General features: G+C 36.9%; 11 protein-coding genes and 1 long non-coding RNA gene across 22 annotated transcripts in view; 7 read left to right on the top strand and 5 right to left on the bottom strand.

The window, feature by feature from the left end:
* Window positions 1-336: 336 nt before the first annotated feature.
* LOC114879729 (coatomer subunit beta') lies at window positions 337-9,142 on the bottom strand. 2 transcript variants are annotated; one of them, XM_029194946.2, is made up of 9 exons: window positions 9,060-9,142; window positions 8,769-8,923; window positions 8,023-8,374; window positions 7,014-7,952; window positions 5,714-5,949; window positions 5,311-5,649; window positions 4,638-5,237; window positions 3,387-3,674; window positions 337-624 (listed from the first exon to the last, which is right to left on the bottom strand). In XM_029194946.2, exons 2-9 carry the CDS (start codon window positions 8,769-8,771, stop codon window positions 586-588), a joined length of 2,796 nt encoding a protein of 931 aa, XP_029050779.1. In that variant the 5' UTR covers window positions 8,772-8,923; window positions 9,060-9,142; the 3' UTR covers window positions 337-585. The 2 variants fall into 2 exon arrangements, with proteins under 2 accessions (XP_029050779.1, XP_046145059.1); XM_046289103.1 differs by having other exon boundaries at window positions 8,991-9,065.
* Window positions 9,143-10,200: 1,058 nt separating this feature from the next.
* Window positions 10,201-10,895, top strand: LOC114879715 (dolichyl-diphosphooligosaccharide--protein glycosyltransferase subunit DAD1). Its single transcript, XM_029194924.2, has 2 exons — window positions 10,201-10,489; window positions 10,706-10,895. The coding sequence occupies exons 1-2, from the start codon at window positions 10,285-10,287 to the stop codon at window positions 10,834-10,836; spliced, it is 336 nt and encodes a 111-aa protein (XP_029050757.1). The 5' UTR covers window positions 10,201-10,284; the 3' UTR covers window positions 10,837-10,895.
* Window positions 10,896-11,494: 599 nt separating this feature from the next.
* LOC114879730 (E3 ubiquitin-protein ligase AMFR-like) lies at window positions 11,495-21,430 on the bottom strand. Of its 2 annotated transcripts, XR_003789967.2 has the most exons (9): window positions 21,004-21,430; window positions 18,385-18,664; window positions 16,175-16,432; window positions 14,063-14,218; window positions 13,653-13,975; window positions 13,195-13,582; window positions 12,714-12,964; window positions 12,185-12,612; window positions 11,495-12,015 (listed from the first exon to the last, which is right to left on the bottom strand). XR_003789967.2 is itself a non-coding variant. In XM_029194947.2 (8 exons), exons 2-8 carry the CDS (start codon window positions 18,637-18,639, stop codon window positions 12,441-12,443), a joined length of 1,803 nt encoding a protein of 600 aa, XP_029050780.1. In that variant the 5' UTR covers window positions 18,640-18,664; window positions 21,004-21,430; the 3' UTR covers window positions 11,495-12,440. The 2 variants fall into 2 exon arrangements, 1 of the variants encoding a protein (XP_029050780.1); XM_029194947.2 differs by having other exon boundaries at window positions 11,495-12,612.
* A 1,387-nt stretch (window positions 21,431-22,817) lies between these two features.
* Window positions 22,818-58,280, top strand: LOC114879741 (hepatocyte nuclear factor 4-gamma). Of its 4 annotated transcripts, XM_029194977.2 has the most exons (8): window positions 22,818-23,539; window positions 25,111-25,381; window positions 49,945-50,146; window positions 50,332-50,426; window positions 50,665-50,801; window positions 51,876-52,146; window positions 53,926-54,078; window positions 54,939-58,280. In XM_029194977.2, exons 2-8 carry the CDS (start codon window positions 25,318-25,320, stop codon window positions 55,445-55,447), a joined length of 1,431 nt encoding a protein of 476 aa, XP_029050810.1. In that variant the 5' UTR covers window positions 22,818-23,539; window positions 25,111-25,317; the 3' UTR covers window positions 55,448-58,280. The 4 variants fall into 4 exon arrangements, with proteins under 4 accessions (XP_029050810.1, XP_029050809.1, XP_029050808.1 ...); XM_029194976.2 differs by lacking the exons at window positions 22,818-23,539; window positions 25,111-25,381 and adding an exon at window positions 31,665-31,889 and having other exon boundaries at window positions 53,944-54,078; XM_029194975.2 differs by lacking the exons at window positions 22,818-23,539; window positions 25,111-25,381 and adding an exon at window positions 31,665-31,889.
* On the bottom strand, window positions 58,005-59,507 carry LOC114879745 (DNA replication complex GINS protein PSF3). The gene is made up of 4 exons (XM_029194986.2): window positions 59,319-59,507; window positions 59,029-59,173; window positions 58,790-58,919; window positions 58,005-58,641 (listed from the first exon to the last, which is right to left on the bottom strand). The coding sequence occupies exons 1-4, from the start codon at window positions 59,422-59,424 to the stop codon at window positions 58,414-58,416; spliced, it is 609 nt and encodes a 202-aa protein (XP_029050819.1). The 5' UTR covers window positions 59,425-59,507; the 3' UTR covers window positions 58,005-58,413.
* Window positions 59,508-59,515: 8 nt separating this feature from the next.
* Window positions 59,516-63,080, top strand: LOC114879742 (protein CROWDED NUCLEI 2-like). The gene is made up of 8 exons (XM_029194980.2): window positions 59,516-59,777; window positions 60,143-60,414; window positions 60,482-60,635; window positions 60,715-61,003; window positions 61,096-61,359; window positions 61,458-61,583; window positions 61,691-62,959; window positions 63,049-63,080. Exons 1-7 carry the CDS (start codon window positions 59,644-59,646, stop codon window positions 61,895-61,897), a joined length of 1,446 nt encoding a protein of 481 aa, XP_029050813.2. The 5' UTR covers window positions 59,516-59,643; the 3' UTR covers window positions 61,898-62,959; window positions 63,049-63,080.
* On the top strand, window positions 62,930-63,802 carry LOC114879738. Its single transcript, XM_046289304.1, has 4 exons — window positions 62,930-62,955; window positions 63,049-63,337; window positions 63,434-63,650; window positions 63,720-63,802. Exons 1-4 carry the CDS (start codon window positions 62,930-62,932, stop codon window positions 63,800-63,802), a joined length of 615 nt encoding a protein of 204 aa, XP_046145260.1.
* A 105-nt stretch (window positions 63,803-63,907) lies between these two features.
* On the bottom strand, window positions 63,908-67,145 carry LOC114879744 (mitochondrial 2-oxodicarboxylate carrier). 2 transcript variants are annotated; one of them, XM_046289328.1, is made up of 7 exons: window positions 67,064-67,145; window positions 65,395-65,686; window positions 65,203-65,309; window positions 65,022-65,078; window positions 64,571-64,870; window positions 64,330-64,475; window positions 63,908-64,258 (listed from the first exon to the last, which is right to left on the bottom strand). In XM_046289328.1, exons 2-7 carry the CDS (start codon window positions 65,573-65,575, stop codon window positions 64,138-64,140), a joined length of 912 nt encoding a protein of 303 aa, XP_046145284.1. In that variant the 5' UTR covers window positions 65,576-65,686; window positions 67,064-67,145; the 3' UTR covers window positions 63,908-64,137. The 2 variants fall into 2 exon arrangements, with proteins under 2 accessions (XP_046145284.1, XP_029050818.1); XM_029194985.2 differs by lacking the exon at window positions 67,064-67,145 and having other exon boundaries at window positions 65,395-65,763.
* On the top strand, window positions 64,217-70,443 carry LOC114879743 (ectonucleoside triphosphate diphosphohydrolase 5). Of its 5 annotated transcripts, XM_046289327.1 has the most exons (11): window positions 64,217-64,288; window positions 64,365-64,523; window positions 65,770-65,967; window positions 66,054-66,499; window positions 66,913-66,960; window positions 68,176-68,303; window positions 68,385-68,793; window positions 68,858-69,031; window positions 69,106-69,528; window positions 69,596-69,772; window positions 69,875-70,443. In XM_046289327.1, the coding sequence occupies exons 5-11, from the start codon at window positions 66,940-66,942 to the stop codon at window positions 69,950-69,952; spliced, it is 1,410 nt and encodes a 469-aa protein (XP_046145283.1). In that variant the 5' UTR covers window positions 64,217-64,288; window positions 64,365-64,523; window positions 65,770-65,967; window positions 66,054-66,499; window positions 66,913-66,939; the 3' UTR covers window positions 69,953-70,443. The 5 variants fall into 5 exon arrangements, with proteins under 5 accessions (XP_046145283.1, XP_029050815.1, XP_029050816.1 ...); XM_029194982.2 differs by having other exon boundaries at window positions 65,770-66,499; XM_029194983.2 differs by lacking the exons at window positions 64,217-64,288; window positions 64,365-64,523; window positions 65,770-65,967; window positions 66,054-66,499 and adding an exon at window positions 66,506-66,849.
* A 33,442-nt stretch (window positions 70,444-103,885) lies between these two features.
* On the bottom strand, window positions 103,886-105,256 carry LOC123988581. Its single transcript, XR_006830186.1, has 3 exons — window positions 104,581-105,256; window positions 104,156-104,239; window positions 103,886-104,065 (listed from the first exon to the last, which is right to left on the bottom strand). It is a non-coding gene; the product is annotated as an uncharacterized LOC123988581 (long non-coding RNA).
* Window positions 105,257-105,385: 129 nt separating this feature from the next.
* On the top strand, window positions 105,386-107,573 carry LOC123988578 (piggyBac transposable element-derived protein 4-like). The gene is made up of 2 exons (XM_046289171.1): window positions 105,386-105,751; window positions 105,832-107,573. Exon 2 carries the CDS (start codon window positions 105,857-105,859, stop codon window positions 107,030-107,032), a length of 1,176 nt encoding a protein of 391 aa, XP_046145127.1. The 5' UTR covers window positions 105,386-105,751; window positions 105,832-105,856; the 3' UTR covers window positions 107,033-107,573.
* A 14,265-nt stretch (window positions 107,574-121,838) lies between these two features.
* LOC114882027 overlaps window positions 121,839-121,896 on the top strand; it is a 903-nt gene continuing 845 nt past the window's right edge. The window contains 1 exon segment of the mRNA XM_046289173.1: window positions 121,839-121,896. This exon segment is cut by the window's right edge and continues 845 nt beyond it. Within this exon segment, the coding sequence (XP_046145129.1) occupies window positions 121,839-121,896 (58 nt within the window).

The following is a 121,896-nucleotide window of genomic DNA, read 5'->3' as shown; positions in this document are numbered from 1 at the left end:
ATATGAATTATGGCAAGTCTTACTGTGATGGTGATTGGGTGGTTGATGACTGGTCTTAACATTTACCCTACATATTTTCTTGATCATTTATTTTCTATTCCAATGCTTAAGGTCTATGCGTCTCAATATAAATCTGAAAACCAGGCTGCAAAATGAAAAGCTACAAATTGTCTCATGTTATTCCACCATATTAACAACATGTTTTATTTCAGATACATAAACAAATGTCATTCATTTGTTGTAACTGAAAATAGCGACAGAAAAAAGTAACATAAAAAAAAGATACCTCAAAAGTAGGATGGTGATCGTGGAAGGTGTAATACAGACTAAAGCCTATTTGATTATTCCTTTATATTAACAATATATTTAATCTTCGGTACACGGGTAAAATCCACGTGCACAGGATGAACTGTATTTTTATAATCGGATGCACTGATAAAAACACTCGCGCACAAAAATGTCCTTCAACGTTTTCTTTAATACTTGATCCTAGACGATTCTGCTCGACACGCGGGGAATGACTGACGGAAGGTGAATGGAAATTTCACGTACAACGTACACGTTGCTTGCCTTCCAATCGAACGGCTAATCCTCTTCAAGAAGATCGTCATCGAGACTTATACCCTGAAACAGAAAATATATTCTTAAGAATGGTTACATCTATTCCTACTAATTTTGCCTCCGATTTAACATATGGGCCGCTCCCCCCAGAGGGGGGAGGGCGATTCGAGTCAATCGCAACTTCGAACACTTATACCTCCACCCCTGGAAAAACCGTATTTGTGATCCTCATCCTCCAAGCTATCTAAGTGTATAACCCCCCCGACCCCATAAGACTTCGACACCTAGAAAAACCATATTTGTGATCCTCATCCTCCAAGCTATCCAACTATATAACCCCCCCCGAGGGAGCGGCCCATATACTAAACTAATGCCCTAACTTTATCAACGGGATAACATACCGTACCAAATATTTTAGAACAGCGTTGGGAATTAAGTGCTCTTTTCGCCCAGTTTTCACAGATTACCCCCTTTCCCCCCTGCGCTCGCCGTGCCCCACACGAGGGTCCGAGTCCTGGAGACACCTCAGGCGTGTGCCGTATAAACTTTTCAGGGCGCATTGGGGCTACACTCGTATCAATAGATTTCCAAGGAAGGGGGTAAGATATTTTGCCAGTGAGAAGAATAATGTGGGGACTAGGAGGCCTTGGTTCCACTAGGCAGACTAGGCGGTCGCCTAGGGCCCCCCAAGGTCCAGGGCCCCCATAAGACAATTTTGCGTCTAAGAATGCAAGAAGAGTAACGTTTACTTGAATATTAATCTAAATTAGTTATACAAGCTTTAATGTTAATTTTATAAATTTTATTTGAGGTACTTTTTTTTATGTCATATATATGAAGGGGCCCTTTTTCGGAGCTCGCCTTTTCAGGGCCGGCCCTGGGGAGGATAGGGGCCCGATAGTAAGAATGAACAGGGTTAGATCAAATCATTTTAATCTGGGTGCTTCCTTGTTTAGGAAAGGCCTGGTGGAGACACAGGACTGTGAATGAGGAAATGGGGTGGAAGACTTAAATCACGTGGTGTGGGGGTGTAATAGATTCTATCAGGAAAGAGAAAATCTCGCGGAGATTTTAACAAGGAAAGGAGCGGAAAGAGGGGAGGCCATTTATGGGAATATTAAGAAGGATAGTCTAGCAGTAACAAAGAAACTTATGAAGTATCTGGACAAATTGAATAAAATTGTATAGGGAAATGGACGTGGATTGGAGCAAAAGATACGCCCCTGACAATAGGGTAGCTGGGGTAGGGGAGAGAGAAGGAGATGACCCCTGGACAATGGGCAAAAGTGTATGGGGAAGGATAGGACGTGTGGTGGGATGGATGGAAAAAAGGAATCTGGATGATAATGGAAGGATGTAATAGTTTGCAATGCTGAGAATTATACCATCATAAACAATTGTAAAAAGTTATAGAGGAGGGGATGCCCTCCTAGAATGCCATCTTGAACGAGTCCACCCAAGTAAAAAATTTATGTATGTAATAGATTACCACATCACTCATGGGGTACGATTCATACGGCACGCGCCTGAGGACTAGGGCCCTCGCGCGGGGCACGACAAGCAATAAGAGGACAGGGGGGTAACTTCTGAAAATTGGCCGAAAAGAGCACTTAATTCGCTGTTTTAGAATAAATGTATTATCTGAAAGGGGAATATGTGATAAATGATGGAAAAGGTACACCAAGTAGAATCCAGAGGGTTATGTGCATGAATGTTATGGCAATAAAGCTGTAAAGAAAATGAACCGTGACTGGCGTGAAGTCAACAAACCTTAAGCTTCTGAATCCCCTCCACAAGGATTGGTTTCACAGTCTAAAGATCTCAGATGAGGTGTACTATCAATACTATTGAATTGTAACGAAATAAATTGTTATTATTGAAAATACTAACGACGGTCCCTCAGTTTTATTCAACGGACATTTCATTCTGAGCGCTAATTCGAACGTGTTCACATATATTCGCCAGGATCGATATAAAATGGTACACAGACGGTCGCGAGTGTGTTACGCTCGGCTTCAGACTGTTTTCGTAATGCAATACCCGGCTAGAATTACACGTCTGTATTTAAGGGTATTAAGGCATCGTCTAGTTGCACCCTGCTTATTCGCCATCCTCCCTTCTTCTCTTTCTCTTCCGCTTGACCTCGATTCACCTATCATCTTTCCACTCACAATTTTGATAAACGCATTTTTCTTTTTTCCAAAAATGATTAAGAGAAGGAATTCTTTTAAGGTCACAGACTTACTTTCAGTTTTAGAAGTACTTATGTCAGGCAGCATGCATAAGGTTGCATGGAAAAAAAGGCAAAAATGAGGCACGATATTCATACAAAATGAAGATTAGGGATGTGCGGGTTCGGACTATTTCGGCTCAGGTCGGATGAAGTCGGGCAGATTCGGACGAGCTCCCAACTCTCACGTACTCGTTAATGCTTGCAATAGGCATGTTCAAAATCTATTTTGTATAAAATGAACATACAGGATACATGGAATGAAATTCGTTCCAAATAAATTAGTTACAAGTATTATTTTTCCACATGAAAATTATCCTATTCCAAAATACCATATAAAACAGATTTTGCGCATGCTTATTGCAAGTATTAACAAGTACATAAGAATTAGGCCGCGGCCCGCGGGAGCTCGTCCGAGTCTGCCCGACTTTATCCGACCTGACCCGAAACAGTCGGGCTACCCGACTGCAGGTGTGTATCGGACACCCACCCGAGCCCGCCCGAGGTTTTCCGAACCGACCCGAACACTCGGGCCGCACATCACTAATGAAGATACAAGAGAAAAATCGTTTAAAGAAACGAATAACAGACTTACTGTTGTATCTAACGTTTCGTCGAGTTCGAAATCAAGGTCCAAATCGTCGTCGTCCACGGTGAGTGGCCTAGAGTTACTGTTGGTCTTGGTAACTTTTTCAGGAACGCTTGCTTTCTCCGTAGAGGATGGAATCACCTTACTAATATCCAGATCTTGTAACCTGTTCGTCAGAACTTCGGTCGGTGCTACTTCAGCTTCGTTGTTAGTCGTCGTGCCAGCTTTGTACGTGAACTGATTCGCTTCTTCGGCAGCTAACATCTCTTCGAATGGTTTTCGTTCAATGTTGGACTGCAACAAAGGGAACGATAGAAACAGAGAAATAAAATATATCAAAATAAATGGCTTGTATTTTACTGGTTAGCATTTTAATCTCTTTTGGTCAGTATCCTCCATACTGGCCATTTGCTATTTATGTACTAACCTAACCTAACCTAACCTAACTTAATCATTTAGTATTTTTATACTGACCATTTTGGTAATAAAATACTGCCCAACCATGAATTTAAAAACTGACCATTTAATTAATTGCCAAAAAAAATATGTCCTTACTTGCCATTCCATACTGGCCATTTGCTATTTATGTACTAACCTAACCTAACCTAACCTAACCTAACCTAACCTAACCTAACTTAATCATTTAGTATTTTTACACTGACCATTTTGGTAATAAAATACTGCCCAACCATGAATTTAAAAACAGACCATTTAATTAATTGCCAAAAAAAATATGTCCTTACTTGCCATTCCATACTGGCCATTCGCTATTTATGTACTAACCTAACCTAACCTAACCTAACCTAACTTAATCATTTAGTATTTGTATACTGACCATTTTGGTAATAAAATACTGCCCAACCATGAATTTAAGCTCTGACCATTTAATTAATTGCCAAAAAAAATATGTCCTTACTTGCCATTCCATACTGGCCATTCGCTATTTATGTACTAACTTAACCTAACCTAACCTAACTTAATCATTTAGTATTTGTATACTGACCATTTTGGTAATAAAATACTGCCCAACCATGAATTTAAGCTCTGACCATTTAATTAATTGCCAAAAAAAATATGTCCTTACTTGCCATTCCATACTGGCCATTCGCTATTTATGTACTAACCTAACCTAACCTAACCTAACCTAACTTAATCATTTAGTATTTTTATACTGACCATTTTGGTAATAAAATACTGCCCGAAAATGAATTTAAAAACAGACCATTTAATTAATTGCCAAAATAAATATGTCCTTACTTGCACATCCGGGAAGGCAGAGGCTGGAATCTTCTTCTTGCTGTCCTCCCTAAGGAACTGTTCCACTTTCAGTGCTTCTCTGTACCCAGGAAACAGATTTTCATACTGCTCAGGATCAGCCAAGCTCTGCCCGGCCTTCTCGCTCACCGCGGACAACTTCTCCTTCCATAGCTTAACGATAGACGAAATTCTACTGGGTGCGTACGTTCTTGCGAAGAACGCAGCCTCCGGGATTCTATCCGTTTTGATGAGAATGTCTAAACACTTGTCGACGTCTCCAAGAATGAAGTAAGACAAGAAGGAGATGTTGTTCTTCCCCGTTTCGTTGGCGTCCGTGCCGAGTTTCTGTATCATGTTCGCGTTGCCGGTGCTGGTGGCGAGTAACAAGAGTCCACCGAAATCTTGCGCTTGATGCAAGCATTCCTGTGCCAGGCATAATTTTCCTTTCTGCGTAGCGAGCGACGCCAATTGCCGCCATTTCTGTTGGCTGTTCGCTTCTTTAGCGAGCGCATGCGCAGTAGCGAGATCTCCCAATGCCAGAGCCAATTCGAACCTGTGTTCTGGGTCGGTGGACACAGCCAATGCTTGCTCTTTGAAACCCTACAATATTTCAGAGTTAAAATATTCATCTCTAACAGCTTGTACTAAAAATATTATTTAACGAATACAAAACCTGTTTCTCCAAGAAGTGTGCAACTCTTGTTCTATGTTCCTTTGGAACTGTAGGCAGTACTCTGTCGGCCGTTTCGAAATCCTTTCGCATAACAGCCGTTTGATATTCTAATACGGAAAGTAACAGGGAATACGAGACAACGGACAATTCTTTGTCGCACAAATACAATCTATTGTCTCTGGGAACATATCCAAGAAGATACATCGGTCTGTCCAAATGCGAGACGGTTACAATTTCTCCGCCGACAAAATAATTCACCCGATTGACGCTGTTTGTGTAAATGAAACAATCGCCCACCCATAGACCAGTTTTCACCACCTCGTTCATCTCTGCGACCATCTGAAATGCATTAAAACCCATGTTTCACGGTTTCTTTTGTTTTTCATTCTTGCAAATAATCTACCTCGAAGGCGTCTTCGATGTCCTCGGAATTTTCAGGAGCATTCACAACAGCATCACCGTGATATTTTAAGATGAAGTATTGATCGGTCGTGGCTAGTGTAACGAGAGAAGCGTTTTCAGCCCAGTAAACGTGAGTAGGTTGAATGTCTATACGACGGACTAGCTTTAACGTGTCCCAATCGAAGAAGGATAGGCCAGATCCGGATGATACGCCCAATAAGAATCCGCCAAAGATACCTGTGCGATAAGAAAAATATAAATAAGAGTTATATATACAGTGTCTCATAACTCCTGTAACACCTGAAAATGGGGGGTTGCTGGGGTGATTCTGAACTTCTTCTTTTACCAAAATGCTGGTTGAAGCTTCGTTTCTGAATTATTAACGAAAAACACTGGCCGTGAACAAACGCATTGACAAACGCATTCGTTATTCCTGAATAACGAATAATTCCACATTGTTCTTAATTTAAGACCACATTAACGAAATGCATTTGTTCACGACCGAGCGCGGTTCAGAGCCAACGCTCAATCTTGGGAGTGTTGGCTCTGAACCGCGCTCGGTCGTGAACAAATGCATTAGCACAGCGCAGGTATCGGGGGAAGCGTGCGACAAAGTTACATCATCTTAAATTAACCCATTATCCGCCAATGTCCCATTTTTGGGACGCATTTTGAAATTTTTTTCTTTTAATAACTTTAATAATTTTTGGGTTTAATAATAATGGACAACTGAACAACTTTTTCCTTTACCAAAATGTTGAGTGAAGCCTCGTTTTTGAATTATTAAAGAAAAACACTAGCCAATGAGAGCGCGCACTCATTCTTGGAAGCGTTGGCTCTGAACCGCGCTCGGTCGTGAACAAACGCATTGGCACAGCGTGCAACTAATTCCACACTGTTCTTAATTTAAGACAATGTAACATTTGTCGCACGCTTCCCCCGATACCTGCGCTGTGCTAATGCATTTGTTCACGACCGAGCGCGGTTCAGAGCCAACACTCCCAAGATTGAGCGTTGGCTCTGAACCGCGCTCGGTCGTGAACAAATGCATTTCGTTAATGTGGTCTTAAAGTAAGAACAATGTGGAATTATTCGTTATTTATGAATAACGAATGCGTTTGTCAATGCGTTTCTTCACGGCTAGTGTTTTTCGTTAATAATTCAAAAACGAAGCTTCAACCAAGATTTTGGTAAAGGAAAAAATTGTTCAGAATCACCCCAACAACCCCCCATTTCCGAGTGTTACAGATGTTATGAGACACCCTGTATATAAAAGAACATACTGAATAATAATCATTTACCATCAGCGCCAAAGTCGGGTTTAAAGCTCTTCTTTTCCTTGAAATTCTTGAAAACTTTGACAGTAGTGTTACTTTCTCTAACAGCATACTGGCTGGAATCAGCAGCCCAAACAAACTCTGATGCCTGACCAAATGCTTTGTTTCTTAGCGCCATGGACGTGTAAATAATATATTCTCCATCGCCGCAAACCACAAGAAATCTTCCATTTGGATTATGCTGGATGGTCTGTGGATAAATTTCACAGGCGCCCATGTCTTTGACCGCCAATGGGAGCCTCTCTCCATCCTGCGCTTCCTCCCCCAAGGCTTTCAAATTTACTTGCTGAATCTCACTGTGTTTTGCCCATACAATTTTGCCGCCTAAAGAATCCATGGAAACGGCCGGCTCTTCTCTGCCAACTTTTACCATAACACTGCCCTCGTCGTAACCTACTGCAACATTGTTCGAGCCTCGCATACAGGCAATCGTCCATACTCTCTCGAAACCATAGTTAAGTGACGATTCCAGTCTGTACGTCCCTGCGTGCCATATTCTTACAGTGCCATCCTCGGAACCAGTAAGTATAATTGGTAGTTCTGGATGGAAACAGACTGCTGAAATATTCTGTGTGTGTCCCTCCAGTGTCTGTACACAGGTCTTGTTCTGATAGTCCCATATTTTAACGTATTTGTCGTCCGCCCCTGATATTAAATACGGTTTATCACCACCATGATAGTAATCGACGCAATTAACACCCTTTTCGTGACCCTCCAATGTGAAATTAGCAGTGGAAGATCCAAGCTGCCATACTTTCACAGTTCTATCCAATGAAGCGCTTGCAAACGTATTGTTATCCTTTGGATTAAATACAATTTGCATGACGTAATGAGTGTGCCCTTCGAATACTTGTTGCCCTATCCAGGCCTTCTCCCAGTTCCATAATTTAATTAACATGTCATCTAAACAGAACGTTTGAGAAATGAAGATACTAAAATATTGTAATAAATAGGTAAGCGAATAAACACCTACCGCTACTTGTCAATATAAATGGCTGTGTTGGATGCACCGCGATACATCTGACATAATCACTGTGTGCTTCGAAAGAGTGCACCCTCTCCAAAGTATTATAATTAAACACTCTTATTTGCATATCATCGGAGCCAGTGACAACCCAATTCTTACGTGGGACAAATTTGGCTGTACGAACTGGCAAGTCGCACACCTCGAATGTTTTAACCAACATTTGAGTTTCATGATTCCAAATATTAACGTTTCCTTGATACAACGAACAGAGCATCCACGGTTCAGTTGGGTGAAGATCTACGCTCTTCACTCTGTCTGACCTTGCGGTCAGCTTCCGCTTGATATCTAACCTTAGTGGCTATAACAGAAAAGGAATATAAACCTGTATCTTAAATAAAATGCATGTTTTATAATTTTGGAAGCAGGCAAAAGGAAACTAATCAATTTATTATCATTTGATACATGTAATTTTATTGTAGTTTAAGATGAGAATGAGAATAGAATGAAATATGTGACACATTTATTAAATGCTTGTCATACACGCTAAAAATGATATAAAGAAATTCTGGTAAAATATTAACGAAAGAGGATATCATATTGTAGAAAAAATGTTGTTCTTTAATAAATGAGGGTGGATATTTTGACGTGTCAAAAAGGTAAGCACGGGAGTAGTGTCAATAAGCAAGTGTCTACAGGTGTTTACCAGTGACATACAATTTATCTTTTGCTCCCTTCATTTTAAAAATACGTACCATTTTATGCTATACAACGTGTATGTATTCGCAATGTTCAACAATTTTAAGATAACTGATGCAGACAGTAACAGAACCGAATCTCCTGCCATCAAGTTAGGACGTGGCCGATGCTCGTAGCGAAAATGGCGTCCGCCTGTACCAGATGCTCATCACTGAAATACCGATTGATTAAATAATATTCCAACAATCTTTTCTTTACACTATTTGAAGCAAGATTACTGTAAGAGATATATGATAAAATTCAGAAAAGTACACATGTATGTATACTCTGTCAAGCGAGAGAATAACCTTCTTAGATGACGAGTTTTCGTTCTTTCTGCGCATGTTAACTCGGTTCAATTCTACGCACTCTGTAATATGTGGCGAGACGCATGCGTCTTTACGACGATCGTGATGCCGAAAATATATACCTAGCGTGCAAGAAGTTTAGTTGTGACCGATTTTCCATATGGTTCTCATTATTCATTCGTGTTTCTCCACCGTGTATATGACCACAAGGGCAGAAGCTGGCTATAGATGGGCATCACACCCGTGATTAAGAACTTTCCTAGGCTGTCGATATGCGCGAAGCGAGGTTATTTTCTCGCTGGACAGAGTATTCTTCTGTATTCAATCTGTATACATATGTAAGTAAATTCAAGAGACTTGAATTTGTGCCTCAAGTACAAAAATGTGAAACATTTCGCATTGCAACAATCTAACGCAACTTGATAGTAACAGCAGATTGCTTCGATATATCACCGATATTAGGTGAAGGTTTCATTATGAAGCCTTTGGTGGCGTCACACGTTAATTGTAAATTAATTGCGAAATTAAGCTGCCGATGAAACAGTAATCTCAAATTCGATCAGTCAAAATCAGCGCAAGACTTGCATTTTAAAAAGACCGCCATGATCTAAATATTTTTAAAATTCGATCCTAGCGCCACCTATACGAAAACAGTGGAAATTACTCAACAACTTACAGACTAGGTTTCCAGAAGCGAACACTAGCGTATCAAGTCTTTACAATTTGATGAATGAGGAAAGAATGAATGTTAAAGAAAATTATTTGAATTTTGTTTATAAAAATGATGAACGAAACTGACTAATAAAGGCGGCGTAGACAATTTCTTCTTTATGGACATTTTCTTCCTTATCGACCTCGACGTCGGCCGTTACATGTTCTCAAAACTCAGTCGGTAAGTTATTCGATTTTAAAAAACATTTAATTTATGGCGGTCTTTTTAAAATACAAGTTTGTTAAACAATTATTTTAATAATATTTCCGTCTTGTGCTGATTTTGATTGATTGCTAAGAAACAAAATAGTCATACTAACCTGTATACATGTAAACCCAAGTTCTCTTGTGGGTGTCTATGATCCCCATAATCATGGGTCCCCAAGAATAAAGACGTCCAATCTTTCTGTATTTGTAATCATTGACCTAGATAACAAACATTACGTACCGGTGCCACGCATGCCACGCCATCGAACTCCGATCTAACCTCAAACGTCAAATATAAGTGGAAAAAATGACTGCGTTAACAGTTATTGGAAAATTTTTGCAAGAGTACACGAAAAGTACGCCGAAGAAGCTTAAAATAATAGACGCTTATCTGCTTTATGTATTTCTCACGGGCGTTATACAATTCATATATTGTTGCCTCGTCGGCACATTTCCCTTTAACAGTTTTCTTAGTGGATTTATTTCCTGTGTCTCGTGCTTTGTTCTAGGAGGTATTGTAATTTTTATTATTTACTTTCTATCATGAAAAGTCAAATATTTAATATACTAATATTTTAAGTAGTATGGTTATCAATATGGAAGATAAATCCATCATATTTTTTGCTACATTCACTTGAAGCTTTTGTTGGCTACAATTATTATTAGAAAAGTTCCTTACCTGGATTTAAAGAAATGGAACCATTAACACTTAAATGTATTTGTTTCAGTTTGTTTGCGATTACAAGTGAATCCTCAAAACAAAAATCAGTTTTATGGAATAAGCCCGGAGAGAGGATTCGCAGATTTTATTTTTGCGCATGTGATTCTGCATCTTGTGGTAATGAATTTCATTGGTTGAATTGAAAATAACGTTTCGTTTGTACAACTGTTTAATAAAATATTACAACAATAACATTACATTCAACCCCATTATTAATAACAAATACCATAGAACAGCGAAGAATAAACTGAAATTTATCTTTATTTATGTAAGGTATAGTACTATGTGGTGTTAGGACATTTGCCAGAATGCGTATTCTTTTATATATATTTAAGCAAAAGATAGTAAAGGGCATTTAAGAAAAGACTACTCCATTAAAGGAATTTTTGTTTATTTTACATTTTCTATTTTGAGTATTTTTTATATGTGAAACATCACTTAATTTTGTATTCTGTAAACATTTAGACATAATAAAAAATAGTGCTTTTTATGGCAAATGAAACATTCCTAAGAAATATTTTAGTGGAATTTATAATGAATATCAAAATTCTAATTTAAAAAAAAAGAACGAAATTTATTTGATATTACATTCTATTAAATAATATTTAGTTTGCAAATATTCATATTTTAAATATTACTTTCTCCAACAATTTAAATATATTTTACTCACAATTAATTATCCCTAAAATTAAACATTAAATAAAATTGATAACAAAAAATTATAGTAATCATTCGCTATTAAAATGCTAAATGTTTTTATTCTTTATTTAAATGGAAAAGAAATGAAAAAGAAATATTATGTTCAACAATAAATTCTTATTATTATAGCAGTCCTCTAATCCACCAATGAGTATATGATTCACAACCAGTCGATATTAACTGTGACAATCTTTTTTTCTATTCTTAAGAAAATCAATTTTCTTACGAGTAGAAAATTAAGATCGCCGAGAAAATTATCATTTAAAAAAAAAATGAAATAAAAAATTGCTAAGTAACTCTTCTTTGAAATTATAAAAATGATCTATCATTTTTTTAAAATATTGCTTTTTAACAGATTCCCAAGCATTAATTTCTTGAGCAACCTAAGATTGAATATCAAGACAACGTGTTCTGCATAAAAATTAAGATTTCTAAAGTTGGTGTTTCTTAATAATTATTTTGATAAATAAAGAATAAAAAAAAATAATTAGGCAAGTAATACTTTTAAGTTAATTCTTCTTAACATCGTTAATAAGAATGAAACGGTTAATACTTTAAGTTATTTGTCCTTATTTTTCTTAAGAATAAAAGGTATACATGTATTCTTAAGAAAAGTACCTAAAAAAGAGAAAAAAAATTGTACAGTATTGAAGAAAACTGCTTCTGAAAAATTGAACAAATGAGTTAAGTTTAAAACTAAAAATATGCATGAGAATATAAATTGAAACAGCTTCTACGAAAATCAGAAAAGGAACTAATAAAAGAAATAATTGTCTCTAAAAATTACCTTTTTAAGTGTAATGGAGATTAAGATTGTTGAAAAAATTCTTAGGAACAACTCACAGAATAAATGAAGCAAAATGAAGTAAAACACCAAAACGTAAAGTAAAAGGAAAAAAAATATATAAGTGGTTGTTGGTGGACGTGTACTCCAAAAAAAAAAAATAAAATCAGTCGTATATTCTTCTTTGAAGAAGATGGCCGCTACGAAGCATGAAAAATCAAAACTTTTTATCGACATATATTTTTCTGTTTTTCCTATTTTAAGAGGTGGTATCAGAAATACGTTGTTCGGCTTCATGCTTTTTTCGGCGTTTCTCAAAATATCTCCTCCTTGCAGCCAGTCTCATGTGTGCCTTGCGACGCTGCAAGATCTGTTCTCTTTCTGACGAGGATTTTGAAAAACGTCCTCCTATGTTCGAAGGCTCCTCACCGCTACAATCATTTACACATATTACACGACTACTATTATCACGTTGATTGTCGCGCAAGGAATAGAAAAATATTTCATATAAAATATTGAAAAATAAAATTACCTGTCAGCAAGAGGAATGTCGAATCTTGGATCCGAGGGTAGCGGTGTTGAGGCTGTGTTCAACGATGCACTGATCTCAGTGATATTGGTATGGATTTGAGGGACGGATTCCGACTGTGGTTCCTCGATTAAATGATGAGGCGATATCAACACTCCATCAAGAATGTTCTCAACAGTCCATTCCACTGATCTTGTCATCCTGAGGTCTTCTACAATTAGATTGCGTGGGAAATGTGGAAAGAGCTGTTGCACCTGTTTCAAATAATAAATCATAATAATTAATGTCTTATATAATAAAATTATGAGTGAACATTTTTTCCAATTCACATGCTACTATTTTCTGTGAATTAATTCATTTGAACTAAACAGATTTTATTTATAGGACACAGTTTTGGATCAAGTCCATCCTTCCTTGAATATATATATGTTCAAATTCACAAAATTATTATTCTAAACAATTCAGTAATAAGAATAAAATATACCTGTCTAATCATGGTATCCATTTGCGAGTTGTTGTGCGCAATGGTAGAAATATTTCCACGCAGTCTATTGTGAGAGACCTCGACAGAAAAGCTCGGCAGCCAGGAAACGTATCGCGAACCGTCGAAATGAAAGAAATGATTTTCATTTCTTCTAGCTGGTGTCTGTGGTTCGTTTGGTAATTCCTGTGTATTCTCACGATGATTGGGCTGCATGTTTAGAGCTAGCCTGCATGTTGGGCAAGACGTGTCTTGTTCCAACCAGGATTGTAAACAAGAATTATGGAATAAATGACCGCAGGGTAATTTTCGAGCAGTTTCCATTTTTTCCCAACAAATCGCACAGTTGTCTGAGTTGTCTGCTAATTCCTCTTGCGTTGCCATTGGATAACTACAAGAAACAAGTTTAACGTAACAATTGTCTGGCTTTATTTTTATTCGATTAAAGAAGATATACTTACTTTTGTTCCATATGGTTTAACACGGCAAGATAATTCCTGTGTTTGGTAATCTTCCTTTGTATTTCGTAGAAAAGGTATCTAAGTTGCATACAAATAACAAGAGAGGCCATACTCAGGAAGATATTACTCCAAAGCAGCATATGGATATGATGAAGGAAATCTATAGCAAGTACTATTAGCTCCGCTGCTAGATCTGTATAGTACGTCAAAGGACCTCTCTTGTCCCAAGAACGTTGCGAGGAAGTTCCAGCTCCTCTGGTGTCATACAAATGAATAATGTATCTCACCATTACATGTACTGTTCTGACGCCTAGCAGAATGCACTGTAAAGAATACAATAGGATTAGAAGAGGGAAAGGATCCCAATTGAAGTAGAACTTAAACCGATTAACAAAGAAGATACTAATTACCTCGGCTGCTGTGAAGACAAAAGTATTGAAAGAGACGAAGAAGAAGGCTGCAGCTGTACATAATAGCAACATAAAGGAGGATAACGCAAGAATTGTAGCAAGAAGTCCTAGAAGTCTTGCATGACTCCAGCCAGGGGTTGTTGGTGAAAAGGATAACTGAAAAGTGATTAAAAAGTCAGTATTAATATAAAGATATAACAATAAATATTTAGGAAAAAGAACACAGAGGTTTAGAAGAGACGCATTTTAAAGTCTAAAATAAAAACAAAGAATCTCGTGACGTCGTTATGCAACGAATTCGCATGAATCCCGTTAGTATAATTGAATAGAGGTAACCAGGTTATGTCTCTCCGAGTTACACGACGCTCGACTTTCTTCAGTTTATCTCCTGTATACTATTTCTTTTTAATTTACATAATTAAATTTATTATTGTACAACAAATGGATCGATTAAAATAAATCTGAAAATGACATCCTTCGGACGTTCATAGCCTACTTTTTCCTACGATGCAATAATTTTGTTTCATTAAACTGCCAAAATATCATTGTTCGTTACTCATCGGTGACTCTTATGGCAACGAACGTGCTAGGAAGTTAATGTCAATCGAACATGACTTATGTTCAACTTTGGTTCAACTTTGCCGCATAAATAAACAATATTGATTCACGGGCATAAGCCGAGCGTGAATAAATAATGCTGTGTATTTAATGGGACAATGCAAAAACCAACATCAATTTCATAACATCTATTCGCTTCTGTTCCGCACGAGACTCGTGCCAACTGCGACAACTCATCTGTCCCAAATTCATGCTTATAAGATATGTTAAAATATTCGATAACATTCAGCGGTGAGAATGTGCGCTGAGATTGTATCAGTAGCAAGGCCTATCGTACGAGGAACGCTCGATAAACGAGAATACACATATACATATAGGCGGATACATGTGGAATTATTTATTTTAAGAAAGTATGTTTCTTGGTCAAGTTCAAGTCACATGTGAGACAAAATTTCAATATCCTTTCCTGTTTTTCATTAATATTTTGCAAATTAGTGAGATACCTTCCATAAAAAAAAAAAAAATAAAAAATAAAAAAGGATGTTTAAAAAAAAATCATTTCTTCGCGAAGATTTAAATTCGCGCGCAAAAATGAAGCGTTCAGCCCTGTTCTACGCTCTCCTAAATGATGTTGGTTTTATAATACATACATGTAAGTCATTAAATATCTTTTAAGCTATTAATCACGTATAGGGTGAGTAACCTAACTTGACTTTATCATTTGCAAAGATATCAAAATAAAAGTCTTCACCTCTGGAATCGAGGCATTAATGAAATTTTATGAATTTCTAATGAAACCGTTTCATCTTTCTATAAATAACCAAGATAATTAACGCGATAACGTTAGATGACTCACGCCATAATGACAAGATCTATTAATATGCAAAAGGTGATTCAAATTAGAGGATTAACGGTTGAAGGATTCTTTTAAGTGTTCTGTTGCTTTCTCCTGAAAGATCCTTCGCGGTTTCATCACATCCGGTGCACCAAATTATTTTGATTGATTGATTAATAATTTTTCCCTCGATTTTGAGGGCAGCATTTTATCTAGAGGTTAACCGGCCCCCCTTTCTGCCCAACGAAAGTTAGCATCCACGCGCACATGTGCGATCTTTTTTCAAATCTCGTCTACTATTTTAGCTTTTCACATTACTTCTTTAATATTTTGTGTGTCATAACCCTTTTTTATTTTCCATTCATATACACATTTCCGCCTATTTATTTAATCACACAAATTTTCGCTATCCGCTATTCGTTGCCAACAGGACGCGGTAACCCATCTTTTGGCGAATCCGTATCCACTTAGCTTGACTTCGGTGATCTTACGGGTACCGGTATGGCCCAAGTGGCTAAGACCGTTAACTCAAATCATTTGATATTTTTCTTGATCCTACCTCGTAGGTAAATGAACAAACCACATGGTAGAAAAGTTTACGATGCGAGTGATTTGTATGGTAGAAAAATCATTTGAAATTGAATCGCTAAGAATTTTGTGGACGTCCACCAATTCGACGCCCAATCGTGGATTAGCGATTACACAATGAAGTTACTTACGTATTCAAATCGATCCTTGCAAAGCTGACTGAGCAGACTTAGGAAGCCAAGTACGGTGAACCAAGCCCACCATAGAACCACCTCGTCCAGGTACTGTACGTTCAACACACCGAACACGAAGATGAATTTGTAAAAGACAAAGTTCCAGAATTTGTCTTTTAGATGTTGCCTCTCGGAGGCACGGAGTTCTCCAAACACCAATTTCTGGATCGTTTTACCCAGCAGGATCAACACGCAATACGCCATGTTGATAAGTGTCTGTTAACAGAAAAATTGATTTTTCAATAAATTATTTCATATTGATTCGGATGTAGGGAGAGTAGCCTATTTTGGGAAAAGGCCGGGCGATTTCTTAATACTTTACCGACCGGTAACGGTTGAACATCGTCCACACTTCTTACCGACCGGACGGCCGCAAGTGCTTCCCTGACACCGGCTCTATTTCGGCGAAGGGTAAGATTAAAAAAATTATATAGGAATATAGGAGCTTACAGTACAATCTAACAATTGTAACTCCATAACAGATAACGAATTGGTTGCAGTGGCAACCGATTAATAGGCTACCGGTCGATAAGCGTTGAGGACGAAAAAGTGATTAATAGGCTACCGGTCGATAAGCGTCGGGCACGAAAAACCGACTAATAGGATACCGGTCGGTAAATTATTAAGTTCAAGTCCAGGGTAACAGAAAGATATAGTATCTCCCTTCTGAAAGCTCAAATTAAAAAATGATATATCCTTGATAATTATTATTGGAAGAATTCTGCCTATTTACAAAAGAAACACGCCTGCAACAGATGTTTCCATTGCTTTATCTAATATCCTTGCATATATAAAAACAATTTCACTTATCTGAAAATTCGAACGTATGTACATTTCATGCATCTCTTTATCAGTCACCTTGAACACGCTACGAAAGAGACAGTGTTCCTATTTGGCAGATGAAGCAGGAAGTGATAGACGGCGCGCAATGTTAAATCACGTACCAACAATGCTAACGACTGCCAAATATTTCGAAGGCTAATTTAAGTTCGAGCCAACGTTTGGACAGTTATGTCCCTTAAACGGAATTAAAAGTGCGCAAAAATGTTTTCTCATATTTTGTTGTTCTAAGCAGGAGGAGTCAGGGACATTAACAATTTCCCTAGGGAAACCTACCGTGTTCGGTGCTGTAGTGTGCGTCATAGTGTCCTTTCGTCTAATGAAAAAGCACTGACTTTGAAGTCCAAGTTTAACCGTAGCAAATAAATATTCTAAAGCTTCTATCACATGATTATGTTAATTATTTTAACGCTTTTATTAAATAATTGGATTTATGATATTTGCTGCAGTTAAACTTGGATTCCAAAGTCAGTGCTTTTTCACTAGACGAACGGACACTATGATGCATACTGTACATCATAGTGTGCGTTCGTCTAGTGTATTTTGTAATTTCAAATAAATGATTGAATGTTCTAAAGCTTTTATCAGATGTTTATGTTAATTATTTTAACGCTTTTATTAAATAATTAGATTTATGATATTTGCTGCGGTTAAATTTGAACTCCAAAGTCAGTGCTTTTTCACTAGACGAAAGGACACTATGACGCACACTGTACATCATAGTGTGCGTTCATCTAGTGTATTTTGTAATTTCAAATAAATGATTGAATGTTCGAAAGCTTTTATCAGATGATTACGTTAATTATTTTAACGCTTTTATTAAATAATTAGATTTATGATATTTGCTGCGGTTAAACTTGTACTCCAAAGTCAGTGCTTTTTCACTAGACGAACGGACACTGACTGATATTGTACAGTTAAAGTCGATAACTTCAATTTTCTAACGAACCTGTTAAAACTCAAATGGCTACCGTCTACATCAGGCATAGTCAACCTTTTTATACCTACCTTCCACTTTTGTATCTCAGTTAGTAATAAAATTTTCTGACTACCCACTGGCTCCACCTTAGTCAAAGGGCTCCACAGTAATGGTGATTTATAAAGTAGGGAAGTAACTTTATTTGTAGTAAAGGAAATAGTAATAGAAGTAAAATTTCCATTTCAATGTTTTTAAAAAGTCAATTAAATGAAAAAATTGAAAGTGCCTCAGTATCGGACAAAATCCCCACTGCCCATGAAAGCTGAAAAGCCCACTAGTGGGCGGTAGGGACCAGGTTGACTACCACTGGTCTGCATAAAGAACGATCCTTGAAATTTCTATCACTTACCCAAATACAAATGGGTTCGTCGAGCATACACTCGAGCAGCTCCTTGAAATGTATCGCGAAATTCCTTGGATCGGATTCCACGTCGCCCGTAGGCGATTCAGTTTCGGTATCCACATAAGTGTGATTACTTTTCCACGCTGGATCCTTGATGATTTCAGCGGCATAGTAAACCGAACAGGATAACACGGCGAAACTGATCGCCGTGTATACCCGAAGATTCGGGATTGGAAGTCGATCCAAAAATTCCATCGGCATCTTTGCCTTGGCCTTGTTCCTGCTCCTGGAAGCATAAACACGCGCCAACCGCTCATTATACGCGATACAAAGAACATACTAATTACACGTTTTGTGTACACAGATTGCACGTCATTTTGTAATCAGTAATTTATAAAATAACGCGAATTTTCATGAAGCTAATAATTATTAATAATTTTAATAAATACTATTCTTTCCATAAAAATATCTGATAAGTGTTTTAAGAAACTTTTCAATCTATTATTAGAATGTAATGGTTGCCGGAGACGGCTATAATTGGAGAAAAGTAACTAAGTTATAAATAACGTAGAAACGAGTGAGGTTGGTCAAGAATTTTCAAGCTTTTCTTAGGTTAATAACCCTTCCGAGACCGAGACCCTTTATTATCCTTAACAAAGGTAACTAAAACTTGTACTTCGCGGTAGCACACGCAAGCATTGAATTTTTATCGTGCCCTCAGGGGCAAGGGCAAAGAAGTCGAACGGGACCAACGGGTTATGTCCCGTTGGTCACGAAAGGGTTAATGCGTTCATTGGTATGCCGGCTATCGGTAATCGACATTTTCCGTTATACCGCCGTGATATCAGCCGATTTCATTTATCTCTTTGCTCGATACTGTACCGCATGTTTCTATTGTTTCAAAACATACAAAATCTGACATTTGAATGTGAAGGTTTATGTTTCATGAAAATAACTATTTAAAGACTTAAAACGGGACCCCATGGAAAGTGGGTTGTAGCCCCCCCCTCCAGGGAGCCACTTGATCCAGCACGACAGTTTTCGCATTGTATTTGTTTGGAACACATTACATATATCAAGGAAAAATACAAGCTATTATAATCTCGTATTTATATCTACCCTCGAATAATATGTTTGCGTGTCTGCATCCACAAGTCACTGCAAGGAAATCAGCATTTCTGACGCAACGTGCATTGTAATAAAATCAGAAATTATTTCAACATCAATTTGTTCAAATGATATAGAATTTTCTTTTAAACAATGTCAAGGCCGATAGCGTTCTGTTATCAAATGTTCGCCTAGTCGATGACGTAATGCGCGAAACATGAGTTCTACGTGTCTAACCGTTACTCTGACCACGTGTTACCGCGGTCCAATGGAAACTTGAAAGTTTCCACGCGTACCAACCTGAAGCTTTCAGCGTAAAAAACTTTCACGACCGCACTATTTTCATGGGATTTATGATTCTTGGAAATATATATGTTTATTCTTCCATCTGAAACGAGGGATGGATTTATATTTGATAAATCGTGAAACACTGATTTTTATTAAAATATCGTTCATACGTGACGCGATAAACGATTTCCAAATTCATGTAAACGAAGCGACCGGCTTTTCGTGCAATAAAACAATAATAACGGTTTTAAATAACAACACACAAGAGTTTTTGCAGACACGTTCGTCGTTTATTTTGGAATATATCTAAGGATGAATATTTTGTCGATACAAGGGGGGAAGTAAACGAAAACCGCATTGACGTTTTACGTGTTTACTCTGGTCACGTGACACCAGCTGCCATTATTCTCATATTTAAAATAACGAAATTTGAAGTATATAATAATAAATTTATAAATTCGTATTCTTAAGCGTCATGTAACTATTGTTGATGATAAATTTGTTTGTTTTTAACGCAGAAGCAGTGAAAATAAATATGTATATTAATTTCAGTTTGCAATAGATTAGATAACTTGGACTAATTTTCCTGTTGTGCGGCATTGAATTTTTAGTGCTCTTCGATTTTTCTTTTTATTTTCAGTTTTTATACAGCATCTTTAAGTAATAAATACGAGATATAAGGTACCGTTACGAATTTCACGTTACTATATCACACTTTCTCTCTATCATTGAACCACGTATCTTCGATCATTCATTTACAACGTGTTTATTCACTGACTGATTAGAGCCTTAACAATTTGATCAATGTTTACTTGATATCCACTGAAAACTTAAATTATTGAAAAATATAGTATTCTGTTGGTTAATTCGAATAAATTTGGTGCTATCAGTCCTATAGATACGAATTTATCAATATCCGCATTGGTTTACATAATTCCATTCGTATTACTTTCTCGATGAATATTTAGGTGATTCTTCATTCTTTTTTTCGTTTACCGTACCTTCCTTTCTCTCCAATTTCTCCTTCTTTATTTTTAGAACGTTTACCGGTTCTATTTGCTCGTATCGGTTTCCAGTTACACGAAACTAAGCCCGATTACCGACAGTCAATTTATATATGACACGCGAATATAAGATATACATAATTAATTACATATCGCATATCATCGGTCACACTCGATATGCTTCTATAAAAAGACGCTTTATCGATACGTGAACAAGTGGACTCACCTAAGATTGACGACTTAAACACGTTGCCTTTAATCCATCATCCAAAAAAAAAGAATGAAAAAAATGTACTTCGTTAAAGAAAAAGCCCCGACAGCTTTTTTAGACGGCACTCAACGCATATCTGCACTGGATTCAAGAAAAAGGCACGAATACCGCTACGGGAAGAGAAACCGGAAGGCTGCTGAAAGTAAGACTTTCTCGGTCGAAATCGTCCATCAGTTAACAGCACACGCGTTTCTTTGCGGTTTTACATGGCACACGCGTGCGAACAGACCCGCGAAACGATTTTATTTCAAAACGGTTTCCAGGTAAATAAACCGCTACTTTTTTCTACACTTGTTCGTCCAGGAGGAGTTTCGGGATGTTATTGCGACACAACGCGTCACAATGTAACACGACAACTGCAGTGCTCGAGACCGCTTAGGAAACTGAGCGTACAGTCGATAAAGAAGCATCGATTTCAATTGTAGTCGTAGAGTGGGGAGGGAACAGGTTAGGTTAGCTTCAGTCCTCGATTTTATCGATCTTACGCGCGTTATTTAAATGTCTACTTTCTCTTTATCATGTTCTTATAACATATGTTTATAGTCGTACTATTAGAAGGGTTCAAACCATTATAAGGATGATCAATGTGTTACGTTAATATATCTCATTGAAACGTCAGTAAACGTACAGTAGAGGATAAAATGGATTTCCTTAAGGAAAATGGCGTTATGTTTCTTAATTTTATATTAGTGTATATTTTGGAAACAGTACTATCAATGCAATCTGACGATAAACAGTGAAACAAGGAAATGCTTAGTTTAAAAATGACCGCCGCAAAGGCGGCGGTGCTGCCATCTAGCGGCAAACCGCTGAACTGTAACAAACTTTGAATTGAGTTCTTCGTTACCACTTGATGGTACCAGTGGTACCACTTTTGTTAATACCACCAGCTTGCAGCTAGATAGCGCTGATAGTACCGTTTTCAGAGGGTGCAATGATAAAAAATTAAAAAATAGATTAAAAGTGATGCCTGTATAGTATTTTGAACTTATTTCGTCTTTTGTTAACTTTTTAGTGATAAAAAGAGTGGATTTATGTTGCTTCGGTGAAAAGAAAAATAATAACCTAACTATTAATGTTTCCAATCAGATACGCCATATTTTAATGGCCCATCTCGCGGAAGTCCGCAATTTGAAAATGTGTAGTTAATTAAATATAGAAAAAACGAAGCAAAGGACAAATTCGCGAGCAAAGTTATGCACATTATTCTGCATCTATTTTTACTCTTACATATTTCAGGGTACGTATCTCCGATTATATAAAATATGTGTATAAAAAGTGATATAAAAAGGAATGAAAAGTAATTCCACTATTCTATTTTAAGGGACGTTATGTGTTCGAACATGTTTCGTCGTTCCGAGTGCGAGAAACGATAAAAAGCGAATAATCATCAATTTAATTCAAGGTAGACGACTCGATAGTTTTTGCTCGATTTTTTTCAACAATTACGTGTTGTCATCGAAAGCAGGATGACGAAAATACATGTAGTAGTAAAATTACATGCAAATAGATGACGAATAATAAGACAGACGATTAAAACGTACGACATATCACCTTTTTTGTTGTTCTCTTAAATAGGAATTAGTATAACATTAGAATAACAGAGCGCAAAATGATAATTGATGTGTAACCTGACTACCATTATCATTCAATTAAATAATACATAGGTTTCATGAATAAATTTCAAACAGAAATATTATATAAAAATAATTCATTTTTTAGGAAAGTGTGTTTATTTCATTAAAAATTAACAACTGTACATTTCTAGCACGTATTACTGACATTTAATATATTTATTACATAATTTAATTATCTATACTAATGACTTTATAAATATTGAAATTAAAATGGCACAACATCGGTTCCTTACACAATTTCCTAAACAATCTATGCGAGCATTCATGCATTCACACATTCACGCATTAATAGTGTTGCGTTAACCCATTATGTTCGTGTAATTCTGAAAGCAGGCTGACATAACCTTAAATGCAAACAAGTAGAAACGTAAACATTGCTCTCCATGCAAACATATAAATCCGTACACTAATACATGAGTTCAATATTAGAACCTGCTCAATTGACATTTACACATGACGTACGTGACGTCCTCTGTCTGTGCACACGTAGCGACACACTTGTGGACGTTTTTAACACACTCGGGCGCCGATCTATCATGCATATGGATACGTATAGACAGAAAGCAGAGTGGCATCGTTCCCACACATATGTGCAACGTTTAAAGGAACGTCGAGACTCGGCAACGGTCGGCGCAACAGTACCGCGATCGCTTCCTCGCCGTTCGGACTTAGCGTCGCGCCACGACGCTGCGCATGCGCGTGCGCAGTTTTGTTTTGCCCGCCTGCGCGTGCCACACGCAAATGGCGTTCGACCAGTGGATTTGTTAAATAATCGACGTAGTGAGTTTAAAAATACGTGAACCAGTGGGTACGAATTGATTCGTCTTTCGCAGAACGACTGCCTCACGCCAATGGTACTTATTATCAATACGCGTTGCTTTAGATTTGTTGGTTAACTCTCTAGTAATCTTCCCAACTTGGTCACGTGCGCGGATTCGATAGTCGATATAATTCGATGTTAATACTATCGACTTGTATCTCCATCGAAATTTGAATCGAAGAAATAGGTTATTATTAGAAAATTTCAGATCAGGTTTGTGGATAGATAATATTTTTAGAAAAACAGCAGACATTCATTACTTTTTAGTACTTATAAAATACTTATAAGATATCAATGTAGTTTCCGTCTAACTTTAAATAATGCCAATTTTTTTTTTCAATTAACCTATAAATCGACCGTGACTGCATATAGTAGAATGCATTAGTAAGATGATTATCTTACAAGGAAAATGCACCATGATTAAAAACAAAATGGATGCAACCAGTATTTGTTCCTTGGTTTTTATTAGGAGGATCGAAAAAAAAAAGTAATATTTTTCCTACAGTTTTAAACTAAAATAATTATTTCTATCTATTGTTTTCTGAGATTTTTACCAAAATTTTATTACCTATTAGTAGAAACCACTCTTAAATGTAAATTTCTGTCCTTTCGAAAGTCATATTTGTCTTAGGGCAGTGTGCGCATTAGGTTCGACCGTGAAACGGCATTAGTAAATTACATAAATTTCGGTTTCATGAGGGATAATAATAATTTAATATGACATACGTTATTACGAACGGTTTCTGTGTTACGTAACAGAAACCTTTTTATAAACTAACGAGTACTTAACTTATTGGAGAATATAATGAATTTAATCTTGATTAGTAATAAATAGACTTATTACATTTTATTTAGAACACGTTATAAATAAATCCATATTACCCTCGAACAATATTCAGAGATCAATAATTCTTAAAACTTAATTATTGTTTGTCTAATCCCTTTCCTGTACACGGAAAATTTTTATGCGTGCAATTACGACTCAGTTATCAAAAGAAACATGCATGTATTCAGATAACAATTACATATTTTATTCATACGAAATATTCCGTTCAATTTATACATCGACAAAAAAAAAAAAAAAACGAAGAAATTGTTTGGTCTAGAATAATACTGGTAGATATAACAGGGGGATTGCGGAGGAGGATCCGGATCAAGGAACGTGTATCGAAAACTCTTTTTAATCGATTGGTTTCTTTTTTTTTTTTACTGTCGATGTCCGGCATTGATTCGTCCAAAACATTGACCCGACCAGTGATCCAAGATTCTCTTTGTATCTTCTTACAGACATTCTGTCTACGGTGCTATAATTTCATATAATTTGATAGCGTTTCTTGTTTAAAATTTTGCATTGTAATTATTTATACGATTTTTTAGTTGGAAAAATTCTTATTAATTATTATTGTTATTTTGAAAAGGATGCATTTTCAACCCTACGATCACATGATCCTTTTCGATCTTTATAAATAGAATATTACATATTTTCACAATAGTTACCCTGTATACGTATACTATTATATTTCTAATCGGTTCAATTGATATTAATCGATGAAATAAAGAAAAGTTTGTATTATTTTGACCACCCGTTTGATGTTTCTGTACCAGATAACAAACTCTTCCCACTCTTGTTGGTCAAGATGGCGGTTGCCTAATCTCCGGCGAAAAAAAAGGGGAAGATAGAAAGAGAGAAAATATCAACGCGTCGCTTAACGATAACAAAGGCAAAAAAGTATCTATCGTGACGGCCATATTTCGGAAATATTCGTCGCTCGATTTCGTGGCTCGAAGGTAAAATCGTCTGGTGACCTTGAAATGGAAGAACGGCCGGAAAACATCGAAGGACCATCGGTTAATTCTTCTTCTTCTTCCACGGATGGTGAGTAGGTTTTAATATTGTTTCCTTTTATTTTTGTTTCAATGACTGCTATTTTGGATGAAATATTTTGACAATGGGAGGATTTAAGGCATAGTCAGCGAAATTTGTAAGGTTAGAATAAAAAAGCTATCAATTAGTTATAATTATCATAATGAAACTCGGTGTGCCAATATTTCATTGGCCCACTGTACTCAGCTGCAATGTAGACTCCTATTGATTGAGAAGGAAGGTGGGGGGAGTAGTCTCTCACCATTCGCCTTTAGTCTTGGGAGAGCCTAACCTAACCTAGAACCTTCTGTCCTCCAAAGTAAAGAACATAACTAAATAAGGCACGAGATGGGACATTTGATCCCTTACAATATCGAGGACGATAGGCTTCCCAAGGAAAAATGGCGTTATAGGGGAAACGAGAATTCTGAAGATATTAATAGTACAATTTTCTGCCATGAATGTATACACGAGTGCCTTCTTTTCTAGGGAACCCTAGGATGCCTTCTTCCCTAGGGGGAGTCTAGGGCGCCCTCTTCCCTAAGGAAGCATCCATGCTCGATGCTGTATATCAAAAACCCATCCCTTATAATATCGAGCACGATAGGCTTCTCAAGAGAAAATGGCGTTATAGAACATTTTCATTCTGAAGATACTAATAGTACAATTTTTTCCCTATGAATGTTTATACACGAGTGCCTTCTTTTCTAGGAAAGCCTAGGGTGCCCTCTTCCCTAGGGAAGTCTAGGGCGCCCTCTTCCCTAAGGAAACCTCTATGCTCGATGCTGTACATCAAAAACCCATCCCTTATAATATCGAGCACGATAGGCTTCCCAAGGGAAAATGGCGTTATAGGGGAAACGAGAATTCTGAAGATATTAATAGTACAATTTTTTCCCTATGAACGTTTATACTCGAGTGCCTTCTTTTCTAGGGAAGCCTAGGGTGCCCCCTTCCCTAGTGGAGTCTAGGGCGCCATCTTCCCTAAGGAAGCCTCCATGTTCGATGTTACACATCAAAAACCCATCCCTTACAATATCGAGTACGATAGTCTTTCCAAAATGGCGTTATAGGGGAAACGAGAATTCTGAAGATATTAATAGTACAATTTTTTCCCTATGAACGTTTATACTCAAGTTATGGCCCATTTTTCCCTAGCGAAGCCTCCATGCTCGATGCTGTACATCGAAAACGCAAAAGTTCTTCCAATTGTCATTTGTTTATCAAGCAAATTTATTCTTTGGTAAAGGAAGCTTATTGTCTCTGCCCTCGAGCTGACATTAAGCTGTTGTTTATGGAACATCCTGTACGATGTCTCCATAGAACAGCACTTGTCTTTCAATCCAGTGCGAACCGCATTCGCAGTGATGTATTAATAGCTATTAACAAGATCCATTAATTATGAAAATGATCGCCGTGCGAATCGATATGGTTATGCAATTAACACATAGAAACATGTCCCGATGTGTGTGTCTTCGAGGCGTGTGTCTCGCAAAAATCCAGGGTGAAACGGAGCGAGACTCGGGACGATAATGTTTCTTCGCGTCGGTTCGTGAAGATAACCCGGGGACCCTCGGCTGCGCAGCAACAAAATGGAATTCACTTGTGCTCGTCTACACCCTCTTCATATTTTCACGGATCTGTCGTTGAAGATCGATGCACGATTTTGTATCGCATTATCAGACATATCACTACGTATCATTTATCGCAAATCATTTTCAAATATTGATTATTAAAAGTAATTAGTTATGTTAACACGTTCGCCATTATTACACGTTACAAAATAATTACTAAAGTTTTGATTACAGGAAGTCTATTAATAGGCTTCTTGGCGGGGGGTGGGGGAGGTCACCAATGACTCACATCTAAAATTTTATATTTCAAAAAAGAGAAAAACATTTATTTTTACAGTAAATGGAAAGTTTAAATTTGATAATTAATTATTTATACCTTTAATAATTTCGATATTAATTTGTTCATTTCACCTAGTTTTTCGTTTATAGCCATCGCTACCTTGTTTGAAAACACTAAACAGAGGAGCGTTTCGAATCACTTGAAAAGCTCTTCGTGTATTCATCATCTCAGACGTTTTTTTTCTCTTGCTGATTGACGGAAGATGAATATATTAGAGATTGAATGGCCAGTCGATGGGTCCGAATAATAGATACGAATATTACATAAGGAGAAATGAACCTGTTCGTGTAAATACGGCTTTTATCGAACCTAAAATCCTGCTATTACATAAATATTATCACCGATGACTTGTCAGAAGGTACGAAATCGAGTCTTATCTGACAGACCTCCTTGGAAACTTCAAGATCGTCAACGCCGATTGACATTGTTTCAACTAAATGAAAGAAGTTTGGTAAAATTTTCCAAATCCGCAGTCACGGTTAAAAATGATCAAAACCTTGCTTCTTTTATTTAGCTGAAAATATTTTCAATTCTGCCATCTTGACTCAATTCTATTTAAAACTTCTCTTTTTTTGGAAAATAAGTAGTTCAAAAGATGAAGAAATTTAACCCATTTTCAAATAATTCAACCGAAGGACACATTCATTTTTCTTTTTTCATTGAACATAACGAATAGAAAACAGTTAAGTTACGGACAATTTCGTAACGGAACCCGTTGCCATAATGTATGCAGAAATTTCGTGTTCTCATAAATTCTTCTATTGAACGTATGCCTCTTCTTTCCACGTTACAGAGAAACATTAACATTCTTCTCTCCAGCAATTTGTCATCCTCTTCCATAACTAGACATCCGCTTCTGTACTTTAGTTTCTGCTGTTACGAATTTCGAAATTCTTTTCATTTTCTCAGACCGTCAAATCGCGTTCACGCTTTCGTCGTTTCTCTGCACCGAGTTTTCTATATTTATGTAAGAATTCGTGACATAAACGTATCGCGAAATAATGGCAGATCAAATTGAAGCTTAAGGTGCGAAGAAAATGACCGCATAAACGTTTCACCGGTGGCTAATTCCTTGGCGAAAGAAGCAATGGATACGCGACTGGCTCTATTCGCCAGAGGCGCGAAAAGTTTTCTTGTAAGGAAAAAGAAAAAGAGCAAAGAATTGACAAATCGCGACACGTTTCAAGCGCATGGCGAACTGAAGGTTGCTTATAATGAAGTTTATAAACGAAGAGGTCACTAGATAACCTCGAAGAATGCCCATCTCGTTCGCTGTGCGAACGTTCTCCAACATGGCCGCCTAATTAGACCGGCTTGCACCTTTTATCTTTTATGCGAATAATAAGTAAATTCGATTGCAATTTCATAGCTGATTCCACATGATTGCGCTAATAATTGAATAACAAATTGGAGCGCGAGGAAAGAAATATTCTGAATGTTTTAGAACGTAATTAGTAGTAAATAAATGGTCGATAGGATAGAGAAAAAAAAAGTTATCATTTCATTTAAAAGGGTTCGAGTGATCTCTGATTTGTTAGAAAAAAAGAAATATTTATTATCGATAAAAATTGATGAATAATTGGGTCCGTTACTTTAGGATTGTTACAAGTAGCTGAAACAAATTGTATAATAAATTTTTAATAACGCAAAAATTATCTCTTTAGATATTGATACGATGGCGATATAAATGACTATGACGGTTAGCTTTATCTTAGGAAAAAGGAATTAAGAATAATTGCAACATTTATCAAAGACTAATCTGTCTTCACATGGAGGGTTTAACTGACACACCTGCTTCCTTGCATCGTTACGTATTTTTCACTTCCCAGCTTCTTCAGGTGGATAATAAAACATGGTGATAAGCGTTATCGATAATTGACCGATACTCATCTACCTGGATTACAAATATTAATCGATCACGTTCTAAACTCGTTATCAGTGTTAATTGGTGAACAACAAAAATTAACAACCCTTGTGATGTTCGAGATCTTCGAAGTTGATACAACAAGTGAATGTATTGGAAAAGTTTTAGAATTACTTTTGTAAGAAAAATATGGACCCTCTATTGTTCTGTTATTTTAAGATTTTCGGATTTCGGAAAATTGAAATCCTATTTACCTTTATCATCATTGCTAATGTTTCCGAATGGCCCCACTAAAATTGAGAATTCAGGTTCGGTATATAACCTAAATTGACTACAAGAAACCAATTAAAGTTGGTTGTACTTAGAGCTGGATGTCTTACAGTTTTCGAGAATAGCGCATGCGCAGAATTGAAGGGCGCATGCGCAGTATTGAATAGCGCATGCGCAGTATCGAATAGCGCATACGTAGTCCCAAAATTGTAGAAAAATTTCTTACCACGATATCTCAAAAACGGTAAGACATCCAGCTCTGAAACGAATTTTAATCGGTTTCTGGTAGTCAATTTAGGTTATGTACCGAACCTGAGTTCTCAATTTTGATGGGGCCATTCGGAAACTTATCCACGATTAATTTTCGTTCCAAGATAAGTTGGAATAGGATGAAGCTTCGTTGCTCAATGTAATAGTGATCCGAGAAAGAGCGTGCGTGCTCGATCCATGCTGTTTTTCTTGCAAGATTATCATTTACATAATCTTCTTATCTTGGCCGATATGTGTCATCAATTTTTCAGATTACATGGCTCGGAAATAGAGTCAACCTTGACTCATTCTTTATTGAAAAAAAAATCGCTTTTCCGGTTCAAATCGACTGGTATACAAACAGTAAACGATTGTTTACCGGGGATGATTCTCTGAATGACAAGGAAAAGTTTGTTCCGAATGTTTTCTGACTCATTGAAATCTCTTTTGCTCGAGATAAGTTATTGTTAATATTAGAAATTCTTGTTTAACCATGTGTACTGATCGATTAGAAAATCTCGAAGCATCGATATTTCATCCTAAGCTCATTATCAGTGACGGATCAAGGGGGCTTTAAGGGGGGCTACAGCTCTGAGCCCCACTTTCCAAGAGCTCTGTATATTCGTTGATATTATTTTTGCATGATTAATATTTATTTTTGTATTTAAATTTATTCAGATGATTGCGATACAAAAACTGCTGTGATAGAGTTTTTCACTCAAAATGATACGAAATTTTATAAAAATAGGATTTTTAAGTTATTAATCCTTGTTGTTTCATAATTTTTTATCATGCTTTTGTCGATTTTATCTTCAGGAATTGATAAAAAATTGCGTTATCTTGAATTTATATATTTCGATAATTTTATTTGATTTTCGAGTATTAGTACTGAAATTGCTTTCGTTTCTCTCTTTCTTTTTTTTAGAAAGCAGGAAGTTTGTAGACAACAATTTTCACGTAGAAATTTCCATAATGTGAACAATTCATGGAAATTATAATGAAAGTATCTAATCTAACGTAACATTTAGCAACTTTGACACATTGACCCATTATTCTATCTTCATAAATATTGTAAATGTAACACGAAGATTATTGCACGTTTTTTTCCTTTTTTCTCTCCTTTCTGCCAGTAAAAGTTTCATAATTATGCTTGATTTGATAGCTGTAACAATAATATTTCAATAATGATAATTACTGAGGGTTTTTACAGTTTCCATATTAAAAATATCGATCTTCGTTTTCAGTTTTATTTCCATCAATTATGTTGATTAAAAGTTAAAATTAGGTGTACCCGGTTGTTGATGCCAAGTACCTCTTACAATCTTCATTTATTCTTTTTTATAACAGTCACATTATGTTCGTCGTACGAAATCAAAATTAGAAATTTATGTTCAGTTCATTTATTTATTTACTTTTTTCATTCATCCGTCAGTAAGATCATTAATCATACAAATAATTGATACTGAACACATTAGTGGAGCTGACATTCTAGATAAAAAGTTGTCTAAACAATTGTTCAATTAACTGATAAATCATTGTATTCTTTTTACAACTAATTACTTTACTAATTACGTACTACATTCCTTCGTTGCTGGTTAATAATATTAAACAGTTAATTGCAAGAAGAAATTATATTTTATTACCATTCATTGAAATGCGAAGAAATATTAAATTTCCTTTGAAACGAAATTCCCCAAAATCGAGGTCAATGGAGAAAAACTGTTTACCGATTCGTAATCGTAATTCTGTTGAAAAACGCTGTGTATGTATGAAAAGATATAAAAAGGAAGGAGAAAAAAGTTAAAATTTGTTGGACATTATTATCTCGGCGACCGGTAGTGTACGCTTCAGCGTGTGGCACTAACCCCCGCCACTACCACGCGCGTCCCCCCACCACCGCCGCCTTACGCGTCCCTCCCACCACCGGCGCGCGTTACCCCCACCACGCGTACAGTAGCTAGCGGCCAAAGCAATGTTTTGACATTTAGTCGCACAGCGACCTCCGCGCGGGATGGTCGAATAGTTTCGGAAGGTTATCGTCCGAAACCATCGCCTGTACAGTGATAGAAGCATGACAGCCACGTGAAGAAAGACTTCGTATGTGTCTGTGTTATTTCTGTGCACTCACACGCGACGGCTCCACGCTGAACGATTATCACGAGCTGTTTGAAACGAAGGTGAACAGAAAAATGAGGTTCGACGATCAGCTCTTCGAGGTTTTCGGTAAGTCGTTTCCTCTGTAGATAATTATATCAATTATATACTGACTGATTGATACACTGATAACTCTTAATACAAGATTTAAGGAATTTTCTTCACCAATTTTATTAGTACTGTTGAATCTTTACATTTGTATATATGATATATTGTAGGATGCAAAGCAGGGCTGGATTAAGATTCCTAAGGCCCGGGGTTATATCCAAGACGTACAAAATATAAGCAAAATTAATTTAATTATTAATTAAGATTATAGAAGCGTGTAGATTTTCGGTGAAACGTTACTCGAAGTAATTAGGATTGCCTTATAGTTCGTAGTTAATTAACGCTAATTTACGGTCATTATCTGTACGAGAATTTTGTAAGAATCGTGATTAAGCACGTTCCCTCTGTTGTAAATAAAATTTTTTGTTTCTAAAAAGGGGGACGCGAGTTTATTGAGAAATTTAATCGCGTTAGAAAGAAGAAGATTTCTCGTGAAAAAATTCAGATAATTTTTCAGCGTTAATCGGTTGAATTTTTTCAAATAACTTTTCTCAGAAAAATAATCAGTGATTGTTGCCTCGACTTGTTTATAACAATAGAGATATGAAATTAAAAAATAATCTTATTCTTTTAATTAAAAACGAAAAATCACAATTTTTCAATGCATAGAAAATTATTTGTACGATTCTCTTTTTCATTTTCTACATTAATATGTTTACACTTCGCGCGTTGAATAAGCAAAGATTTATAAAATGATCTAATGTTTAACTCTTGTTTTCTTAAGTACACAATGTAGCTGATGGACTGTACGTACGACCCGAAAATAACTACGTAATATACTGATAATAATTATACAAAATATTTACATCACATCACGTTAAACTCTATACAAAAACTGTAGAGATATTAAGTTTTTAGCGTATTAAGTGGTCCATTTTGAAATGAAAAATAAAAACACTTTTACTGTGATTGATGCTTTATTTTAATATCATTCGTCATTGTTTTTCATCCTCTTTCGGATTTATTCGGCGTGACGCACCGGGTGCGTCAGCATTGCATAGAAAAATTTTTAATTAGAATTTGCTCTATTTAGGAAAGAAAGGAAAAAAAATGAAACGAATAGCGTGACAAATATTCATACCATTAAGTTGTATCATTAAGGCTGGTTCACAGTTAGATTTTTATATGAGCGTAATTATCGTCCTGTCGATAGCCAGCGCATAAAATGATTCATTTACCGCTGTTTCATTGTTTCTCTCTCGGTAGAAATAGTTTCGCTCCTTTCAGTTTTATCGCTTTATAAAATGACTCATTTTGCAAGCTACCGTCTTTGTTACGATTTTCTCCCCCTCGTACTCGTCCCCTACATGGAAATTTAGCTTAGCGCGAAATTAATTGATATCCTTTGTAGAGGACTGACGAGCCTCGAAGGAATGTTTTCTTGAAAATTTCATTACTTTTCGCACGTGCACCGATTGATCTTATATCATCGTCACTAGTAGAAAATTTCTATGAATATTATGCTATGAAACTAGTGAAACCTAACCTAACATCCTCTAGCTTAACCTATATGTAGAATAGAGCGACAAAATTTCTATAATTTTTAATTAAATTTGAGTTATAATAAAACTTGAGAGAATATTTTTCTTATCAAGTTTTACTGTAATTCGGAGAACAAGATGAATATGCTGGATGACCACGTGAAATGAAAATCACAGGACATTGCGTCACCGACTACTTGAATGACATTTGAAATTGTTCAATCACATCTCTGTCCTGAAGGATTTGCGTCAAAAGCAAAGAAATTTAAGACAATCGTGAGACGACGCAGTGATTCGTAACGTAACACATATCTGCATATTTTTTCGATGAAAAATTTTTACATCTTTTAAAAATTATTTATAGTAAGTGTTGTTGATAAAATAGATATTTCCAGAATTTATGAATTATAGCTATAGAAATAGATATCTAGTAATATAGTGTCAATAGAAAAATATATTTAACAAGTTGGAGATCAACCCTTAGCCGCATTTACGCGCGAAATTCAAATTACCTTAGCTAGTAATTATGCCCGTATCTCCCGGGTATCCCTACTTCTAGACCAATAGAGCGCGGAGTACCCCCACCCCTAATTATCCGACAGACTTGAAGTTATATTCATTCTTATACACGGGTAGACTCGCGTCACCCCCCACTCCTAGCTCACGAGCCGAGCGCAAAACTCGTCAGCTGCTCGCCAGTCGTCTCCGCGGCGTTCGTAAGAAACAATCTGAATTGTATACAATAATAGTTTTCGTGGTATCCGTATCACAGTTCCATGCGTGTCAAACTGCTCTTCCATTACTTTTCAACGCGCAAACGAATCGGTGTGTGTTTCGTGATCGACGAACGATCGATCGTGTGCCGGCAATGATCGATCAATTACGCCATTAACCGCGGCCGCGTTGTAACGTAATTCGTCAAACAACTGGTCTTGGTGATAAGAACGATAATGGAGGCTACCTGCAAGGAACTTTTTCCAAAAAAATTGATCGGAAGGATCGGTACACGATCGATCGAGGATCCTGAAGTTTGATTCGAACCTGTCATTCGCAATTGTTACGAAAATGGGACTGGCAGGTAAATGTTTTCCCTTCAATATAAAAGCGATATATCGATGGTTTTTGCCAGTTCGAGATTTTTCGATATTTCAATCATGGTGGCTCTGCAGCTTATCGATTAATCGTTTCTTTTTTTTTCTTCGATACACACGTGACACGGTGGTTTGATATTAATAAAACGAACTCGTTTAAAAGTTTCATGCAAAGAAAGGGGTCGTTCTGAATTTATAAATGTTTATTCAGGTTGTTGGCATCTATGACGTAATATGTAGGTAGACATATCAAGTGTACAGATTAAAAGAATGTCCATATTGATATTGTTCGACTATTGTTAAAGTAATAAAATGTAAAATCATTTATCACAAAATTGGTCAGTGTTTTTAAATTTTTTTTATCTTAATTGTTTATTATAAATTGTTAAATAAATGAGATTTCGAATTGATGAATTTTCATGGAATAATTTTGAATAATTATTAATGAATACAAATGATGTTTATCTACAGAATTAAACGATAATGAGTTGTTTATAGAATTATACGAAATTGCTGAATCATTGTTTACACACAGTTCAACACAATATGTACAATTTTTAATTGAACAGTTTACAAACACGTAACAACCTTTGAATGTTCGTTCTTTCAAAATAATAGATTGTTTGTTATGCAACTGTGTGTATCAAACGATTGCCACGAGAAAAGTGGAAAATTTTCAGGACACCCGGCTAGTGGGTTAGTTTACGACGCGCAATTAAGCCAAAACGCCCACTGTAATATTTGGCGATTTATTTGGAGCATTTTTTTAATAACTTTATTGAAGGATGCGTCATGGAAAAATGTTGTTGACATACCCGCGGCCCGTAGGTTGCTTACTAATTCACGGAATTCGTCCAATGATTTCTGGTTTTTAAAATGGTAATTAAGAAAAATATTTCGAATTGCTCTCGTTCATCGTAAAAAATTCATTTAATAAGTGGAATAAATAACTTTCACGAGCTTCATATGGTTTCACCGCGTCGGTATGGTTATTTTAAATTCAAATGGATTCCCGCCTTTTTGCATATTCGAGAGGTTAGGTATCCCGAGTCGTAGGGAATACGGGGAAAAAAATTGCGACGATTAAATTGCAAGCAAAAACTTGCGAAATGAGGTTAAAATCTTTGGATAATTTTACGAATTAAGTGTAATAATTGTTCTAAGACACTCGAACGTGGAAGGATCCCTTGGAATGCGAAACGAAGCGGCTCCCGGGGAGAAAGAGATAAAAAAATACTCGTTCGAGGAGCAATTACCGAAAAAATATTTTCCGTTTGAAAGAAAGAAATACGATTTACATAAATTCGTGTGGTAACAGTTAACAGTCGAGGCAGGATCACCGAGATGTTTTCGGATTACGTAAGAGTAACAGTTTATTTTTCATAGAACGTTCGAAAGAAACGATGAAAAATTTGTCGATTTGCTTGTCAATCTTACGAAAAAACCTAATGAATTTTTTTAAATATGTAGGATTAAACGTGTGTTAAATCTTAACATACAATTTTTCATGTCAACCGTGGGGGGGAGTCGATTTATAATTTTCAAGTGAAAACGTTGCTAACGATTCGACAAGCTTGCAAAATAATCTCTCGACATGGCGGACCATTTATAACAGTCTTTTAGGATGATTTATTTAAATATGGTAATGCAAAATATTTGCATAATGTTTAATATCTCTCGTGGTTATGATTATTAAATTGGCATTAGTCACTGAAGTTGAATTATTATTTATTGATTAAAATTGTATTTAGGGATACAATAATAATATTATTTATTTAAATAACAAACATCGTTTCGATTTAGAAGATAATAAGTTTGGAAGTGTTATTATAATGTTGAAATAGACAAACGAGTTATCCTGCAAGTTTACATCGAGCTACATAAAATACACCGTATCCGGTGAAATGAGAGATTTCTCGGCTAAAAATAAAGCGATATTCCCTTTTTACTTCTACTCGTTACTTGCAGCTCTCTATAGTGTCATTTTTCAAATAACATTATTTTCCATCCACCCTCAGAAAATTTTTATAAAGAAAGTGAAATAAAAAAGATTCTTTTTGTACTTTATTAGTAAGTCTAATTTTTTGCATTTTTTTTGTATTCTTGTATTTTTAATTTTTTTCCCGCCCTAGTTGCGCTAGTGTTATCTTACGATAATATATGTTTCTAATTAAAAGAAAGAAAAAAATTATTATTAACGATTACCTAAATCAAGATAACGTTTCAAGAGACTATTTTCGAAGGTTCGTCTATTTGCTTATGGTAATGTCGTTTCTAGACGACAAAACAGAAGGGGATCCAGGAATTAACAAGTAAAAGAAGCTTTTAGCTAGAAGAGCTCGCATTAATTATGAATACTGTTAGCTTATCGCGTAAACTCGTCTCCGTAAAGTCCAAGAAACTGCTCATTTTCTTTAATTAGTGGTTGCATAGAATTTCCGAAAGAAAAAATTAATTTTTTTGTTTAAACATGTTGCTTTATTAGAAAACAAGGCATGGTTTAAAAAAGAGAAAAGAAACTCGACGAAACATAGGTTTAGACATTTTCGAGGACATTAGTGTGGCTTGTACCGTTGAATTAGGTAAATTTCGTGGAATTCGATCGGAAAATAGTGTCTCTCTAGCATGCTGGAATCCAGTGGTTCATTCGGTTACGTAATATATAATGGGACACGCACGCGACTTCTCTCTTTCTTTCATCCTCGTACAGGTTGTCGTTATCTTTTTCCTCATCGCGGCGGCTTTCGTAATTCGTATTAACTTCATAGATGAATCAATTGGTCACCTGAACGGCCGAGATGTCGGATAGCAAAGAGTCAAAATATCGGGGACTTGACTGGAAAGCCGGTTGCCAAATAGGAAACAGTTGGGAAATTAAACGAAGTGGTCGGAGCTGATCGTTGTTTCGCAACCAGGCCCCTTCCTGTTCAAACTTATACTCGAAAGCGACGGCTTAGATGGAAAGGAATTTTTCTTTTTTTTTTTTTTTTGAAGGGAAAAATTCTTTTACGAGTTCGATCCGACCCGAACTACCCCATCTTTACCCGACCGTCGCGTCCCGACCCGATCCGATCCGATCCGAACTACCCCATCTTTACCCGACCGTCGCGTCCCGATCCGATCCGATCCGATTTGACCCGACCCGACCCGACCCGATCCGATCCGATCCGATCCGATCCGAACTACCCCATCTTTACCCGACCGTCGCGTCCCGATCCGACCCGACCCGAACCGATCTGACCCGACCCGAACCGATCCGACCCGATCCGACCCGATCTGAGGCTCGGGTATTTCAAGTTCCGAAGGAAAAAAGTGGAAGTCGTAACCCTAAAAAGAAAATTAATCAAGATAGCAACACTGCAGACGAGAAGAAATGAAGTCATTGAAAATTAATTACAGTTGCCGTCATTCATGAAAAAGTTTCTCAATGTGGGGGTTATTAACGTCGTCGTGTATAAAAAGCAAATTAACCAACGTTTAATAGTTGCTTCTTTTTTTCCTGTTTTGTTATAATTTAGCTTCAAGTCGGAAGTAAAATGTCCTCAATGATAATTAGGCGTGATGAAAATTATGAAGCGTTTAATATCAGCTTGTAATAGTTGCCAGTTAGAAGAAATGTAAATAGCGTAGAATTTATAGGAAGAATAATTATCGTGAAATGTAATGATGAGAAATAGTTGATTTAGAAATGTAGAAAAATAGTAGTAATAGCGATGAAAGTATATGTGATCAGAGCCTACCTGTTGGCAGCTATACTCAAAGGTTAATTAACGACGCGTTAATTAGACGAATACCTACCGCGATAATGCGTATGAAAATATTGTTTTTTCGAACCCAGTAATTGCATAATAGAATGGCAAATACTTTTTTCATGGGAATAGAAGCATATCACACTATTCGTTGGTTTAGAAAGTATAAATAACTGCAACTCTGGTAAGAGTAAAAAGGAAACATAAAATAGTAGTCTATTGAATACTGGTTAATTTATTATATAACCATCTATTCCGACATCGTTGAACACTTAATATTTCCAAGTTAAATGAGGTTTCCCTACTTTCATTTTCGGCCGACGAAATATTCTCTATTCTTTCGATCAACATTCCACGTTTTTGCCACAACATAGACGAACAAAAAGCATTCGGCGAGAACTTTCGGTGAATCTAGAGGGATTGGTCCAGCGTAAAAAAAAAAATCCCTAGTTACGCTAATGGGAAGATACGCAGAGCATGGGTAAAAAGCGCCAACAAAGAAGCGTTTAACGGACAATTAAAATTAATCTTGAATCGACGGGAAAACACAGATGGAACGGCGCGCGTGGAAAACTTTCCACGTTTCTTGCTCGTGAACCAAGAAGTCGACGACGCCTTTTATCTCCGCTTGTAAAGATTTCTTTCGCGACGAACAAAAAACGTAGTGACTTTTTTTTTTTATTTTTCCTTTTCTCACTGTCGTCGCTTCGCCAAAGTTGATTTTCATAATTAGTTTCTCAAGGAAGATTGCGTTTCGCAATTGCTTCTGTTTTTTTTTTTTTTCAACACGTTCAGATGCCACTAAATGATTGATTATAGACAATCGTTGTTACATGGTGATTCTTTTTGACGTAATTCGTATTCAGCGACAAGGATTTCGATGACGATCGTATTTGAGAAGGTTACGAACGCTGGTCTAGCAATTTTTCCGCGAAGAATCGTGACCGTGGACCAAAGCAATTATTTGCACGGTAGAAACGTGTGTTTGCTCTGGGACATCATCGTCGAGAATGACGTTCCTAGTGGACGTTCAATGACAGCTGCTTCGTGATAGGTCAGTGGATCGAAATAACGTCCTTTGATGATCTAGTATAAGGTAAAAGTAACTAGCGACTAGGTTAGGTCACTATTTGGACGCCATTTTGATTGATCTCTGTGGACCAATCAGATCACAAACAGAAATCAAGGTGGTGCCAACCTAACCTCAAAAGCGCGCCAAAATCGTTCAGTTTCACGCACGCATAACTTTTAATGGAATTCCGGAGTTAAAATTTTTTAGACAGTTACTGTCAGAAATTCAGCCCAACTTACTATTTCCAGTTGAGGTCACCTAAAGTACGTTCCTACTGGACGTTCAATGACAGCTGCTTCGTGATAGGTCAGTGGATCGAAATAACGTCCTTTGATGATCTAGTATACGGTAAAAGTAACTATGGACTAGGTTAAGTCACTATTTGGACGCCATTTTGATTGATCTCTGTGGACCAATCAGATCACAAACAGAAATCAAGGTGGCGCCAACCTAACCTCAAAAGCGCGCCAAAATCGTTCAGTTTCACGTACGCATAACTTTTAATGGAATTCCGGAGTTAAAATTTTTTAGATAATTACTGTCAGAAATTCAGCCCAACTTACTATTTCCAGTTGAGGTCACCTAAAGTACGTTCCTACTGGACGTTCAATGACAGCTGCTTCGTGATAGGTCAGTGGATCGAAATAACGTCCTTTGATGATCTAGTATAGGGTGAAAGTAACTAGCGACTAGGTTAGGTCACTATTTGGACGCCATTTTGATTGATCTCTGTGGACCAATCAGATCACAAACAGAAATCAAGGTGGCGCCAACCTAACCTCAAAAGCGCGTCAAAATCGATCAGTTTCACGTACGCATAACTTTTAACGGATTTCTAGTTTTAACATTTTTTTAGTTAGTTACTATCAGAAATTCAGCCCAACTTACTATTTCCAGTTGAGGTCACCTAAAGTACTTGTACATCGCACAATCAGCCTCTCTTTCACTTAATTGTTCGTAACGCAACGCATCGCAATTGACTGGAAGCGAGCGCGATATCTTTTAGTCCACGTTGTTCGTTGTTCATTGTGCTCGATCAACTTCGACCGGCTACGCGACTAATTTTAGCCTTTATATCGTCTTGGCTTGGTGTTACGTAAAATTTGTCTAGTGTCAAACGCGTGTAAATATTTCTGAAGCCGGGTTTACGTTGGATTCGTGTCAACGCTTCGGTAAAGAGTACCGATGCTTAAGAACACGCTGTTCCGCACACGATTATCCTTCCGTCGAGTCAAGGTTCTTTAACTACGCTCACGCGATATCGCGTGCTCGCTTGTTTATCGAATCGGTCGGCGCGTTGTAGAGAAAAAAAGTGATCAATTTACTACATGTATCTCGTTCCATGCATATTATCATCGATGAATATAAATGCTGTTAAATAAAAGAAATTAGAACGAGAATGGCGCGCGGATAAATAAAGGTGTTGCTTGTGCAAAAACACGTATCGACTGGTAGTCTCCTTTTTTCCATAACTCTTGATGGGAATTATTGAGCAATAACTTGACACCGAGCAAGCGGTTTTGTAACGTCGTATTCAAAGGTAACAGAAAAAAAAAGAACGATGGAGAGAGAAAAAAAAACAGGCAGCAAGAATGACTGACTGCTGACCCAGAGCCTTGATCTCTTCGACGAGAGGTTCTTTAGCAGTCGCACTTACTTTTTCGTGTATTCCAACTCGAATCTAAAGCTCGTAAAGAGACAAATTGATGGGTAGAAAAAGACAATGTATTGACGCAAAAAAAAGGGAATGATCGAGAGTGAACCTATGACACGAAACCTCTTTATGCAGGATATTTCAATGCAAATGATGGTTGAAGGCTCGAAGAATTATTCATTATATTAACGAAGCTTAGTTTAATATATGGGGTGTCCGTATCAGCAGAAATTTATAAAAAAACTTAAGTCTACAGCGGGAGGCATAGTAGACTTCCCTAGGGAAAATGGCGATGCCTCCTCCCCTAGGCTCCCTCGAGTTGCCGACCCTCCTCGTGGGCGGTCCCGAGAAGACTGACGATACAAGGGTGGAGGCGTCGTATATATAGGCCTGTGGCGGACCACTCGCGTATAAGCGTTTGCGCGGGAAAATTTGAATTGACATCTACGCTATTATTAGTATTTCTCTATTATATACTAAATTTTATAATATCTAATAATCAGAAATAATGTTATTTCTTTTTCTAAAATACTTTTAATAATTATTTGTCATTTTGATGTACTTTAGTTCCTCCCTGTATGCGCATTGGGAGACGAGGAGTAGAACAAACTGCTAGTGAATCGCAGTGATTACGTCATGAGGGTCAGTTCTGCTTGTCATCGCGCGTCAGCAAAATAGCCTGACGAATTCTCCCATAAACACAGCCTTAATCTGGTGTACGCGAAACGAGAGTCACTATTTGCACGGCAATCATCTAAAAATAATTTTCTTTTTTTTTCTATTTCTATGTCGTTCAAATGGAGAACTCGTTTGGTATACCTGTTTCCCTCCCTTATGTGTGTGATAATTATATGGTAATATTCATGGTATGTTGAAAGCTGTTCCTCTACTATATAGGCTGTTTCAGTAACTATGGTACAATTGAATAGGGGATGCCTCTTCTTAAGGAAATAAAATTGAAAAATGAAATAAAATTATATTCTGTACGAAACAATTTCTACATGTATTGATTATACTAGTCACAAGAAATTCCTACTGATTCGTTGCGTATCGAGACACATCACTGAAGACATAATCATTGAAAGATACCAGTAAATAGGGTCAGGAACTAGACTTTGGCTTCGGTTAAGGCAGGTCATGTTCACTTTGGTATACGTCGCGAAACAAAATCAATATTACATTTTACATAATCATCAACGCTGTCTACTTGTTTCTTATTGAATTGAACATGTTTTTTGTTTATCGCGGTTGAACAAATTTCAGCAGCTTTTAGTTAAATAACTTAGACGAAATAAGTGGCCACTCGTGATTTGAACTGTTTAATTAATTAACAATGAAATGAGAACGAATGACTAACGAATAGTCGTTAAAATTCATAAGATTAATTTATTATTGATATGCTTAGTGACACGTGGAATAGTAAACGCAAAATCGAATCGTTAACCTTTTAGCTACCGAACACCACTATAATGCCTTTTGGGTAAGTTACCTTTTCTATAGTGGATTTCTGGAGCCAGTAAAGTAGATGTGTTTAAAATATTGCCTACATACTTTCGTCATTTTTTTTTAATTTCACATTTGCTTCTCCTAAACGACATTTTGTAACAATATCGAAGCTATAGTTGAAGAGATTGTACTATAATTCGATGGTTTTTTTTTAAACATTCCGCTTCATATATTTATAATTTTGTAGAATTATTATAAATTATAATTTATTGCCGTACTGAAATACAGTGTTGCGAAAAGTCCACAAAGAAGTTAAGTAAAAATCATATAATGGAATAATTTTTCCAAAAGTTATAATTAATTCTTAATCAACGTGTTCGCAGTAAAAATAGCTTTTTACCTCTAATCAGACTTAATCTTCGTGCGGACCTAATTAGAGTGAACGATACAGTGGCGCGATTATAAATGTAAGATAGGGGCTTAATCCCCTTTATTTTTGTTTATTTCGGGCAGTGTTTTCTACAATTTTTAGTACGAATTCAAATTTTCCCGCGTGAACGTTTACACGCGCGCGATTGGGCCAGGCTCCTATATACGCGCGCTCGGATTGGTCAGTGTTTTTCCTTAATAATTCGAAACCGAAGCTTCGAGCAACATTTTCGCAAAGGAAAATGTTGTTCAGGATCACCCCAGTTACCACTCCCTTAAGAGGGTTACACTCATTCCGGGACACCCTGTATAGGGTCCCTAGCGTTGCGTCGTCAGTCTCCCTCGGGAAGTCTTAGGGAAAGGATGGGAACCCTTGCGAGATTCTTCTTTCTATCAATTTGTTGGTCGTTTTATTATTCAAATTATTTCGTTATCTAACTTGATGAGAAAGATAAACGTATTTCATAAATATCGGTAGATCACAGATAAAAAAAAAGTAAAGAAAATGTTTCTTTTATTGATTAACAATATTCGATCGAACGATATCGATAAGCCGGCGTACCAATGGTAGAAATACTTAAGCGTGCAATAAAAAAAAAATAAGAAAAAAATAAGAGGTTGACAGGCCTTGAAATAATTTATAACTTGCCATTCATTAAACTTTATTGCTATACTATTTTCCCTGACGTTCAATATTCATCCTTTTTTCTGTCTTGTGCGTGTTACGAAACGCTTTTACAACGATCTCGTTTCCCCTTCTCGATGAACAAGTGACAATTGGAAGAACGTATGGGTTTTTGATGTACAGCATCGAACATGGATGCTTTCCTAGGGAAGAAGGCGCCCTGGGCTTCCCTAGGGAAGAGGACGCCCTAGGCTTCCCTATGGAAGAGGACGCCCTAGAATCCCCTAGGGAAGAGGGCACCCTAGGCTTCCCTAGAAAAGAATACACTCGAGTATAAACGTTCATAGGGAAAAAATTGTACTATTAATATCTTCAGAATTCTCGTTTCCCCTATAACGCCATCTTCCTTTGGGAAGCCAATCGTGCTCGATACTGTAAGGGATGGGCTTAGAGAAGAGGGCGCCCTAGACTCCCCTAGGCTTCCCTAGAGAAGAATGCACTCGAGTATAAACGTTCATAGGGAAAAAATTGTACTATTAATATCTTCAGAATTCTCGTTTCCCCTATAACGCCATCTTCTCTTGGGAAGCCAATCGTCACAACCGACTCTAGTACTAGCCGTGCTGAAGTAAAAATGGCAACACCGCGGGAGTCCGGTCCGAATATATCAACACCTATCCTACTCTATCTGCCTCCCGGACTCCCAGACTACCAGCCAATCAACGTCGTCAAACTCTCGGCTACTCTCTGGACTTCACATAACCTCTTTGGTTTTGTTCCAATAATTTCGCTTGTTTCTAGGTTTTTATTCACTTATATACACGTTTATCAATTCTTAAATGTTTCAATTTGATCCAGAGATGGTTTCATTTTGCTTCATACCTAAATTTTCTTGAAACCACTGTAAATATTTCAAATATCATGCTTCACAACACCAAACTACTTCGAGAGTACACAAAATTGATATCACATTTATAACAATTTTATACTACCACATCACTTCTACTTGCCATAGTTGCAACGTTTATATATTGTTTATACATAATTAACACAAAATAGTGTATATTACTACAGTTTTTAATTAAAAAAGACGGTAATTACAATTCCGAGCACAGAACTCTGCTTTTGAAAATAGGACTCCCGATTGTCACGTGAGCGGTGTTGCCACGTTGTTCAGCATGGCTAGTACTAGAGTCGACTGTGCTGTAAGGGATGGGCTTAGGGAAGAGGGCGCCCTTGACTCCCCTAGGGAAGAGGGCACCCTAGCACAGCCGACTCTAGTACTAGCCATGCTGAAGTAAAAATGGCAACACCGCGGGAGTCCGGTCTGAATATATCAACATCTAACCCTACTCTATCTGCCTCCCGGACTCCCAGACTCCCAGCCAATCAACGTCGTCGGACTCTCGGCTACTCTCTGGACTTCACATAACCTCTTTGGTTTCGTTCCAATAATTTCGCTTGTTTCAAGGTTTTTATTCACTTATATACACGTTTATCAATTCTTAAATGTTTCAATTTGATCCAAAGATGGTCTCATTTTGCTTCATACCTAAATTTTCTTGAAACCACTGTAAATATTTCAAATATCATGCTTCACAACACCAAACTACTTCGAGAGTACACAAAATTTATATTACATTTATAACAATTTTATACTACCACATCACTTCTACTTGCCATAGTTGCAACGTTTATGTATTGTTTATACATAATTAATACAAAATAGCGTATATTACTACAGCTTTTAATTAAAAAAGACAGTAATTACAATTCCGAGCACAGGACTCTGTTTTTGAAAATAGGACTCCCGATTGTCACGTGAGCGGTGTTGCCACGTTGTTCAGCACGGCTAGTACTAGAGTCGGCTGTGACCCTAGGCTTCCCTAGAGAAGAATGCACTCGAGTATAAACGTTCATAGGGAAAAAATTGTACTATTAATATCTTCAGAATTCTCGTTTCCCCTATAACGCCATTTTCCCTTGGGAAGCCTATTGTCACAGCCGACTCTAGTACTAGCCATGCTGAACAACGTGGCAACACCGCTCACGTGACAATCGGGAGTCCTATTTTCAAAAACAGAGTCCTGTGCTCGGAATTGTAATTACCGTCTTTTTTAATTAAAAGCTGTAGTAATATACGCTATTTTGTATTAATTATGTATAAACAATACTTAAACGTTGCAACTATGGCAAGTAGAAGTGATGTAGTAGTATAAAATTGTTATAAATGTGATATAAATTTTGTGTACTCTCGAAGTAGTTTGGTGTTGTGAAGCATGATATTTGAAATATTTTCAGTGGTTTCAAGAAAATTTAGGTATAAAGCAAAATGAGACCATCTTTGGATCAAATTGAAACATTTAAGAATTGATAAACGTGTATATACGTGAATAAAAACCTTGAAACAAGCGAAATTATTGGAACGAAACCAAAGAGGTTATGTGAAGTCCAGAGAATAGCCGAGAGTCCGACGACGTTGATTCTGGGAGTCTGGGAGTCCGGGAGGCAGATAGAGTAGGGTTAGATGTTGATATATTCAGACCGGACTCCCGCGGTGTTGCCATTTTTACTTCAGCACGGCTAGTACTAGAGTCGGCTGTGCTATTGTGCTCGATACTGTAAGGAATCAAGTGTCCCATCACGTGCCTTATTTACTAGTCATGTTCTTTACGTTGGAAGACAGAAAGTTCTAGGTTAGGTTAGGCTCTCCCAAGACTAAAGACCAATGGTGGGGGGCTACTCCCCCTACCTTCTTTCTCAACCAATAGGAGTCTACGTTGCATCTGAATGTACAGTAGACCAACGAAGTATTGGTACACCGAGTTTTATTCTAATGTCTGAATACCAATAACGAGTAAAGTAATTTAAAACGATTAATCTTGAAACAATAACGAAACGCACAGTGTTTTGTACGAAATGTTGCATAGACTTATTAATTATGATAAATAGCGCGATAGCAAATCGAATTGGTTGGATGAGCACATAAATTTGCAGTTTAATCAAATAATGATATTAATAAATATTGGAGGTTCAACGTTATCGGTTATTTCGTAGTAGGCAATAGACATTTTGCAAGTAGTTTATCAGGAATATTCAAATATTATCTCAATGCCCTCGAGTATTTTACATACTTGACCTCCGTTTGGTGACCTGACTCGATGTTTTCACCTCGTGTATATAAAAAAAGAAACTATACTTCTATGCGGCACTATCGTGCCTTCGATAAACAATAATATTTAAATTGAATACAATTTAATAGCTAATAAACTTTGTAATTCTACCATCGTATTTTGCGTAACACCAAATCAAATAAATTAGCACTGGCTTTAACTTTCTATATTTCGAAATTATGAAAAATCAAGATTCTTACAAATTATTTTTTCCCTGTTTTTTTAATAGTTTTACGTAATTAAATGGGGTCAGACTTTCTGTGTCGCAAAATCGTCTGTTCGATATGCAGCAACTTCTAGTGTTCGTTGCGATCCACGACCAGCCATTTTGTATTGAAATTATTAAGGAAACCTTTATGTAGTCGTTTTCTTCGTGCCTTAAGCTACAAATTGATACGTCGCAAGTGGCATTTTGAAATACTTTTCTGTCACGATATTGTAGAATACTTTTAGTCTTTCAAAATCACAACTCTGCGATCTGAAGCTTAATCAGAAATAAAATTACAAATTTGTTCTGGATAAGAAAAGATAAAAAAATTCTTTAAAATCTGAAACATTCAAACTTCAGATCAAATTGAAAGATGCTCGAAGGGGAAAAGATTGGATGTTTCCATTTTGTTGTTTCAAGTGGTAACATATCGTATCGATGATCGTTCGAGAACGGGAACCAGACGTTTAAATATTTATCCATTTTATTTTTGTGTTATTTCGAAGAGTATTCGCGATAGTCGTTAAGAAATCCTACTAACATCTTCGTAAAAATAGGTGAAGCATCAGTGTTGAAATAACACGTGGTTTCTGTGTAATAGCGAACATAACATTATACCAGAGCTGTTAACACATCGTCTTCACCTTTTACCCATTCCAAAAATTTTCTCCTGCTTGTTACCGTGTTACTATTATTAGAAATACAAATTATTAATATAAATACTAATATTACCGTTATTGTTCCTATATTAATAATTTTTAATTAAATTTAATTGAATTAGGTTTTGGCTGTGGTGGTAGAATAACAGATTTGAAAACCCAAAGGTCACGAGTTCAAATCCCTGTAACTAAAATAATATTATTATTTTCAATAATTAATATTGTTATTAATAAATGATATACGATTAAAATATTTGTAATATAATATTAATAATGTTATTAAAAAATACCATTTAAAAATGAAGATATATCTAACAATTAAATGCACCCTAATGACCCTTTGAATATAAAAATATAACTTTCAGGAGTTTCGTCTATTCCTAAATATAGTGAAAATATATTTACTTTAAAAATCCTTGATGTTCATTTTATACTGATATATGTATTACTTGTTTTAAAAAAATGAGCTGCATGCAATTAGATGTGGCAGTTTAAGTCGAAGAAACAGCAAGTAATCGTGTTTAAATTCTTTTGCATCTGGAATTAATTTAAATTCAACTTACATTTATTACTTACGACCTTTTTTTAATATATGCACGGCGAACGTGTGCATAATTCTTAAGATACATATTGTAGTTACAGGTATTTGAATAAAATATTATGAGTTTGCTGCTAAACTGCATAAATTTCTGGAATTTCTGGAATATGAAGGTTGAAAATCTCTACATTGTTATTTCCACTTTTTTAAAAATTTGAAATCCATTGGGATTTATTGAAAACAAATATTGCTTTGTAAATTTTCAAAAGACTTAAATTTTCTCAAAAAGCTTTTCAATTCCTTTATAAACAATGAAAATACATATTTCCATAGGTGCATTCATTGAAACTTAAATGAAATACTTTGCGGAATAATTTTGGATGCATTAGTAGCAATAGACATAAAACTTTTTTTACACTGAAAATAGAAGAAACGTTATTCATATTTATGTCATATTTACAAGAAGAAACTTGAAAAAATCAAGCTATAAAATCAATCGAAATGGTCAAAATGTCGTAAATAATGAAGATAAAAGAAAACAAATGAAGAATTTTATGACGCTATCTGTATTTCAAGTGTTTACGTCTCTTTTAAACATTGCTTTATAGATCCTCAGGATTTTTCTGAAACGCATAATTTATTTCAGGATTTCGTTTTCTGAATTCCAGTTACGAAATTCAGTTATAATTAACTTACAAAATTAACTATAAAAGAAAGATTAAAAAGAAATACTGTCCTTTCCTCACAAAAAGTATCCCCAGACGACACAGTGGTAAGAGGAATGCTGCGCACACATCGATCAACTCCCTAGTTTTATACGCGCCCAATTAGTAGATGTGACAGTTTCGACCAATCACACGTCACGATTGAAAGTACGAGTGAGGTTAGGTAAGGCGCGACCAATCAGATTGCGTTATTCTAACGAGATTTCTTGTCAGCCGAAGACAGTACTTTTTTGTTATTAAATAAATACTTGGAAAATAAATAGAATTCGATTATTCTAAATTATATGTTTACTCGGGAATCTAACGAAGGAGACAACAAAGACTATGATACGCGTTAGTATGCGTGATTGATAAAGAGCTCTCTTATCGGTAGGCTTATTACCCGCAGAAGTTTCGTAAAGAAAACATGCTAGAAAAGAGATCGACGTATCACTGTTCTTTATCACTGAAATATCATTATTTATACGTCTCTGGACGATAAGGAAATGATTCTTGTTCTCGAAACGAGATTTCGGATATCGTCTTCGTTTGCCCTGTTAATGTAATAGTATGTTCATCGCCTTTACTTTTCTAACTAAATTACTATTGAACGATTTCTAACCTATATCTCAACAATTCGAGACTAAGTGGAGGAAATTTCTTGTTCAAATTTCGATTATATTATCGTTAGATTGAATCAGAATTTTCAATAGAATCGATAAATGTGATTTTTCAATCGAATTTTAACTGTTTTGAAAATTAACGTGACACGATAGAGACGATTGATATTGCTCTGTCTCTGAATACTTTTACCTTTCAATATTTCTTTTTAATTTGTAACGTTCTCATAAATCCGTACTCCAAAAATGAATGAAAAAATTATCTAAATTAGATGAAATTCACGTAAAATCCTGATGACGTCTTATGATGTCAAGTCCAGCGAACGCATCCAAGTGATGTCTTAAGATATCAAGTCCAACGACCGCATCCGAATGATGTCTTAAGATGTAAAGTCGAACGAACGCTTCCGAGTGATGTCTTAAGATGTCAAGTCGAACGAACGCATCCGAGTGATGTCTTAAGATCTCAAGTCGAGCGAACGTAACCGAGTAATGTTTTAAGACATCAAGCTGTTCAAACAGACTTTGTTTTATCAAACTAATCAAGAAAATTTATTTTTGTTGCAGATGCCGATCTGAGCATGGGCGCGGGCGCAGCTGGGGGCTCGGTCCTCGGTCTGCCCGGATCGGGCGTGGGTGGTGTGCTCTCCCAACATTGCGCCATTTGCGGAGATCGCGCCACTGGAAAACACTATGGCGCCGCTTCCTGTGACGGGTGCAAAGGTTTCTTTCGACGATCGGTCAGAAAGAACCACCTCTACACCTGCAGGTTCGTATCAAAATACAATTCATACGTGTACATTAATTTTTATATCATTATGTTCAATTTATCAAAGGCGCGCAATTTGAATTCAGTAAAACGTAGATTGACTCCCTGCTATAAAATTTACCCCGTTATACCAGTTAAAAATTTCTCAATATTCTTCTAATAAAAATGATCCGTTTGTTTGGCAGATTTAGTAGAAATTGTGTAGTAGACAAGGATAAAAGGAATCAGTGCAGGTACTGCAGACTAAGAAAATGTTTCAAAGCTGGCATGAAGAAGGAAGGTGAGTAAAGAGAAGAATAACTCTGTCGCATTTATTTTTCTTTCGTTTATATTGTTTCTCAAGCGATTAATCAGTGATTCAATGCAAACATAACAGCAACAAAGCAATGAACTGCATGGAAGAGAGAAAAAAAAAAAAGAAAGAAAAATGAATCAACTGCAAATAAGTCATCGTCGCAGCGAAAACACTGCGTGTATAATAATCTTTTCTTTTCCTCTGCTTCCGATTTCTCGCGTAGCCGTACAAAACGAAAGGGACCGGATAAGCTGTAGAAGGCCGAGTTACGAAGAACAGACCAGCAACGGAAGTGGACTTTCGGTAGTTTCCCTGCTTCAAGCTGAAATGCTCAGCAGACAAGTAGGCGCGGCTCTTGAGGTCAGTTTACATGAACATTATTATCAATTTTTATTAATATACGACCGATCTGAATACAATGAAACCGATAATAGTAGTATCGCTAGAACATTGTCAATAATGATTCATTTAATAACGAATCATTTCTCCCTTGAATAAAATAAAGGCGCACCGTATTTAACCAGCGCGGGCATGTAAATTCAAGGTTTTGTTGCTTTGTTTATTCGGTTAATGAAACGAATTTAATGACAGCCTTAATAATTATGAGAAGAAAGAGAATTAATGAGAACCCTGAGAATAATACCGAGGCTCTTAATGTAAATGCCATGCCGGACAGACATCCGGTCATTTTCTTGGGGGAACGAATTGTAATCTTCTACCTTAAATCAAGTGAAAAATATTTAAATTTCATCGAAATACCATAGAATCATTTATACGATGATTCTATGAAAATTGAAAATCAATGAAAAGATATTCGAGTCTGATTTGTAATTAATTGTTTAATTATTTTTTATTGAATTCTGCAAGCAGAGAATCGCGTAGCTGGCGATATAGCAAGAGCCTTTAAGCAAAGAGTAAGTATATCAAGAGGCGACACTCCCGGCGCCACCTTTGAAGTTATTGATTCGTTGTCCTTTTAAATGGGCTGTATCCACGAGCGGGAAATTTGAATGAATTGGATGTAATACTTTCATTTTCTGTATATTATTAATCGAAGTATTTACATTAATTTTACATAATTGAAAAGTGGGAAAATAAGAAATATAATAAAATTATTTTATTAATATTAAAATATTAGATTAGAATATTAGGTATTAGAATATACATTTAAAGGATATTATAATATTTAAAAATTTAATACAATGTTAAGTTTCCTATCTTTTTCTACACACATTTGAAAATTTCTATTACTAGTATAATAAATTCTTAATCGATTAAATAATTTTAATAAATATTGCAAAGGGAAATTTTTACAAGGATGAGTGAAACTTTTATCGAATGGGTTGGATCACTTTGTCAGAGTGTCGTCTCTTGTTATACCTACTCCTTGCTTTAAGGTTATATGGAAGCTAATTCCAGTTTATGTTTCAACAGCTAGGCAGTCCGGGTAACGATATCGACCTAAGCACCAAGCAGATAGCCAACATAAATGATGTCTGTGACAGCATGAAACAACAGCTTCTGATCTTGGTCGAATGGGCTAAATACATCCCTGCTTTCAGCGAGTTAACGCTTGACGATCAGGTTGCCCTTCTAAGGGCACACGCTGGCGAACACCTTCTCCTTGGTGTAGCCAGGCGCAGCATGCAACTGAAGGATGTCCTTCTTCTGGGCAACAACTGTATCATCACTAAAAATTGTCCTGGTACGTCATTCCGTACTTCTTTTTATATTTAGGTGCTGGTTTATTGTCTGTTTGTTCTAATTAATCCTTTGACAAGATATCTATCTATCATATGAATAATCACTATACGAATTACTTAAAAATTTGTGGTAAATACTGTTCACCAATCGCATGAAGTCCCGTGAGAATAACGCAATCTGATTGGTCACGCCCCACCTCACCTGTGATTGGTCGAAGCGGTCGCGTATACTATTTAGACTCGTCTTGCCCCTTGTCAGTCGGTGGACAATATAAGAAAATTGTTGTCAAGGAATTAAGAGGAATAGGTTGTACGATAATTTTAATTAAATAATCAGGTTTGCTGAAAATTTGTAGGAACTAACTCAACATTATTAGCAATGAGACTAACACAAACGTTCATCTAACACTTGTTTTAATAATCGAATATGAATTAAGAGATAATTAATTAAGATTTTAGTAACAACAGCCACATGGTAATATTAATTAAAAGAATAATATTAATAGCAATGAATTCGTTATTTTTTCATTTTTGAAATATCTGCAATCTTTTCGAAAATATTCCATATAATAATTGTCTATAAAATCTTACATCACAGTGAATAGAATTCAAGAATACAGTGGTTCATTTATCACGATTACCTTGAACGTTCTGTCGTATTCAATGACACGATAAATTGTTTTCAAACCTAAGAAGAGATTAATTAGATGAGCTAATTGTAAAGAAGAATCGAAGGACAATTTATTGTTTAGTCTGCATATTTATTATTCGCGAATAACATAATTTTTATCTAAAGTCTATTTAGATAAAACTTTTATCTAAAGTTTTTTTATTTAAATCAACTTCAGAAAATATTTTCCTTAATTTTCAGAAAGTTTTCAATCGACTTACTGTCGTTTGGAAATTATAAATTATTTTTAAAACCCGTTTGAGAAACGCAAAAAAAAAACCATTTTTTTTATTCGCCAGCAACCTTATCGACAAATGATTATCACGTCAAAATATTTTTGATAGATAACTGATAGGGTTTTACGTAGACTGAGCAGCTGAAAGTATTATTATCCCGTCGTAATAAAGATTACATCGTATTACTTCATCTCTCGATGTCATCGACAGATAAGATTGCAACGAAAATCAAAAACCGTATTTAGAACGTATTCGTTCTTTTTAAGTGCAAATTCCTTTTTTTTTTAAATTATGAATTTGCACAAACAGGCCTGGCATAATTATTAGGGAAACTTGGGTGAGTAAATAACATCGTGCATGCAGAAAGTGTTAACTAATTTGAAAAATTGACTAACATGTTTCTTTCCTTATTAGTCCACATAAGTGGCTGTTCCGTATCAAATCCATTAGTAGTTCACGAATATTCGATTTGATTAACGTAACGAGACTTCGGTTTGCAGCGGGTGTTATAAAATTACGTTTGGAGGTTAAGTACCGTGCGTCGCTATAACCAGAGTTTACTATATATTAATTATCTAAGGATTCGCTAAGTGGCCCTTAAATTATGAATACTCGACAGGAAACGAGTAAATTATTTGAAAAGAGCACGCGAACAAACCTTTGGTCTCGTTAAATGTTGATTGCACGAACGCATATTGGGGAGTAGCTAGTAGACTGAGTCCGGCCTTCACGTCGCAAATCGCAGCAGCATGACTGCAGATGGGTTCTATTCGACTTGGTTGGTGGTCCTCCATGCTTTTAATACCTCACACTTTATCCGGGCTCAGTCGATTGGTAATAGAACCCGATAGGAACAGTTTAACCGTGGTTATCAGTCATATCTTTGTCCACAGAGGGTCGCAACCAGGATCTGGACATTAGCAAGGTCGGCATCAGGGTAATGGACGAGCTGGTGAAGCCTTTGAACGAAGTGCAGATCGACGACACGGAGTTCGCTTGTTTGAAGGCCATTGTCTTTTTTGACCCCAGTAAGTTACTTAGAAATGGATTCAACGGGCACCGCTACGAATCACCCAGCACTGTTTCGAGTTGATCCAAAAATCTCTACCCCCCTTAAGGGGTTGGGCCACTCTAGAATTTTGAAAAAATCGAAATTTCTTTTTTTGCTTAAAAGGTGCCTTAATGTCTTAAAAATGATATGGCAAAAGATTATGGGTGGGAAAAATCTCCAAGTACTAGAATTTCGAATTCTGCCCCCCCCCCCGTCTGCTGCGCCTATTACTGAAAACTTTTGCAAAAATTAATATATAAAAAAAAATATTCTAAAATATTTTGGTTTTTTATCCTAAGTTAAAAATTGCAAAAGCTGCTGGTTTAGCCCTACAAAAAAGAGGCGTCATCGAAGAAATGCTGCAGAGCCCATATTTTGACTTGAATCATTATAAAAAAATTAATTTTGAAAGTTTATTAGTTGTCAATAAAGACATGCTTACAGAATTTATTCCATCATTAAAAAAAAAAATTCCCAAAATATGCCTATTTTTTCTTGCTCTAAAGTGGCCTAACCCCTTAAGATATCTCTTTTCATGATCTCCGAGTTGAAGACGAGGTGGAATTTGCGTGTCATTCAGCCAAGATTTGCCGGCACGCGAGAACGATTGTCTCAATGAGATTTAATTGATCATCGGCGCGGTCATCGCCGTCATGTTGAAACAAATTGCAAACAATCGCAGGCATGCTCTGCTTTTTCATCTTATCTCTTCGCTTACATACTTCTCTTAATATGTATATTTTCTGCATTAGGCTACATCTTTAACCATTCGCCTACATCGTCAGTCTCTAAAGCTAGTTGCAATGTATAATTGTTTGTATTATATTTTGTTAACAGATGCAAAGGGCCTGAGCGAACCGCAGCGAATCAAACAACTACGTTATCAAATTCAAATTAATTTGGAAGATTATATTAGCGATCGACAGTATGATAGCCGTGGTCGATTCGGCGAGATACTTTTGACTTTACCAGCTCTCCAATCAATCTCCTGGCAAATGATAGAGCAGATTCAATTTGTAAGGCTGTTTGGAGTTGCACATATAGACAACTTGCTGCAAGAGATGTTGCTAGGTGGCGCCACCGCAGAGATAAATGGTGCTGCAACACCTATACCGATCTCAAATGCACCTGGTAGTTACGTGAGCAGCAATGAAAGCCCTAGCAGTCCCTTAACACCGGCTAACGCGCCCCCGTTGAGTCCTCAAGATCACATGCTGGCTGGCGGGAGTCCTGTTATGATCCTGAGGGACCTTACGCCTATACAGAGTCAAGAGGACGTGACTAGTGCAACTGGATTTAGAATGTTCAAGCAAGAACCCAGTCTCGAAAGTGAATCAACCTTTTAAAGGTCTTTGGATGTATCTTAAAAATAATTGAAAGATCCTGCGGAATGAATTATAAATCTGGAGATACTGGATCGTGTTGAAGACGGATAAGGAGCTACAAAGATGTAAGATAAGTTAGCTATGAGAAACTAGTAGAAGACTTTCACTTATGTGCCACAAAAGAATCAGGATCTTTCTTAGATAAGATAATTTTTAAATGTTGAAATAAGAAGTTTTAACGATACGTTGGAGAGAAGTTTTCAAGTTTCAGAAAAGTGGGTAGACTTTGAATGATTATCAGAAATGGTGAGAAAGATTGGATCATTTTGAAAGGTGAAAATGCAGAATCTTATACAGTTTTAAAAATACTTGATGATGCAGTGGCAGAACAATGTCATGAACTGCGTGTAATCATATAAGATCTTATAAGATCCCAGAGTAAGAACGAGTTCTTTTAATATTTTACATATTTTTGACAAGAAACTGACTTTAGCGATCTCTGATGATATTCTGAGCAGTTTTTAAACATTAGCGACATCTTTCATTAAAATATTTATAAATACAATCTTTTTTTTTTTACTTGTACTCTAAATTTACAAGCATATTCAAAGCATATCTTTCAATTAGTTTGGTGTATTAACTAAATTCATGAAAAATAATGTGAAATTTCGTTCATTTTTGGATAAAAATCATGCTCAATCGATTGCTCAATTAATTCTTAATTACCTTAACTATAAGGTCAAATCAAAATCGGTCGATTAAGTGACAGAGAATTACTTTGTCACTAAAAAGGTCAACTTAACTAATATTAATGCACTACTTTACTGCATAATACGTATTCAGTAACCAATACTTTGACAATATGTTTGATTAAAATCAGAGGAACTCATCATTTTCATATAAACTATATGTTATATTATAGTATATTTAATAAGCATACAACGTTTCCTATTTTAATTTCTATTTTCATCAAGAACACATTTTTAATTCGATCTAGTTTCATACGATCGCAATAAAATCTAAACGACCGACCTCTGAACGTAATAATAATAATTAATTTTAATTGTTACATTTCTAGAATGTAAGTACATTGTTATTTATACAAAGGGTTTATTAATTATATTATTTATAATATATTTCTACAGAGAATATTTTTGTTAATGCAATAAATATTTTGTTATCCCTATTATACTGAATATGCATTGTATCATACGTACACAACAATTGTAATAATTGAATAGTCTTTTTATCTACTCGTATAAATGAAAGATACTTCAGATATTCCGAATAACATCAGGCAATGTGCAATATTAAATGCTTTTCAATCATTTCAGCAAATATTCATTCGGATAAGCAACATTTTAATTGAACACTGTACATAGTATTTTTAAACATAAGTTATATTTAATATATGTTGATTTTTTACAACCAGTTTATTTAATATCCTCCGCAGTACAAAAAGAACACATTAACATTTAGTTTGCAACAATAGTTAATATACTTGACTTTTAAAGTACTATACTTACTGGTTTAAAAGAACTAGTCTACAGATTTTCTGCAATAAGTCTTGATTCTCTTTTTCATCCACACGTATAATAGCAACTACATACATAGGAATATTTATTGAAATGAAAAGAATATAAATTTCAACATGCCCTATCAAAAAACATCATTTTTCAGAATGTTTTTTTACTAATCTAATTTAGCCAGTGAAAGGAATCTTAGAAAATTTCATGTTATTTGCTAGGAACATTTTACACCCTGTATAAAATAGACAACATTCCATGTAAAAAATCAAAAATGTTTAGAGAATAATTAACGCCTCTCTCTATAAAGAGAGGAGCACACGCCATTGCAATGCAATTTTTTTTTTAAGGAAAGGAGTATGCATATTTTTGTTAATTTTTTTTACACATTTGGAGTACGATTTGTTTCTTATTTTCACTATATGAAATAATTTTCATTCATACATTACTTTAAAAGCAAATCGCTAGTTCCAAATGTTTATCGCGGCTTCTACTAGATATTACATTTATGAACAGATTAGAAAATGATAGGATAATATTTTAAGATATACATAAATTTATATACTATTAATAATATGAAATGTAGTATATAAATATATAAATAACATTTTATCTGGCACATGTGTATACATGTACACAAAATGTAAATTAGTGGAAGTGATAATATTATTTTTAACAAACAAAGAAACTAGTTAAATAAAAGGGGAACCTGTAACAAGTTTCTGCATAATTTTCTTTTTTTATATTTATTTTGTATTATAATATACTTTTGTTAAATACACTATAATACATTTTCATCTTGACTTATACTTGAAGTAATTTAAAATACAACCAATATATAAAACATTTTAATGACAGAAGAAAATAAATAAATTGTCAGGAACTATCTTTTTTTCACATAAAATTCAACTATAGAAATTTTCATCGAGAGTCTCGTGATTTTTATAAAACTTACGGTTAGATTATTTCAAATTTTTAATGAAATATTTTAATATAGATGTAAGAATCATGATAAAACATTTATGGATTGTAATGAAATTGGAGAACATTAATTAAAACTTATGTAACTAATTCCTTTATTTCTTCTATGTTTATTCTGTACAGTAAGTTTAATATTTGAGAAATGATTATTTTTATATGGGTTGTGAGCTAAAAGTTACCAAGATAAACAGTTCATAAATAAGTCAATTCGTAGGTAAGCTTTTACAAAAAATCATTCAGAGCATATAAACATTATTTGAATTGTAAATAACTTTTTTCTTAATCAATTGTTATTTAGTTGTAAGAAAATTTGTATTATACATATAATAAAGGGAGTAAACATCTAATTAATATTTTTAATCAAAGAATAAAAAACATTTCACTTCCTGTATAGGATTGGTCTATCAAATTATACTGTGATCATATTAAATAATTTATGCGATGGTCAAGTCTTGTAATATATATTGTAAAATGAAAATGTTAGTCTAGTTCATAATTTGTACGTTTTCTTTTCTTTAAATTTGCCGTGACTTCAGAAGGAAGTATGCTATTAGTACCCTTTTGTAGCCACTCTGAAAGTCTAACTTTAGCTTTTCTTCCACTAAGAAATAGTTCTCTTTCAAGCCTAGGAAGCTGCTTCCCTAATGTAGGATCAGATATCGGATTTTGTGCCCAATCCATAACTAAACGTAAACGAGATTTAAACGTCTGAAAAACACAACAAAATTTCTAAAATCCTTAGATAAATGTATCCAATTTTGAAGAAGTCAGGATGTTGTATTAAAATTGTTGCAAACTGTCCAATTTAAAATATAGGAACAAGAATAGGATCTAGAATTTCATGAGCTACTTTTACCTGCAATAAACTATCCGTTATTTGTTCAGAAGACCTGGCATTAAGTTTCCGTACATGCATTCCTAATTCATAAAAGAATGGGTTCCATTTGCTTAAGACAATAGCATCAGCATCTGCTTTTAAAATTTCTCTAACAAAATATAAATAAATATTCAAAAATAAGAACGTTTACATTCGAAACAAAGAGAAATGAACAACAATTTGATAAATATGATAAAAATAAAAAAAAATAATCAAACCTATATCCTTCCTTGTATATTTTTGGTATATCAACGCTAACTATAGGATTTCGTAGGTTTTTCAACGACAATGCTAACCATAATGGAAGTTCTACTTTTGATCCTACTTTTAAATTTGCAGTTTGGGACGAGCAATCCAAAAAACCTTGAAAATGTAGATCGTATGTATACACATATTAACTGTACAAATACTGGTACAATTTGTAGTCATTAATAATAGGTACATATATGTATAGTTAATGAAGAGATACTGAAAGTGTTTAAAATTATTGAAATAAATTAAATATTACCTAATCTAGGTAACTCGACTTCAATCGTACACGTTAATCGTTCTTCGGTACACAAAATATCATTTATAGCAAAGTAATTTGGCAAATAACTTTGACTCAATGCCATTTTATAAAAATAAGAAAATTTCAATCAACCGATAAAATTTCGACTTTTAATTCCTTAAAATGCCGCTAGATAGCGCTAAACAATTCGCCAAACTTTTATGAAACCAGCTATTTATCGATCTAACAAAGAAAATCTTCCTGCCATTTTCTTTGATATGGAATGTGGAAGAATTCAAATTTTTCGTGCAACGATTCCTAACGTTTAATTGAAAAGAAAACGATGCAACGAGCTAAAAGGAAAAAGGTAAAAGGCAAAGGTAAAAAAGCAAAGAAAGTGAGGAAGAGATGTTTGAACGAAAGGGAAACTTTATCGTACGAGCAAGAAATATTAGAAAACAACAGACAATTGGCACGGTGAATATACTATGTGTTACTCTCCTACGAACAGGGTCGGCCCTGGGCCTAGGCAAACTAGGCGGCCGCCTAGGGCCCCCCAAAGTCCAGTGCCCCCATAAGACGATTTTGTGTCTAAGAATACAAGAATAGTAATGTTTACTTGAATATTAATCGATGTAAATGCAAATCTACAAGCTTTAATGTTAATTTTATAAATTTTATTTGAGCTACTTTTTTTATGTCATATATGTGATGGGTCCCCGAAATCTCAGGGCCGGTCCTGCGTACGAAGAAGAAATGAAATATTAATCAATCTCAATTGAATTGAAGTAAATTTGATGAATTTTGAAGTACACGCTGTGTTAATTAACATTTTTCCTTAGATTAAGAAGTCGAAACGAAGAACTGGAAGAGGAAGCGGAAGTTGCTGAAGGGAAACTCCGCCAACTTGAGGAGGACCGTTCGGATGTGATCGCACATCTGAAGAGAAACTTGGAAGAGAAAATCCAAGAAGCGAAAGAACTTAACGAACGACTCACAGCGTTGGAGGAATTACGGAAGGATGAATTGGCTGCGTACAAGAAAAAAGAAGAAGCAATGGAACTTGAATATCGCAACATGGAGAACATCCTTAGCGCAGAAGTTAAATTGTCTGGTGAAGTATATGCTACTAATACATATTCACCGAAATACATGCTAAAGTATATTTACTACCCCATTAGCTGGTAAATTAAACGCCCTGGAAGATTGGCGACTGGCGCGTCTTGATTTAATGGTAAAGTATGAAAAGCAAGAGGAAGAAATGGCCGAGCAAGAGGAGCGCCACAAGGAAGCGCTTTATGAAGCTGAAAAATCCGTAGTAATCGGGAAAGCGACGTACGTTATGTCCCATTAGGAATTTGTTGCAAAAAGTTTCTTCAATTTTAAGATCACTTTAAGTCATATTTATTGATAGGATGCAGAAGGAAATGAATGAACGTTTGCAAATTCTATCCGAAGAGCTTCGAAAATCAACGACTCTGCGTATGGCGGAAATTATGCACCGTGCAATTAGAGAAAATGTCGCGTTAAATAGAGAGCTTGACAACATGTTGAAGATCAATAAGGAGCTAGAAAGTGTTAGCACCGAACGCAGGAAAACGGAAGAAACGTTGAGACTGAAGAGTCAATTGTTTGAAACTGAGTCAAAGATTACACTGAAAAAAGTTTTGAAACAAAGAGATGTTATTCACAAAATAGCAAACGTGAGACCAATACTCATGTTTATACGATTTTTAGCAACATTTCTTTTTCCTACCCTGACACTTAATGAAATAGAAATACAATAATGTTGTAGGATTTTCAAGATCTGTTGATACGTTATACAGAAGCAGAGAAATACAACACTCGATTTGCGGGTTTACAAAAGATTCTAGATGATATTATTGAAGAAACTAACGAGAAGAAAGATAAACAAATTCAAGCTCTCAAAACAGATATTGCAATGGCTATGAATTACAGGCAGCATTTGTTAGCAGAGATTCAGGAAAAGGAAAAACAAGTGGAATCACTGAAGGGTATTCTAAACCGTGTGAAAAGCCTGCTTGATGAGGCTTTACAAGTAAACATAAATGAATCGATCAATTATCATCAGTTACTAGATATGACATTATCTAAAGGAATTTATAAATTTTTACTGATAAAATGATATCTTTGCAGGTTACAGAAGATGCTATTAATAAACAGCAATGCATTGATTGTATAGGTGAAAAATTGTTGCATTCTCTGTACGACATATTACAAACTGAAAATCTTATTAATGTGATAGAGTATACTCCATCAGAGGTATGTATTTTCTGAATGAATTTCATGGATGCATACCAAAAACACAGAATATTTGAAAATCATTAATTGATAACAGATTTCAAGGATAATTTCATTTAATTTTATAGATTGAAAACATTGATTGTCAATACAGAACAGGTTATTTAGGCTTTGTTGAGCCTTTGAAACCCTGTAAAGACTGTGGAAAACAAGAAACAGAATCAGATGTTGGAGATTCAGGAGAAAAAGTATCATTGGAAGATTTGGAACAAAGCGTACCGTCTTGTCTATTAAGCGTTATTAGTTCTAGTATTACATCTCCAAAAGAAGAATAAATTATTGGTTTTGAATAATGTAATAAAGTGCATGATTTAGAAATTGTATAGCGGTTTAAGCCAGCGGAGGGGAAGATATCACCGCGATTGCACTTCGTCTTAGGGGACCAAAAAGTTTTGGTTAAAAATTATCAAATCTTATAATTTTCGACCTGAAACATTCGAAAATGCAAGTTAAAAGTTTAGGAAACCACTTGTTTAAAAAATACGATTATATGTAAAAAGTGTATTTAGCGTACTTTGATAGGTTAGTACGACGCCATATTGCTTCCACCCATCTTCTGATTGGTTCGTACATAAATTCGAAATCTGTTCATACCGACTCATATCGACCGCCGTAAGGCGGCCGATCACATTAATGTGATATTAAATAAATGTTTTGTACATCCTTTAATTATAGCTAGAACCCACATGCAAAAAATCGAAGCTAACTGGCGACCGGCAAAAGATTGGATGCGTGGAAGAAGTCGCTTCCATGATGAAGACTTTGCCGATCGCCTATGTGAATTTTTGTGGCGTAGGTTTTATAAAATTAACCAAATACATCTTATGGATTCTTTGATTGCAGCAATCAAGGAATAATATGTTTTTAAATAAGGTAAGCGGAAGTTACAGTCATTTCAGCGAGCCAATCAAAGAATGCGGATAAACAATATGGCGTCGTACTAACCTGTCAAACATTACTATATAAATACATAGACATTTTTACACAATTTCCCGAACTTTTCTTTTGTATTTTTTGATATTTCGGGTTGAAAACTATAACATTTGATATTTTGGAACCACTAATTTTTGTTCCCCTAAAACGAAGTTTGACTTTTTCTCAAATAAATAATTGTCAAACAGTAAACTTTACTGTAATAGGCATTCAGCCATTTTTTATCGTACATACATAATTACATACCTTCATTAGTACAAAACGCCATCTGCAGGTGAAATAGACATGTGGGTTTAATTTTGACACTTGATAAAGGTTATTATTAATATTTGTTTCCTAAAAATAGAAATAAATGAAAAGGAAAGATAAGAAATATGCCGCATAAAAAAAGCCAGGGAAGGTTGGTAAGATTATTTTAATGCGATAATTAATTTATTATCATCTATTCAAATTTTCAAAAATACCTTTTTCTGTTATGATAATATTGATTCAGGGGTAAAAAGATCAAAGAAAAGGAAAAAGAGATAAAAGAAATTAAAAACGATGATCAATATTTTGAAGATATTATAGATATTGATGAAAATGTTACAAAAGATTTTAACTTTCTGGTAAATGCTCCAGTTTCTGAAGATGACCATTTTGTTTTTGAGTCAGAAAAAAGCTGGGATGTTGATATTTCTAAATACTCTGAATATTTTACACTTGACTTAAATACATTAGCTGCGGCAATAGAGTCAATACCATTTAATGAAAATGTTGATATCGACACAAAGTATTTCACTGTAAGCAAAATATGCACCTTTATAATTTCATTTAAAGCTTTATGATAAAATTGTTCAGTTGAATCATAATATTATTAATTATTTTAGAATGATCAGTTAACAAATATTTATAATAATGCAGAACTGGGTAAAAAAAGGTATAATAAAATCTTAAGCAATTTAGAAACACCCATTACAAATAACCCAAAAAATGAAGAAAGTCAGGATTCAGTAGAAGACTCAGCTGAGGAATTAGATTTTTTATTATCTCTTCAAGAACCTGTAAACGAATCTTCAAATATTTTGAAATCATTGTCTGGAGCTTATAACACTGGTATAAATAGCTGAAAATTTATAATACGATCTTTATTTAAACATTAGTTTAGGAAATGTCTTCTTACAGATTCAAAGTTAGTATCTAAACCTGGTACATCCACTAAACCTATGGATTTAGAAAAATGGTTGGATTCTGTGTTAGATGATTAAGTTTAATAAATTTCAACTTTTGCCATTTTTGGTTATAAGGTAAATAAAAATTGTCTTAATTCTACTTGATAAAATTATTTTCATGATGAACAAATTCTATGGAAATTATTATCACATACATTTATTACAACTACTTATCACAAAAATAAAAAAGAATAATTAAACACACTAATAAATATTGTAAACACAATTGTAGTAAATAATGAGATAAGTTTGTAACAAGTTGAGTTGTAGGAACAAATATCAAGGAATACTTCTGCTAAATAACTTTTTTCATAATGTTGATGAAAAAAAAAAATGCATGATTCAGTCTATATTGTAGACTACAATTTTAACTAATCACCAAATTTTGCAGTGAAGTATACTTTTATTTTTTCATAAACTATAAGCATAATGGCACCGCCTGGTCCTAATCGTAAAATTTTTGGTAATAACCCTTTATATAAAGCTCTAAATCTGAAACAAAAGTAATTAAAAATATTAATGGTAATTTGATTATTTAAAAGTTTGCAAATATTATTTCTTACCCTTCTCTATGATAAACTAAGTAAATGGTTTGTAGGGTACCCTTGTATATTGTATCACCTTGAGGACCTTGAATGCGACTTTTAGCAACATCAAAAGGTATATTCATGCAGGATGCCACTGTTCCTGATATAAAACCTATGGTAAACTAACAAATTTATGTGGATTAGACAGAGTATCTACAATTGCAACATAGGTAACTTCTTTATTGTTAAATACTAAAGATATAATAACAGAATATACCTTAGTGAAGAATTCTGAAACATACTCTGTGTGTTTCTGTAATTTAGGAACAATAGAATGGTAAATGCCAAAGTAAAAAGCATTAAAAACAGAATTTCTCATTACTGTGGCAGATAATCCTTTATTAAGACCATTCAATCCAAAACCTTGTTTAGAAATGATATGTCGAGTCACGGCAAAAGTAGACGGACTTTCATTAATACGTTTACGATTAGATTGCATCTGCACCTTAACTACTTCAAATGGATTTACTAAAATACCCTCAGTTATACCAGTTAAATAGCCTGCACAAAAATGCACCTAAAACAATTCTGTTATTACTAATAACATAAATATATTAAAATGATATAAAATTTCGAGGGCAATATTCCATTTTTCTTTTAAACCTTTAATGTTTAACTAATATTAAGTGTCTTTATAAAATTAAAAAAATTTTAAATAATGTACGTACCATTTGTTCTGATGTATTATTGCTTAAAAGCTTTTTATACTGTTCATAGGAAAAAAACTAAAAAGAAAACAAATATTAAAAAAAGCTAAACAAGAAAAAATATAAGGCAGAATATATATAATTAAATTCTGTTAAAATCAGAAGAAGAAAACAATAAAAAATAAAAAATTAGATAACATACTTTTACAGCTCTTTTAGGGGTTTCCATAACAACTGGTGGTATTATACCTTTCCAAAAAGCTGCAAGCCCCTCATTTTTATACATTTTTCTCATACAATCTCCAATCCCTAAGTTTAAACAATTATGTAAACAATAAAAAGCAAGTACTGAAACATCAAAAGACAAGTATATTTAACTATAAGGATACACTGCCTGTATAATAAACAGCATCGTACTGCTTAAGTTTGACCTGCAGTTGGAAACGTGTTTTAATCAAATCCATAGGATGCATTATGGAAGCTTCTACAAAGCCTGCGAAGCCTCCTGCTCCAATTTGAATAGCAGCCTCCTTGAGAAGGCTTGGTTGGTGGTGTATGATTTCTTGATGGGCCATATCTCAATTATTTCTTATCAGTAAAAATTCATTACAATATTTAACTTGTTATCCTTGTTTATTCCTTTTACAGGAAAACAAACTACTGTTCTTCTATTTTCTCTATGTTTTCTAAAATAAATATTTAAGTATTTTTATAACAGATAATAAAGAGATATTATTGATTAATATAATCAATTTTTATAATTTTGCAGATGGTATCTATAAAAAATACAGAAGAAAAAACTCTTTATCAAAAATATTCAAAATGAAATTGCATGAAACTGTAGGATGAAACATTAAGTATGACACAGCAATATTTGCTTACTATCTTGTATGACATTACGTCATCAAAATATTCGCGTTAATTATCATTTCAGTTTACTTTTCAAAGTTACAGTGATTTCGTATTCGTAAGTATACTGTTGTGACGAGATAATCATAAAATATTTTAAAATGTGTAGTAATTGTTACTGTAATAACATATATTTTGTTTCAGGAACTTCAAACTTTTACACAGAATTAGTTCAATTTATTTAAATTAGTTTAGCATATACATATTCTTTATAGTACAGAAATTAATTCTAACATGCACAGTTGGGATGAAATAAGTGTGTCCATTTATTACATCATTTAGAGGCTTTAAAATACCTAGTAGAATATATTTTATTAATATTGTATATACCATCTTATAAATGTCATATTTTTTATGTTTAAATCTTAATTATACTGACAGAGGAAACAATAACAATAATGATTAAAATTTAAAGAATGTCCACATAAATAGAAAAGAAGACCTTTCTTTCTTTTCAAATATAAATATGCTTTGTAAAGTAAAATGCCTTGTTATCCTGTTATAGGATTAAATTACTGCGCTTCATTTCTATACGACTAAACAGAAAAGCACATGAAGATTACTTGAAAACTAATTGTTAATTAACACTGGTATGGTTATTATTTATTAAACATACATACAAACTTCAAATTATGGGTTAATGATATTAATATTTTTAATACATAGCAGTATACTTAAAACACAGTATCTCATTGAATTGCATCCATTGTGCCAAGTTTGTTCAATTGACTTAATCAACTAAACAGACTTGTATCAGTTGTTGAAGTAGATGGAGATAACAACGGATTCTTTGTCCACTTTGGTGATACTTTGATTCTTCGAAATGAACCGTACTTAAAACCTTGAGATTAATTATCGCCGCCATTTTGTTATTACATATTCAACTAATCTCTCTGATTTTAAGTCTCATCGGTGGGAATAGTAGTAGGACTTGGGAATAGTAGGTGAAACGTCATGTTCAATAGTAGTCAGTAAGCTGAATTTTTTTTTCTTTCCATTTCAGTCTTTATAGAGGCAAAGAATCAGTGACATGGAGGTTAGACATAGAAAGGTTTGTTTTTAGTATTTTATTTTTAGTAAAGTTTATATAGGGTATTTTAGTAGATTATACGTTAAAATATTATTACTAATTATAAATAAGTAATTAGTATAACCTGCATCTGCAGAAAGAGTAATTTACACTCAAGAATTGAACTTATTCGTAATGGATTTAACAGGACATTCAATATTATATGCAGCCCCATAGATATAAACAATCTTTTTAATTCCTTAAATATAAAGTATTTCCAATTCTGTGGTAAACTGTAAGGAGAAAAATCGATGAAATTATGTGTTTTAATAATCAACAGTTTAGTTACGTAAGTTTTTATAAGTAAAATGATTCACATATTTAAAAGTTTAAAAACAGTTCTTACACATATAGTATAGATCTTTGGCGATTTTTCTTTAAGTTTTACACGAAATAAATGTATTTTGTATAAAATTTATGAATTGTGTAACCAATCTTTTCGAATCGTAATTATATATAAAATATATATTATATTGTATTTTTATTTTATTAGGATACAATAAAATTTCATTTTCAATTAATTTCGTTGCTTAATTTATTAAATTTTTACACATTAATAAAATGTATACACTTCTATTATATTTAAAATGTTTATTAAAAATTAATACGATTCTTCTCTAAGTTTACACCTATTTTTGTTTAAATGTTATATTCGATCTGTTGCACATATTAATCAAAAAATTGATCATAAATACAAATGATTAATTTAGTATAATTTTGATTAGTATTGATACTACCAATTTTTAAAAATTTCGCGGCTCATTTGATGCGTGATGCGTTTATTTTCCTTACTAATTTGTTCACGAAAAAAAAAGCGAAAACTACCTTTGTTACTTGTATTATCACTTACATTGCATTAAATGCAATATATTCCAGTAAGTACAAAATACAATATCTTTGTTATGTCAACCTATATGCTGTAAATATTATGATAATAAGAATTTTATTATTTTTGAGGTTATATCTCTGTTTATATTTACATATCGTTATTATTCATAGTATTTAGATATGCTAGTTTTATTTTTTTTTAAATAGTTTTTTCATTACAAAGTATTTTGAAATATGAAATAATACAGCTTTTATACTTCTATAGAATTATAGTAAGATACTGTAATATAAATGATGTATTTTTATATTTTTAATATTAAAAAATATAGATATTAGAATGAAGAATCTAATACATAATTGTATTTTCAGTTAACAGAAAATGAAGACATTTTTGAAGCAGAACCGAAACCACGTTTTAAGAAAGGACAACCAGGAAAAAGATATTTTGTGGTTGTGGCTTTGTTGGGAATTCTCTTCCTGGGATATATAGCAATAGCGTATGATCTAAAGTTCTCTATTTAAAACATTTTCATATTCATACAAAACATTTATTACAATAAATTTCTCTGCTTTTTCAGATATGACTTGAAGCCAGTACGTCTGGGTAGCAAAGCAATTGATACATTGGCTTTCTCTTTCAATCTGCAAAAACCATTTTACGTTGTAGTAATTGACGCGGGTTCGACCGGTAGTCGAGCGTTAGCTTTCAGTTTTCACGAATCAATTCTAGGTGGTAATTTGGTTTTGGATGAGGAGCTCTACACCGAGACAAAACCAGGCCTTAGTGCTTATTCTGAGAAACCTAAAGACGCCGCTAAGTCTCTTATTGTATTACTAGATAAAGTTAGAAGTGTTATTCCTCGTTCGGAATGGCAACACACACCTCTTACTATGAGAGCCACTGCTGGTTTGCGGCTTCTTCCTGGACATAAAGCTCAAGAGATCCTTCAAGAATGTAGGAAAATGTTTGAAGAAAGTGGTTTCCTGGTATGTACGGAGAGCACATTTTTTTCTGAATAACATTTACCAATTGTTCTATTATTTATTTTAGCTGTCTAAAAATTCAATTTCTATAATGGAAGGAAGGGATGAGGGTATTTTCTCATGGTTCACTGTCAATTTTCTATCAGAAAGATTTAATACGCACAATCCTGGTAGCACAGTTGCGGCATTGGATCTTGGTGGAGGTTCTACCCAGGTGACTTTTTCACCTAATCCCCAACAGGTATAACAAATAATAATTAACAACAGAAAGAGAACGTTCAGAAACAGAATAAAGGGTATTTCAAATTTATTCAGGAAAAGAAACTTGACGGACACATATACTCTGTTAATATTTTCAATCATAACATGAGTGTTTATACGCACAGTTATTTGGGTATGGGTCTTATGGCTGCCAGAAAAGAGATTCTAACTTATGGAATGAACTTGGACAATGTAAATCAAAAAACTGTAATACAGTCGGAATGTATAAATCCCATAGTTTCTACTGAATGGAGTTACGGTGGACTTAATTATCTTATCAAAGGACCTGTCAATGGGACTCATAAATTGGTGAAAACGCAAAACTTTGCTGGTGGAGAAGAGGATAGGCCAATTGTTAACTTCCCCGAATGTTTGAAGATCATTGAAAAATATGTCGGTAGGATTAAAAATAAACCGGAGGGTTTAAAAGATCATGAAATTTACGCCTTTTCTTATTATTTTGATCGTGCGACAGAGGTAAGTTGTTTTGACCGAGCCTGATTCACGAAAGAAAGCATCAAATTTAAATTTATTGGTATTTTAGGTTGGTCTAGTCGATCCCTTTTTTGGCGGAGCTATCCAAGTAAGTGCGTTTTTGAAACATGCAAAGGAAGCCTGCGATTATCCAAACACTGATCAACCTTTTATTTGCCTTGATCTAACGTTCATTTATATTCTTCTGCGTGACGGATTTGGATTAGAACCCACTACGAAACTTTATGTAAGATTCATACACCATAATAGAAATTTAAAAATGTTTAGAATCGAGCTGATCATAATAGATTATTTATTTATTGAATTAATATGTTGTATTTCTGAACAGCTTTACAAGAAGATCAATGGACACGAGTTAAGCTGGGCCCTTGGTGCTGCCTTTAATATTATCCAAAATGGTCTTTAACGCAGCTCAAAAATAGGGAAATGAATTACAAATATTTTTGCACAAATGTTAGAACGTATCAATTGTTATGAAACTATTCGTTTTAAGTAGAAATCATTAATTTATTAACACGTTTACTGGTCTTATCATATATTCAGTTGTTCTCTTTTTACATTGTCTAATGTACATACAACGTGTTTATACCTCATACAACATATTTTCTAATGTGTTCAGACATTTTCGAGCAATTGCAGTATTAATGAAAGTAAACGTGTTAAATTTTAATATCAGAGATTCTTAAGGTTTTAGCTATTTTATTTAAAACTGTTCTTGAAAATTGATGATGTTTTTCTTGTTTATACATATAATGTATACATAGAAATTTAGACGACGGATTGAAAATATCATACTAATTAGTGACTAAATATTGTTTTAAAAAACCTTCAAAAAGAAACTTGAGGAATGTATATATCGAATTTTAATAAAACTAATGACAATTTCATACAAAATAATAATGATTTATAAATTGTTTAAGGAACGTACGTAACTTCTAAAGACGTATATCTTATTAGATTATTTATTTTATTCTGAAGTGCTTCCCTATATTAGGGACGCGTTTTCTTAAGAATTTCTGGTAAAAGCCAAGTTACTATGTACGGTAAATGTCAATTGATATTGGGATATTAATATTTTTCATCCTATTTCTTTACTCTTTCTAGTACAATCTATTTCGTCATTTTATAAAGTTCAATAATTTGACTTTTTCAATTAAAAACGTAAAAGAAGAGGTAGCTACTAGTGTAATTTAAATACTTGTTCTTTATTTATTAATATACAAAACTTCTGTAACGATGAAACAATATTCCAGGAAAAAAGAGAAGTTTCTATTATTACAAATATTATTTTGGATTGTTTTTATAAATATATATGAAAATGTTATTGGATTTTAAATATTTTTCCATTAAAGCATTACTAAAGTACATATGTTTTAATTTAATTGCCTACATTATTATTAATATTATAAAAAACATGATTTTAAACCAGTTCAATATTTTATACGATTGTATTACGCGGGCAAGCGAGGGGTACCAACGTACGAGAGTAGGGGTACCAACCTCTCGGCGAACCCACGGCAAAGAGGAGGTTATACCTATTCTTTGCCCACGGCCACAGCCGACTCTAGTACTAGCCATGCTGAACAACGTGGCAACACCGCTCACGTGACAATCGGGAGTCCTATTTTCAAAAACAGAGTCCTGTGCTCGGAATTGTAATTACTGTCTTTTTTAATTAAAAGCTGTAGTAATATACGCTATTTTGTATTAATTATGTATAAACAATACATAAACGTTGCAACTATGGCAAGTAGAAGTGATGTGGTAGTATAAAATTGTTATAAATGTAATATAAATTTTGTGTACTCTCGAAGTAGTTTGGTGTTGTGAAGCATGATATTTGAAATATTTACAGTGGTTTCAAGAAAATTTAGGTATGAAGCAAAATGAGACCATCTTTGGATCAAATTGAAACATTTAAGAATTGATAAACGTGTATATAAGTGAATAAAAACCTTGAAACAAGCGAAATTATTGGAACGAAACCAAAGAGGTTATGTGAAGTCCAGAGAGTAGCCGAGAGTCCGACGACGTTGATTGGCTGGGAGTCTGGGAGTCCGGGAGGCAGATAGAGTAGGGTTAGATGTTGATATATTCAGACCGGACTCCCGCGGTGTTGCCATTTTTACTTCAGCACGGCTAGTACTAGAGTCGGCTGTGCCCACGGCACAGCCGACTCTAGTACTAGCCATGCTGAACAACGTGGCAACACCGCTCACGTGACAATCGGGAGTCCTATTTTCAAAAACAGAGTCCTGTGCTCGGAATTGTAATTACCGTCTTTTTTAATTAAAAGCTGTAGTAATATACGCTATTTTGTATTAGTTATGTATAAACAATACATAAACGTTGCAACTATGGCAAGTAGAAGTGATGTGGTAGTATAAAATTGTTATAAATGTGATATAAATTTTGTGTACTCTCGAAGTAGTTTGGTGTTGTGAAGCATGATATTTGAAATATTTACAGTGGTTTCAAGAAAATTTAGGTATGAAGCAAAATGAAACCATCTTTGGATCAAATTGAAACATTTAAGAATTGATAAACGTGTATATAAGTGAATAAAAACCTTGAAACAAGCGAAATTATTGGAACGAAACCAAAGAGGTTATGTGAAGTCCAGAGAGTAGTCGAGAGTCCGACGACGTTGATTGGCTGGGAGTCTGGGAGTCCGGGAGGCAGATAGAGTAGGGTTAGATGTTGATATATTCAGACCGGACTCCCGCGGTGTTGCCATTTTTACTTCAGCACGGCTAGTACTAGAGTCGGCTGTGCCCACGGTGTGGAGAGGGGGAGTAGAATCGAGAACAAGAAGCCAGAAGAAGCCAGTGACTACCTATAGTCACTGGACGCATGCTAAAATAAACGTTATCTTTAAGGGTAATTACGTGTATCTTTATTAACCACGAGACGTTAATACTGGTTAATACGCAGTGGGGTGTAGGGGAATGCCTAGCAGGCATCCTCCCGAGTAGACCAAAACCCTACATAGTGACCATAGTGAACATAGTGACGTGATATTGATTGTGAATTGTGTTGGGCCTACGCAGTAGTGAGAGACCATGCTATACGCTGTCGCGAAAACATTTTTATTGTGTTCCAATATTTTGGACGAGTCGGGACAATAGTGCGTGGATCAGTGATGAACGCGTTTTTCTTATGTGGCGTCCATCTTTGTTCGTTACAACGGCTCTTCATTGTGACCACGTAATTTTTGCCACTGGTTGACTAGTTGCTGATGCAGCGCAGATTCCTCCGCCTGATGGTCAGTGATGCCAAAATCGTGGGACGTTGGACAAATTTTTACCCCTTCCACGACCCACAGTGTTCGATTCGAGGTAGAAAATTTAAATATTCGATATGTAAAATCTAAAAAAATGTGTGTCCGTGTGAGCTATCCGTTCGGCTGCTCTCGTTATTTCTACATTATCGGCTCGATGCTTAAGTCGCCTAACATGTGGCAGCAGCATCGACGAGTCGATAAAATAATATAATCTCGTCCATGGCTCTATGGTAGAAGTGAGAAACCAGGAGATTCAGTTCGAATCCCGATTCTACGATTTCAGTTCTGATTTTTAATACATTAACATTTTTTTCATACATAACAATACATTTTTAATACATTATTACTTTGAAGTACATTAACTTACGAAGCATTTAAAAAAAAAAAGATGGACTGCTTTCTTTGTTGATACTTGTTTTATATACATACATACATATGATAAAAGAACGTGATATATAAATTATTTCTACAATAAGAATTTACCGTTATTCTAACTATTATAATACGTAAATGCGGACATACGAGGAAAATTGGTTAGGTTAAAACCTAAGGATATAAAGGAATTTCAATCTTTTACGGTTTGTTAGTTTTATTTTTTAATCGTTACAACTATTATAATTTTATTCTGTGAATGGTCATTAAAATGAAAGACAGAACAGTACAGTCTGATTTTTTAGTTAATTTGTACTACATATTTCATCAGGTTTCCGGCAACTGTTGCATACGATGTTGAATATTTTACCTTCCTATAATATAATAAAAAAATAAAAATATAGTTTAGTAATTGTTATAATACAGTATCAACTGTTAAGCTTGTTAAAAACTTATCTTAATTTGCGTAATTATTCTGCATTTTTAATGAAACTTTTACTAGTGTATTTGTGAGATTTTTCGATTAAAACAAGATCAAACATTACATAATTTGAATTATAATTAGGTTTTAAATAAATAAGTAAAAATAATGGTATCCTTTCTTTCCTGGTTCTTTGCTTTTTTAAAACTTTGTGGGGAGGTCTCCCATAGCGCCACGGTGCGGTGGCTTGGGCCTCTTTCCTGTGATGGCCGCAAACGTAGAAATGACGTATCGAACTGCTTGTAGGAGCGCGAAGGCCTCTGCCGAAAAGACCGACGTGGCTTTGTTAAGGGACCAATTAAAGTCCTCCCAGTTGTTGCCCTCCCCTCTGACTACCATTCCCGCACCCACCGAATCCCTCTCCTGCTTTTTGGATCCATCCGTGTATATTTCCACAATTTGATCTGTACAGCGGTCCTTCCAAAATCCCCTTTTAATTTCCCCTATCAACGCGCGATCAGGTATCACCATTTCTTTTCTCTTTTTTCCCAAATCCCAGTTAATTTTCATTCCCCCCGCCCCAAGGAAGTTCCCTATCCGCAACCAATCCATCCTGTTTAAAGACGACCTTTCACAGGTATCTATCCATTCCTCTATCTTAACCCAGGACCTGGCCCACGGTTCCATATTTTCCCATTCCTCTTCATCTCTAACTATTATAAAATTGCCCAAACTTTGATTGACTAGACTATTTGCACACGTCCTATGCTTAAGCATATATCTTTCCATTAAAAATTCAGTCCTAGTTTCCAAATCCAAAACACCCGTTTCCACATTCATTACATTTATAGGCGTTGTCATCCTGTATCCCATTGCTATTCTCAGTCCTGCATTCTGCAGTTTAGATAACTTTACCCTACCCTTCTTGTTTGTCCAGAAGTAAACAAAAATCCCGTACTCCAAAACTGATCTAACCAAGCCCTTAAAAAGGACAATCATAGTCCTAGGGTTCACCCCCTTTTTGACATTAGCCACATATCGTAGAATATCCAAACGTTTTTTAGCCTTGTTGCACGTGTATTCCACTTGGCTATTAAACGATAAACTCTCATCCAGGATTATTCCCAAAAAGCGAACCTCTCTACAGCTTTTGACTATCTCCTCACCCACTTGTATAGAGGTAACCAACCCTTTCCTAGCTCGATTTTTAGTAAAGGTCATCCATTGCGTTTTTTCCATAGCCAAATCCAACCCAATCTCACGTAAGTTCCCTAAAATTTGCTCTATGGCCTCACACAGCCTTTTTTCTCTTTCTAGCCTATCGCGACCCCATACATAGATCACGATATCATCCGCGTATAGAAGTATTTTTAAATTCTCATGATTTACACCTATACCGATATCTGAAGAGTAGATATTATACAGCAACGGGCTCAGGACCGATCCCTGAGGTAGACCTCTACAGACCCTACCCTCCCTTTCCGAGTCGTAGGTTCTTTTACATACCGCCCATCTATTTACCAACCAATTTCCTATGTACTTTCTAATTAGAACAGGGCAACCCTTTTTTTCTAGGATTTCAACCATTTTCCCATGTACAACTTTGTCGTAAGCAGACTTGACGTCCACGAAGGCAGCCGAGACCTCTTCCTTACGAAGGAAGGCAGCTTTAATATCACAGGTGAGAATCATGATATTGTCTATGGTTGATCTACCTTTCATGAACCCGCTCTGGTGTGGGTCCACAATATTCATCTTTTCTACCCATTCTTGTATCCTCTCTTTTACCAATTTTTCTAATAGCTTCCCCAAACAGTCAATCAAAGAAATTGGTCTTACCGCTTTTTTACCCGGTTTATCTAGGAATCTAATCGATACTTTTTTCCACCGACTAGGGATACATCCGTTAGCCCATATCCAATTGTACAATTCTAAAATCAAAGTTTTCATTTTTACTTGTAATTTTCCTAAGCAGGCATATGAAATCCCGTCCTCACCAGGAGCTGACGTAGTTTTTACTCCTTTCAGAGCAAAGTCTAACTCCTGCATCACAAAGCCCTGGTTCTCGTCTCTACCTTCATTTTCATTTTCCAAATTTACTACATCCCGATCCCCTTCCCTGCTAAAAATCGTTCCATTATCCACCTCCAGAATTTTTCCAACTTCCTCGTTTTCTAATTTCTTCCTTTCTTCCATTGAGATAATACTAGCCCCCTCACCAGACACCCCGTTCTTAATATTTTTAATTTTCCGCCATGCATCTCTCGCACTGGTAAAACAATCAATTGAGCCAGCAAAATCGTCCCATGCTTTACTTTTTTTCGTGTTTACAAGTGACCTCATATGTTTTTCCGCGTCTCTAAGTTTTTCCCAGCTTTCCTGTCCCGGATTCCTAATGTAATTCCTAGTAGCAATCCTACGGTTGTTTTTAGCTGATTCACATTCATGATCCCACCAAATCTGCTTTTTCCTACATCTTGTCCCCTTAGCGCCCCCTTTTCTGGGGGAGGGGCCGCTTTTCTTACCCCCTGCTTTGATTATAGCCCTCCCTATCGCCTCCGTGATTTCATCACATCTATTATCCAAGTTTACCTTGGACAAAGGGTTACCCACCCACCTATCCTTTAACCTACTAGCCTCATCCTCCGCATAGACTGTGAACATTGGCCAATTAACATTTTTAATATTAAACTTCCTAGTCCCTACTCTCTTTTCTCCATCCGCTACCTTGATAACATCTTGAAAACGTAGTATAATTGCTTGATGGTCCGAACCCATTGTTTCTTCCTCCTGGTCAACTGAACCCAGAGTCATGAGTCGGTGCGAACCAATAAAAAGATCCAAATTGGAGGGGGGACGGCCCCCTGAACCTATCCTCGATACAGTGTATCTATTAATAATGTAAAGGTCCGCCTCCCTTACCACTTCTTCTAACAGTCTACCCTCCCTACTGTTCACTGAACAATTCCAATTTTTATTTCTGGCATTAAAATCCCCCGCGAACAAAGTAGGAACATTTGATCTCCTATTCCCAAACAAATCTTCCCAGTCTCTTTTACTCCAAGGGATCCCGGGCCTTCTATATGCCACCAGGATATCTAGTTCCCCGGAGTTCAGACATACTGTTACCCCCACCACCTGTCTACCCTCCCCATTCCATTCCACATCATTTCTAACCCTATACTCGATATCATCTCGAATTAACACCGCGACCCCACCCCCCTGTCTCTCCTCTTCTAGGTCCGCTCTAATTATATTGTACCCCGGTATCCTAAAACTATCTACCGGTTTCAGCCACGTTTCAGTAATACCCATAATGTGAAATTTGGAAACATATTCTTTCAATTCGGCTATTTTGCCCCTCACGCTTCTCGCATTCCAAATTCCTATTAGAGTTGGGTTATTGAATTTACCTTTAAGGGATGCAACGCATCCTTGTCCTTTCCCCTCAGGGGAACTCTTTCATGTGTTACATCACCCCTCTCCTCCGTCTCAGCGAATGCAAGGAAAATATAAACAGCCCTCCTACAAGAAAAAGTATTTTTTATTCGAATTGCAGTTGAAAAGGAACTATCTTTACAAGCACCCATAAACCATAACCAGCACCTCCACAAGTACAAACACACATTTATAACATTCCAAAAGACATTACCCTCTTCTCTCCTATAGTAATCAGTATTTGTTAACAACAAAATCTTTAGAGTTATTACAACTTTTGACATTCCAATAGCACTCCTCCTCACGGATTGACACGCTTCCAAATCGTTCCAACTCTTATCTCTAGAAATAAACCTTAAACAATATTTTACACTAAAAGAAATATAAAAATTATAAAAAGGAGACTTATTAATTCGCATACAACCGCGTTTTCTTCCCACCCATCCGTCAATCAGCCACACACGACATTCCAAAATCAAGGATTTATTACTAAATTTCCAATTACCAAATACCCAACTTTTCCCCTTAAACACTATAGCACATTTCAAAAAATACCATAAAAGTCCTTTTGTAAGCACAAATTGTCCCTTAATCCTTTTGGTTTTCGCCATCTTGGCGGAAAATCCAGCCCATAGGGCCCTTCTTCATTTCCCTCAATCTTTCTAAACATCTTTCTTCTTCTTTCTCACTTTCCACCTGTGCCCTTTCTCTCTCCCGTCTAGCGTGCGAAGGCCCAGGTAGGCTATTTTCCCACTCCTCTTGCTGTCTCTTCCTTTCCTCCTCCCTGGCTTTATGCAGAGCCATTCTTCTCTCAATCTTGGCCTGCGTTTTGGCTGGGATTGTGACGCTCCAAGGAGGGCGCTGCGGGGTGTTCCACTCCTCAAATTCCTCTTCTTGCGACTTCTTCCTACCATATTTCTTTTTTCTTAGGTGTTGTTCCACTTCCTTCTCGAATCCTCTGTCCTCAATCAGGCTTAGCAGTTCCGCCAGGAATTCTTCTTCTCTTATCTTCCGCAGATTACCAATGAGCTCCCTATTAGCCCTCTGTTCCATTTTACTCACACGTTTTATGGCCGCTTCCTCCACTTCCCCGTGGCCATACGTGTATTCCTCTTCTTCCTCTTCCAAGTCCGCATCTTCTTGTAGCGATCCATATCTATTCTCCCATGTTCTCTTTTCCAACTCAATCATTTTCTTCCGCACCAGTCCTTCCCTAGTTTTAATCGGGTCGTTGTCCACCACCAGGTTTAACCTCCCTCTGCCTCTGCCCCTTTGGGGGGTGGTAGGGTCCTTTCTCAAACCCATTGCTTCTTCCCAACCCCTGGTATTATGGGACGGGGTAACCAGCGGGCCACGTGCCTCCTGGATAGCTTGGATTTCCCACCCAAGAGGGACATCACCCTTTTCCCAGTATTCCGGGAACTTGGATCTGTTTCGCCTCACCAGGGCGGGGTAATCCCCAAAACGTTCCATGTCCATATCGTTATCATCAATGATTCCTTTCTCTCCCATTTTCTTAGCCACAAAGTCTCTAGCCGTGGCGTAGGCCACGTTCCTATACGCCATCACCTTCTTCACCGCCCTTTCCCTTTGGTATTTCCAGCAGCCCTTTGATAGGCTAGTGTGATCTCCTCCGCAGTTTAGACACTTCACTGGCCTTTCACACGGGCCATGTTCATTTTCCAAACACTTAATGCATCTTCTAAACTTGTTTCTACATTGCCGTTGCTCATGGCCGAAACCAAAGCACTTATAGTACTGCTTGACCGACTCAACATAAGGTATAACCCTCACACTCACATGTCCATATCCAATCCATAGTTCTTTTGGCAATTGGTCTCCCTTGAAGGTTGCCAAAATGGCAATTCCCTCAACCCATTCTATTTGTCCGTCCTTACTCGTCTTCCTTTTCAGCCTTTCAAACTTTGCTTCCGGTTGTCCTGGCATAAGCGCCTCTTCCAGAGCTTCGACTGATTCCTCCCAGTCCGTAATTACGCCCTTTCTCGTTCTCTTGCGCTGTGGCAGGTAGGCATCAAAGCAGACATTTCCCGCATCTGCTCTTCTCAGGATTTCATTGGCGGCCGCCATCTCGCTGAACACCAGCTCCGCCCTGTTAAAAGCCACCATTTTAAAACCTCTCAGCACTTTACCTCTATTTTTGATTAGCCTATAAATTTTGATCACATTTCTGCGCTTTATTTTACTAGTAGCTTCCTTTTTTAGTGACACCGTAACCAGATATTCTTTACTGGCCAGTTCCTCCTCATAATAGGTTTTTTTTTGCCTCTCACCTTTCGGTGTATTCAGTTCGGAATGGGTAACGGCCGTTCCTTTGTTAGGTGGTCCGTTCTCTTCCAAGTTTCCCAAAGTCCTACTCGCTTCCACAGAGTCTTTTTCCACTGTTGCTTCCTTATCTGTATCAATTACAGAATTGAATAACTCTTTCCCCTCAGCGGGGAGTTTGTTTTTACCTTGTATGCTTACTTCCGTATCTTCCTCGCTTGTCGTCCTCAACCTTTTTCTTCTAAATTCTACCTTTGTCTGATCCGAGCATTCCAGAACATTTCCAACTACGCCACTTCCAATTTCTAACGGTCCTTCTATTTCAGTTTCAGTGCTGCCAACTGCTAAACTTGCTTCTTCTGTATTCGTTTCCATCCGTGCTGCACGCGGCTCCTGCTGATTGGTTACTTCACTTAATTCCCTATGTTCAAATTCCGCCACAATATCCGCCACCTTCAGCTCCCTCTGGGGTGATTTAACTTTAGCCGTTTTTCCGGCAAAAAATTCCCTTGCTTCAACATCTTCCTCAAGATATTCAGCTTCCCACTCGCCATCACTGTTCGGTTTTTCCAAGTTCATATCACATTCCACGTACACTTCTTCATTCTCTCCACAGCTTTTACTTTTACTTCTCAGTTTTTCTTTTATCCTTCGTTTCCTGCTCCCAAGCGGCATGGCTCGGCCGCTTGGGAGGGCCCCCTCCCCCCGTTTCTCTATCCCTGGACCGAGAAAACTCAGCCCAGGATAAAAGGAAAGTCACTATCTCCCACTCCCCCTTTCACAAGCACAATTAACGGTTTTCCCACCACTAAAGAAAAATCTTATCTCACTTTTCAGAGTAAAATTCCCCTATAAAAAACCCTATCACCGGCGAAAATCCAGCTCCCTCAGAACACCCTAATCGACTCCCAGATCCGCACTTCTCGGCGGTCGCTATAAGACTGAGGCCTGGGCGACTTGCGGCTCGTGAACCATATACGACCTCCCTCTCTATTTCTCCGCGCCTCCCACCATGCGCAGTCGTGGAAGCCGTGTGAGGCGTACGAGGTAAAGCATGGTAACCGAACACGGTGTGGTTAGTAGTGGGGGAATCGGCAGACGCGTAGTGGGAGTTACGTAGCGACGGCGGGGGAGATGTTGCCCAGGCCTGATTTAAACAATAAAACCGGGCTTAACGAACATATGTGCCCATAATTATGAAAGTGGTCTAAGTCAAAATTAAAAAAAAAAAAAAATGAATTTATCACTTATTTCACACGACATGATTTTAAACAAAATTTATTCAATATAGTCTCGAAACAGGAAATTATGACTTAGACCACTTTCATAATTATGGGCACATATACTCACGCGCATCTTCCATTCTTACTATCTTGTCCATACATCAGAAAACTTTTTTTTACAACCACGCCTTACTCTAACCTCTTATACTTACCATTCCTTTAGGATCTCGTGTATCCAGGGATTGTTGTCCTCCGTATTTCCGACATTTGCTAGCTTACTTAGGACGCTGGCCGAATCTGTGTCTATTATGAACCTCCTATCTTTCAATGCTTCTATTCCTAACTTGACCGCTTGTAGTATAGCAAATCCCTCTGCCGAAAATATCGACGTAGCCTTATTCAAGGACCACCCTTGGCCTCTCCAACCCGACCCATCCATTCTAATAACCATACCGGCCCCGGAATAACTTAAGTTTATCCCCTACAAAAAAATGGCGATTTTTACGAATGAAATCAATAAAACTAGATTCAAAATGAATTTTATTCAATAAACTAATCCGCGGAAACATATACAACATTAGTTTTTACGTAGTTTTCATCCGTTTCATCAATTTCAATGGACCGCTCCTCATCGCTCATTTCCACTTTAGACTTTAGTGGGGAATAGAGTTCACCCGCCATTCGATAAAATGTTTCACATGGGTCCATCTCTTGATAGCGGCACATTTTCATGAACATATACTTTGCTAAATGTGATGGAAACATGGCCTTTTTTTCGAGTTCCTGGCCCCATCGTACCCTTCGCGTGTCTCCAAGAGTTTTCAATACCATTTGTATGAGCTCCTAAATCATAAAAAATATTAAAGTTCATAAAAACACAATATTTTCACAAGTAAGAGGGTTGACAGTGCCTGTTTCTGGATCCTTGAAGTTAATGGAATGATTAACTTTGAGGTGAATGTCTCTGATATATATAGTACTTCTCAGACTGATATATATATGTATATATATATAGAATACTAAATTTTGGATAGTCATAAAGTGACTGCTAAAAATCAGAGATTTATGATTTAGCCGATTTCTTATCATTAAATCATAAATCTGTGATTTAAAGCAGCCACCTGCAGGGATACGACAAATAAATTAATAAATCTGAAATGGTATGAAAATTATAATATATTTAAAATGAAATTAAAATGTCCTATTACTACGCAATACATTTTTCTCGCCTTTTTTAATTGCTTCTGTATAGATTACGTGGCTATTTTTATTCATACTTCGCTTTCTCTTTAGTAAAGTATTTATAAACTTGCACCACGCCGTTACAATGGTAGTAACTAATTCGTCCACATAAATGTCGGTTAAAATATTGCCGTGTTGGGCACAATGAAAGGTATAATTAATATTAATTAACAAAATGGTTTTTAATTGCATTTTTAAATGCTGAGTATTACAAATGTTTGGCAAATGTTGCAACAGGACCTGATATGTTTTTTTGAAGTTTTCTTTAACGCTGCTATTCTGCCCCGATAATGCTGTACAGCAATCAGCGCACATTCTAATTGATTTGTGTCTTAGGACTTTATAATTTCTGTTGCTTAAAAAACTATCTCTATTGTGCAAAATTGGAAATAAGTTACCTGTGGTCTGGTGTAATATGTTGTGAATAGGATATTCCTCATTATGGTGCGGAGTGCCAGTATTTAATGTTTCTAGAGTTAATAATAAATTGCCGTCACAAATAGTTTCGCAATTTCCGAAATTATTTTTCGAAGTTAAATTATTCAGCAATAGGGTTTTGAAATTGCTTTTAAAATGTTTAGCTGTTGGATTTGTGTATCTATAATTTAAACTACGTATGCACCCGAAGAAATTTTCCAGTGGGTCTTGATTTAAATATGTAGGCTTAAAGTACTTAAATCCTAATGTTTGTAATATTTGCCACAGGGTTTGAAACCCTCCAATTATTGTTTGCCAATGCTTTATTACTGGGGTTGTATGTATAGGGCACTGATTACTGACACTGACGAAGCGCATTTCTGACAATTTCTTAATTGCACTATTCCAAAATTCGGTATGTTTTGATTTTGTGGTAATTATAGTGCGGAGGTCTGTTTCGGGCTTTACTGAATGCCCATTCACTGAATCGAACAGCGTGTCAAAAAATAGCACCATTTCCGCCGTGTCATGGCCTTCCTTTACCGGCATTCGTAGATGGCCAATCTCTGTCTCCATTCCGCCTACAAGTAAAACACATGTTGAAAAAAATGCACTATAATCATTAGTTCAACAGTAAAAAAAAAAATAGAAAAAACACTTACTATCAAATTTTGTGTGGTGGTCTATAAATCCTGCCACAGATCTACTCAAAATTTGAGTCGCGTATTTGACTTTCATTTTTCGGATTTTTTGTTTGAAAATATGCTCATCTGTGAGCTTCGGCATCAATCGATATATAGATGTTTGAATAGATATCCATTTTATATGCCAGTTCAATAATTCTCCATTGCGCAAAGCGCCGTTCATTACCTTCATTCTTAAAATCTAATTCTATATCTTTATTTAACAGATTATTTCTGATCCCCTTCATTAGGTGAGGTGGATCGTATAGCGGACAAATTTCAACTCCAGCAAGGTAGATAGTGTTACCTACAAAATATTAAAATACAATAAAATAAAGAAATAAACATATGTCATACAAGGACGACTGCCCCTTAGTACATTAGTACTTACTATATTTTACTTTGTCCTGCATATTTATATTTGTTTCTGCTTTCAATTTGTTAATTGCAGCCACGTTTGTAGGCGGCGCTGATTGTCATCGTAGTAGCGCTATCTACGTACTGTCCGTCATTAGGGAACTAAAACTGAAAAGCCAAAACAATCAGTGAGAGTTTCCGACCCCTGATTCTATTTTCTGGTTTTCCTGGGCGCATGCCCAAGATGGCGCTTCAGGGGGATACGCCCCCTATATTGCCCAACTGACATTAATGGCGCTGACGATACAAAAACGTATTATACAAATTTCCTTTTACAAAAAAAAATTTTTTCTCACACCTCACTCGACGCTCATCCATTCAAGTTTCTCCTATCTCGATCTCAACCATATTCTTTATTTTCACACCAAACTACCATTACACCTCCTTATTGCCCACTCCGCTTCTGTGCTCAGAAAACTCCACTCTTGACTGGATTAAATAATTTTCCCCAGTTTGTCTAGAAACCTGGAAATGCGCTTAAGGACCCCCAGATCCCCTGACATTAAAATTTCTTGTACACTTGTAAGTGAATACAGCCTTGCAAGCGATTATAAAATTTATCGAAGCATGTCTGGTACTCGTGGGCCGGAATAGCTTTGAAGATGTCGGTCGAAGCCTTCTGGATGGTCGGAATCGTACTGTAGGTGTTCCCCTTCATCGCTAATTTGAGTTTGGAAAATAACCAGAAGTCGCACGGCGCTAGATCAGGCAAGTATGGCGGGTGGTTGAGCGTTATGATGCTTTTTTTGGCCAAAAACTCGCGTACAATTAGGGCTTTGTACGATGGCGCATTGTCATGCAACAAAAACCAACTGCCAAGTTCCTTGTATTCCGGTCGAACACGATGAATTCTGTCCCACAATCTCTTCAGAACACCAAAATAATGTTCAGCATTCACAGTCTGACCTTCTGGAACGAATTCCTTATGGATAATGCCTTTGGAATCGGAAAAGACTCTTCTGCATCCGCACTTTCTTCTCTTTCGGCTCATCTGATGACTTCCACGTCGCGCTCTGCCTTTTGGTGAGTGGCTCGTATTGGAAGCACCATGTTTCATCGTCAGTTACGATAGATGACATGAATGCAGGGTCTTTTTCTTTGACAGATTTCATGTCCTTGCAATGACTCACTGTCATGTCTTTTTGCTCCTCCGAGAGAGAATGTGGAACAAATCGCGCGCAGATCTTTTTCTTTCCCAAATCCTCGGTCAGAATGCGATGGACTACACTCTTAGGAATGCCAGTCAGCTCTTCAATAAGTCTCGTGGACACACAACGGTCAGAGCGCAGAATTTGGCTGACTTTTTCAATGTTCTTTTCATTTCTCGAAGTTCTCGGCTTCGGTGAGCATTCATCGTCTCCAAGGTCTTCACGACCATCACGAAATTTAGCAAACCAACGGAATATTTGTGCAGGGGATAGACACTGGTCACCGTAAACGTTTTTCATTGATTCAAATGTTTCCTGAGCAGTTTTGCCCAACTTAAAACAAACTTGATATTCGCTCTTTGTTCCATAGCGATTTTACAACAAACGGACACAGTGGACGTTTGGTAATAATGTCGTAACTATTGACAAAACAATGGAAGCGCTACAAAATTCGGTGTGAAGATAGATGAAAGACGTGTCTACAAAGATCAATAGATGAATCAGAGATATCGTTGCAATCGGCTATTAATTTAAACCAGTCTCATCGGAAATGGGACAGACTGTGTATGTATTTATTGTTTTCTTGGGCGTAGCCCAAGATGGCGCTTCAGGGAGATAACGCCCTATATTGCCCGATGGTCAAAGGTACAATTTATTTTACATTAACAATTATAACAGTATAAAAAACCGCCTTTTATCATCTAACACTCTATACATTTCTGAAATAAACTTAAAGTATTGTTTCGTACAAAATTCGCATTTCCTAACTTTCACATGCACACATTCGTGAATCATTTATCCGCTTTAAATTACCGACCTGTTTTAGGAGGCTCCGTAACGGAGTCTGCCTCTCGTTAAAGAAGGCTTGTCTGATACCTCATGAACCATTATTAAATTATTTTTTTAAGTCTATCTAGGAATCTGGAAACTCGTTTAAGTATACCCAATTCCCCCCTTAAGATCGTTTGCTCTCTCTTCGACCTTGCTACATTTTTTAATGGCTCTTTCCATGGGCAGGCCATTCCCGAAAGTGTATTCCACCTCTTCTCCCTCTTCTTCTCCCTCGTCTTGCAGATCTTCATACCGATTACGTGTAATGGTTATACCTGTGCTCGTAGATGGTTCCGGGTCCATAGATCGATGATCTCTTGTTGGGAACTTGTCTACTACCTTCTCGGATTCCCTCAACCTTCCTCTTCCTCTACTTCTTGCTTTTACTCCCTCCTCTGGTATACCATTTCTTAATTTCGTAAGGACTGATTCCCATCTTCTAACTTCCACCTTTGGCGGCTTGTCTTGTTCCCTGACTGTTTTGATCTCCTCCAAATGTTCTCCTAATGGAACCTCTTTACCCTCCCAGAATTCGGTTTTGTTTGGGTGGAGCGTTGGGAAGTCTCTGCTGCCTTTATTCCTGCCCAAATCTTCTTGATCCCACTCTTCTCCCATCTGGTTAGCCACATACTGCTTAGCTGTGGCATACGCTACGTTTTTATACGCCATAACTTTTTTAATGGCACGTTCCCTTTTATATACCCAACATTGTTTGGACAAGCTGGTATGTTTACCTCCACAGTTAAGGCATTTTGGGGGCCTCTCACATTTACCGTGTTCTTTCTCCAAGCATACTAGACATCTTCTATCCAGTAGTCTGCATTGTTTGAAGACGTGCCCAAAGGCGTAGCACTTTTGCCACTGTCTAACCGTCTCTATATATGGTTTTATATTGAGGCTCATATGGCCTGCTCCAACCCATAACTCTGTTGGTAGTCTATCTCCTTTAAAGGTGATCAGGATCGCTGAGCCCTTAACCCACTCCACTTTACCATCACTTATCACTTTTTTCTTTAATTTCTCCAACGTATAGTTTCCCTGACCCGGCATAACAAAATCCTCCAACTCTTCTATTGAGTCCTCCCATTCCAAAATCACTCCTTTTCTCTCCCGCTTCCGGTCCGGTAAGAATGCGTTGAATCTTGAATCTACTTGATCGGCCATTTCTAAAATAGCGTTCGCTGCCGCCATCTCACTGAAAGTAATTTCAGCTCTGTTATAGCCAACTATTTTGAAACCCTTTAAAGTGTTTGCGCTAGTCCTTTTACGGGCCAACATCTCCGGCCACACTGCACACTATTCCGCACCCTTGTCTTTGTGATTTTCGCCATCCTGACGGAAAATCCAACCCATCGGGCCCTTCTTTATTTCTCTGACTCTGTGGGTCGATATAGGGCTTTATATTAAGGCTCATATGGCCTGCTCCCACCCATAATTCTGTAGGGAGCCTATCTCCCTTGAAGGTAATCAAGATTGCTGTGCCCTCCACCCAGTTAACTTTTCCGTCAATTATAGTTTTCCTTTTGAGCTTCTCCAAAGTGAAGTCACCCTGGCCCGGCATCACGAAGTCTTCCAGTTCTTCTATAGTGTCTTCCCACTCTAGAATCACTCCCTTTCGTTCCCTCTTTCGTTCCGGTAGGAACGCACGGAATCTTGAACTATCCCGCTCGGCCATGCCCAAGATGGCGTTTGCCGCCGCCATGTTACTGAAAATAATTTCAGCTTTGTTATAGCCGACCATCTTAAAGCCCTTTACAAATCTGGGAGATTTACCCAGTAATTTATATATTTTTATTGAGTTTGATTTTTTTGATCTGCTCGAGAAATCTCTTTTTAAAACTATGGACACCAAGTACTCTCCACTCTTTAGCGTCTCTTCGTAGAAAAGCTTCTTCTCACCTTTCCGTATTTCTTTTATCGTTCTTGATTGCGTTTTCTTTTGTTCTTCTACTCCCCCTTTTCCTGGGTCCGAGTCAGCTCGCGTCTCAGATTCCGTTGGGTATTTCGTCCTCGGAATTTTTTCCAAATCTCCTACTATTCCTTCTAAATTTTTGTAATTGTTAGTTGCAAAGTTCTCAGCTTCCTTTCTATCTCTCTTATTACCTTCTATCGTCAGGTCCTCTATTTCCTCGGCACACCTTTTTCTCTGTTTCTTATTTTCTTCACTTTTCCCCTTGATCTCTTTCTCTATACTAACGGTTTGTGGCGTCATTGCTTTCGCCGTTTCCGTTATAGTTTCTTCATAATTACCAACTTCCTTCTGTGTTATGTTACTATGTCCTTCGGTTTGATTCGTTGCCATTTCTACCAGGGCTCCCTCTACCCTAGTGTCTTCAATGTTGCCAACCAAATCAGTAGACTCGTCCTCCAATCGCGATCCTTCCCTTGACTTGCTTAGAAATTCAAATAGTTCTTTCACTCCAACGTCTTCTTCTAGAAATTCCACCTCGAACAAATCTGAGCTCGGTTCCACTATATTTGAACTTCTCACTTTTCTTCCATCTTCTATACCATCACTTTTACTTTTGCTTTTATATCTATGCTTTTTTAGCACTTCACTTTTCCTGATTCTGGGTTTATTTAAAGGCAAAACTCCTCCCTGCGACTTTTCTGCGTCGCAGGGGGGAACCACTTCCTCAATCTCCTCTATTTGTCACTAAATTAAATTATGTTTCCCCGATAAAGACCCCAAATAAAAAACTACTATTAAAAAGAAACCCCCCAGGCAAAATAATTTTTGCCTACAACTATGCAAGATAAGAGATCTCTCCACACCACACAAAAACTAACCAGACTCCTTATCTCAACACGTCCGTTCCCAACGGCAATCACCGTGAGACTCCGCCGATCAAGATAAAATTTTGAGGGGCAGAGGGACCCCCCCTCATACGTCTGTATAGGAAAAATTTTTCGTATTGTACGAAAGTTTTTAATTAATATCTCGGAAACTAATAGGAAGCTGAAGATACCACTTTATATTTGGGGTCCCCTCCTCCCTCCCCCTTCCTCCTCAAAATTTCATCTTGATCGGCGACCGGTCGTATTCGGAACTTCACCCTATTTCTTTTTATTATGTTCTTAACACGTTGACTGCCGCAGTGAAAATGGGCATTTGTTAAGAGACGTATTAAAGCTCTAATTATTAAGAATTGTAAGGGTGTTTAAATAAAAGTCCAAGAGTCAGGATATATTTTTAATACGCGTTCTCACACTCTCCACTTCTAATCGTTACATGCAGTCAAATCCGCTATTACTTTCCTTCTGCCTTCTGCGCTCTTTTCCCGTTCCTTAAAAGGAAGGTCCGCGCCCCACTCTTTCTGGAAAAACCCTTAACCTTCCGCTTTCCGAGGCCTGGTCGTCATCGCCGTGCGAGGGGGTGAGGACGATCAGGCCCTTGCCAATTCCCGTCGTCATAAGGGCCCCAGATGTTTTACGACGGTACCTAACGGGACTCTGGACAACGTCGCTGTCCCAACACGGGCTCTTACAACTCGGCCAATCCTGACATACGAGACCCCCTGGTCTCGTCTATTCATGTCTATTCGCACATAAAGCTTAATTTATTTGCTATTATAAACTTAAAATTTCTAAACCTAACTCTAAAATATAAATTTACTATTTCTAGTTTCACAAAAACCTAAACTAATTTGGACACCAAGGTCTCATATTTGCGGATGACCAAGTACCCTGGTACGGTCTCTGAGTGTTTTGAAAACCTCTAACGTCCGCTACAACGTAACGATCATTTCGCAATTTCCTTATAATCTCGTAGGGTCCCTTAAATTGCGGAATCAATTTTTGGGAGACCCCAGGAGTACTTACAAAATTCTTTAACATAATATAATCTCCGACTTGATACTCGTAAGGCGGTTTGTGTTTCTTATCATAATACGTCTTATTATAATTTTGCTGTTGCAAATTTTTTCCCGCGGCTACGCGACGACACTCTTCTAATTTTGAAGGTTCGCGACTTGCTTCAGTTTGAACACACTTTTTTAACACATCTGGCACTTTACCCGTTTGGTCTACTCCGAATAATAACTTGCACGGTGTGTCACCCGTGGCTTTATTCACCGTATTGTTTAGTGCGTACTCGGCGTCTTCTATTACCTCATACCATCGTTTTCCCGGACGGTCCTCGGTCATTTTTGCTAGCATGGGTCCTAGCACTCGATTGACCCTTTCTACCTGCCCGTTTGCCTGGGGTGATGCCGTGGCTACTTTCGCATGCCTGATACCATTCACTAAAAGAAAGTTCTCAAAATCTTTGGACGTAAACGCGCTGCCTCTGTCCGAAATAACCATTTCCGGTTTATTATAATGGGAAAAATATGTTTTCAAGCATGCGATTGCTTCCTTTCCGGAGGTAGTTTTCGTCGGGTATAATTTTACATGTTTTGTGAACGCGTCTACTACTAAAAACACATACTTTTTAATATTCATTGTCCTGTCCACCGGACCAAAATGATCTATATGTACCCTGACGAATGGAACATTTCCTTTGGGTATGTTATGTAGGGATCCTTCAACCCTTCCCGCCGATGGTGAATATGCGATACATTTTAAACAATTCTTAATGTGATCGACAATTTTAGACTTTAATTTCGGAAACCAATAATTTTGCATTATAGTACTGCTAGTTTTATCCGTTCCCAGGTGTCCCATCTCGTCATGATACCGATAGATAACGTTTTTCTCCATACTTTGCGGTACATAAAACAATAATTCATTTCCATACTTTCTATAAACGAGACCGTTTCGCATTTCAAAAAATCCATCTTCTCTAGTTTCTAATTTCTCCCGTATTTTGGAAATTTCGGGGTCCCGATTTTGCATCAACGCCAAGTCCAACTCGAACGAGTTTCCATTCACGACTAGGACATTAGTGGATCTACTAAGCGCGTCCGCGTGTGCCATGCGTGCGCCCGGTCGGTGCACTATTTCGTAATCGAAGCTCTGAAGCTCCAACGCCCATCTCGCAATTCGTGGATTTACTTCTTTTTTATTTAAAGTCATCTGAAGTGAACTACAGTCTGTTAAGATTTTAAATTTAATCCCATATAAATAAACTCTGAAACGTCTCAGCGCGTAAATTATAGCTAACACTTCAAGTTCAAAGCTGTGATACCTGCTTTCGACTTCGGTGGTACGCTTTGAAAAATAGAATACTGGATGAAATTTCAGGTCATATTTCCGTTGCATGAGGATTGCCCCATAACCCATTGAACTGGCGTCACAATGGAGCTCGGTTTCATCTTTTGGGTTATAAATAGCTAACACCGGGGCTTCTACTAGCTTTGTTTTTAAATTGTTAAATGCTTCTAATTCTTCTTCCCCAAATTTAAATTTAGCGTCTTTTCTCAGCAAGTTGTATAACGGTTTAGCAATGAAAGCAAATCCCTCAATAAATTTACGGAAATACGAGCTAAGTCCTAAAAAACTTTGTACACCACGAGTATTCTGTGGTATTGGAAATTTCTTAACCGCTTCCACCCCACTTTTCGGCGGACTGATGCCTTCTTCGGTTACGTAATACCCTAAATATTCTATTTCTTTATACAGAAACTTACACTTATCTATTCTTAACTCCATTTTATTTTCTACAAGTAATTCAAAAACGCGGTTTAGAATTTGAAAATGATGTTCCCACGTTTGGGTCGCCACTAATATGTCGTCTATGTATACAACAACATCACCTGATTTAATTAGTTCCGAGAAAACCTCATTGACAAACCTCTGAAACCGAGATGGTGCGGTTTTGAGGCCGAAAGGCATTCTCATGTATTCGAACTGACCTAATGGCGTGATGAATGCAGTGTATTTTACGGAATCTTCTGATACGCTGATGTGATGAAACCCGTCTTTCAAATCTAACAGACTATAATATTTTTTCCCGCACAAAACGTCTACCTGATCCTCGATCAGCGGAAGTGGATAATTATCGCGAGCAAGGACCTTGTTCAACGTTCGATAGTCCACACACATGCGGAGCTCTCCATTTTTCTTTTTTACCAAGACAATCGGTGACGCGTATTCAGAATCGCTTGCTCTAATAACTCCTTTGTTTAATAATCCATCTAACATCTTTCTTAATTGTTCTTTTTCAGCGTAGGAAATTCGTCGTGGTGAAGTGTGAAAAGGTTTGTTTTCATTTAAAACTAATTTCAATTCGGCATTAACGCGGGGTAATGTTGGACGCGGTGGTTGCAAATACTTTTGTTTAAACATTTTTTTGAATTTTTCGCGCTCATCATAAGTTACTCCGGTACTAATGTTTAACGAATCTACCACGTCATCCTCCATCGGACTTGCAAGAATGTTCAAAATTTCTAAAACAGCATCATTTTCGATTTCTGATTTTGCCAATGTGATTTTAAATGATTTAAGTGCATCTCGGCCTAGTACCACCGCCGTGGACATTGTTTGATCTGGTACAACCAAAAGTAAAATATTTTTACAAGTATTATCAAGTACAACCGCAGCGTGTACTGTGCCTATCGGATTTAATGGTGACTTGTTAATCCCTACGAATCGGTTGCGCATGCTATCATCTACTTTATCTATTTCGCAAGGAACAAATGATTCTTTTATAAAACTTACTGGACTCCCGGTATCGAACAAGGTGTGTAGCCTTACTTCTAAATTGTTCATTACGAAGCTAATATTCCGGTGAAATTCGTCTCCTTGTAACGGGAGCTTCTGCACGCAGGTAATTTGGGGCTTCTCTCTCTTGGGGCAGGTAGGCAGCAGGTGACCCATTTCTCCGCAGCCAAAACAAGAACCCTTTGCCCTCTTCGGTAGGCGACAATCCTGTGACCAATGACCCATCCTGTTACAATTGTAGCAGCGTGCCAGTGCTACCTGCTCCGTTGACTTCCTCGTCATCGCTGGCTCCATTGTTCTTGGTCGAGACGTTGACGTACCTGGCGTCGCCAGACTCTTCGTGGTGGATTGCAACTTGATTTTATGAAAAGCTTCTAACAACGCCGGTGCCGTTTTAAAGTTGCACATGCGTGCTTGGTTCCGCAGATTGACGTCCGAAATTCCGTCTATTATGGAATCAACAATTTCTTCATTGTCAACTGGTACACGGTTAGCTAAAATTAGCTTTTCGTGGAAATACTCGCTAAAATTTTCTGCGTTGACCCATCTTCTATTTTCAAATTTTCGGCGAGCCTCTAACCGGCTTTCTCGATGTCCAAACATTAATTCCATGCGTCCTAAAAGTTCATCGGTTCTGATTTCCAAATGCTCCGTTTTAGATTGAAACCAGCTCAACGCTTTTCCTTTTAGTTTTGACCCAATCAGGATTTTCGTTAAATTTTCGTCCAACTCATACGTGGAAATTAGCAGTTGTAGTTGCTTTTTCCAATTTTGGAAAGAATCTTCAGCTCCACTAAATTCTCCTAACAGCTCACCAATCGCCTTCACGCTCGGACCAACTCTTCTTCCAGTTTCCAAACTGGAACCCGGAGAACTTCGCAACATTTGGTTTTCACGCCGAAGCACCTGTAACTCCCTTTGCATGAGTTCTTGCTCTCGACGCATTAGTTCCATCTCCATACGTAGAAGACGATCAGAAGGGGTTTCTGCTGATGCATCTTGCATAGACGGTGCCTCTGGCTGGGGGATGCTTGCCTGCGGCTGTATCTCGTCCTCTCTAACCGTGGTATTGCCCTCTGCGGCCGCCTCTCCACCTTTTTTCGAACGTGGGGTTACGTCAACCTCCCATGCTCGATCCGGAAAGTTCTCATCAAGGCGCTGCACTAATTCGGCTTTGTTGCCTGTCGTTGACAAACCACGTTGACGCAGTATCTCCTTCAAATCAGATAGAAGGAAATCGCGTTGACTTCTTCCCACTGAATGTGACATGGTAAAGTCACCTCGAATTTATAAAAACGCCACTGATATAATCACCAGGAAGGTCAAATACAGTGTCGCACAGACACTTCAGAAAACGTCACACAGAAATTAAAAAAAAAATTGTTACACAGAAAAAACTGTCACACAGAAACGAAACAAAAATTGTCACACAGAATCGTAAAAATTGTCACACAGAAAATTAATCACAAAGAACCTCGCGAAGAGAGTCACACAGAATATGAACGGCACTGTCGATTACACAATTTCCACGGACCTTTCCGTTTTGGATCCTTGATCCCACTTCTGAATTTGTAAGGGTGTTTAAATAAAAGTCCAAGAGTCAGGATATATTTTTAATACGCGTTCTCACACTCTCCACTTCTAATCGTTACATGCAGTCAAATCCGCTATTACTTTCCTTCTGCCTTCTGCGCTCTTTTCCCGTTCCTTAAAAGGAAGGTCCGCGCCCCACTCTTTCTGGAAAAACCCTTAACCTTCCGCTTTCCGAGGCCTGGTCGTCATCGCCGTGCGAGGGGGTGAGGACGATCAGGCCCTTGCCAATTCCCGTCGTCATAAGGGCCCCAGATGTTTTACGACGGTACCTAACGGGACTCTGGACAACGTCGCTGTCCCAACACGGGCTCTTACAGAATAGGAATAATTAATTTTCAAATTGCAAATATCAAGCTTTTAATTTGATACTTTACATGAATTGAAAATATTTTTCTATCGTTTCCGTTTAATTATTGGAGTGCGTGTAATTTGCAATGCCGGTCACCGGTGACGCCCACGGCACTCAACGTGTTAATCTACTTTACACCGCTATCTTGTACTTCGACCGCGCAAAAACTCTTTCTTTATCTCGAATGTTTCGCTCTCAGAGGTTATGCGACCGTCTCCTATGGCGTCACAGACGCGACTCTAATTTAATTTAATTTAATTTAATTTATATTTCCCCGCTATTTGTCATATCGAGATGCCATCTCGAACAACAGCCAAAGGCGAAGTTGTTGGGAATAATATTCGACGAAAGATGCGGCTTCGTCGAGCACACCAACCAGGTGGTGGCCACGTCGAGGGGTAGATTGCCAATGTTGAGGTACATCGCGCACGTATCGAAGGGGGTGAACCAGTCTACCATGCTGATGCTCTACAAGTCACTCGTGCGATCCGTCATTAAGTATGGAGGAGCGGTTTACACGGACGGAAACTCCAAAAACATGAAAAAGCTGCAAATAATACAAAATGCGGGCATAAGGATCGCAATGGGCTACCGGATCACGACGCCAACCAACGTGATGCACGCCGAGGCCGGCATAATGGACGTGGTAACTAGAATGGAGTTGCTACTTGAAAGATATACAACGAAGAACCGCGACGGGGGCCAGGAGTGTCTGGTCACCGGGATGGTGAACAGCTGGAACAGGGTGATTGGCCTTCCCGAAAGTAAACTGTCGAATTTGATGTTAAATTACAGAAAAAACCGTGAGACTTAATAATTGGCGGCGAGAAATCGCGACAGACCCCCTGATGACGCTGATGGGACGCGGCTGTCCCCCGTGGTGGAGTGGAGGTTCGGCGAAACAATGAGAGCGGTGGGGGCACCGCCAAGCAGCATGATATGGGAGACCAGGCGGTTCTACGGTACGCTGAGCTAGGCGTTCGTGGAGTTCTTCACGGATGGCTCTAAGAAACTGGACGCAAGGGCGGTTGGTGAGGCCGCCGTAATCAGAAGGGGCGAGGAATGACAGGAGACGCGCACGAGCCTGGATCCAATAGCGACAATTTTCACGGCTGAGGCGGTTGCGATTGCGCTAAAAAATTATATAGAACTAGAAACCGAAAACAGTGACTCGGTGAGCGTTTCAAGAATGCTAGATAGTGCCAATGAAAAAATAGTGAGTGCGGTAAAAGAAATTAAAAGAGGGTTAACAATGAACGAAATTTTCGAAACGACGAAACGAATATAGAGATAGAAACATACCAACAGACGCACGTGTCGGCGAAAAAGCGGTTTCAGTGATTTTCGTGTGGGTGCCCGCGCACTACGGGATCTAGGGGAACGCGGCGGCCGATAGAGCGGCAAAGAGTCGGACCCTGAGATGCTGATCCCGACCGATGATCTGGTGGTGGACGCGCTGGAGCGTGCCTGGTAAACGACAGCCTTCAAGACAAGAGGCGAGGCAACCTATAAAGGAGCCAAGTATTTTAATGAAATGGACACCAACGAAGGAGTTAGAAAACCATGGTTCCACAAATACCGGAACACTGGAAGAGCGGTACTGTCGGTCCTGAGCCGGCTCCGTGCGAATCACTACAACCTCGGTGAATCGCTGGCGAGGAAACACCTTAAAGTTGACCCAGGATGCGACTGCGTCGAAGGCGAAGATGTGGTCCACGTCCTCTGGGAATGCGCGAGATACGATGACCTAAGAACGACAATGGTAGAGTGCCTGGCGGAGAGAGGGGTGAGCGAGAGAACCCCCTCTGCGAGCTTGTAACGAAGGTCAAACTGGCGGTGGGGTCGATAATAGCCAAATTCCTGATCGGGACGAATAGAGTAATATAAGGTGACGACCCGCGTTAATAAGAGAGTGAACAGTGCATTACGATGAAGGAAGCGAGTTTCTGCGCAAAGAACGATTTTTGTAACAAAGGCGAACCGGATGTATGTGTGTGTGTAGTTTGGAGTGGGCAATGAGAATGGGAGTGTGTGTGAATGTGGTTTCTGTAAGCCAACCCAAGGGTACTGGCGGAGTGGGGTGTGAGTAAGGAAAGATGTAAACCAGCCTACGGGTATTGGTGGAGTGGATTATGCTGGAGTGAAAGCCGCGAGCATGTATGGAGTAAGAGAACAAGGGGAATTGTAGGAAAGGACGGCCCGTAGAAATCAAGAGAAACCAAATTTAACGATGGTACCAATTTATTCATTTAAAAGTCATTGTAATACATTCAATACGCGAGTAAGCGAAAAAGTAGTGTTGTTCTCGACTCGAATACGTCGCTGACGGCGGTGTACCCTCCTTCCCCTTGGTCCTTGGTGGGATGCGATAGGATCATAGCTGAAAGGAAGAAAAGAGTACGTTAATAAAATATATAAAAGTTATGTAGCGAGGTTAGATGTCAGTATAGCAGAAAGGGTTACTACACCCTTTTGCGAATAAAGAAAAGATACTATTGTACAAATGGCGGGATACAAAACTTAAAAGTAAGCAAACATGTAACAGACTAAAGACAGCGAAACTAGAAATAAAGTTATGTTCAAATCTGCGCGGAAAAAGAATTGACAGGAATGCCAACCTTGTACGCGCGTGGATGAAAGCGTTCATTGGGCAAAAAAGTCCCTAAAGTACACCACCCGCCACAGCCGACTCTAGTACTATACTAGCCGTGCTGAAGTAAAAAAGTAATTAACAATAATGAAAATGTAGTTCAACAATTTATTCAAGCTGATTTAATTAGTTGCTTTACAGATTTAGAAAACAGTTATAAAGAAAAATGTATAATTTATAATTGTTGGAACATTAAAATAAAAAATTCAAAAATTTATTTTTACACGCTTGTATGTAATAATGATGCTGAATGTTTGATAGTTACAATAAAGTGATTGCTCAAAAAGGTAAAGTGGGTACTGTCACCGACGAGATACTGTTAAAGACTGCCATCCCCTGTGTTAAAGTGCGGCACGTCAAGTGGGCCCAGTGGGCCTGGGGTGCGATCGGTAAATAGAAATGATGGATAATGTAGAATAGTGATATTACCCATTGTACCGCCGAAAAAAACTGTTATACCACCAACGAGATGATTTAGCTTTGTCACAATACAATAATTATCTCGGTGGTGCTGCTTGGAAAACAATTATATTTTACCTTATAACTGTATTACATTCTTATTCTAATACAATAATACAAATAATACAAAGAATATTTCATATGTAACATTCTGAAAAAATACAAGAACTGAATAAAAAATAATTCGAAAATTACTGTTATATTTATAAAATAATGATTCTTAAACCAAAAATATCATTTAACTGTTAACGGAGATTCGTCTCTCACAAGGAGATGCTACGAAGTGCTAACTCGACTTTCGAGTGAGCTCTAGTGCATTCGAAAGGGGAGGTTAATAGTACAAATCGTGTTAAGGGTTTTGGGTGTATGGGCCTTACTTTTTGAGAAAATTGCATAAATATGTGTGCATTTTTTCAGCTGTACTATAAATACAATGAATAGTTGAATGTCAGCATTAACCGAAATAGCCGATTAGGTTAAGTGCCCGTTCAGTCACTATTTTGTAATCCATGCAAGCTCGGTTCAAGACAGCATTCTGATAATTTTTTTTTTTCTTTTAAGATTATTCTATTTATGAATTGATTTTTTTCATTCTTTGCAGCAATAAAAAACGATTTGTTACTTGGTATTATATCTGTATGTAGTTTTATTATGTTATGTGTTATGAAATTCTGTCATGGCTGTGCAATGTTGCGGATGAAATTTGACATAAAAACAATTATTCACAAGACATTATGGCTGACGGAGAAAAGAAGGAGTTAAACACGAGATATGACGCCATAAGGATCCAATCTCTAATTCACTATTTATTATCGGCACCGCTATTTAAGAAAATGATCCAATTCGCTTGGTACGCGTCAAAGTTAGGAAATGAACGCGACATATTTTATAACGTAAATCAGTTATGTTTTCCAAGTGATATACACAACAAAAAATGTATATGTAATTTCCGCTTTTCATTTATAACTTGTTCATGGTGTCAGTATCTCGTCGGTGGTACTTCCTATAGACAAGAAATTGTCTAGGTGATGATTTTCATGATCTTTCCATTGATGTAACTTGTTTTCAAGAAATATTTGATAGTGATAACTTGTCCAATTGTGTTGTAGATGATTCAGTCATACTGTACATAGCTGGCTATGGGTCCCATGCAGTTGCTAAAAAATTAAATTGTAATATCTGTCAGTTATTAGTTGTGAAGGATAAAGGTATAACTTTAGATAATACATATTTTGATCACTTACAAAGAGAAGGCCTTTCTGTTCCAACTGAAGAAGTGGTAGCCTCATTTACACACATGTATGCAGTAATGGAAGCCATAATAAATGATGCCAATTTAGAGTCCCGATTTTTGCACTGTGAAAACCATAAACATATTTTACTTAAGGGGGTAGACACGGGTAATGCAGCGTGGTAACATTACCGGCAAAAATGGGCATATTAATGGGTTTACGAGAATCGGTTATTTGTCCTTATATGAGAACACATAGGGCTGGGTGAGGGCTCATTCGAAAGAGGAAGGTCCAATGCAGGGCGGTCAACTCATGGTTTAACGAGATTGTGTCCATATTTAATAATATCAGTGTCCAAAGTAGAAGAAAAAATTGACAAAATCCAGTTGCGAAATCGAAGTATTTTTAGGCTACTAAAAGAGTTTTGTGATTCAAACGGTGAGTTGACCGCCCTGCATTGAACCTTCCTCTTTCGAATGAGCCCTTATTCAGCTCAAGATCTTCTTATATAAGGACGAATACCCGATTCCCGTAAAAGCATTCCCAAAGACGAGTTCCGCCATTATCTGGACACTACAGAGTAAGTCACGTGACAAATTTAGTTCAGCTAGTAGTTATAAGGTGGCGTCTAAGTAGAAAGGCAGCCGATCTGGAATCGTAGCCAGAATCAAGCGTCAGCTTGATTACGTCACTCGAACTGTGCTGCGAAGGCAAGCGAAAAAGGCAACAACGTCCGAACGCTGAGTGAGACGCACTACAGTCATGCTGTCCTTTTCTCATTCTGAATGTTGAGATTGTCCCTTTTCGCTAAGTTTTGACTGCCGTCCGCCAGGATTTTTCACAGCGCCCCATAACAAACCTCGCCCCATTCAAACTATATCGTGTTTGGTATCATTTTAATCAGAAAAATTTCAAGCAAAGAAGAGGGGATACCATGTTGCGTATTTTGAAGCAGAGACCACTTGGTTATTTCGAGGCAATCCTGCACTACTTCTTTCTTAGACGTAGAAGATCTTGAAAAACTAAATTTCTATCGATATTTTCAATCATTTGTGCAACAAATAAGCATAAATGGCAAATAAAAAAGGTACAAGCCAGAGGTTTCCGGGTAGGAGAAAGCTCTCCCTCAAAAGAGTTTATAGAAAACTGTAAGTGCTTACAAAATACATTTCAGTAATTTATCTGCAAATATTTACAAATATTTCTGACCTCATTCGTTCTACTTTGCAGGCGACAGAAACAATAGCAATCGTCGACATCGACGAGTGAACCTGCTGCAGTTTTCAAAGAGAAAAATTTTCTCCCCGGAAAAGCTTGTATACCCAAATATTATAATAAAGATCCTTCATTTATCTCAAAGGATCCTAAAGATGTGGGGCGTATCTCATCAGAAAACGTCCTTCGCGAAAGCTAGTTGCTGTCTGAAAGTCTGTCAGACACTTATTGCAGAAGTTTTCTCGTAAGTGGAAACACGGCCTAAGAACTCGTATTGACCATCCGGCGTGACGAAGGCCGTTTTCTGTATCGAATCCGCGTGCATCGGTATTTGATAAAACCCAGATGTTAAATCTAAATATGTAAAAAATGATTTTCCGCCCAATTAATCGATTTGATCCTCGATTATAGGTAAAGATTCTTTACCATTTTTTTTTCGTACCAATAAAACCGGACTCGTATATGAAGAATTGCTTTCGCGAATAATTTCGTTCCTCTTTCGTTCGGCCACCATTTCCTTGACTATTTCGCGTTCCGACAGCGACATACGGTAAGGTCTATGCTGAATCGGTTGATCGCTCGTCAATACAATTTGCATCTCGGTCACACTGGTTTTTCCCAATTCGTCCATACTCAAAGAAATGCTTGACCTAAACTGATTTACAGTATTTATGAGTCTACGTTTGTTATCCCCAGAAAGTACCGGACTGAACACTTGATCCGAGTCGATCCTGCTCGCGTACCGCACTTTGGGTACGACATCAAGTTGAGACTCGTGAACCGCGTTCGCACCTTTTCTGCGTAATACTTCAATTCCGGATTCATCAGCCATAGCCACCACCCCTGGCGTATTCGTTATATCACGCCCTATTAAAACCCTTGACGCCAGTTGATCATCAGCAACAATAAAAATCTTTATTTGAAATTTGACGTCGTCCACCTCTAAATCTGCCACTGAAGAGCCCACGGGTACAACTTGGCTACAATTGAACTTCGTTAAGATAACGTCCGTCGCCTCAAACTTTAATTTCAATTTCCGTGTCTCACCGTCTCGGATAATCGAACAATCACTACCCAAATCCATCACACACTCAATTAGCTCTCCATTTACGAGGCAAGGTTTACTGATCTTTTGCGAATTAGCTGTTCCAACGCATAATTCCTTTGCTGTGACGCTTTCCATTCGTTGTCGTGTTTCGTCTACGGCGGATTGTTATGCTAGATTAGACTTACCTGATTTATTGGTTTTTCGAAAGCATTCCTCCTCCGTATGCCTGACCTTCTTACAAAAAGTACATACAAGTTTACCCCGTAAGTTGTCTGAAATTTTCCTATTGGCTTCTGACAGAATGTTTACTCTTTTAACGCAATCCCGGTTAAAATGCCCAATGCCCCCACAACTGAAATATTTGATGTCGCACCCCTTCTTATTAGTTTTGATATTACTGCTATTTACACCGATATTACTTGGATGATGACGTTTAAGTTCCTTTCAGGGGTCGGAAACTCCCCTCTACAAAAAGTCTAACATTGACTGTAGCGCCATCTACTAACCATCCGTCATGAGTGTACAAAAGTAGACAAACGGGTACAAACGAAGGAGAATATAATGCAATTGGAAAAAATTGATTTTTTCAAAGTCGGGTGCCAGGTTCAGGTAGGTCCATCCATCCCCACCGCTGAGGTACGAAGATATTCCCACTACTATGTCAACACTGCAGCGGTGGGGATTAGCAGTTCTGCGCTACGATTTACACAAACGAAATAAACAATATTTTATACGTTTCCCGATGCAATAGCGTAATAAAACTGAGCCTATGTCCTTCGCAAGGTTATAAGGAACACATAAAAAAAAATCGGATCAAAATCGAAGCAGTAGATTTGGAGATTACCCTGAACAAAGAAAATGCTTACAGCTTTATATATTAGTATAGATATAGAATACTAAATTTTGGATAGTCATAAAGTGACTGCTAAAAATCAGAGATTTATGATTTAGCCGATTTCTTATCATTAAATCATAAATCTGTGATTTAAAGCAGCCATCTGCAGGGATACGACAAATAAATTAATAAATCTGAAATGGTATGAAAATTATAATATATTTAAAATGAAATTAAAATGTCCTATTACTACGCAATATATTTTTCTCGCCTTTTTTAATTGCTTCTGTATAGATTACGTGGCTATTTTTATTCATACTTCGCTTACTCTTTAGTAAAGTATTTATAAACTTGCACCACGCCGTTACAATGGTAGTAACTAATCCGTCCACATAGATATCGGTTAAAATATTACCGTATTGGGCACAATGAAAGGTATAATTAATATTAATTAACAAAATGGTTTTTAATTGCATTTTTAAATGCTGAGTATTACAAATGTTTGGCAAATGTTGCAACAGGACCTGATATGTTTTTTTGAAGTTTTCTTGAACGCTGCTATTCTGCTCCGATAATGCTGTACAGCAATCAGCGCACATTCTAATTGATTTGTGTCTTAGGACTTTATAATTTGTCTTGCTTAAAAAACTATCTCTATTGTGCAAAATTGGAAATAAGTTACTTGTGGTCAGGTGTAATATGTTGTGAATAGGATATTGCTCATTATGGTGCGGAGTGCCAGTATTTAATGTTTCTAGAGTTAATAATAAATTGCCGTCACAAATAGTTTCGCAATTTCCGAAATTATTTTTCGAAGTTAAATTATTCAGCAATAGGGTTTTGAAATTGTTTTTAAAATGTTTAGCTGTTGGATTTGTGTATCTATAATTTAAACTACGTATGCACCCGAAGAAATTTTCCAGTGGGTCTTGATTTAAATATGTAGGCTTAAAGTACTTAAATCCTAATGTTTGTAATATTTGCCACAGGGTTTGAAACCCTCCAATTATTGTTTGCCAATGCTTTATTACTGGGGTTGTATGTATAGGGCACTGATTACTGACACTGACGAAGCGCATTTCTGACAATTTCTTAATTGCACTATTCCAAAATTCGGTATGTTTTGATTTTGTGGTAATTATAGTGCGGAGGTCTGTTTCGGGCTTTACTGAATGCCCATTCACTGAATCGAACAGCGTGTCAAAAAATAGCACCATTTCCGCCGTGTCATGGCCTTCCTTTACCGGCATTCGTAGATGGCCAATCTCTGTCTCCATTCCTGTGGGGAAGGCACTAGACCTTTTTTACTTTTTAATATGAAATAAGTTTATTAATGGAAAATTACAAAATCATAACCTTTTCTCTTGACACGCACGCATTTTTTCAATTCTGCCAACCATTCATTCCTACCAACCACTCACTTCTGCCAATCACTCATTCCTGCCAACCCAATCATTCTTCTCGCATTCAAACATAAAAATCGTCCGGCTGCAGTTTCCGCGGTTCCTGCGGCTGCGTCCGCAACCGTAGTTGTTGTACCTGCTGCTGCAGCTGCAACAGCATTTCCGGCTGCGGTTGCGTTGCTTCTTCTTTATCATCCTTAGCATCTAAAAAAAATTGTATAACATGGGTGATACTCCGTGAGACAAAAGCATGAATTTGTTAGTGAATGTATGTGTGGTCAACTTCACTGCAACAAATATAACAGACGATTATTCTAATGCAAGAATTCTTTCAGAAACCGTTGCAATAGTCGTCTGTTTCATTGTCTCTTGGACACGCGTCTAGAAAAGGCAATTTTCTAACTTTTTCATTTCAGCCTATGATGAAAATTTAAAATATGACACTTGTAAAAAATATGTTATTAATATGTTATTAAAAATTTCATCGAACATTTAGGCCTGGGTGAGGGCTTATTCGAAAGAGGAAGGTCCAATGCACACCGCTCAACTCATGTTTCAGTAGGATTATGTTGATGTTTAGTAATATAAGCGTCCAAAGTAGAGGTAAAAAATCGACAAAATGCATTCACGGAATCGAAGCATTTTTAGGTCACTAAAAGAGTGCTGTGATTAAAATCATGAGTTGAGCGGTCTAGCCACAACCCTTTCCTGTAAATTAAGATCTATTTTGTCTTCATTTGTTGCGAAATAAGGACGAATAACGGATGCCCATAAAAGCATTCTCACAGACCAATTCCGCCATTTTGTGGATAATACAGAGCAAGTCATGTGACAAATTCAGTTCTGCTAGTGGTTAGAAGGTGGCGTATAAGGAGAACGTCTGCTAACGTGGAATCATGGCAAAAGACAAGCGTTAGCTTCATGTAAAAGTATTAACTCTGTTTATGCCTACATTTCTTCGTGAATACGTTTACTAATTTGGTTAGTAAATATATTCGCAAGCAAGGAATATAATTTGTAACCAATGTTTTTATACTTCTGCCAATTTAAAAAAAAATTTGTTTTGAATATGTATTTATTTTACTTATTTTACTTTATGTTTTTTATTAGTTTTTGTTTTTTAAATACACCTATATATTGTACTGATAATATTATATTTACTTATATTATAATTAGGGTATGGGTAGAATGTACAACAAACAAACCATAGTACTCTTTTTAATTTTTTTTATTTAAATATAATAATAGGACAGTTCTTTCCACCCCTTCCTCCGCATCCTCGTTTTCCGCCCCTTCCTCCTCCTCTGTCATGGTTTCTGCCCCTTCCTCCTCAACTGTACTTCAGTCTTTTAATTTCTTTTTTCAATTTGAGATCTGTAAAATAAAACATAATCATAATTATTATAGTACTCATATGGGTGTTGATTCCACGCTTAGAAATCGCAATTATACGTGTATACTTACTTCTTTTATATATTGTTCTTCTGATTTTTCCACTCGTTCGTTATATTTGTCAGAGCTGCTTCCTCCTCCTCTGTTTGTTTCTTCCTAAACATACGTATAGTAAATAAACTTCTTATTTCATACAGTAAGGAAGACACGAATGTGTAGTGATTGAATTCACTAAAATATGTATCTTTATCGTTTTAAAAAATAACAATTTGTCGAAATCCTGAAAAAAAATAGTGAATGGTAATTTTTCAACCGAAATGACTTTCGTAGATTCAGATAAGTTGTGTGTATGCTAAAAATTTCATCTATATCGGTGAATGCATTTAAAAGTTATAAATAATTAAAATTTCCGAAAATCGCGACTTTTCATATAAGTAATCGCAGTTCACACAACACATAGAAGAATAAAAGTGATTATTCTTCACGTGAATTCTTACGTGATTATCTCCATTTTCTCCTACTTCTTTGTCGTTCTGCCTCTCGGCAGTTGAACAATCCATTTTATCCTAAAAATATGCACAGTAAATAATAATATAAACTTCTTATTTCATAAAATAAGAAAGACACGAATGTACGTGCGTCTTGAAGGTACTTACTATAGTAAATATAAAATTTATTTATATATATGTTTACAGTGGCTAGGAACTAATAATAAAATAAAACTATCCGGTTAATTAACTCTACTGAATACAACTTAACAACTTAAACAACTTAAACGACTTGGTTCAACTTAAACGACTTGGTAGTCTCGCGTCTTGCACACTAGTTCTGCCCTTTCGGCGAAAACATCCCTTTTTAATCACTCGGCTTTCCCCACCACGCAAACAATCTTCTGGCGCGTCTACGACCAAATATGGACATGTTCGCTTGCTATTTCGCTTCGCACCCCCTTTTTCCAAGAGGACCTTGAGCGCCTCACTGGAACCGCTGACTCATAGGTTTTCCCCGTCCTTTTGACCTGCAGACATTCACTTTTGCGTAGTTCCGACTCTACGCAAGTTCCTCGCAATTTCGTGATACCACATTACCATCTTGGATTTCTGATGCTCTAGTTGATTTTCATTTGTTTTCCGCACAACGGTGAATCGAAAATATCGATTAATCGATCCAACTATCGATATATCGAAAATATCGATTAATCGATCCAACCATCGATATATCGAAAATATCGATTAATCGATCCAACTATCGATATATCGAAAATATCGATTAATCGAAAATATCGATATATCGAAAATATCGATTAACACTTTGACTGCCACGCCGAAATCACATGTTTTGCTCAGGACGCCATGGGAGTTCTTTTATTATTTAAAACATATAATGGCAAAATATAAATAAATTGATGATATAAGACAACATTTTTACCCAATGAAGCGTTTATCTGACTGTTGGTCACGGGTGACCACCGTGGCGCCATGGTGACAGTTGCTAAAGACAAATTAAAACAGGCCTTCGTTTATTTCAACAAGCTTTCGTATTTCTTATTTCGTCGTAAACGAAACGTCCACAATTGGCGAAACGTGTAGCAAAAAAATATAGAAAAAATATATTGGTGAAACGTGCAGAAGATAAACAGTATTTGCTCATTTTATATATAATAGTAAGGTATGTGCACACTTCTAACGTCAGTTATATGATTATAAAGCAGCATTTACGATTTGTTGTCTAAGGTTTGTTTATAATAGTGTTCGTAGATTACCCCTCATAATTATGGATGCAAACACTGAATATTTTTCGAGTGTATCCGAGGAGTCTTCATCGGAAGACTCGTCCCAAAATGAAGTATCGGAAGACGAAATAATTCACATATCGCCCACGATAAGGCGACGCCGAATCGAATCGGATACCGAGGATGAATTGGATTTAGAAAATGAAGATGAACATAATATAGATGATAACGAATGGTCAAATAATATAACACAAACAGCGGCAAGTGTAATTCCATTTGAAAAAACCCGAAATGCTGTACAGATCGAGGATAATCAGCCACACAGTTTTTACTTTGCTTTTCTTACGGAAGAAATTCTACAAATAATTGTTGATGAGACCAATAGGTACGCTGAACAATATATGCAAAATAGAAGATCGACTCGTCTAGATAAATGGACACCAACCGACAAAGATGAAATAAAACGATTTTTCGGACTACTTATATGGATGGGCCTGGTGAAGTTACCGAAATACGAATCATATTGGTGTACCAATAATACCTATTGCCAATCATTTCCAAGAACAGTCATGTCGAGAAATCGTTTTGAGTTGCTGTTACGATTCCTTCATTTCAGCAATAATCAAACAGCAAACATAAATGATAGATTGTATAAGATCAGACAACTTGTTGATATACTAAATCAAAATTTTTCCAAATACTATGATCTAGACGAAAACATATGCATCGATGAGTCTTTGGTACCTTTCCGAGGACGGATAAAATTCAGGCAATTCTTGAAGCAAAAACGACACAAATACGGCATCAAAGTTTTCAAAATGTGTTCCGACCAAGGTTATACATACCAATTTCAAATATATTCGGGAAAAAACTTAAATGAACAATGCGTAACGCCCACAAGTATAGTAATGAATATATGCCACAATATTCTACATAGAGGCCACACAATTTACACCGATAATTGGTACACTAGTATAAATTTAGCGGAAAAATTAATAGACTGCAACACTCATTTAGTAGGAACCCTAAGAAAAGATAGAAAGGGAATACCCGTCGACGTCAAATTTAAAAAATTGAAACGAGGTGAGCTTATCGCTATGCAAAATAAGAAGGGGATTATGGTCCTCAAGTGGAAGGACAAGCGTGATATTTTTATGCTTTCGACAAAACATTCGGCCGAAATGGTAGAGGTCCGCAAAAAAAAACTATGTTTGTGATAAACCAGTAATAGTTGTAGACTACAACAAAGGAAAATGTGGTGTTGATGTATCAGATCAAATGATAGCGTATTCTACACCACATAGAAGAACCCTCAAGTGGTACATAAAATTAGCTTTAGAGTTATTATTGAATACATCAGTCTCAAACGCGCTGATACTCTATAAACTCGCCACGAGAACAAAAATCAAGGTACCAGACTTTAGAATGGCACTCGCAATGCACCTTACACAGCGCCATTCACCAGCACTGTCAAATACACCTACTCGACGAAGATTGCGGCACGAAATGCAGAAGAAAGAAGGGCAAGCGTACCTGGAAAGAAAGTTTTGCAGAGAGTGTTATAAAAAAAATGTCAAACTGTTAGGATCAAAAATTGCTAAAAATCGGACCAGAAAGGTGACCACCTACTGTCCAGATTGCGTTGATACGCCACATTTGTGTTTAAAGTGTTTCAACAAAGTGCACCGTTAGATGTTGTTAGACTTGTTATAATATTTTCTTTTACTGATGTTCTAATAAAAATTTTTAATTGTTCAATGAGGCACTTTTTATTTTAAAGTATTTTCTATATATCGGCCATATTCAGAATGCACTAACTGTCAATTTTCATTCATTGTTTACAATTGTAAATAGTCGAAGCGCTCCGGTCACCAATGACCACCGTGGCGTCACAGGACAAATCGTGGCCGGTCATATATGACCAACATGGCAGTCAAAAATCGATCCAAATATCGATATATCGAAAATATCGATTAATCGATCCAACTATCGATATATCGAAAATATCGATTAATCGATCCAACTATCGATATATCGAAAATATCGATTAATCGAAAATATCGATATATCGAAAATATCGATTAATCGATCCAACTATCGATATATCGAAAATATCGATATATCGAAAATATCGATTAATCGATCCAACTATCGATATATCGAAAATATCGATTAATCGAAAATATCGATATATCGAAAATATCGATTAATCGATCCAACTATCGATATATCGAAAATATCGATTAATCGATCCAAATATCGATATATCGAAAATATCGATTAATCGAAAATATCGATATATTGAAAATATCGATTAATCGATCCAACTATCGATATATCGAAAATATCGATTAATCGATCCAACTATCGATATATCGAAAATATCGATTAATCGATCCAACTATCGATATATCGAAAATATCGATTAATCGATCCAACTATCGATATATCGAAAATATCGATTAATCGATCCAACTATCGATATATCGAAAATATTGATTAATCGAAAATATCGATATATCGAAAATATCGATATATCGAAAATATCGACTAATCGATCCATCTATCGATATATCGAAAATATCGATTAATCGATCCAACTATCGATATATCGAAAATATCGATTAATCGAAAATATCGATATATCGAAAATATCGACTAATCGATCCAACTATCGATATATCGAAAATATCGATTAATCGATCCAACTATCGATATATCGAAAATATCGATTAATCGATCCAACTATCGATATATCGAAAATATCGATTAATCGAAAATATCGATATATCGAAAATATCGATATATCGAAAATATCGACTAATCGATCCATCTATCGATATATCGAAAATATCGATTAATCGAAAATATCGATATATCGAAAATATCGATTAATCGATCCAACTATCGATAGATCGAAAATATCGATTAATCGATCCAACTATCGATATATCGAAAATATCGATTAATCGATCCAACTATCGATATATCGAAAATATCGATTAATCGAAAATATCGATATATCGATCCAACTATCGACATATCGGAAATATCGATATATCGAAAATATCGATCAATCGATCCAACTATCGATATATCGAAAATATCGATTAATCGATCCAAATATCGATATATCGAAAATATCGATTAATCGATCCAACTATCGATATATCGAAAATATCGATTAATCGATCCAACTATCGATATATCGAAAATATCGATTAATCGAAAATATCGATATATCGATCCAACTATCGACATATCGGAAATATCGATATATCGAAAATATCGATATATCGAAAATATCGATTAATCGAAAATATCGATATATCGAAAATATCGATTAATCGATCCAACTATCGATATATCGAAAATATCGATATATCGAAAATATCGATATATCGAAAATATCGATTAATCGATCCAACTATCGATATATCGAAAATATCGATTAATCGAAAATATCGATATATCGAAAATATCGATATATCGATCCAACTATCGATATATGGTAAATATCGATTAATCGATCCAACTATCGATATATCGAAAATATCGATTAAACGAGAATATCGATATATCGAAAATATCGATTAATCGATCCAACTATCGATATATCGAAAATATCGATTAATCGAAAATATCGAGATATCGAAAATATCGATATATCGATCCAACTATCGATATATGGTAAATATCGATTAATCGATCCAACTATCGATATATCGAAAATATCGATTAATCGAAAATATCGATATATCGAAAATATCGATTAATCGATCCAACTATCGATATATCGAAAATATCGATTAATCGATCCAACTATCGATATATCGAAAATATCGATTAATCGAAAATATCGATATATCGATCCAACTATCGATATATCGAAAATATCGATTAATCGATCCAACTATCGATATATCGAAAATATCGATTAATCGATCCAAATATCGATATATCGAAAATATCGATTAATCGAAAATATCGATATATCGAAAATATCGATTAATCGATCCAACTATCGATATATCGAAAATATCGATATATCGAAAATATCGATTAATCGATCCAACTATCGATATATCGAAAATATCGATTAATCGAAAATATCGATATATCGATCCAACTATCGATATATCGAAAATATCGATTAATCGATCCAACTATCGATATATCGAAAATATCGATTAATCGATCCAAATATCGATATATCGAAAATATCGATATATCGAAAATATCGATATATCGAAAATATCGATATATCGAAAATATCGATTAATCGATGCAACTATCGATATATCGAAAATATCGATTAATCGAAAATATCGATTAATCGAAAATATCGATTAATCGAAAATATCGATTAATCGAAAATATCGATATATCGAAAATATCGATTAATCGAAAATATCGATATATCGAAAATATCGATATATCGATCCAACTATCGATATATGGTAAATATCGATTAATCGATCCAACTATCGATATATCGAAAATATCGATTAATCGAGAATATCGATATATCGAAAATATCGAATAATCGATCCAACTATCGATATATCGAAAATATCGATTAATCGATCCGACTATCGATATATCGAAAATATCGATTAAACGAGAATATCGATATATCGAAAATATCGATTAATCGATCCAACTATCGATATATCGAAAATATCGATTAATCGAAAATATCGAGATATCGAAAATATCGATATATCGATCCAACTATCGATATATGGTAAATATCGATTAATCGATCCAACTATCGATATATCGAAAATATCGATTAATCGAGAATATCGATTAATCGAGAATATCGATATATCGAAAATATCGATTAATCGATCCAACTATCGATATATCGAAAATATCGATATATCGAAAATATCGATTAATCGAAAATATCGATTAATCGAAAATATCGATATATCGAAAATATCGATTAATCGAAAATATCGATATATCGAAAATATCGATATATCGATCCAACTATCGATATATGGTAAATATCGATTAATCGATCCAACTATCGATATATCGAAAATATCGATTAATCGAAAATATCGATATATCGAAAATATCGATTAATCGATCCAACTATCGATATATCGAAAATATCGATTAATCGATCCAACTATCGATATATCGAAAATATCGATTAATCGAAAATATCGATATATCGATCCAACTATCGACATATCGGAAATATCGATATATCGAAAATATCGATCAATCGATCCAACTATCGATATATCGAAAATATCGATTAATCGATCCAACTATCGATATATCGAAAATATCGATTAATCGATCCAAATAGCGATATATCGAAAATATCGATATATCGAAAATATCGATATATCGAAAATATCGATTAATCGATGCAACTATCGATATATCGAAAATATCGATTAATCGAAAATATCGATTAATCGAAAATATCGATTAATCGAAAATATCGATATATCGAAAATATCGATTAATCGAAAATATCGATATATCGAAAATATCGATTAATCGATCCAACTATCGATATATCGAAAATATCGATATATCGAAAATATCGATTAATCGATCCAACTATCGATATATCGAAAATATCGATTAATCGAAAATATCGATATATCGAAAATATCGATTAATCGATCCAACTATCGATATATCGAAAATATCGATTAATCGAAAATATCGATATATCGAAAATATCGACTAATCGATCCAACTATCGATATATCGAAAATATCGATTAATCGATCCAACTATCGATATATCGAAAATATCGATTAATCGATCCAACTATCGATATATCGAAAATATCGATTAATCGATCCAACTATCGATATATCGAAAATATCGATTAATCGATCCAACTATCGATATATCGAAAATATCGATTAATCGATATTTTCGATATATCGAAAATATCGATATATCGAAAATATCGATTAATCGATCCAACTATCGATATATCGAAAATATCGATTAATCGAAAATATCGATATATCGATCCAACTATCGATATATCGAAAATATCGATTAATCGATCCAACTATCGATATATCGAAAATATCGATTAATCGATCCAACTATCGATATATCGAAAATATCGATTAATCGATCCAACTATCGATATATCGAAAATATCGATTAATCGATCCAACTATCGATATATCGAATTTTGAATGCGGTAAGGGTGTTAATGTACGTATCGGATAGAAAAGATAACTTAAATTCCGAAAAAATTTCAGCACATTTAATTAATTATTAATAAATGCAATGATTATAGCACAGTTGTAATAGTTATTCAAAAAGAGACAAATTATCATTAAAAAGAAAAAAGAAAAAAAAAGTTGTGAATCATGGATTTGAACCGTAGACAACTAGATTGCGAGTGAAGCGTTTTACCGCGGAGCTAAGCATTTGTATGTGTTGGTTTGTCATGCTTCTCAATGTAAGGGGTAACTAACTTTAATTGTTAATATCTTGTAAACAATTAGCCGTCTGCCCCCAAAACGGGGTGTAGGCGTGTTCAGGGCGACGAGCTCTACAAGGTGGCAAAGTTTCATTAATAAGTGAGCGTAACACTTGGGTAGTTCCCCTCGTGAGTTGCATTGAACTTGTCGCAGTGAAGTTGGCTACAAATTCACTAACACATTCACGCCGCAGCGTCGGTGAACCGATCTCGCCATTGGCTCACCGACGCTGCGTGAATGCGTTAGTGAATTTGTAGCTAACTTCACTGCGACAAGTTCAATGCAACTCAGTGTACACGCGCTGCGGAAAAAACCGGTATACACGTGCGAGGCCTCGCGATTCGTCCGAACGGTGTAATGTGAGTGCGGTGAACGGGCACGGTGTGTGCATTATCCCCATGGAGTGCACGATATGGCGTGCACTCCCCCCTGAACGGGCACATGTATGTGTAATTTCCCCATGGAAAGCACGATGTGGCGTGCTTTCCCCCCTGACCTTAATTGAGCACGAGTGATGAGCGTGCATTTTCCCTCCGTGGTGGCACAAGGAGAGGTGCGTGGGCGTACCATGGTGCGCTGGTCGACCAAGCGTGTGTTTAGCAGTAAGAAGTACCCCCCTGCGAGCGAGAAGCGAATTGCGAGCGGTATGTGGATTGTGTCATACACATGTACAGCGTCTTTAGCGGTAAAGTATGCGTTTAACGCATACACACCCCTTGTATCGGTTCCAGCAATTTCGAGCTCGAGCGCTATCGGAGCGCTATGCGGAGGTGACCCGTTTACGTCTCTGTTATATCTGCTTCGGACAGCATAGGACCGCCGAATTCACCTCACCCTTGCGATGCGCGACCTGTAAGGGAAGTCATAATTCACTGCTCCATCGAGCATCCCCTTGTACCCCCCTTGAAACGGGAAGTTTCGAGTAAACCAAGCACGTCTCGGGAAGAGAGGTCCCCAGGTTTCGCGGGCGTTAACGTACATACAGTGAACGTGGTTCCCCGGAAGTGTACGGTCATTTAGCGACTGCTCAGTTGACGTTGACAGGGCCGCACGGGGCGCAGACGCGCGTGCGAGCGTTGTTGGATCAGGGATCGCAGACCTCTTTCGTTTCGGAGTCGGTCGCTAACCTCTTACAGTTGCCGAAACGTCGTGTTGATATCGCATTAAACGGCCTTGGAGAATCGGCTGCCGGCGTTGCCGCCGGGCCACGTGTTTTTCCCTCCGTTCCGTGACGGATCCGTCTTACCAATTTGAACTCGATGCACTCGTTCTCCCCAAGCTTACTTCACGGCTCCCGGCTCGTCGCACATTGGATCTTAACCTCGACACGTTTGCGGATTTATCCTTGGCGGACCCGCAGTATATGTACCCGATACGGTGGACGTCATTTTGGGCGCGGACATTTACGGTCAGCTGTTATGCTCGTCGCAATTATTCGTTTGGACTTTCTACCCTTCATGCATGGATCAGATGTTTTGAATGCCTTTTACATATTTCATACAATATACCCTTCAAACAATGGAGTGCAAATACACCTGATTTAAAAAAAATTCGAGATGAGAGAAAAAAACATATTCAACAGCAATTTAGACAAAAATTAGGATTATTAGTTTACGTAGTAAAACAAGGATGGGGTTCATCGAATGATGGAAACACTGCAAGAACATTTTTTTCAAATACAGAACTTTCGGCCAGTATAACAGGAATCGATGCTACATTAACCCTTTCGCTTCGGCAGTCCAGTCCGCCGAAGTGTCGTCACTGAACGGAAGTGCGCACGAGAATTGTGCACAGTGCGCGTAGTTTTTGTATGTACGTTTTTCTAAGTCTTAAATAACAACTGTGATTAATAAAACAATGGTTGCTCTAATATAACAAATATAGTTTACATTTATAATAATTGACTACAGATGGCACTTGTAGACACTTTATATAGATGTCGATTGTATCTGGCGCTTTTACTCACAGATCGCCGCGTGGATGCCGGATATATCCGGCGCTCGAAGCGAAAGGGTTAATTAAGAAATTTCGCGCAGTACTACAAGTCATTTCATCTTCGTACGAAATAGACCTTGATAAGTTTCAAGAATATACTCACTCGTGGGCGCACGTGTCCACGAAGGCCAACCCCGCCGATCTGGCCTCGCACGGCTGTAGGCCCCTCGAACTAATTGATTCGGAGCTTTGGTGGCACGGCCCGGAGTGGTTGGCCACCCCGGAAGAGTCTTGGCCCAAAACGGAGTCGACTGCGCCGCGCGTTGCACGTTACCGCGACCCCCGTTGAACCGAAGCTGCTGACTAGATTTTCCTCCTTGACACGACTGTTCCGCGACGTGGCGTATTGCCTACGCCCGATACACAGACTGCGCAGACGGCAAAGCGGCCTCGAAGAGTTACCTAGCTTTTGACGGCATCAGAGCTGAGAGATGTGCGTACCGCGGGTTTGAGGATGGCTCAGTCACACGCGTTTTCTGCAGAAACCCAATTATTGTCGTCGGGAAAGAAGTTGCCGAAGCGCAGTCCGCTGCTGTGCTTGAACCCGTTCGTTGATAAATCAGACGGCCTTCTCCGTGCTGGTGGCCGCTTGGTGAACTCCGGTTTGCCTCTCGATCGTATGCATCCCCCCATCTTACCGCGGTATTCTGTAGCTCTCGAAGCTACGTATCTTGAAGCTCTCGCCGTCAATGTTCGTCGCAATCAATTTCGTAATAAACCTTTTGGTAGGTGCAGAGAACGTTCCACCTCTAGAAGCCGATTTTCAAGAAATTACTCACAAAATTCTCACCAAATGTGTTATTATCACAGAAGATTTGGAAATTTAGTTCATCGTTGCGAACAACCTTGTAAAAACTCCGACGACCGTCGCCAATAGAGGCGATGGACGATGGTCCTAGTTATAAAAGCCGTATTTTCATCACTGATCGCACTTCTGGAACACGATATCTTGTGGACACAGGTGCTGATGTATCGGTTTTACCTAGAGCAGACTCTAAGGGACCTCTTCGTCCAACTGATTACAAACTTTATACAGCAAATAATTCAGCAATCGATACTTATGGTGTAATTACTAGGACTTCGTAGAGTTTTCAAATGGCAATTTTGCGTAGCCAAAGTTCAACGCTCAATTCTCGGTACAGATTTCCTGAGACATTTCGGACTTATTGATCTTAAACATCAGTGTCTGCGTGATAATTTGACCAAACTTGTTATCGCTGCCAATTTATCTTCAGTGGAAAAAGATAATCCTTTCGGCAAAATCCTTTCTCAATTCCCTGAAATAACTGCACCTAGACGTGTTACTACACAACCTGCACATCAGGTTCGTCATCCCAACAAGGGCTTTTCGTCCATGATTTTCTTTTGCTCACTTGATGGCCTCCGTCTTTTGGGATGCACATGGCATAATATTCATTGACTACCTTGAAAAAGGAGGAACCATCAATAGTGAATATTACACAGCGTTATTGGACCGATTGAAGGATGAAATCAAAAAGAAACGACCCCATGATTGCGAAGAAGAAAGTGCTCATTTCACCAAGACAACGCACCGTGTCACAAGTCGATGGTTACGATGACAAAACTGCACGACGAATTGGGCTTTCAATTGCTTCCCCACCCGCCGTATTCGCCAGATCTGGCTCCCAGCGACTATTACCTGTTCGCAAATCTCAAAAGGATGCTCCAGGGAAAGAGATTTGGGACAAATGATGAAGTCATATCGGAGACTGAAGCGTTTTTTGAAGGCCTCGACAAATCGTTCTATAAGAAGGGCATCAAAATGTTAGAGAAGCGTTAGAATGAATGTATCACTCTTGAAGGAGACTACACTGCGGTGTATAACTATAACACTACCTACTTTTTTAATTGTTCTACAGTTCAGAGTCAAAATATAAAAAAAAACAGTATGGGACGCAATAAACTTTACCTTAATAAAAATGAACCTTAATTTTATGTTTCAGATCACCAGGAGGATTGGAATCTCGTCAACCAGGAGACACCTTTTTTTTTAAGTCCCCACTTTGCCGGCCCCTATCGACTTCAATTTTGAATTTTTCTGTCGCCAGAGTCGATAGGTTTCAAGCCGTACAAGACCTAAGGGTCTGGGGCAATAAACACATTGAAGGCCGGGTGAAAGTAGGCGCTAGTTTTCCAGCGTGCATTTTCAGAAGGATTCATTCCTTGTTCTTTCGTGACATAGTGAAGACGTTCCTTCCTTGCTCTTTGAATAAAGTTTTATAATTATATTAAAAGAACTGTTTCACAATTTATTAAACCTATAACTCCAATAGTACGAACTATTGTTTTCCATAATCCTCGAGTGGTGGACTCTGACAAATTCATCCCATGGTATACAGATAATAGAACATTACTGGCAAGAACCCATGAACCTTTAACAGAGTTAACCACATGTCAGCCATACCCTGCATGGCTGAAACGAGGTACCGGAGGTACCGTGAAAATCTTGTAGATGAGTTTATGAAAAGCGCAATGCATACCATGCAGGCAGCAGGTGAGGAAGAAAGACGATTAGCTTTTGAAAACAATGAAGTCGTCGACGGTATCCCATACATAACTGTCATAGCTGATGGTAGCTGGATGAAAAGATCGTATGGAACGAATTATAATTCACTTTCCCGTATCGGTGCCGTTGTAGGTTTCCGCACAGAAAAAGTTCTGTTTATCGGCATACGCAATAAATACTGCACAATATGTAATATAGCGGAACGAGAAACTACATCCCCAAAACATCATAAATGTTATAAAAACTATGATCGTTATGGCAGTTCTAGTAGCATGGAAAGTGATGCTATTGCTGAAGGTTTCAAATACAGCATTGAAATGCATTACTTGATATATAGAACGGTTGTTGCCGATGGTGATAACAACGTCTATCATACTATTGTGAATAACAGACCTTACCGAGAGCAAAAAGTAACAGTTAGAAAAGTTGAGTGTACCAATCACTTACTTCGTAATTTATGTAAAAAGTTGAGACACGTTGCGGAGAAAACGCAAACGAGGTCACAGAGATCGTGGAATTGTTGCGCATCGAAATATCATTAAAAAAAATATTTTAAATATTCGTAGAGCTTTAGCAGTCAATGCGCGAAAACAAGAAAAAGGGCCTCAGCATATCAAAACAAGAGAACTTCAGAAGGACATTTTAAGTATACCTAGCCATATATTTGGTGAGCACAAGGAGTGCAATAGCTGCAGCCATACATGTATGCAGGACGAAAACAGAGCTGAGAAAAATTACGTTCCATCTTTGAAATTATACGGTCTGTACAGTGAAGTCGAGAAAGCCATACGATTCCTCAGTTGCTATTCGGATAGTTTGTTAATGAATGTCACAAACAATCCCGCAGAAACATTTATTTCAATTATCTGCAAAGACATTGGTGGAAAACGTATTAATTTTGGTGCAAGAGGTTCCTACAATGCTAGAATTGCAGGAGCTGTTACGCAATACAATACGCAACAAGTACTTACAGAAATGCATAAGAACATGTGTAAAACCATTCCACCACTATAAAGAGATCGGAGGAACGGCGGCAGAAAAAAGTTGCGAAAACGAAAGAATCTCGAATGACCTATGGCAAGACAAGGAAATTTAAGCCAGTGCAAGGAACGGATAAATATTATGGTCCAAACTTGTGTCCAAAAAGTAAAGTGACTTTTCAATTTAAATTTCGCGGCTTTATCCAAATTGATAAATGTTTTTTCGGCAGATTAGTAGCTCTGTTTCTGTCGTCTGTTCCAAATTTCAGGTCATTATCTTCAATTGTTTTTGAGATAGGCTCTTTTATTCTGATCAATAAAAGTACATTCGGCGATTGTCATAATGAATATCTTTGTTGAGCAAAGAGTTTGCATCAAATTTTGTTTGCGGAATCAAATTTCTGCAGCGGAAACGTTGGTAATGTTGCGGAAAGCCTTCGGCGACCAAGCTATGTCGAAGAAAAATGTTTATAAGTGGTACAAAGTGTTCAAAGATGGCCGAGAAAGCGTTGAAGACAAAGAGCGCCAAGGACGGCCATCAACGTCTACTGATGAAAGCCACATCGAGGAAACAAAAAAATTGGTGCTCAAAAATCGTCGACTGACAATAACAGACGTTTCTGATACTGTTGGCATTTCAAGAGGATCAGTCAATACCATTTTAAAAGACATTTTGGGCTTGAAACGTGTCAAGTCTCGATTGGTACCGAAAACACTCAATTTGTTCGAAAAAGAGCGTCGCGTTAACATCTGCAAGGAGATGATTTCTGACTACGAACCGGTCATGAAACGCATCATTACGGGAGATGAGACTTGGATCTATGCCTACGACCCGGAAACAGCCGACCAATCGAGCGAATACCGTGCTAAAGGTGAACAAAGACCGAAAAAATCGCGCCAAAGCCGTTCAAAGATCAAAGTCATGTTAACAGTTTTCTTCGATTACCATGGTGTGGTGCACTATGAATTCCTGCCGCCGGGACAAACTGTTAACAAGGAATATTATTTAAATGTTATGCGTCGTTTGCGTGAAGCCATTCGTAAGAAGAGACCGGAATTGTGGCGAAACAACTCTTGGTTTTTGCACCACGATAATGCGCCGTCCCATACGGCATTGGTTATTCGTGATTACTTTGCGAAAAATGCGACTCATATCGTTCCACAGCCAGCGTATTCGCCTGATTTAGCACCGTGCGACTTCTGGCTATTCAATAAACTCAAAAGACCGCTCCGGGGACATCGTTTTGAGACTATTGAAGAGATCCAACGTGAATCGCTACGCGCTTTGAAGAGCATTCCGGAAGAGGACTTTTTCGACTGTTTCGAGGAATGGAAAAAACGTTGGCATAAGTGCATTATGTCGAATGGGGATTATTTTGAAGGGGATGAAATTGATTTGAATGAATAAATAAAGATTCTTCATTTTATAACACAAGTCACCTTATTTCTTGGACACAGTAGTATGTGGCATGAGACAACAACGTCCTGCGCAGCAATGATAAAAAACATTTTATATCCTCCATCTGTCGATACCGCTGCTATGAAATACTGCCGCGATAAAGGACACATTGCAAGAAAAGACGTAGCGAACGCAATGAAACCAAGAATTCAAACTTGTGGATTGTTCATTGATCGCGACATTCCATACTTGGGTGCATCTCCTGATGAACTTATCGACGATGACGGTTTACTGGAATTGAAATGCCCACTATCTGCTGAGAATTTGACAGCGATAGATGCAATAGAAACAATACGTCACTTACGAAACATCTTCGATAAGAGAGATATACAAGAAATGAATAGGAAGCACCAGTATTTCTACCAAGTACAAGATCAGTTGCATATAACGCAGCGGAAGTACTGTATTTTCGCTATCTGGACACCTAAAAGCATACATATGATCCACGTAAATAGGGACGACGCGTTTTGGACAAATCATATGGAACCTTTCCTAACGCGTTTCTACGAAGAATGCATGCTTCCGGAAATATTGGACAGCCGCCACAATAGACACATGCCTATTAGAAATCCAGAATACATACTACGGGCAAAAGAAAACGCCGCATCCATTCAAAAATGTAGCAGACAAATCGCAAAAAAGCGTACATACGAAAACATGACACAGAACAGTGTTATAGCATCAAATATTACCGTTGAAGCAGTAACTAGCGAGTGTGTTATTGTCAGTCATTCAGACCAAGAAGAGAACTTCATAGATGATGCTGTAGAATATTATATATTGGAGACTGCTGTTTGATCAGTAACTAACGTACAGAAAAATGTACTACCTATGCAAAGTAAATTAAACGATGAATCCTTAGATCGATTTTTGCGTGTCGTCAGAGAAACTACTCCTTTTGAAACGCCGTGTCCTATACTTACAGTTTACAAAATTTATCAATCCCTGCTGTAGTGACAAAAGCGTGCAATAATTGTTCTGATCACTGGCGAAGTATCTATTTCGACGCCCGCAAACTCCATGTATACGACAGTTTACCTGGCAGTGCATATGACAAGCTCGTAGAGAAAGAACAGAAATATATTGCATTACGATTTCCTCATATTCGCAAAAAGCATATACTTTTTGAAAGAGTTCAGGCGCAACCGGATTGTTACAGCTGTGGTGTATACGCAGCGGCATACATCACTACCATAGTTTTGGGTGGAAACCCTTGCTCAGAAACCTTTTCCCATGACGTACAGCGCCTAAGACGTCGCTTTGTGAATATTATTGAAAATAATATACTCTTGCCCTTCCCGACAGAATAAGAGAACAGTATTGGGTTGGCAACTATGTAATGTAATCCCCAGATTCAATATTTGCGTTCCCTTGAATATGGAAGAGAAAACGAGGCAAATGCCTTGAGATAATTGGAAACCGAACTTTGTAAACAAGCAAAATCACTGTTTGGAGTGGATTATGCGCTGGAGGCATCATTGGACCATTTTTTTTCGAAAATGAACAAGGAGATGCTGTTACAGTGAATGGTGAACACTATCAAGCTATGATTCGTGATTTCTTGTTTGACAATTTGGATAATTTTGACTTGAATGAGATGTGGTTTCAACAGGATGGTGCCACGTGTCACACAGCTGCTGAAACAATTCAGTTATTGCGTCAAAAGTTTGGTGATTAAGATCGTGTGATCTAACTCCGTTAGACTTTTTTCTATAGGGTTATGTCAAGTCAAAAGTCTATAGCAACAAACCACGAACGATTGATGAGTTGAAAGCACACATTCGACGCGTTATTGGCGATATTCGGCTGATATGTGCGAAAGAGTCATGCACAATTTTGTTGACAGAGTTGGCTATGTCAAGCAAAGCCGTGGAGGCCATATGAATGATATTGTTTTCAGAACATAATGTAATGAAATAAACGTCAAAATAAAAAAAAAATTTTTGTTTTATTGCAATTTTACTTTTTGCGCTGAAAATGAAAGACCCTTTACTATCGTCGAAGTTAAATGCCCTGAATCGGCGAAGGATTTATCGCCTGCTGAAGCAATACAGCAGTTACCTGCGATACGGCGTATCTTTCGAGGTGATGAGATGAATAAAATTCATCACTATTATTATCAAATACAAGGACAATTGCACATAGCGAATAGGCAAACTGCTTTATTCTGTTTATGGACAAAGAAAGGAATAAAAATTACAAAAGTACAAAGAGACGACAGAGGTTTTATGAAGACTCCATGTTGCCAGAAATTATAGACAGTAGATTTAATCGGCAGCAACCTATTAGAAAGCCTGCATACATAAAACAGAGCAACAATACATGTAGCAGTACACAAGAAAGTACATGTGACGATGTACACTCAGTCCCATCGAAGTTGTCGCAGTGAAGTTGGCGCACTAACACATTCACGCCGCGTCGGTGAGCCGATGCACCCCACCTATCGGCTACCACTGCGAAGGTAGATATGTCTTCAATGGCATAAAGCATCTGCTTAGAACTGACGACCAATATTCTCAATGTGTAGATGAGGACCATCATAAAGAAGGTTGCAGTCCCTTATCATCACTACCTTTTGTTATGGTTTCTCAAGTTCCATTTGAATATATGCATTTGGTATGCTTGGGCGTCATGAAAA

The sequence above is a fragment of the Osmia bicornis genome, chromosome 16 (genome assembly GCF_907164935.1).
Source record: "Osmia bicornis bicornis chromosome 16, iOsmBic2.1, whole genome shotgun sequence".
Lineage (NCBI taxonomy): Eukaryota > Metazoa > Arthropoda > Insecta > Hymenoptera > Megachilidae > Osmia > Osmia bicornis.
Note: the sequence above shows the minus strand (reverse complement) of the source record. Positions and strands in the feature narration are given on the sequence as shown.

Excerpts from the sequence above, each read along its gene's own strand:
- LOC114879738 (XM_046289304.1), top strand. The coding sequence starts at position 62,930 with ATGCCGCATAAAAAAAGCCAGGGAAG. Across the intron at positions 62,956-63,048 it reads CATAAAAAAAGCCAGGGAAG|GGGTAAAAAGATCAAAGAAA; the intron begins GTTGGTAAGATT and ends ATATTGATTCAG. Across the intron at positions 63,338-63,433 it reads TCGACACAAAGTATTTCACT|TTAACAAATATTTATAATAA; the intron begins GTAAGCAAAATA and ends TAGAATGATCAG.
- LOC114879745 (XM_029194986.2), bottom strand. The coding sequence starts at position 59,424 with ATGGCATTGAGTCAAAGTTATTTGCCAAATTACTTTGCTATAAATGAT. Across the intron at positions 59,174-59,318 it reads AGTCGAGTTACCTAGATTAG|GTTTTTTGGATTGCTCGTCC; the intron begins GTAATATTTAAT and ends TACATTTTCAAG. Across the intron at positions 58,642-58,789 it reads TAACGGATAGTTTATTGCAG|ACGTTTAAATCTCGTTTACG; the intron begins GTAAAAGTAGCT and ends TGTGTTTTTCAG.
- LOC114879744 (XM_046289328.1), bottom strand. The coding sequence starts at position 65,575 with ATGGCCCATCAAGAAATCATACACCACCAACCAAGCCTTCTCAAGGAG. Across the intron at positions 64,871-65,021 it reads ATAATACATCAGAACAAATG|GTGCATTTTTGTGCAGGCTA; the intron begins GTACGTACATTA and ends GAATTGTTTTAG. Across the intron at positions 64,476-64,570 it reads TTTCAGAATTCTTCACTAAG|TTTACCATAGGTTTTATATC; the intron begins GTATATTCTGTT and ends TAAATTTGTTAG.
- LOC114879730 (XM_029194947.2), bottom strand. The coding sequence starts at position 18,639 with ATGCCGATGGAATTTTTGGATCGACTTCCAATCCCGAATCTTCGGGTA. Across the intron at positions 14,219-16,174 it reads GCAAGGATCGATTTGAATAC|TTATCCTTTTCACCAACAAC; the intron begins GTAAGTAACTTC and ends ATCACTTTTCAG. Across the intron at positions 13,976-14,062 it reads TTGTCTTCACAGCAGCCGAG|TGCATTCTGCTAGGCGTCAG; the intron begins GTAATTAGTATC and ends TATTCTTTACAG.
- LOC114879715 (XM_029194924.2), top strand. The coding sequence starts at position 10,285 with ATGACTGCGTTAACAGTTATTGGAAAATTTTTGCAAGAGTACACGAAA. Across the intron at positions 10,490-10,705 it reads CTCGTGCTTTGTTCTAGGAG|TTTGTTTGCGATTACAAGTG; the intron begins GTATTGTAATTT and ends TATTTGTTTCAG.
- LOC114879729 (XM_029194946.2), bottom strand. Across the intron at positions 5,650-5,713 it reads ACATCGAAGACGCCTTCGAG|ATGGTCGCAGAGATGAACGA; the intron begins GTAGATTATTTG and ends AATGCATTTCAG. Across the intron at positions 3,675-4,637 it reads CTGCCTTCCCGGATGTGCAA|TCCAACATTGAACGAAAACC; the intron begins GTAAGGACATAT and ends CCTTTGTTGCAG.
- LOC114879741 (XM_029194975.2), top strand. The coding sequence starts at position 31,766 with ATGTGTCTGTGTTATTTCTGTGCACTCACACGCGACGGCTCCACGCTG. Across the intron at positions 50,147-50,331 it reads AACCACCTCTACACCTGCAG|ATTTAGTAGAAATTGTGTAG; the intron begins GTTCGTATCAAA and ends TTTGTTTGGCAG. Across the intron at positions 52,147-53,925 it reads CATCACTAAAAATTGTCCTG|TCATATCTTTGTCCACAGAG; the intron begins GTACGTCATTCC and ends CGTGGTTATCAG.
- LOC114879742 (XM_029194980.2), top strand. The coding sequence starts at position 59,644 with ATGCAACGAGCTAAAAGGAAAAAGGTAAAAGGCAAAGGTAAAAAAGCA. Across the intron at positions 61,004-61,095 it reads TTATTCACAAAATAGCAAAC|GATTTTCAAGATCTGTTGAT; the intron begins GTGAGACCAATA and ends ATAATGTTGTAG. Across the intron at positions 61,584-61,690 it reads TAGAGTATACTCCATCAGAG|ATTGAAAACATTGATTGTCA; the intron begins GTATGTATTTTC and ends TTAATTTTATAG.
- LOC123988578 (XM_046289171.1), top strand. The coding sequence starts at position 105,857 with ATGGATGCAAACACTGAATATTTTTCGAGTGTATCCGAGGAGTCTTCA.
- LOC114879743 (XM_029194981.2), top strand. The coding sequence starts at position 67,238 with ATGTGTTTTAATAATCAACAGTTTAGTTAC. Across the intron at positions 68,304-68,384 it reads CTGGGATATATAGCAATAGC|ATATGACTTGAAGCCAGTAC; the intron begins GTATGATCTAAA and ends CTGCTTTTTCAG. Across the intron at positions 69,773-69,874 it reads AACCCACTACGAAACTTTAT|CTTTACAAGAAGATCAATGG; the intron begins GTAAGATTCATA and ends ATTTCTGAACAG.